We start from the raw sequence: 144,179 nt of genomic DNA on the forward strand, positions 1-144,179 counted from the left end.
GGGGACCAAAGAATTGACCTAAGAATCAAGATGAGTTCAAGAAGATCTATAGTGACAATAAGTGGTGCCAGGTGTACTCATATAGCCTGAGTTTCCTGTTAAACTCTAGAAATATATTCCATACTTTATGTAGTGCCTTTTTAATGAATGAAATTATTTGCTGGTTTTCAATGACATACTCAACAACAGTGTTAGATTGACTCTCAAACTGTTTTGCAAAATCCGTACTATTACATTTTTTTAGGTCTGGGACACATATCACATATCCTAGCAGAGCATACCAGGTTAATATACCAAAGTAACTTATCATTCAAAAAGTATAAATCCACCCTAGTGGATTTATATCCACTGGTGTGGCTCAGTGGATTGAACACCAGCCTATGCACCAAAGAGTCACTGGTTCAATTCCCAGTCAGACACATGCCTGAGCTGTAGGCCAGGTCCCCAGTAGGGGGTTTGTGCAAGGCAACCACACATTGATGCTTCTCTCCCTCTCTTTCTCCCTCCGTTCCCCTGTCTAAAAATAAATAAAATCTTTTAAAAATATGTAAAGCATACATTGAAATTCAGAATATATTAATAAGAATTGTGCTAATAGCAAGCTTTACTAAAACCAATAATTTTCCCAAATACATTTTTGTTTCTTATTTATACATTTTTAATACTCACCTGAGGATATGTTTATTAATTTCAGAGAGAAAGAAAAGGGGGAGAGAGAGAGAGGGAGAGAAACATTGATCCATTGCCTCCCATATGCGTCCCAAACAGGGATGGAACCCACGACCTACGTATGTGCCCTGACCAGGGATAGATCCTGCAACATTTTGGTGTATGGGACAATGCTCCAACCAACTGAGCCACCTATCCAGGGCTGTTTCTTATTTTTATAGCACTACTTAGAATACTTTCTGTGATTATGTTAACATTTTTTGAGTACACACAATGCACTTCTGAGACATTATAAAATTGGGTGTGATGACAAAAATGGAATCCCTTTCAGATGGGTAACAACAATATACATAGTAAAATAAATTTAGAAATACATTTAGAAAACAGTGAACTGGGTGGTTAGAAAGAATAAAATTGGCCAATATGTTAATGGATTTTACAAGTTAACTCTTCTCTTTTATATCCAAGTTACAATAAGACTGAAAATTATGTCATTACCATAAGAGATGGCTACTTCCATCCTTCCATTCCTTTTAGCATCTCCATTTAATTGTATTTAGAAAAAGGATTTAAATTTAACTTGTCACTTATGGCTCTTAGTAATGCTTGGACAGAGTTGCTTTTCAACACTTCCCACTCAACAGTCTCAATGGGCCTGTGAGTAGTATTATGTTCTTCCATCCCTTAGCACTATATTCTAAGATGCCAATGCTTAGCCAAAGCTGTTACATTAGGAAGAGTGAATATTTGGGGGAAGCCAGTGCTGTTCTTCCTGAGGAAGCAGAGCAGATTCAAGAGGGAGTCTGGCTGTGCTGGGTGGGCAGTGATGCACAGGGGAATGAAACTGAGTGAGGAAGCTGGCTCCTCCAATTGGTAGAAAACAAATACAGGGAGCTCACATGTGCAAAAATGATCACATTATTACATCCATAATTATTCCCAAACTAGTAGAGCACAATACTTTAGTGTGTCTATATGTGTGACAGGGACTACAGTTAAAATGCAGATCCCTGAACCCCATTCCACATCTACGAGATTTGCAAACCTTTCTTCAAGCTATTTTTATGCAAATTGGATGCTGGGGACTATGAGTTGCCTTAAACTCTAAAGGTTAAGAGTTTATGGCATCACGACTTATATTTAAGTCTTTTATCCACCTTGAATTTATTTTAGTGTATGGTATAAGTAGGTGATCGAGTTTCTTTTCTTTCTTTCTTTTTTTTTTTTTGCACATAGCTGTCCAACTCTCCCAACACCATTTGTTGAAGATGCTATTTTTATTCCATTTTGTGCTGCTGCCCCCTTTGTCAAATATTAATTGACCATAGAGACTTGGGTTTATTTCTGGGCTCTCTATTCTGTTCCATTGGTCTATGTGTCTGTTTTTATGCCAGTACCAGATTGTTTATAGTGGCCTTGTAGTACAGTTTGGTGTCAGATATTATGATCACTTCTACTTTGTTCTTCTTTCTCAAAATTTATGCAGCTATTTGGGGTCATTTATGGCTCCATATAAATTTTTGAAATATTTGTTTTGTATCTGTGAAATATGTCATTAGTATTTTAATAGGGATTGTGTTGAATCTATAAATTGCTTTGGATAATGTGGACATTTTGATGATGTTAATTCTCCCAATCCATGATCATGATACATGCTTCATTTGTTTGTGTCTTCCCATGCACCCCAATGTTCATAGCAGCACAATTTACAATAGCCAAGAGCTGGAAGCAACCTAAGTGCCCATCAGCAAAGGAGTGGATCAAAAAACTATGATACATTTATATAATGGAATATTACACAGCAGAAAGAAAGAAGGAGCTTCTACCCTTTCATGACATCATGGATGGAACTGGAGAGCATTATGTTAAGTGAAATAATCCAGGCAATGAGGGAAAAATACCATATGATCTCACCTTTAACTGGAAAAAGAAAAAAGCAAGCAAAATATAACCAGAGACATTGAAATTAAGAACAATCTGACAGTAACCAGAGGGGAGGTAGGAGGGGATAATGGGGGGAAGGGAGGAAGGGTTTTCAGGAACTACTATAAAGGACACATGGACAAAAACAAGGGGGGTTGGAAGCAAGGGAGGGAGGAGGGTTTGGCTGGGGTGGGGAGGGAGTAAGCACAGACAACTGTAATTGAACAATAATAAAATAATTTTTTAAAAAAGAGTTTATACAAGGGGTTAAGAACATGGACCCTGAAATAAGTCTACTGGGACTCACTATTTATGCTGGGTTGATAATTTTACTTCTTTTTTGAGCCTTTAGTTTGGCATGTAATGCATGTTCAGTGATGCTGGGTGAAATGCTAATTGTCAAGGCAAAGCTCCATATTTTCAATGCTTTTGCTCCATGCATGTTGCCTTCTAATGAATTCACATCCCCTTTAAGAATTCTCTGAATGACTATTATAACTAGATTTCAAACCTGCATAATTGGAGATGTTTTTTAGTTACAAAATTATATTCTGCTTTTTTCTGGAGTCAGGGATCTGTTTATTATGATCTAGTTACTTGTCTACACATGGGAAAGCTTAGAGTTACTTAAGCAGAAGCATATTGTTCAGCTGTATTAAATGTCAGAGGAGAATAGGCTGAGTTGTTCCCAAATAACTAGGACCCAGGTAAGCAATTCAGGATTATTTGAAGTTTTAAAACCAGTGAAGAATAACTAGATCTTATGGAAAGGGAATAACTAGATCTTATGGAAGGAATGAGTGAGGGGTGAGGAACCCTACTGAAGAAAGGATCTAGGCTATTGTCAGGCAAACAATTATTGAAGATAGAACACAGAGCATTATTCAAATACTCCATGATGCCTCTGACTTCAATAAATAATCCTGTATGAAATACATACCTACCATAAGTTTGAGTTTGAGCTGAAATATGTATTGAATATGATGTTATGAATAACATTTTAGACTATGAACAATATTTTTTAAATGACTAATTTTAAGTAAAGTGAAGCCATCATGTTTCAGATACAATTGTGAATTCTGAGAGAATCACAATCTCCTTAGTCTCAAAGTCCCCAAGACTCAGAGAACTGCCTAGGCAGTAATATATTTTTTTACATTATCTTCACTCTCTAAATGCACTTTCAGTTTTCTTCCCTGCTCTTGGATTATTGAAAATCATTACCATTGCAGCAAGACTAATTTTTGTGCTGTTACAAATACTGACTTTTATTCTTAATGGCTGAAGACAAAAAGCAATTACAATCGATTATATGCAGAAGGTTCTTCTAGTTACAATTACAGCATTTGTGTAAAATTTAAAATCTGCAGTTGTAGTTGTCTAAAAAAACAAATTCTCAGTTGTTATTAAAATATGAAATATAATTTTCTAAAGCAAGTGTTTTTTTAAAACAATATCTGGAACTTGTAACTAATTCTGACCCCCCAAATGCTGTTTTTTTTTCCTGGCTCCCAATAAAATGGTAAGTTTTTTTTACAACTACCCACCCCCAAAATGTAGCAAAAATTTCCTTGCATTCTGAATTCTTGAAACAAATTATCTTATTAAAATAAAGTTTAAGAACCATTTTCATATAAATTATCTGTGGACTATCCAGAATTCCAAATGTGATTCATTCTCTGAAGCATTTTAGTAGTGTTGTTTTTTACTGAAGTAATTTTAAAACCTTCTAATGTCTTTTCTACCTACTTGTTTTTACCTTCTTTCCTTACCTTTTCCTTGCATTGGTTAGGGAGGCTCAAGTATTTAATGTGGAAGAGAATAGGTTCTAAATTTAGAGTTTTTTTCCTTTGTACATTACTCCCTGTGTCTAAACAACTATGGCCTCTAGAAATGCAAGCCCCTTGCTGTTATACTTCATGACCAAATTTCTTGCAGCAACAAACAAACAGACTGTTATAGGGGTGTTGAAATTGTCACTTTGATCAAAGCTTAACCATCACTCCTGATGAGAAGTTTTTGATCTCTGCTATCTAGATCAGAAGGGTTTTTCTGGATCCTCCACAATATCTTGTATTGTTCTTTTAACGCACTTATCACATCATAGTGTAAATCCTATTTGTTTATCTGTAGCTTCTATTAGACTATAATTTTCATGAGGGAAAGGAGAGGTCCACCTTGTACCTAACACAAATCTGGTACAGAGTAGGTATCCCACAAATGTTTTTATGTAAACTGACCAGTAAAAACTCCCTTTCTGCTTGCCTCCAGGGAATTGAGAAACACAAAGTCTGAGTGTTTCTCAATTCCCTGGAGTGGCAGGACATCTGACACTCTATCATTGATTCTCTGTTATCTTAACTGTTGCTTATTAAGGACATCTTATATTCTAAAACGAGAAAATTGAGCTGGATGTTACCTAGACATCGCTACAACTCTAAATGTCTAATAATATCTGATTTTTTATGTTCCTTAGAATTAATTTGAACAGGAGGAGGGAAAAGCAAGTTAAATGACTGCATCTTTGAAAATGTTCATGAATACATACACATGTGTATATGTGTATGAGTACGTGTAATAAATGAGAGGGAGAGAGCAGGAAGTGAGCAGGGAAGGAGAATGAGATAAAGAAGAGCAAACAGTGAAATTTAGATTTTAGACAGGAATTATGTCAGATATACCAACTGAATCAACTAAAAAGTATCAGGTATAACAATCTCACCAAAGCCACAACTAGGATGAAAATAGAGCTACTGGAATCAAAATTTTGAACAATACCTTACCTCCAATGAGAAAAAGCTTACTAAAATGATGAGGATGTGGGGTGGAGGTAGATTATGTAGAACATGACCTAATTTGAACACCAGAGGGCAGTAGGGGATTTTTCTTATTTAAAACATACTGTAACACCATCAAAATACAGCCTGTGAAATAAAAGGTTGTTTATAGCAGTGGTTCCCAACCTCTTTGGAACCAGGGAGTGGTTTTGTGGAAGAGTTTTTCCGCGGACCAGGAATGGGCTAGGGGATGGTTTTGGGATGATTCCAGCGCATTACATTCAAGCTTACCTCCTGCGGTGCAGCCTGATTCCCAAAAGGCCCAAATCTGTCCCGGTCCATGGCCCAGAGGTTAGGGAACCCTTGGTCTGCAGTGCCTAAAAATAAAATAAAATATATCGTATCTAAAGGAAAAACTCAATTTGAAACATTTTTCAATCAGTCACATTTACTCAATGCCCACTGGGTACAGAGTCTTTAAAAATACAGGGTGGGGCAAAAGTAGGTTTACAGTTGGAGTATGCAAAACAGAGTTCATTCTTGTATTAGTGTTTATTAATTATTATATTATTTCCCATAGGAACGACTGTAAACCTACTTTTGCCCCACCATATATGTTGAGGATATTCTTGAATAAATATGCACACAGTTTCTAGGTTTTTAAAATGGAATGATTATTAAATCCATTATCTTTCCAATGTTAGTTACCTCATACAAATCAATGCTTCCTAATTTCATTAAAACCAAAGTAGCTAATGCATATGCCTTTTATAATAGTAAACTATAGTTGCTTCCTTTTTTATTCTTTATTTTTTAACTTAAGTTTTTGTTAAATTATTTATGCTATTACAATTGTCCCAATTTTCCCCCTTTGTCCCCTTTTACCCAGCCACCCCCCACTCTCTCAGGCAATAATCTCCACATGGTTGTCCCCATCCATGGGTCATGCATGTATGTTCTTTGGCTGCTCCATTCACCTTTTTTTATTACTGTTCAATTACAGTTGTCCCAATTTTTCCCATGTTGCTCTCCCCTGCCATGCCAACCCTTAAGTTTTGATACAATTGACATATAATATCATATTAGTTTCAGGTGTACAACATGAAATATATATATATACACATATATATATGAACACCATAATATTAACACCCATCATCACACAGTCACAATTTTCTTCATTATAAGAATTTTTAAGATTTACTCCCTTAACAACTAAACTATAACTTCTTAACTAGCTTTCTTCTTTCTTGTGCAAATATTCACTATATAAATGTCTATAACTGAGTGCTAATTCTCTTCTCCAGTATTCAAACTGCTTGAAATATAAAAAGGAAAATGTTTGTGACTTATGTTTCCAGGAAGTCTTTTTTCATCCATGTGAAGGCAGAGCTGAAAGGTAGAAAGAGTAAATGAAAACAATTGTTCTGACCCCTTTGTGTCTGTAGATGAAGAAATTCTCCAACATCACACTGTTCTCTAGCATTGCACTGTTCAGTATTGTAGCCACTGACCACATGCCACTATTTCAATTTAAATCAATTACAACAAATTAAAACTTTACAATGCTCTTCCTCAATTTCACTAGTTATATTTCAAATGCTCAATAGCTACACATGGCTAATGACTACCATATCAGATAGGCAGAGATGGAACTTTTCCATCACGACAGAAGGTTCTTTTGGATCACACTAGAGAAAGAGCTGGAATGAAACCAGATCTCTTGAGATGTTTTGCCAGAGAAGTTGAATCAGAAATGTGTGGTGTCAGCAAACACAAAAAAGAAGATAGTTTCAAGAAGGAAATAATAATACAACAGAGTTGACAGGCAGATGGAAACCGAGAGGTCCATTGATTCTGGCATTTGGGGAATCTTTCCCGTCATGCTGTACAGTGCCTCCCCACTTCCCAGTGTCCTAACATAACATCACGATCTCCCAAAGAGGGAAAATAACTATAACACATGAAATCACAGAATTATAAAACATATCAATTAATCAGTATCAAAACATATCCAATTTTAACTTTTGCAGTGTAAACTTTGCAAAATTTTTGTGAAAACATAAACTGAAGGAAAGATAAACTAATCTGGCATCCTTTGGAGACATCAACCACTGTCTGTGTGCCCTCTGGAGAGTTATTTATTCATAGAAGACACTCTTATTGGTGACCCTGGCAAGTGCATGTCAGTGACAGAGCAAGAGCCTAAAGCCACATTCCAGAGTAGAATGATAGAACCAATGAGGAGGAAGCAGACATCAGGTATAAGCTGTTCTTCTAAGGAGGTGACAGAAAAGAGAGGGTGGTAGCATGTGGAAGATCAGCTTGTTTCACTTCACTCTGTACCCTAAGATTAATAAATAAGCTTCTGACAAGTTCGCGAACCTTATGAAACTAAGTGCAAAACTTTCTAGGTTTGTGCATTTGTGTCTTTTCTGTAGATAGAGTGGGTAGCATATCTTTCATAGGGGAGTTAGATGGGAGAATTTGAAGATAAAGAAAGCCAACTGAGCAAGGTTCCAGAGGAAGCAGGTAAGAAATAAATCAGATAGAGAGGGGAGAATAAATTTTAGGAAAGCCTCGATTTTGGTCATCGTAGGGAAGCAAGGCTGGATAAGCAGAGAGAAATAGTCTTCAATAATTGAGTTGAGAAGTTCTGCAACACTTTTCACAGAGTTTCATATTTCTTAATGGTTTCACCCTGGCTCTCTCCAAATAGTTTTGCCCAATATGACCTCTATATAGAAAAATGTTTCTGTTGAACAATATATTACCTTTTATGGAAAATACCTAAAAGCACAGATTATAAATGAACTTATTAATACATACTAATTAAGCACTTAATATAAACTGATATGCTCAATATTGTGTTGCGCATGGGTCACCGGCCAGCAGTGACCACGGAACGCTGTGGATGGCTCGACAATAAACACATGCGAGAAAAAACACACATGCACAGACTAGTTTCTGTGGGGAAGTAGGGACGAAATGGCCACCCCCCCTAGTGGGGAGCGCGCTGATTTACCGTCCATGCCTGCTTTTATTGGGCTCATTTTGCATAATAATTCAGGTAAAGTATAGTACTCATTAGGGGGAAGTAAGGAACTATAGAAAACAAAGAACTCTGCCTGTCTATTGAGTTGGGGTCAAAGAGCTGTAAGACTGAGGAACAAAATAACTTCCTCCTAAGACCCTTCTCATTCAACTGAGAGCATTCTAAACAAAGGAGGTTTCACAGTAATTTACATATTCTTTCTTAGGCCTGATCACCCTGGGGAATCCGCACTTCTCAGTACCGAGCTGCACCACCCTGTCATTGTTTCAGGCTTAGGTGGAGCAAGGGAGCTAAGGCAACCAAGAGATAAGGAGATTTTCTTCCAGACGCTGAGAACTCAGGCTATGTCAAATCCGAGGAGCGAGGGTCCATCACCCCCTTTTGCTGCAGCCCCCCAAGTCCTTCTTTTGGGGGGGCCTCCCAAAGTGATCGTGCCTGGCTTAGGTCGTTCCCCCCGTGGGGAATCTTACCCGTCTTTGGCTAACCGACCAAGCTTTTTGGGGTTCAGTCATGAATAAAGCAGCAGAAGCAGCATTCCTGCCAGGAAGATAAGCTTTTGTCTCCTTGCTGGCTTACAGTTCCAATGGCATTCCCTTAGCCTTAGCTAGGCGGGGGTTTCAGCCTCTGATACCAGTCAGGGTGGTTCCCAACAATATTGTGTTTTAATATGCTTGTATATGTTTACTTCTACCAAGACTAGAACTATGCAAAGAGAGACCTAGTGCAATATAACCTTAATATTTTTAATATATTTAGTGCACTTTGGAATCTTACTTTTCTTTCCTATTCATCATACATAATTTACTTTCTGTCTTTCTTTTAGCTTGTCCAAAACCCTCCTCGTACTTTGCATTAAGTAGTCACAATACCTAGGTAGCCTACCTAATTACAATGTGACGTTATTTTTTTTTAACCTGTCTGTATTTTACTCTAGAGTAGATGTTTGGAAATTGTATTATTGTTCTATTATTGTTCTGATTGATCCTTAATAATCTGTAGTTGCAAGTTCAATAACAATATAATATTTATTAAGTAATGACTACATTAAAGAGCCTTAAATTCATTGCATCATTTAATCATCCTGAAGACCGTAGACATAGTTGTGTTATTACCTTGTTTTGCAGGTAATACATGCAATAACTTTTAAATCTCCAGAGCTCATACTGAGAAATAGTGGTAAGAACAATAGGTTCTCTGACTCCTTGGATGTTACATTCTGGGAAGAAAATGTAAATTAAACAAATTAGTGACATAATAACAATTACAATAAGTAATATGAAAGCCCATAGATGAAGTATCTAACTGTCTGATAGAAGGAACAGCAAAAGATCCCCCAAGGATTTGAAAAATAAATGAAAACATTTATTCACGAAGACATACACACCTGTATGTTCAGTGCAGCATTATTCATGGTGGCCAACACTTGAAGACAACTGAACTGTCCTTCAGTAGATGACTGGATAAAGTAAATGTACATATAAGGGGAGACCCACAATAAAACAGAATTACCTTCTAGAGGGTGAACCTCTTGTAGCACAGGTTTCCCCTGCCAGGTGAGTATTCTATGAACCCATCTGTATTGGTGTACCAGCTGGCATTGTTGTGAGAAGCTGTGTTCAGTTTCAGTGAATTTTTTTAAGACTCTTTCAATGCTTTGACCATTCTATGATGGGTGGTTTACAAGTGCACCTGCACCAAGTAGTCAGCAGTTTTTGACTAAAAATGGCATGACCCCTGTGCCCCACCCTCCCTATTCACCCTGAGTGACTTTTTTCTCTGCTGGGTGAAAAAAGTCCTTGAAGAGAAATGTTATGTCAATGCTGCAGAGGTGAAACAAAAAATGGCAAACACTAAAAGGCATCAAAATTGACAAGTTCAAAAACTGTTTTGAACAGTGGAAAAAATTCTTGATAGGTGTATTGCAAATGGAGAGTACTATGAAGGCAACTAAAGTTTAAACATGTAAGAATAAATACATATTTTTTATAAATAAATTCTGTTCTTTGAGGGGTCCCCTCTCATTTTTATAGTGGAATACTACTTGATGATTAAAATGATGAAATACTGTCATTTGCAACAACATGGATGAGGGGGAGGGATAGGACATAGTAAAGGGTAAAGAGAGTCACATATATGGTGATGGAAGATGATCTCACTTTGAGTGGTGGGCACACAGTGCAATATGAATATTCCATGTCATAAAAATGTATACTTGAAACCTACATAATCTTATTAACCAATGTTACCCCACTAAATTTATAAAATGTGGGGGGGAATCTCCCTTAAAAGTAAGATGTTATGTAGAATATATCAGGTACTGCTGACAAGAGTTGGGTATTGGACTTTCTGTTGTCTTGATGGGATAATATTTTATATAAATGTTATATCACTTTAGATGAGGCCATTGTTATTTTCTCTTTTTGTCCTCAGAAACAGACATTTAAAGGTGATTTCATAGGCAAGTAGAGAAATACCTGTACTCATATCTGGATAGTCTTATCTACCAAATAAATACAAATTATTCTTACATTGTCAAGGCAGTGGTGAACCACCCCATATTTTTCTGTGTTGTATGATGGTCTTACTCGCACAATGTACAATTTAAACTGCAATTTTAATTTATAAAAGGATTCCAGTATAATGTTGTTGTTTCAATACTGAGGAGCCTTTTTCATGTCTGTCTTCCTTGCTCTCTCCTCCCAAATTCCTTCTAGACACTCCCCTTTTCCATTGTAAACTGCTCCAAACCTAAGCAGAGTCAGTCTTTGGGAAGTCTTTAGAAAGAGACAACAATTTTGCATCACACAGTCCAGCCATCTCTTTACCAAACCCCTCTCCTCTCCCCTGCCGCTGGATATCTAGTAAAATGGTATATTCTGTTTATAATGCACTCTATGCAATACTGTGCCACTAAGTAGTCCTTATTCACCTATTTCCTGACAGTCAGGCATGGCTAGTGGCCTCTGAGTGGACATGACAGCTGCCATTCCAAGTATTGCCTATTCAAAATTCCCATGTCACTGTATTGTCCTTTTTTTAAGAGTGAAATGATTAACATACAATGTTATATTAGTTGCAGGTGTGCAACATAATAATTCAACACTTGTATACATTGTGAGATGATCCCCACAATAGGTCTAGTTAAAATATGTCACTATACATCTTGACACAAAGCACAGGTCTGCCTGAAGCCAAGAAAGGCAGTCACAAAGAATATCAAATATTGAAGATGACATTATATCAAATTAAATATTGGAGATGAAAGGATGAAAGTATGTCAAACATCTCATTTGGAAAAAGTACACACTGATATTATAAGGTGGACTTTTTTGTGCTTATGTTTATTTCATGGTTTGCTTTAGTCCCAAGAATCAAATTACAAAAATCACATATACAAGGTATGTTTGGAGAAAGTCCAGCCATTATTAATATAAGGAGAAAGTTTTGTGTGACACCAATGTAACCTGACAGTCAAGGAGAGTGTACTGGAATGCACATGCGTGAACAATGACAGCTTCACTGTACTGGCCAGTAGGGGTGGTAGATGCCATTGAATGAGCATGTGTACTATGTGGCCATCACATTCAAAATGACTGAGTGAGGAGAACAACAAATCTGCATCAAATTTTGCATTAAGCTTAAACATTTCTCTATGGAAACTATTTGGATGATTCAGAAGTCTGCAGCTATGGGCAACTGGTGATTGGCAGCTTCATCACAACAACACACCTGCTCATGCATCACATCACCTGCAGAGTTTTTTTGTGAAACATCAAATCACTCGGTGACTCAGCCCCCCTATAGTGCAGACTTGGTACCCTGTGACTTCTGGCTTTTCCCCAAACTAAATCTCTTTTGAAAGGGAAGAGATTTCAAATCACTGATGAGGTTTAGGAAAACATGATGGAGCAGTTGATGGTGATTGGGATAACTGTGTGAGGTCCCAAGGTGCCTACTTTGAAGGGGACTGAGGTGTCATTGTTCAATGTACAATGTTTCTTCTATCGTGTATCTTCTTCAATAAATGTCTCTACTTTTCATTTTACATGGTTGAATGCTTTCTGGACAGACCTTGTACATCCATAGTTTCTGTTCAAAATGTTCTTACACAAATACATTCCACTTTGCAAATTCATACCAACAATCATCTCTGATGTAATTCCTAACCAAGTTTAGCAGAACCCCAAAATATTATCAAGTAAAAAATCAAAACAATGATAATTACAAAATTACAATATGCTGTAATTTATCTGGACATCCTATTATAATCTGTGTACATGTATATGAAATAATGGAATATATGCATACAGTGTGCAAAAGTCAGATTCAGCTGCTATAACAAACACCTAAAATAATTTTAGCTTTAACATGCAGAAATTTATTTCTCTTAAAATCAGTAATCCAAGTGTTAGCAGTCTAGAGCTGCCAAATATCATGGAACCAGGCTTTCAATCTTGTTGATGTTCCATTTCTACTGTACTATACCCTCATTTGCATGATCAAGGATGGCTCATCATCACATTTTGTATTCCAGATAGTGGGAAAGGAAATAGAGGAAATGGAATTCATGTTCATTACAGTAAAGGTTATAATCAAGTTTTATTTTATATATTCTTGAGTTCATATCACATTAGCCAGACTTAACCCCATAGTCACAAATGGTTGCAAGGAAACTGGAGAATGTTATATTTACTCTGGTGCCCATTTACTGAGCCCAAAGTTGACATTTCTACTAATGTAGAAAGTGCTAGAAATAAATATTGGGGGATGTCTAGCAATTTCTGCCAAGTCATATCTAACTGCCTAACCTGCTAACTACTCTCTTCTTCAGTTTATTTTGGAAAGTATGTTCTCTAGGCATTATTCTAAGCACAAAAGAATGAAGAATTGTGCTGGACTGGCAAGAGAAACCTTGTAAGTTTATATTCTAAGTAATGAGACTCTTCTGCATTCTAGGTTCTTTTCCTTAATCAGCACCCAGAATTCCAGTAGTCACATTTTACATTTCAGAAGGAAGATTCTAGTATCTTCCTATTGAAAATCTGACTTATCCCACAGGATTGACCCATTGATACTGAGTTTTTCAATGTCTTCAATAAAAAAATTAACTGATTACTGGATCATCCTAGAATGAAGCCTTCTAGTCCACAAAGCTTACTTCACCGACCATCAAACACATGCACAAATGTATAGAGTATCCAACTGGTTACTCAGTAATCACTAAACAGCTATCACTAGACATTTAAAGAATGCTTTCAGCATGGCAGAGAGGAAGTGAAACAAATTGATTGAAAGATGTAACTCCATGGAGGTAGAGACAGAGCAAAGCACAGAAAAAAAATCAAAGATAACATAATTAATGTTGGAAATGAGTGATAGTCTATGGAACAAGGATCGGATGCTCTATTTTAAAGAAACACTACATGAAATAGTTCTTGGAATCTTATGAAGGAATTACATGGAAGGAGAGGAGGAGGAAGAAGAAAGAAGATGGAAGAGGAGGAGGGAGCAGAAAGAGTAGAAACAAAAGAAGCATGAGTTTGGAGGAAATATTGTGAAAATCACAAAGTATGTACAGAGAGATAAATCACAGGATATTAAAGATAAGAATAGAGAATAAATTCCAAAGGTTTAACCTTCAGTTGACAGGAATTCTAGAAAGCGAGAATGGAGAATAAGGAGATTAAATCTTCAAATAATAATACAAGAAAACTTCTCAGGGTTGAAGGACCCAAGTCTCCCCAGTGAATTAGCCTACAGATGGTCAATAAGTTTAAGTGAAAATAGTGCCTCAACCAAATAGAATCCTCATGAAATAATAGACGTTAAAGTCCCCACACAGAAAAAAAAATTGAGTTAACAAAAGGGATTAGGGAAGATAACTATTTCCCAAATTTTGGGTCTAACATTATTCTCCAGTTAAAATCAACCAAAATCATTTGAGAACTGGGGGTAGGATATTGACAAGGTGAGTCTGGAGGATCTTAGTAGTTCCAGGAAGTAATGTAGTACTCTAAAAATCTTTACATTAATGGAGGTATATTAAAGCAAAGGGACATAGAAGCCAACTGAAAAAGCTACTAATGACCAAAGCTAGAACAATCTGAACTACAAAATAAATAAAGTAGTGTTGGATTATAACACAAAGTATAAAATATCCATGAGTCCCTACTGATATAAATAAATTATTTAATAAATTAATAAATATGGGAGAGGAGACAAATCTTTCATGCAGAAGAATTGTAAATAATTGATGTAGAAACTCCACACTGAAGAAAAGGAATCATAATCCCTCCTTAAGTGTGGGCTGCACATAGAGACTTACTTCCAAAGTGTACAATATGGAAACTGGGAAAAAGAGAAATTGTACTGTGTGGAAATCTGAAAAACATTATTACCTCAGCCTGGTGATCAAGGTCAACATCCACACTTATAAATCCTGTTGATAGATAGTATGCACTCTTGAGGTAACCTGATGAAAATGGTCCTTTACCTCTTTGACCTTCCTCCTAACACCCAAACCCCCAAATATGTGAAAACCATCAGACAAATTCTAATAGAGGAAAAGCCTACAGTATACCTGACCAGTGCTCCTCCAAGCTCTTAAGACCAGGAAAACAAGGAAAAGTCTAAGAAACTTATATCCAGACAGAGCCTAGGGATACCTCAACTGTAAGTAAACATGGTCAGCTGGATGGGATACTAGAACAGAAAAAAAAGTCATTAGATTAAAAATTAAAGGAATCTGAATTAACTCTAGTACTTTATGTACTTTAGTTAATAATTATGTATCAGTATTGGTTCGTGAATTGTAACTATACCGCACTGATAGAAGATGATGTAATAGGGGAAACCATGCGTGTGTGCTGGGGCAGGGAGGGGATGGCCATGTCGAGTATGGGAACTCTCTGTGTTAGCATCTCTCTCTCTCTCTCTCTCTTTTATTTTTGTAAATTTAAAACTGCTCTAAAAATTAAAATCTTTTATTTAGGATAAAAGTAGGGTGAGAAACAGGATATTCTTATAGTCTCAAAGAATTCAGTCACAAAATAATAATTACAAAGGGGAAACTAGCAACTTTACAGTGGAGTATCCTGGTAGAGGCCACTATAATAAAATAATAATAGTTAATATTATCAATAATAAGACATGCAAACCTCATGTTCCTTCTTATATAATTCACTGAAAAGACAACAGTACTTCTGTGGTATTTTGACAACTGTGCATAAACATAATTAGAACAACACATAACACAAACTCAAATTGAGGGCTATTCTACAAGACAACTCATTAATACTCTTCAAAGGTGTCAATCATTAAAGGCAAAGAAAGACCAAGGAACTGTCATAAATTACAGGACACTAAGGAGACATGACAAATAATAAAATGTGGACATTTGTATTAGATCCTGAACCAATGAAATGACATTGGTGGGAAAAGTAGTGAAACTCTAATAAAGTGCGTAAGCTTAAAACTACAACAACAAGGGATTGAGCTATAATGTTATAGGATTTAGCAACAGTGTCTTTGGAATCAAGAAGGCAATGGAGTGGTATATTCAAATTTCTAGAAAAAAATACCTCTAATATAGTATTTTACACATAGCCAAGCCATCTGTCAATATGAGAAACATATAAATAAGTTTTAGATATGGAGACTCTCAAAAAAGTATTTTTCATGATCTTTTTCAACTCCTGTGCATTCTTACTTAAGAATTATTAGGAAACATGATTTATCCAAGAAGAGAGCAATACAAAAATGTTTCTGGCATCTAATTAACAGGATTTCAACACATGAAAAATGCAAACAGGCGTTTCCTAACTCTGAGAATGAAAGCTCCAGGATGAGAGCTGTGCAGCGGGTCCCGAGAGCATCCAGTCCAGACTGGAGGTGGAAGTCCCCGTGGCATTTTACAGAAAAATTTAAAAGTGTGAGAAAAATGTAGCCAATGGATTAAAAAACAATAAATTCAAAAAGCTATTCAAGTATTAACTCTAGTAAAAACAAAAACACATATCCAAGGAAATATACTTGCAGTACTTTTCTTTCTTACCAGGATCATATTATGAAAGCAATCAATGTGGGTGTAATCAGTAACTCTTAAACACATTGGCAGATGCTTATGGAAAGGAGGTGAAAGAAAGGAACCATGCTCATTTTCTATAGCAGGGAGGTAATATATAATATCTAAATTGATGAGTCAAGAGAGAGTAATATCCATATATTGTTTATAAATTTGGTAGATTACGGATGAAACAGCTAAAATGATTTAAACAGTTGCCTATTGAGAGGGAAAGTGAAGAAGCTGGGAGGGTTTTTGATATATGTCTTTCAGGAATATTTATAGTTTTAAACAATGTTCATGTTTAATAGAACATAAAATAAATTGAAACTAAAATTAATAATGTCCCAGGAAGTTATTAAAACCAACATGAAAATTGAAACATTGTCCCACCTTTCTCCTTGATTGCTCTTATATTCCTCCAGAGTTAAAAACAGACTTCGAGTGATAGATTTCACAAAACAACTATTCAAGAGATCACTCTACAAAGAGAGGCCATCTCATCTTTTTCAGCTCACCAGAAATGAGAGGAATCTCCAGAAAAACCACCAAATCTTAAATTGGGTTTGTCTTATTAAGTGAATATTGAGTGTATGACCGTAGCCTGAGAACTTCACTTCTGCATCCTCCCAAACTCCATTCCCACATTCCCTGAAGCCTGTCCACAGACTCCATCTAGTAACCTGCTTTCTACTGGCAACTTCCTCCCAGAAATAACTGCATCACTTGCAGAAACACTGTAATTGTCTTTCAGAACTGCCACCCCTACACTACCCCCAACATTACAGCTGATGAAGGGAACAAATCTTGAGTGAACTTGGGATGGAATGCTGCAGGGTTCATATTCTGTCAACAGTGCCTCGGTTTGCACAACAAACATCAGCTAAGATACATAATTACTCATCTAAATATAACCTTCTGAAATGTTTAGAAATGATGAAATAGATTTTTTTTCTTCATCATGTCATACAAAACAAACAATCAACTATCAGCTCACTGTGAATCAACTTCTTCTTCCACAGTATGGCAAGCCATTTTGCTTCTTGCATTATTTTCCCTTCAATTGTTTATCTCTAATTTTTCATTTTTTAAAGATTTTATTTATTTTTAGAGACGGAAAAGAGGGAGAAAGAGAGAGAGAAACATCAATGTGCAGTTGCTGGGGGTCATGCCTGCAACCCAGGAATGTACCCTGACTGGGAATCGAACCTGCGACACTTAATTTTTCATTTTGTTAAACAAAATTTATTGGGGTAACATTGGTTAATAAGATTATATAAGTTTCAAGTATATACTTCTATGATATATGATGTGTATATTGCTTTGTGTGCCCATGACCCAAAGTCAAATTATCTTTGGTCATATATTTGACCCCCATTACCCTTTGCAACCCCCACCCCCTTCCCTCTGGTAACCATCATACTGTTGTCTGTATCTATGAGTTTTTGTTTGCTTCTTTTCCTTGTTTATTTGTTGCTTTCAGTTTTATATACCACATATGAGTGAAATCATGTGGTTCTTAATTTTTTCTGACTTATTTCACTTAGTATAACATTCTCAAGGTTCATTATGTTGTAATTTTCAACAAAGGAGCCAAAAATATACATCAGAGAAAAGAAAGCCTCTTCAACAAATGGTGTTGGGGACATTGGAAAGCCATCTGTGAAAGGGAGTTTTCTGACCACCTCTGAAGGTCAGCTCTGAAAGCAATTTGATATTTTGGCAGTTGGAGAATATATTAAGTATCCTCACTATTACCTATTCATGTCTAAGTCTAAAAGCATACAAATATGTTGGGAACCGCCCTGACTGGTATCAGAGGCTGAAACCCCCGCCTAGGCTAAGGCTAAGGGAATGCCATTGGACCCGTAAGCCAGCAAGGAGACAAAAGCTTATCTCCCTGGCAGGAATGCTGCTTCTGCTGCTGAACCCCAAAAAGCTTGGTCGGTTAGCCAAAGACGGGTAAGATTCCCCACGGGGGGAACGACCTAAGCCAGGCACGATCACTTTGGGAGGTCCCCCCCAAAAGAAGGACTTGGGGGGCTGCAGCAAAAGGGGGTGATGGACCCTCGCTCCTCGGCTTTGACATAGCCTGAGTTCTCAGCGTCTGGAAGAAAATCTCCTTATCTCTTGGTTGCCTTAGTTCCCTTGCTCCACCTAAGCCTGAAACAATGACAGGGTAGTACAGCTCGGTACTGAGAAGTGCGGGTTCCCCAGGGTGATCAGGCCTAAGAAAGAACATGTAAATTACTGTGAAACCTTCTTTGTTTAGAATGCTCTCAGTTGAATGAGAAGGGTCTTAGGAGGAAGTTAGTTTGTTCCTCAGCCTTACAGCTCTTTGACCCCCAACTCAATAGACAGGCAGAGTTTTTTGTTTTCTATAGTTCCTTACTTCCCCTAATGAGTATTGTACTTTACCTGAGTTATTATGTAGCATGAGCCCAATAAAAGCAGGTATGGACTGTAAATCGGCGCGCTCCCCCACTAGGGGGGTGGCCATTTCGTCCCTACTTCCCCACAGAAACTAGTCTGTCTCTGTGCATGTGTGTTTTTTCTCGCGTGTTTATTGTCGAGCCATCCACAGCGTTCCGTGGTCACTGCTGGCCGGTGACCCACGCGCAACACAAATAATTCAACTTACCCAGATTTAGTAGATTTTGAAAGTGGATTTAGTTGTTTGGGACTATTTTCTGAACATAGCTTAGAAATTAAAGAAGATGAATAATAAACCTAAACTAACAAAAGTATCCCCAAGATTACTTTCCTTCACTCCTGCCCTGCTTACATACTTGTTGGTAAATTAAGGTTTTATTTCCTCATGCCAGGTATCTTGCAGATGTTGAGGAATATAAAGACTCCTCATGTCAAATACAAGAGATTCTTCCCTGTCCAGTGTGGCTCAGTTGGTTGGAGCCATGTCTTGTAAACTGAAAGGTTGCAGGTTTGATCCCCTGACTGAAAGGCAACCAGTGTTTCTCACATCAATGTTTCTCTCTCTCTCTACCTTTCTCTATGTTTAAAAGCAATGAATAAAATGTCCTCAGGTGAGGGTAAAAAAAAAAGAGATTCTGAAAATTAGTACATAAATTCTTACTTATTAAACATAATTTCTTTCATAGCATGAGGTCAATAGACTTAACATAAAATTTTCATGGTTATAAACAATATGAAAATATACTTATTATGACAATTCCAGCAAATCTCAGAGTACCCTGGATTACAGAATAAAAGGCTTGTTTCCAGATGCTGCCACTACAGTTTTATCTTTTCTTACTTAAACAACTCAGACAAAATTAAAATAAAATAAGAAGTTAAGAAAAAGATTCTGGAGCCAGGGGAATTTTCACACCTATACATTACAGAAGCATAAAGTGTTTAAGTATCAGACATTAAGCAGAATGAAAGCAGATCAACAAACAATTCTCAAGTTCTTCATATTACGTGTACTCTATGGTCTATTCCAATAGTGAATCAGCACATTCTTCTGGGAAGCACATAACGGATTGAGAGCACTCTTGGTATTCATTCATTTAGCAAATTTACCGGGTACCCACTATATTATAACCTTTGTTCTAAACACTTCCTTATAACAGGGACAAACAAGTCCCTGTTGTCATGCATAATGTATTCAAGTGGAACAAGGCAGAAAATAAACAAATAAGCTATTGGTATTTAGCATGCTTAAGCACTTACTCTCCAGCCATGAGGAGAATCAAAGTGTGAGTGTAGGAATGAATAGGTGAGGCAAAGTGGAGGAAAAGATCATCTATCAGGGAGGAAATCAGATGCCAGGCTCTGAGATGTTTCATCCAAATGGTTATTTCATCCAAATGGATGAGAAATCTGTTCATGATCCTAGAAAGAGTTCAGATGAAGGGGAAGGTTGTCAACCAGAAAATAAATCCATAATGAGAATGCCCATAAAGTAAGAATGTGTTTGCTATAGTAGAAGAAAGAGAGGATGATACAGCATTTTCAAAGGAAGAGTTTTGATGTTTGTATTTTGGGGGAATTGTTTGTTCATTATTATTTTTTTTAGGATTTTATTTATTCATTTTCATAGAGAGGAGAAGGGAGGGGGAAAGAGAGGAATGAAAACATGAATGTGGAAGAGAAACATTGATTAGCTGACCCCCCACCTACTCACCCCCAACCAGGGACTTGCCTACAACCCAGGCATGAGCTCTGACCAGGAACCAAACCAGTGACCATTCACCTTGCTGGACATGCCCAAAGCAATGAGACTTGCCACTTAGGGCTGTTTGTCATGTTTTTACATAGGAATTTACCAACCTTAGATCTGGTATGGAGTGGGAATGAAAACACCAAGCTCATCTACACTTCAAAGACTGACATCTTTAAGCTTAGTGGAAACAGTTCCCACTTAAGCAGCCTGCAAGGAAAGTAATCCCCCCAGTGGCTTATCTGGTTCAAGTGTAGTGTGATAGAGCATGTTTCTCTTGACAAAGTAGGACACGTGGGTCTAGAGCTTCCACCTTCTGAATATACACTTAGTGAACACAGCATAGAACAAGGGATTATAAGGGTCTTAAGGCAGAAGTGTGGAAAACAAATAGCAACTGACCCCTCCCACCACACACCACATCCTTCTTACGATACTCCTTATTGAGCAAAGCAAATTTCATCAAGTCATTATTATTAGTAGCACAATAATTGCTAAAATCAATCAGATCCAGTCTAGTAACATTATCTAACAGTGCCGGTAAAATAACTTACTCCAGAATAACAACAAAAAAAGGGTATCCAACTCAGAAGGCACATCCAATATCATTGGTTTCCCTTTTACTTGCTTCCTATTTCTATTATCACTATGCAAAACATCTTTAGATTAGTTGCCTGTTCATTACACATTATACAAAGCAGTAAAGTAATCTCCCCTTATGCATTGGCATACATTTCAAGACCCCCAGTGGATACCTGAAACCGCAGGTAGTACAGAACTCTGTATATACTACACTTTTTTCTATATATATATACTCATGATAAACTTTAATTTATAAATTAGGCACATTAGGAGATTAACAAGTAATCTAGTTAATAAAAGTGAGTAGTAATAGAATTGAAAAATTAATTCAAAAACATGAGGAGAGACTTAGGAACTTCTGGGACAATTTTAAATATTCCAATATCCAAATCATAGTGGTGTCAGAAGGAGAAGAGGAAGAGCAAGAAATTGCATTGAAAGCTTAGTTGAACAAATAATGAAGAACTTCTGCAATCCAGCAAAAGAAATAGACGATCAGGAAGTCCAGGAAGCTCATAGAGTCTCAAAGAATTGGATCCAGGGAGAAACACGTGAAGGCACATCATAATTGCATTACCCAAGATTAAAGATAAAAAGAGAATCTTAAAAGCAGCAAAAGAAAAGGAGGCACTTACTTATAAAGGAGTTCCCATAAGACTCTCTCAGCTAATTTCTCAAAAGAAACCTTAGAGGCAAGAAGGGGCTGGAGAGAAGTATTCAAAGTCATGAAAAGCAAGGACCTACATCCAAGATTGCTTTATCCACCAAAGCTATCATTTAGAATGGAAGGGCAGATAAAGTGCTTCCCAGATAAGATCAAGTTAAGAGTTCATCATCACCAAGCCCTTATTATATGAAATATTAAAGGGACTTATCTAAGAAAAATATCAAAACTATGAACAGTAAAATGACAACAAATTTACAACTATCAACAACTGAACCTAAAAATCAAAAACAAAACAAAAAAACAAACTAAGCAAACAACTAGAACAGGAACAGAATCATAGAAACAGAGATCACATGGAGGGTTATCAATGGGGAAGGGGAGGGGGAAGACTGGGAAGAAAAGATACAGGGAGTAAGAAGCATAATTGGTCGGCACAAAATAGACAGGGGGAGGTTAAGAATAGTATAGGAAAAGGAGAAGCCAAAGAACTTATATGTACAACCCATGGACATGAACTAGGGTGGGGGAATGGGGGAAATGTTGAGGGGGTGCAGGGCAGAAGGGGATAAAGGGGAGAAAAAATGAAAAATAGGACAACTATTATAGCATAATCAATAAAATATACTTTTTTAAATTGCCAAAAAAATAGAATTGAACAATTAATATACTGTAACAAAGTTATGTGAATGTGGTCTCCCCCCCCCCACATACACACCCTCAAAATATTTTATTGTAGTGTATTCATCCTCCTTCATGTGATGATGTGAGATGATAAAACACCAACTCTGAGCAACCATCCCTTATTTGCAATAAGTGGTTTGGCGTCACTTGTTTCAGTATATTTGTTGCTGGAGTCTTCGTAGGCTCAGTGTTTTCTGGCATAACAAGTTGCCCTCAATCAGAACAAATTCCTGCTCATGCCCTCCACCCCTGAATTTAATGCTTTTACCATTTTAACTAAGCATTTATCACACACCGTGGCCACAACTTTTGCAGTTTGAGGTGCTGCAGCAAAACTAGCACAAATTTCTTTTCCCTTATTCACAATTTTACAGGTAGAAAATTTGTTCTCACCAGAGATCTTTGCAAACTCAGCACATGATTATTTTCTTTTCTTATTAAGTAGAGAACTTTCATTTTTCTTTGGAGTATCCAAATAGCCAGCATAACTACTCTTGTGCTTTGGGGCCATTATTAAGTAAAACAGTGTTTCTTGAACACAAGCCCTGAGATACCACAACAATCCATCTGAAAAGCAAGATGACTACTAAGTGACCCATGGCCGAGGAGTGTGTACAGTGTGGATACACTGGACAAGGGGAGGATTCATGTTTGGCAGGACAGAGCGGGACTCTTGCAATTTCTTCATGCTACTCAGAATGGCACACAATTTAAAACTTACAAATTGTTCAGAATTTTCCATGTAATATTTTCAGACTGTAGTGGACCTAAGGTAACTAAAACCACAAAAAGAGAAAATGCAGATAAAAGGGATTACTCTACTTCTTTTTATTTGTGTCAGATATCTTATTTAAGCTACCAAATATTTGATATTGTTAAGTTTAAGTTTATATTATGTTTGAATGTGGCAGGGGAACTCAAGAGTTAAAGATTGTAGCTTCTGTCATAGTTGGTAGGCTTAAGTGATTAATGTATACGGAAAGCTGTGATTCTAGGAACTGGAATGCATGGCCACATGACTTCAGAAGTTCAGTAAGCAATTCAACCTTGGGCTCCAGAGGGTCTGCAAGAGATGGAGATGGTATCTGAGCCGTTGTGTTCCAGGGAGGGATGCAGATAGAGACTTGTTGATTGAAGGATAAAGTAGCGAGGGGTGGGTATTAGGGAGTGGAGGGATTGTGCAAAAAGGAAAAAGGACTCAGAAAGAACAACAGTGTGGTGATTTCGAGGAGGGGACAGGATGTAAGGAGACTAAATGGTAATGGAAAAAACATATAATAAAGATTAAATTAAAAACAAACAAACAAACTTTTTGGCCAACCAATTTAAAACAAAAAAGTACTAGTAAAATCTCCATTGGACTGCAACTCTTATCCAATTAACCTTTCTTCCAAATTCCTTACCTACACTTTCTTCTCCTTATAGAAAGGTCGGCTTGAGATGAGGTGTTAAGATGGATTTTAGGGTACATAACCCACCATTTTCTCAGATCACCAGCATCTGAATACGGCACCCATAAAGATCCAATCCTTGTCTCTACATATTTGTTCTCACAGTGGCAGGCAGCACAGATGCTGGCTTTTCTGGCTTGAGTGCACTAAAATAAAAGGTACATAGGATCTGACTGAGTGACAAGGGGTGTGTCAATCAGAATCCCAAGAAGAGTCACTTGTATTGTCACCACAAAGTGTGGGGAAGGGAAGCTGGTCATTCACATATTGTCTACTAAAAAGAAACCAAATGCATGTTTGACACTATGAAATAATCATTGTTAAATTTTCAGTATGATCGTGGTCTTGGATTACGTTTTTTGAAAGTCCTTATAATTCAGAGACATATGCTGATGATGCACGTTTGGATATAATGATGACAGCTGAACTACTTTTAAGTTAATTCAAGGTGGGAAGGAGGGTACAGGGAAAATAAGATTGTCTATGTGTCCACACTAGTTGAGGCCGGGTGCATAAGTGTTTATTATACTTTCTTCATATTTTTGTATATGTTTGAGAATCTTTCTAACAAATTTATAATTTAAATAAACACAGTGCATGCAACAGACCCTCCCTGTGAATCACACAGGAAACCTGCTGTCCCGGAGATGGTGTGCTCAGCACCAGCAACACCTTAGTTCACTTCACTCTTCTGTTCTATGGTTTGCAATATAAAATTTGAACCTCTTGTGTAAATATACATTATTTCTTTTCCCCCTTCCTGATTTTTGTTATCTTTTCTTGGTGTGTTGCAGGAATCTTTTTTAAGGACACTTCACCCTTTTCAAACAAATTGGGACTATAAAATGTATGTTCTATGGTGTGGCAAAATTTTCCAACTCTCTTTGGGAAAGGAGGTTCAACAGCTCTTCCCTTCACCGTCAAATTACTGACTGCCCACCAGTTTTCCCAAAATTTCCCAAACGCTTACTTTTTCCTCTGTCCTTTGTTTCAAATCACCAGAGGTGGAAAGCAATCCAGAGTGAGGAGGTTATTGCTCCAACCCATTCTTTCCTAAACCGCTGCACACCGACGCATACCTACACACACAAACTTACACTCACACCATAGCCATGCCCTGATTTGAACGCTGCAGGCTCTGCTGCGGCAGCCACGAGAAGGGAGAGAGAAAGCAACTGGAGGTGGAGGTGAAGAACCTGTTTGCTGCCTTCCTCTCCTGCTCTCCCCACTCTCCCACCAGTTCACACCTCTCTCCCCTCCTCCGCCCTCCACCTTAACTGCATCCCTGCGCAAATCCGCCTCTCCCTTTCTTCAAGCCCACTTCTTCCCCCTGTTCACCCCTTCGTAGATCCCGCTCCTCTGGCCCGCAAGACACCGCAGCTGCCCCGTCTCTTGCGTCTTCAGATGCTGCCCGGCTTTCTGTCAACACCACCCCGCCCACGCCCCGGTGGAAGGAGTCGGGCACTGGCCTGGAGCTGAGGGCGGGGGGGAGAGGGTGGTGAGGCTGGGAGAGGGGAGGGAGGAGTGGGGAAAGACACAAAAACAGCTTCCTGGCGGAGGGCGCGGCTCCACTGCGCATCTGGCTGAAGGGGGTCTCTGGTCAGTGGCTGGGCAGCCGCCCCAGTGACTCGGTTTCTAGCTGACAATTCAGCGAGCCATCATAGCTTGACTAACAGCTGGTGAGGGCAGATGCCAGCCTAGCAAGCAATACCTCCTAATCAACCAGAGCCCAGGAATCCAGAGATCAGAAAGAGAAGCCCAGGAGGAGAAAAGGGTTCCAAGCAGCCCAGCTCTGAGGGCTCCAAGGAGCCCAGGAGCTGGTGGAGACACGTCACATGGTAGCAAGTAAGTGCCTTTTTCTTGCTGTGTATGCCCAGTCCCAGGATGGTGATAGCTGCCCACCGCTGCCAATCTTTCCCACCCAACCCCCACCTGCCCCACCCTGTACACACCCCTAGGTCCCCAGCTGGAGATGAAGACTCCGGGCAGGAATTAAGAGGGCTACTTTCCAGAGCAGCAGTGGCCTGTGGGTGTTTGCCCTGTATGTGAGGTCAGTTTTCTCATTCCACCAGGTAAGCTTCTGACAACAGGATGCTCTCTGTCAGTGTAAAATTTCTAGAAACCCTTTATGTCAATGGGGTTTAGGTCACATGGCAGGATAATAGAGGAGAAGGAATAAACCTTATGCAAGATAGGGTATATATACTTCTCCTAGGATGTATACTTGTGTCTCGTTTCAAGATTGGTGCTTTACATGTAAGAACTGACAGTATAAAATTAGAGGCATAAATGTGATGGGAAGTGGTGTTGTTTGGATCAACAGGTTTTGAGGTTGTTTTTTGTTTTGTTTTGTTTTTCTCATTGTTTAGCTCTGAAAAAGTCATATGTTCTGGAGGTTTTCTTTCTTTCAGAGGTGATGATTATTTCTTGTGGCTCTGGTTACATGTTGCCTCCAATACTTAGAATATTGGTCAAAGCAGGGCCAGTGATGGGCACAGGTGGGATGGCACAGTGATGGGCTCCCTTTCTTAATGGAAATGATAGAGGCAAGTTTGGATATTAGTCAGAAAAATCTCTTGAAATGGGAAAGTGTTTAGGTGGTGCTTTTTGTGGTTATTTTTTATTTCTGACTATTGTGCAGGAGGGTAGTTTATGATAAAAATAGAAGGAAGCTGGGCCTTGTAATAAAGAGAATCCTGAGTACCATACCTGCTACAATGAGCCCTAATTAAAATTATAAGTCAAGAAGATAAGGTCTATAAGGAGTAATTAGCCAGTAATTACTACTTAGCTAATCAATAATGAGTTGGAAGTCCAATGAAGAAGACTTTGAGATTGAGAATAATAAAACTTGATTTCCATTTTTGTGAAAAAGCAAATTATTTAACTTTTGATTAAGCTTTATTTTTATTATTTGTAAATCACACATCAAAAACTTGCGTGTTCTGGTAAGGACTAAATTACCGAGATTACATGAAGGGTTTTGTGAAGGTAATGTCACATGTAACTGTTGCTTGCATCGAGATTGTTCCATGTTTTTATCCATTCCACTGCTCTAGCTCTTACATATTTAAGTCCAGTTCAGTGACTGAATAAAAGAGGCTATGGCCGGACTCATTGGAATGCACTAGAAGAAGGGAAATCCAAATGCAAGTCATGATCTCTTTTACCATCTGAAATACAATTTCAAGTATATTCTATTGCAACATTGCAGGCTCTAGCTAACATTTCATATTAAACACCTTTGAATTCTCTCAAAATATGCCTTACCCACTTTCTGTTTTTAGTTTTAAATTTTGGTTTAGGTATGTGGTCTTAGATCCTTGGGATGAAACCATCGAGTATATAGGATATAGCTGAATGTATTTTGGTCCATTAATTAATATAGGAAAAATCAAAGTTTAGGCATAAATACCTGACTGTTGATGGCTGGGATTCATTAAAACCCTGCACTCAGGGAAGAGGTGCTCTGAGCCCCTTCTTTCCTGTCAATGTGTTTAAAACAATAGGAGAAAATCTTAAAATTGGATATAAGCTCAGAAAAGGGATCCAACAGATCCCAGGTGATGTGGGCAGGCCCCAGCACCTGCCACATGTACTGGTCTCCACTGGAGAGTGGGCAGTAGAGCCAGAGCACCTAGGAACTGGGCATCTGTCTCATGGCCTCCTGTGGGAGAAGGTCTGGTAGGGTAGCTGGTATATACACTCATGACATTTTATCCAGGAGGACAAATAGAGGTCTAAAGCACACCGGAAATGAAAACAACAGGTTTTGCTCAATTCTTATCTAGGGAGAAGTACCGTACTACATCCCAGCCCTAGATCTCACTATGGCAGAATCTGCACCATAAATGAGGCACTCAAAGTCTGATCCATAATTCTGTCCCTACCAGCATAGACTCTCACTTGAAAGCTTATGGTGGGGACATTAGCATAGAAGGGACATTCTTGATTTCTGGGAGTTTGGTCCCATTATTTTCACTAGCCAATATCAACACTGGTCAGTTGTGGGAGGACATATGTGAACCCTACCCACCCTGAGTAGCCATCAGCAGTGCATAGTCACCCACCATCCCATGACACTAAATTATACAGACATCTCATTTTTCCCTGAGTTTTTCTCCTTCTCTTCTATTAGTGTGGGCTAATCAAGGCCAGGTAAACAAGATCTCATCTCTACAATACTAAAAGAGGGAACCTTTCAGGCTGAAGAGAAAGTTTTCACCTGAGGGCTTCTACAGATGTTTTTCAGCTGGTCCAGATGTTTTTCTTGGCCCAGCTGGCATCATGATTTCCATGTATTTGTTCCAGCATTGTTATTTATACACCAGGTTTATTCTGGTTATACTCCATGCTGATGGGGTGCTCGTTTGTCTGGCTACAGATATCCCTGTTGTATACACAGTATTTCTGACCCAGTTGCCCTGGCCTGTTGCTGGCTGAGGGTAACCAGCTCTGTGGTGGCAGCCAGCTGCCAAACTGACTGTATTAGCATCAAACAAGAGCTTGTTAAAGCTAGGGCCCTCCCTGACCAGGGAAATTCTATTTTTTAAAGTCCAAAAATAGGTCAGGGCATTTGGCTTTAAACTAGAACATAAGAGGATGTTGATTTATGGTGTGGGGGGGTAGTCCCTGGGTGAATATGTGGTGTTGAATGCAATATTCCTTCCTTTCTGCTTTAGATACCAGAGTGAGGCTCCCAGCCCACCAGCCTCTCACTCTCTGAGTTCTTCCAGAAGTGACATGATCTAAGTGCTTAATTATAGGCCATAACTTTGGCTTTGGTCCATATCTAGTTTTTCCCTAATATGTTTCAAGGCTCCTCTCATATTTCTCTGAAATTCCAGAAGTTGATTAGTATCTGTGTTTGGTTCCTCATTTGAAAAGCTAGAGTAGTTTTGGGGAGTGTGAGTAGGTCCCGGAAGAGCAGACAAACTCTTCAGGAGAGATCAGGAGCCCAGGTGAATAGCTAGCTCTGGCCATTAGGGCTCCAGTGAATGTATCTGTTGTGGAATATATATTTTTTAAATCTATATCTGTATTCCACAGATCCAGTGGCACCTATACCCATAGATTAAAAAGCCTCAGGATTGCTGCTTAGTGTAGAAGTGCATGCATGATAGGCTCTCCTTTGTATTACTCTAGCAGGGGCAACAATACATTCTTCCCTCTTGAGCTCTTAAATGGCCTCTAGCCAGATATTTCTTCTCAAGGGCTTGACTGACTAAGGTCACAGAACAGTTAGTTCTGGAGATATTCTGGCCTTTCCCCAATATGCTTGTTTTGGTGGGCTGGACAGGCATAGCTTGGAAATTGTTGTCATATTCATAGAAACAAGGGACCCTGCTAGTGAACCATGAGGTTGCCATAGAGAAGCTTAAGAGGACACGCTGAAAACCAAGGCAGCTTTTCTTCGTGTTCCTGGAACTCTGTCCCTGCTTCCACTGCCTCACCAGTCATAATGGCTTACCCTGGTGAGACTCTGTCTACCATAGAGACTCACTGTCCTGTATCCATCCTCTCAAGGCATTGAAACTCCCACTGAGCTTTCCTTGAGCTCATTCTCATTAGTGAATTTGAGACTGGGTGCTAAGACTGTCATATGACACTTACCCAGGTTTCTTCCCCTTGTATGAGCTGTACCATTTGAATGTGTATGATATGGACTCCTCCCCAGAAAGAAGACATTTGCAAAGACCTCAGCTCATGATTATTGAATGAACCATCCCTGGAATCCAAGTTCACCAGATTTTTAGGGGAGTTCAGTTCTCAAAGGAGATCTTATTTGGGGAGAGATGGGTCGTGTCCCTTTGGACTTTTGCAGGTGCTCATTTATTTACACAGCTGTTTTCCTAGTTTTTGAATCCTAAAGAATAGGTTAAAATTCTTAAGAAATATGAAACAAGACAAAATGGCAGTGCATACTTATGTTTTTGAGAAAGTTATTTGTAATTTTCCTCTTCCAGATGACATGTTCTAGGAATGTGTTAGCTGAAATTGTCAAAGCGAAGGAGTTGAGACCAGAATTAAGTGGATACACTGAAGCCCAAACAGGCTGACCTGGGAGCAGAAACAGCTGCAGTCAGAATTTGGGTCCAGGGACAAAGGGAAAAAAAATGTCAATTAAGGCAGGCAAGATAAAGTGTATGCCAGAAAGGATTAAAGAGTAGGAGTCAAACCATCAAAATTAAACAGGAAGTAAGCAGCTCAAGTGGAAAAAAATAATCCAAAAGCAGAATAATTCTCTAGGCAGGTTGAAGTCAAGGGGAGCACAGGGCTCCAAAATTCCGGGTGGATTGACGCCATTTTGGTCAATCTGCCCATTATTTGCAAGCCTTCAGTGTGTAAGCATTCCATTTCCATATTTTAGTAATACATACATGGTAAATTACATTCAAATAGTAGAGAAATATCAACCAGGGAGCAACAGAATCTCCTGATACCTTTTTAGTTCCTAAACTGCTATAGATATTGCAGGTTAGTTTCTTCCAGAGGGAAACATTACACATGTAGTAGCATATATAATACCATGTGTATAATCCTTGTAAGACATTTCATTCAAAGGTAAACACGGCAAGCCGTTCTCAATGTTACATTTTTCACTAAGTAATTTATTTTGGGAATCTTTCCATATGAGTACAGACATATCTTTTCTTCATGATTACTAAATAATGTCTCATGATAGCAGCCTACTGGAATTTATGAGATTAGCTCCTTAAAGTGGACACTTTGATTGTTGCCAGTCTTTGAAATTAAAAGCCTGTTGTGACTGACATCTTTGCAAACAGGACTTCTTGAACTTCTGCAAGAATATTCAAAGGGCAGTTTAATTTGGGGCCCAAGAGTACATGTAACTATTGACAAAGTCATTCAGATTAAAATGGACTTAATTACACTTTCACCTAAACTGTGGGAAGGTGCCCATTGTCTTCATATCCCAGCCTGCCAATGGTCATATCCACTGAGAAGAATTTCAGTTATCTCTCTAAAGCTTTACTGCTAAAGTTATTATTTTAACCTTATCCATGTCTTTCAGAATCTCATGAGTTTCAGTCACCTCTGCTCATAGTCTTCTGCATCCCAAAAGACAATGATAACATGATCATGTCCTCCATAAGAAAAAAAAGCAGTACATCTAATATCATTTGAGTTCTAAACCCTGGAGAGAGAGAAAAAAAGATAATACAGAGTTCTAAGGGAAAAGACTTTGCATCACAGAATTTAGTTATGAGTCATCATAGAATGTGGGAAAGATGAAACATAAGCCATAAGATATCTACACAGTGTAGTCCAGTAGCCCTAAATGAACAAAAATGTCCATCGAAATTGGTCTCTTCATTAAAGTAGGTGTGATTTCTACATTCTCAACAATACAGATTCCATTTGATGGGCATATTAACTGTCTCCTTCATGTATGCATGCTGTACCTTCTCGTCCCAAGTTAACCATTTTTTTCTTCATTTTTCCTAATTTACATTATCTCACTCTGTGGCCCACACCCTTGTAAGCTACTTTAAATCTTTTAGTAAATAAATTAGGAGAATACATGAATATATACTATCTGGTATGGAGTAGAACATGTCATAATTTCTTTTGGCAAAGCTAATCCAGCATCTGTTTCTCATCCCTAGGGTCAAATCCAGCTTCCCAGAAAATAGGAGAGTTGGATTATTTAGAATAATCAGGGGTGTCCAACCTGTTGTTCATGGGCCACATGCAGCCCAGGATGGTTTTAAATGCAGCCCAACACAAAATCTTAAATTTACTTAAAACATTAGGAGATATTTTTTGTGTGTGATTACATGTCACAATGTATTTAATGTGTGACCCAAGACAATTGTTCTTCTTCCAGTGTGGCCCAGAGATGCCAAAAGTTTGGACACCCCTGATAGATGCTGTAGTTTCATTAACTAAAGGGAGGAAAATGAGAGCGAGGAGGCTATGACTGCCCTAGGTAGTCACTTCCCACATGTGCAGGATCTGTCTTCATAGCCTGACTTCATTACTGGTGCGCTGTTGTCTGGGAATCAAACTGAGAGACAGGAGAAGTAGGGAGTGGGAGGAGACAGGAAAAACATTGACTTCTGACATTACCTTCCTTCAGTGTCCTTCATTATCTCTCAGAAGCTGCAGCTGCAGTTGCTGATAGAAAATGCTATCCACACAGCCTCTTCCCTGAGAACACAGCTGTAGAGAGGCCAGTCATTGGGTGGCCTCGCTTATTGGGTGGCTGTGTCATTCATCTTCCAATGCAGGATGTTTTGAAGAGGAAAGAGAATGCCATTAATAATTAGTCCTCAACAACAAGTATGAACCCAAACTGTCCCCAGAACCCGTGACCTCTAATCACTGTACTTAATATGAAATTGGATGTGTCAGAAATGAGAGAAAAGAGTGGAAGGAAAAGGAGATATATGTTCTCTCTGAAGGAACCAGAGCAGCAGGATAATGTGACTCTCCCAACTGCACTTCTTTGATTTCAAACTTTGAAGCTGCTCTTCAAACAGGATCTGTGTGGCAGACTGCTAGTATTCAGTATGGTCATTGCTAAACAGGCACCCAGAGAATGAAGAAAGTCTAGAAGTAAGGGAGAGAAGGTGAAAAGAATGATCTTCTAGAGAAGTGATGTTCTAAAGCAGGTATTTGCCTCAGCAATTCCAATATGCACTCATACTTTGGACATCAGACAAGAAAAAACAAAAGAAAATGTGACCATGCCTCTGCTTGCTCCATAAAGGTGGTTGGATGATGCCTGGCTATTATACAAAGGAATCTTTGTGTCTGGCAGGTTGCATTAGATTCATCTCAAGGGGCTCAGCCCAACATAATCTGAAATTGCCCATTTGGGTTGCGCTGTTTGCTCCTAGATTTTTTGAAATTATTTTATTGTTCAATTACAGTTGTCTGCATTTTCCCTCCATCACTCCCCTCCAACCCCAGTCAAACTCACCTCCCTCCCTTGCTTCCACCCTCCCCCTTGGTTTTGTCCATGTGTCCTTTATAGTAGTTCCTGAAAACCATTCCCCTCATTATCCCCTCCTGCCTCCCCTCTGGTTTACTGCCAGATTGTTCTTAATTTCAATGTCTCTGGTTATATTTTGCTTGTTTTTTTTCTTTTGTTGATTATGTTCCAGTTAAAGGTGAGATCATATGGTATTTGTCCCTCACCACCTGGCTTATTTCACTTGGCATAATGCTCTCCATTTCCTAGATTTTTAATATTAGCACCAGGAGATTTCTAATATGTAGTCAGGAGCTGATATAATTCAAGCCAGCTGCACTGAATTTCCTTTCCCTACAACTCAATACCAAGGTCTTGACCAAACATCACCATTCTTTTACCTATGTCCTTTGAGAGGCCTCAGGACTCATGAACTGTAGATTGAACACTGTGACATCCTTACAGCCACCCAGAATCTGACACATTGTCGAAGGTCTTGTATATATCTCAAGCTAACCCACAGCCAGACTGGGTGCTAGAGGTTTATGGTTTGCCTTATGTTGCAGCTGGTTCAGACTCTTTCATCTGGTCACAGATTTAGGGCATGGTTTGTTCCACTGCTCAGAACCTGGGCAACAATGAGGGTTCAGGGAAATCCAAGAGTCTCACTGTAGATGAAGAGGATGCTCACAGAGATCAGCTGGTTGTGAATGGTCCCCAGGAGCTCCAGGGAGAGTTTCAGTCATGGATTTTATTAAACAGAAGTTGAGATCAGGTCTTGCACCTCAGGGGAGCCAGTTGCATCATGGACTTCAGGGTTGAAAGCAAGTTTTAGAATCTGGTTGCATGATAAAACCCCCATGCATTCCACTGGGAAGTGACAAATGGTACTTTTCTTTTACTTGTTGATATGACCACTGGCCAAGAATTTTTGGTTAAGGATCTGGCAGACAGGACTCACCAGAAATACAATTCTAGGAAGACCCTGGCTCCTCTACAACTTGCTTATTTTGTTGGAGTAACAAGGGGTAATTCAGAAATCCCAGAGGCCAGTTTTACAAAGGACATCTGTCCGAAGAACATCTGTTCAAAAACATCTGGAGAAATTGGCGTCATTGAACAGTTTAGAATGTTGGTTTGGAACACTTTCCCAGACTCACTGGGAAAAATCACTTCTAAGACTTGTTGTCTTATAAGATTCAAGTAGGAATATTTGAGGCAGAATCAACTTTACTTTTGTGTTCCTAGGAGCCTCACTTTCTATCATCTTTATCACTCACAGTGGCATTTGTGAGTACTTCAGGAGACCCTCACTGGGATCCTATCCCCAGTGATCTTTGCCTGTTCCTGGTGTTTCAGCTGCCACTAAGTTTTCCTTCTCTTCACTGTTCTCAACAAATTTGCGCTCAAATGCAGACAGGGAGTCTTTGTGATCTGACACTGGTTATAGACTTCTAATCCTTTGTGTATATTGACTATGGTATTTTGAAGCATAGTGTCCTAGACTGCTCCCTACTTCAAGACAAGAGATATTGTTATCAGATTATTAGAAAATTTGGCACATGCTATGTAAAAACCAGGTCTACCTGTGTTGAAAATGCTTTTAATTTTGATGCAGACACTGGCCCACAGTGTCTGCGTCATTATGGATGAAAGGAGACATTCACACAGGCTGCCGAGTCCAGTGGAGGAAAAGGGACAGCATGGCTTTTCTTTCAAGGGGAGCAAAAGCCTTGGCCTTTGCTATGACCAGCCTTTATTGAGTTTCTCAGCACTTTACTTGATGGTCCTCATTTACCATGCTCAGGGTCGCTTTAGGTGGTTACCTTTTACAGAAAACAAAGGAGCCAATGCCACTAATCACATTACAGAAGAGGGATATTTGCAAATGAAAAGGCAAAAGTGGTTGAACTGGTTACACTCATCCTTGGAAGGTTTAGCATGGATTTTAGGAAGTTACTTTGCAGTAAATGTCTGCAGTTCAGGGTGAGAGAGGTTTTTGAGTCTAGCAAGAGCAAGACTCAAAGAGGCCTAGGCACATTGCAGGCCTGATACCCCACGGAAGAACTACCTATGGCCATGGGTCCTGTGCTTCTCCCAGTGGGAGCTGGGCCCACACCACGCAGAATGGTCTCCTACAAATTTTAGTCAATGTTGCTTTTAAAACTTAATAACTTTCAAAGATGACCAAGATGACTTGGTTCTTAATTTATTTACAAGTCTGTCTCCCATTTTCCTTAAATTCAGTGATTATATTTTATTAATATTTCTAGCACTGCTGTCTGGTATAGTGCTTGGCAGTTAATAAGACAAATATATTTTCCTCAAATGACTGCCAGATAAATGAATGTCAAAAAAAATACCATGGTTAAACATATTGCCCTACATAGCACATCAAATGGCAAGAACAATCTTTTAAGTAAAATTGGAGCTTACCTTTTAAAATATATCTGATATTAAAATGTTAGAATATATAATTAAATCGAGTACAGATGATCATATATATGTGTATATATATATTTTGAGAGACTCAGTTGTTTACTACTTCTTTCTGTAAGAGAGCATATTCCAGAGCTTCTAAGAGGGGTCAGGACAAGGGAACTAAGGAAGGATAGATTTGAGCAATCAGGAAATTTGAAGCCACCAAAAATTACTGAACATCCATCCAGAATGGGTCAATCCTAGGTCAGGCACACATGTTGAGGAGCTTAGCCAAAACTGACTGAACTCTGGGAAGAAAATAATTGTAGAGAATGTAAAAACAAGAGCTATAAATCAAAAGTCATTTTAAAAAGAGCAAAACAATCTCATGGACAAGAAAAAGTTGAAATTAAAAAAAAACTGCTAACTGTACTAGACTAAAAATATGCAAATCCAAAAAGAATCTAAGCATATAAATTAATTATGTAACAAATAAAATGAAATCCAAGCCAGTTTTGGAGACTAGAGATTGCATATTCACAGCAGTACATGGGTATTTACTAATACCTAGGAGTACATGGCTATTCACAGGGTACATGGCTATTTGCTATTAGATGTTAGGTCTGTCCAATTAGTTGCCTGTCATTAACACCTCCTACTAGAAGAGTTTCTACTTGGGACTTCAAGTCATTGGGTAATAATTGTGATGTGCTGGATTATACTTATAATAAAAAGAAATATCATCAGCTTCTTTTAAACAAGACTGGAATCTTGGGGTCTAAAGTGGCATATGCTCTCCCCTGTGTGTCAATCCTTCAAGCTCTATCTCAGGACAAGAAAGTAATGGGATGTGGGGTTAGGGTGAAGGGAGAAGATTGATGAGGAGTTAAAACTTTCATTGTATGGTTGATTTCTTTTCCACTGGAGACTTTGGGCTCTTACTTATGGGTTATTGCTATGGTGTTTACCCCTAGCAAATTAGAGAAGAATGTTAGAAGAAGCAGCCAACAGAAACAAGCAATTCAAAAGCAGTTAGAAAAAATTTAAAAATCTGGTGCTACAAGAGATACTAATAAAAAAAGGAGAAGAAAACATCAAAAGTAGAATTCCTTTAAAAATTATTTAAATCACAGCATTGCAGTTGCTTGTAATTGAATATTATTATTAGTTTAATTTGTGAGTAAGAAATTAAATCATATTCAGCATATTCTCTTGACAAATTCCAGGAAATATGGCAGTGATTTTAATTTAAAAGATGGTTAAACATTAAAATACAATGCTTTAAAATAGCAACAGCTAGAATTTATTGAGTGTGTATTACCTGGCAGATTCTTCATATTTATTCATTCCATGCTCACGCTACTCTATGAGGTAAGTACTTTTATTGTTCCCATTTTCATAGTTGAGGAAACAGAGCATGGAGCCATTAAGTGCCTTACTCAAAGTCACAGGTAAAAAGCTCTAAAGTCTAGATTCGAATCCATTTAGCTATGAAGCTAATTTTTTCAAATATTTATTATAAAATATTTCAAACATATGGAAAATGCAAACAAAATTGCATAAGAAATACCCATTCAATGCCCAGAATCTTCAATTATCACTTTATAATATTTGCTTTATCACATAAATATGTATGCATTCCTCAAATACTTCATTAATTCTTCTTATTTTTTTTGTCTTTCAAAATAAATTGCAAACACTAGTGGTCCTCACCCATAAACACTTCATAATCCATATAATTTATTGGAATTCAGTATTTGTTTATGGGCTTTTTAAAAGGTGAAAATAAAATGCATAAACTTTAAGGGTATCATTCTATCAGTTTTTACAAACATACACACCTGTGTGCTCCAAACCTCTCCTGGGATGAACATTACCATGACCCCAGGAAACTCCATCATCCGTCCTGGACATTATCTTTGTGTATTCCACCACTACACATAAAGCAGATCATGTGATCCATAATCTTTGGCATAAAGCTTTTTTCACCTAGCATAATGTTTTGAACTCAGTCATTTTATGTGTATCAGTAGTTCATTTATTTTTTATTGCTGAGTTGTGTTCTATTGTCAATATGTCAGTTTTTATTTTTCTATTTTCTTGATGGTTACCTGGGCTGCTTCTACTTTTTGTTAGTTATGATTTATATTTTCCTACTTATTCTTCATTTCTCTTTCACTTTGTTCCTTCTTGAAGATCTAAATTTACATCTGAAACATCTGAGAATATCTTTATTTTGTCTTCATTCTTGAAGTATACTTTTGCTATATATGGAGTGCTAGCTTCATTATTTTTTAAAGATATTGTTACTCCCTCATCTAGTATTTCTTTTATTGTTATGAGAAGCCAGTAATCATTATCATCATTGCTTCTTAATATATAATGCCTTTTTTAAAGTGCTTTCAATATTTTAACTGGTATTTCTTATTAATATTTGACCCATGTGACTTATAGCATTTGTTAGCAGTGATATATAACCACTTGCTTTCTAAACTGCTAAATGACAGGTAGATGCTTTTCAGTAGGCTGTCCTTACAATCACTCTGTAAGGAATTTCACACATTTTGCAAATACACATGATCTTTTGTATTCCATTGGTTTTACCTATTTATACATCCATGTAGTTATACAACCATATACTATGTGACATATACATATACTCATATAAACACATATACTTACATTGGTATGTAAAACCTATGTATATACACATACAGTTTAATTATCTTTATTAAAGTCCAAATCTGTATTTTTAATTAATATCTGAATTTTTACTTTTGCATATTTCAGATGTACACTCAACACCAAAAATATCAAGCATTATTCCTCCCTCCCATAATCTCTAAACTGGCACTTCTCCCATATTCCATATTCTCTATGCGGTGCAACAGTAATACAATCAAGATCTCACAGATGTCACTGTAAAAGCCTGTGACCAATGCACATGGTTAGGAATCAACTATTAGGTTATTTCATTACGGTAAAGATATTAAGAAGAAGTACATCATTTTTAGTTAACGCCTGATTCTATTTTTAAAGTAACTCTATGCACACATGCTTTCAAAAATCCACATGGTTACTGAAGCACACAAATTAATACTATTCCCTTATAAGGGTGTATTCTAGAATAATTTGTTTAGCAGTGGTACCTGAGAAACACGTTGACTTTCCATTTTTAGCTGTTCACATACAAGTCTGGGTGGGAATGGTAGTAAAGAGTAAAGGGGGTCAAATGTATGGTAACAGAAGATTTGACTTTTGGTGGTGAACACACAATGTAATATACAGATGAGGTATGATAGAAACTTATATAATTTTATTAACCAATATCACCTCAGTAACTTTAACAAAAAACACAACTCTGAACATTGTATATATTAATTGGTTTGAGGAGTACCCATTGGGTAAGTTCTTACTGCTCAGATTGCTAGGGTAAGGTGTATATTTTTTAATTTCAAGAACTAGTGCCAGGTTTCCTTCTGGAAAAGATGCACCAGTTTATACTACAAAAAAAAGTTTATGTTAAAGTACTCATTTGCTCACATCCTAGCCATCGCTTTGCTTCGTTAAACTAGGACTTCCATTTAAAAACATTATAAAGTCATTTATTTATGCTTTTTTATGAGTTTTGTGCTTTTAAAATTTAAATTTTGCTCTGCATTTAAATCATTCTCCCATCAAAAATATGTATGGCTGTTAGAAATGTATGGAACCAAGAATAATGGGAATTGCCCAATTCTGACCCTCCCCATATATGCTTCACAAACAATACAGTACAAAAAAAAATTAAAACTACACAAAACCCACACTATCAGCATAACTAGAAGTCAGAGAATGCTCAGACTTCTAAATGTCTACATAGCCATAAAGGAATAGTAAAACCCAATCCATTTGCACTCTTTTCCGTGCTCCAAAGGCTTTATGGAAAATGGGATCTAAATTTAAAGTTAAAATGATGGACAAAAGAGAACACACTAATGGTGAAAATACTGGGGAGTAAAAGCATTTTCCTCTAATTTCTTTATATTAATTACTGAGTCGCCTTTATCACTCTGATTTGAAATAAACTTCTAAGTTTTTATGTAGATTGTATATTTTATCAATGCTTCAAAAATATGCTTAATGACAGTAACAAATCAGCCTGAAAGAAATGAAACCACTGATAAATTTAAATAATCTCAATAATCCTAAATCTGGCCATCTACAGAAGAAAGTATGGGGAGAGGGAGAGAGAGGAAGAACTAAGTCAAAGCCAATATCATAGCTGATATCATATGGCAGAAGCAGTCCAGTGAGCATCAGTAATATTTCAGTTCAAACTACCAAAAATATAGCACTGGGCACTGCTACTGTATTACTAATATGTTCCCCAAATTACAAAAGTTGCTGCTGAAGTTTCTGTCTGTCTTGCAAAAGTGGATTCTCCACTGCCTGTCTTATTTTGTATCATTAAATCCAAACTTGTAACCTAAGCTGATATGTTTGATCCGCTTGCCAAGGTCTTGTGGTCACTTCTTAGATCCCATGAGACTCTGGAAAAGTCATTAAGTACATTATCTGGTCCTTTCCAATTCTGCTGCTGGTGGTCTTCCACCATAATTCACACAATAGCAAATCCTAAATCTATGTAGAGGATTTTCATACTAGGTGGCACCTGTTCTACTCCCAATTAATGCCACTACTCTTGCTCCCTTTTAATTTTACAAAATATTTGACTTTGACAACATTTACATAAATAAGTTTTCTAGACAATCTCACCTGATGAGTTTGTCAGCTACCCAGTGATGCAAATTGGTGTCTAAATTATCCCATTAAATCCATTAGTTTTTGGATATTTCTGGTAGCCCTACTGAGGTATTAGTTGTTTGCATTTGTCTAAAAACATGCAGCTTATAAGTTTTATGGTGTAGTTTAATGGCACCCAGATTTAGATTTAGACACACCTGGGTGAGCATGTATCTTTGCCACTCAACTGGCTACACTATGAGTCATGAAACTCATCAGTCTGCTTCCTCATTTATAAATAATGATCACAAGGATGATGTGTGAGAATATGACATAACAGAAACATCTAGTCCAGTGCTTTGCAAGTGGTAGTCATATAGTGTGACCAAAATTATAATTGCCTTAATTATGATAAATATTGGCTCCTTTTCAAATGCTTGAAAACTGTTTTAAGGAGAATTTTTCTATAATAATGAACCTCTTTCCCCCATACTGATGCTAGTTGTGCTACTTCCAACTAATATCCAAGATACATGGTTTGCACTTTAATCAACAATATAAAATATTAGTGCAACTAGAACTTTAGTTAGAGTCCAGGCCTCAGTTGAATTTGATACAATTCTTGCCAAGAGCTTACTTTAGCTTTCGATTTTTTAGAAAGGAAATCTAATGGACAAATTAACTATTAATCTCAACATATTTTTTCAGGCTTTAGTGCACTGTATTAAGATCACTCACTGGAAAGCATAGTGCCTGGACCATATTTTATAAATTACCCACAGAAATGCTTTTTACCAAATTATGACTTAATGATTAATAATTTACAATCTTTTCTTAGCCACATAGAAGTCAGATGCAAGCCAGTTCCATTTGATAAGGACTCGCTATCAACTCATTTACGTAGTCAACAGCCTGGAGTAGTTTCATTCAACATCAAAATTATCACTAAAGAAATCTTGTGGATCACTGACTGAGTTAGGAGAAAGAATTAGCACTGACCAGCACTGTGGGGTAGGCTTTCCATGTATCGTTTGTTTGACCGTTATGACCTCATGTAACACATGAGAGATTCCAAAGTTTACATGTGAGGAAATATGACTCAATCTATGTTCTGATACTTGGACAAAAATAGTGTTTTACTTGAGTCTTTTCTACTTCAATTAATAGATCTTCCATTCTTTTACATGGTCTATAGATGCTGTGATTTGAGTCTAATCAATATTTGGATTCTATTTGAAGACCCTCCAGTTTACTAACTTACCTTTTGGCTACAGTCTTGGATTACAGCAGAATAGAAAGAGGCTGCCATCTTCCTGCAGTACAGATAGAGGTTACATAGCTTTCTTGGCAGATACAAGTCAGTATTGATTTACATTGCAATTACTCTTAAGTAAACTCCCTTGGCCATTTTCTCTGCTACAAAAATGTAACTTTTCTCTACTATACTTGTGTAGATGGGATGTTTTGGTCTAAATTTCATAACCCTACATATATTTCCATTATATATTATTTCATGAGATTTGGCCCATCATTCTAAGACATACAGATTTTATCACAATTAAAATTTTAAATTTACTTCCCATTTATTAGGTGCCAGTCACTGTAGTAGGCATTTTCACCATATTATTTTATTTTATCCTTATTTAACCCAAAGAGGAATATCAATTTTATGACTGAAGATTCAAGAATATTAAGTGATTTGACTGAGACCTCTTAGAACATTAGTAATAGTATTTAGTTTTTTTTAATTTTTTTTTGTTTTTTTAGGTTTTGAATGTAGGTCTACCTAATTCCAAAGTTCATGATTTTATTTGTTTATACTAGCCTAGAATCATGAATCATTGAGAAAGTATTTAATATATATTCAAGTAACTCCATGTGAGAAGCTCAATTTTGAAAGCATATTTAATATTTTAAAGGCAGAAAATGTTATATATAAGAACAAACCTCAGTGTCTGTAACCTATGTTTATAAGTTGGACTTCTGCAAAGAATTTTATCTCCCCTCAATAAAGTTTAATAAGTGAGGTGTTGTTATAGATGTGTTTGTATTTATACATATGGTATATACATATAAATGATTCTTGACCAATGTTTAATATGTTAGTTTTGTGAATAATATTGAGCAAGGTATTTGAAAAGGGTAAATTTTAAGGTGAACAATTGTTAGGTTTTTTACTACTAATCTGGAAAGATGCCTCCAAGTAGATATATGTCAATATTCCTATCCCATATTCCTCTCTTTAAAATTGCTTCACACCCTGTTCTTGTAACATTCCTTGAGGGAAGTAGGCATAAGAAGCTATTGCTATTATAAAAATATCCCTCTCTCTGGTCATGAGTGACTGAACCAAGGGAAATAAATTGATAGGCTGGGTTAGACCAATTAAGAATATCTTTTTATTTACAGTTTTTGAGAAAGCATGTGGTGGGAATTTAAACTGAAAAATCAAAGTTGAAGCTGGGATGCCATTGTTTAATGTAGAGTCTTAGAAGTAAGCAAAGGAAACCTTTGTTTAGAAAGAGTGAAAAGAAAAGAAAAGAAAAGAAAAGAAAAGAAAAGAAAAGAAAAGAAAAAAGGAAAGAAAAGAAGGAGGAAAAAAAGCCCAGAAAACTGTGATACCATGAAAGGTATAAGGAGTCATCCCAGCACTGGATTTTCATTTTTATTTCCCAGGACACAGAAAAGGGCTATGTGTTCTCTCCTTGGACGTGTGTGAGATTGCCATTTGTATATTTGAAACATCTGACAAACACCATTTATTTAAACTATGAGTAAGAGTCTGAATTTTATAATAACTGGTACTCCATTAAGATTAACTAACATTTTTTCTTACTTTCCATGAATAGATAAGTAATGGACTGAACTCTTAAACAGTTCAGTTTCTACACTGAACAGTGTAGAATTATGGTGCAGAATATATGTGTACATACGTGTGTGATTTCTGTCTTAAGGAAACTGTATAGAAGGAATTCAACCAAGAGCAGCACTATTAGAGACAAAATATACTTATACAAAAGCCACAATATCAAGTACAAAATTCCTTATCTTTAGTTGTGAAAATTAAGTCACAAAGAGGGGTAATTGCGATAATAAAATTACAATGAGGGTTGAGGGAAATATATAAATAATAATCTGTTTTCACTGAATAGGATCATTTGAGTAGGTTTTGGCAAGAATTAGGCTGGAGAAAATCAGCAAAAGAATATATTTTTATGTGAGAGTAAAGAACAAGGTTTATGAGTGGAGAATTGATGCATAAAATTATATTTAATGAACAAAAATTTGAGTGGCCTGTAGGATGGTTTAAAGATAAAGACTAGGATGCTTTAAAATAAAGACTAGAATTGAAGGAAACCAGTGAAAACTACTACAACAACCCAGATGTAGAGTTACAAAGATGACTTGCCTTTATGTCGATATGTAAACATTGGATCATATTTAAATACATAATGAAAATAATTGAAAGAACATTATTTTCTTCAGAGGAATTAATGACAAAACATTTCATGAGTAATTTTCAAGATGATTACCTTGTGTTTGTCCTTTTGTTTTTACAACGGCTAAAAGGTTAAAAATTGATTTTAGTCATGGGGGAAAACAATAAATTTCACTTTTACTTGTTAAACTGTAGTGATTGGTGGGATTGCCACATAAATGATGGAGGAAAAACAGTGTTTTAAGAAATGTACTCAGTAAGTATCCATGTACAGTCATTGAAACCCTGTGTGTCCCTATGCACTCACCAAAAAGAAGGACACTACAGAGGGGAGAGGAACAACTTTATGGGATATTAGAGTTAAAATTTGAAGGAAGAACTGAGTCAAGAGGAGTAAACAGGTTGTACAAAGAGAAGAGTAGATAATGCTGCCAGGAATATAAGGGTGCATATATTTTTGCAAGTAAATATTCTCACATTTTTTGTGTAGATACAACCAAAGCAAATAAACAAAAAAGAAAACCTCATAGACACAGTCAACAGTATGGGGGTTACCAGAGGGAAAGGGGGTGGTGGGGTAGTGAAGAATAGAGGAGGTTGAGTGTATGGTGAGAGAAGGAGATCTGACTTCACACAATACAATATACAGATGATATGTTGAAGAATTATACACTTGAACCCTACATCATTTTATTAATTGATGTCATACCACTAAATTTAATTTAAAAAAAGAAAGAAGAAAGAGGCCTAGAGCCAATAAAGACTGCCTTTGGGGAAGAAAAGTCCAATCAATGGTTAAATGCAGCTACGACTGGATTCTTCCACATGCCAAATCTCTGGTAACTTTAGAATTCTTTTGTTATAAGGAAGAAATGTAAAGGAAGATTTGAGTAAACAGAAAAGGAGTCAATGGATAAGTAAATGAAACAGAATGAGTTACTCATGAAATTACAAATTAAGTAATTGTTAAGTATAAAATTGTCTATTGTTAAGTATAAAAGAACCTAGCTTAACAACTCAGGTTTCTACAAAACTGAAGAACTTTCTTTGAATGCATGTATCTAGTTCACTATTATTTTTTATTTATATTCTAAACTTTTGTAATTTAAATGTTTTCTTTACACAGTATACACAAATTTCATACAGAACTAAAGAAAATACATTTGTTGCAGGTAAAAAATTCAAAATGGCTTCCCCAGAACCAAAGGGCCTTGTGCCCTTCACCAGAGAGTCCCTTGAACTTATGGAACAGCGTATTGCTAAAAAACACAAGGAGGAACATGAAGAGGATTTAAAGCCAAACATTGACTTGGAAGTTGGAAAAGTGCTCCCATTTGTTTATGGAACTCTTCCCCGAGAAATGGTGTCAGAGCCCTTGGAAGATGTGGACCCATACTATCATAATCAAAATGTAAGGTTTAATTTGACATTTGCATTATTTTATTTTGCAGAAATTCCAAAAACAGAATTGAAATAGGATGAGAAAAGAGGATGGGGTGGGGAGAAGCTTAGAGGATTGAGCAAAAAGGAAAATGACTCATGGGCATAGACAACAGTGTGGTGATTCTGGGGTTGTGGGGAGGTGGGCCTAAATGGTAATGGAAAAAAATACAATAAAATTTTTTTAAAAAGGGGGAATGAGGAATACATCAACAACTAATTTTAAGTTATACAGAACTACATAAGAAATCTCATACATATTTGAGATTTTTATCAAAACTCGCTGTTTGCCTGGTTACTTGGTTGGTTTGGGGATACTTTACTTTGTAACAGGTTACACTGTCACGCCTTAATATAATTATTTGTTTTATGGGAGCATGATGATTGGCTACTAAAGTTTATCAATTTTAAAATAACCATAGTATAAAATTTGTGTAATATGTACACAAATTCACACACTCAACTTGATAAGCTCACTCAGTAGTTAGGAAAATAAAGCTGACTTGTATTTTATTTATCATTTTATTCATTCATACATTCACACCCTATTTTATCTCCAGAATAAATTGAGGAATCTATTAAATATTTGAACAATCTAATGACAAGCACAAAATGATAAAAAATAAGAATAATTATGTTTAGAAAATTCAGAGATCTGTGTGGACTGACAGCTGAAGAATCTTCATTAAAGAAATAGAACAAGAATTATAGTTTAGATAACATTTCATATTTTAACAAGGCAAAGGGAAGATCTGTGAACAAGCAACCACAGGGATTAAATCTGGAATACAGAAGGAATGGGGGATGATAAAATGGAACCCTCGCAACTGTGTTGCACGTTGTAGGAAATAGATGAAATAAGGGAGATTTCAGCATGGATTTAATGTGATGGCCAAAAGACTGATATGATAAATACAATGTTTAAATAAGATTAATATGAAGATTTCTAAATGACTATTGCATGGAAGAGAAAGGGTCAGAAAAATGAAATAGGAGACAAAGGGTAATCCAGGCCTGATGGTCAGAGGTCTGGATTATTGGAGTGTCTCAGAGGAGAGAGAAAGTAAAAAATCCCAAGAAGAATCAGCAGGATTTGAAGACTGACTGATAATGCCAAGGTTTTCAGCCTGAAGAAATAGTTTTCCCACTGATAAAAATGAAATAACTTTAGAAAAGATCTAATTTGAGGGAGAGGAGGATTAGCTCCAGTGTAGACAACTATCATTTGATATTCTTGTAAATAGAACATTAACAGATAGTAACAAGTAGGTGAAATGGAATTGAACCAAGACTCTGGATGGAAGGCAAAGTGATCATATTATACAACCATGACTCTTTTGAATCTTTGCCTGGTAGAAGAATATTGGCATTTTACAGTGTAAATGTATTTATAAAAAGGACTCCACTAGCTATGGTTAACTTCCATGGACATTATATAACATTATTAATTAAACACCTGTAAAATCTTGGTAAATCCTCATCTTAATTACTTCTGTTTTCAGTTTTTGCTATGCTTAAATCATAAAAATTAATATAACACAGTAACCTTAGAGGTAACTCTAATATAACAGAGTTCTGAGTGCTGTGTAGTATGTGCAGAAGTGGTAAGCAAATCAGGCTTCCTACTGAAGGAAAATAACAAGGAGTTTGAAGAATAAAACAAGTCAAAACCTGTAGCATAGCTCAGCATAAAAAGTAGTTACTAATGGTGACACAGTTATTAAAATTTTGGATTATATTCAGTTAATTCTGTTTAAGATTACAAAGTTAGTGATTCTAAAATTAAATAAACAATTTAGCACTTCATCTTTAACTGGATAATATCATACCTGGAATTGCTCATTGCTTCACAATGACATATCAGCTGCTTGGTTGCATGTCCATCTTCTGTGAAGTTTGAAATTCTTCTGCAAATTACACAGAAAGCACATTTTAACTAGTCAGATTTATTTGGGGGGTCCTTTTTAATTTTCTTGTTGCATTTAAAATGCAACAAGGAAAACTATCTACAATTCAGACCAAATATCCATGGACTGTTATGTTGGGAAAAGTTTCCATTTAGAACATGTATTCATAAATAATTGACAAATACAAATTTGTATCCACTAATATATTTGCATATATACACAAATATAACTATCAATATATAGTCACCATATACACCTCTGTATGGTTATATATTATATAATATAAAATATAATGCTAAGTATACAGGGGGCAAAGGTAGGTTTACAGTTATGGTCATGTAAAACAGTTTATTTTTGTATTGTTATTTATAATTATTATGTTATTTTCAATATAAAAAACTATAAACCTACTTTTGCCCACCTTTATGTTGTAGATACATATATACATATACTAGAGGGGGGGCCCCAAAACTGAATTTATTTATAAAAATTGTGTATTTATTCCTACATGTTTAACTTCAGTCACCTTCAAAGTACTCTCCATTTGATGCACTACACATATCAAGACATTTCCACCGCTCAAAACAGTTTTTGAACTTGTAAATTTTTATGCTTTTTAGTGCTTCTGCCATTTTTTGTTTTTGTTCTTTTTTTTGTCCCACCTCTTCTGCATTGTCAAAACATTGCCCTTTGAGGAATTCTTTTATCCAAAGAAACAAAAAAACAAGTTGCTTGGGGCAAGATTGGGTGAATAGGGAGGGTGGAGAACAGGGGTCATGCCATCTGTGTTCAAAAACTGCTGAAGAAAGCATGATGTGGGCAGGTGCACTGGTAAATCACCCATTATGAAATGGGCTAATGTGTTGAAAGAGTTTTCAAAAAAAATTTCACTGAAGCCAAACGCAGCTTCTCATAACAACACCAGATGGTACACTGATACAGATGGGTTCCTAGAACTCTTACCTAGTAGGGGAAGCTTGTACTACAAGGGACCTGATCTACAAAAAATAATTTTGTATTTTAGAGTGGCTCCCCTCACATATGACTCATTATTAGGATATTTTTGATCTCTCATTATTTTTGGTTTTAATGCTTTTATATCCCAACATATTATTTTTTTAAGATTTAAGTGTATATTATGATAATGATAACAAACAAATGGGGTTTTATATGAATAACTACTAATGATTAATGTAATATTGCAGTGCATTTGGGTCATTTTTACTATTGTAATCCCATACCTCATTGGCTTTGAAGAAAAATTAACTTTTTTTACATTCATTGAATTCTGGTATGTTTAAATGTATCTCCATAAACTATTAATATATACCTTTCTTCCTATTTATTTTAGTTATACAGGAAAACTTGAGGATTAGTGTGTGGTGATAGCTTTCTCAGGTAGAACACTGGCAGAAAAAATAAATAGTCATAGATAAGCCTAACAATCACTGAAAAGAGTTAAAAGAAACTTTCCATTTATTTTGTCTGTAAAAGAATATCAAAATATAAGCAAAATGTAACTTAGCATTCATGACTGAAGTGACCATTGTCAATATGTTGCATGATTGATTCCATTATAGTTCATAGTTCTAATTTCACTTGATGCTCTTTTTCTCTTTGCAGACTTTTATGGTATTAAATAAAAAGAGAACAATTTTCAGATTTAATGCCACCTGGTGTACATTGTCTCCTTTCAATTCAATTAGAAGAACAACTGTTAAGATTTTGGTACATCCATATCCTTTTCTATTGGCTTTAGAATATGCAAGTATCAAATGCAACTATTCCATTCAAATACCACTGCTGTCTTTCTCTTTTGAATTGTTATCTCATTGTACGTCCTATTGAAGTCTGGAAACTATTGAACTATTTTATCTCATATGTGTATACACATATAAACAGATTTTAGAAACAGGTTTCCAATATTATTTATTATCTTTTATTCCTTGACTATAACCTACCTATTATAACTGTACTAAGTATTCCACATGTGAAAATACCTTTAAATGTGTTCTCTCATACACACAACAGTAGTAAATATTAACAAATATTCATCTTCCTTGTTTTTTAATATGAATAATATATTTTTTGATAATTTAAGAAACTATTTTATCTCATATGTGTATACACATATAAACAAATTTTAGAAACAGGTTTCCAATATTATTTATTATCTTTTATTCCTTGACTATAACCTACCTTTTTTCGACTGTTCATTTTGATTAGCGTCCTGAGTGACTGCATATTTATGACCATGACCATGACTGATTTTCCATACTGGGGGTCAAAATTACAGTAAGTTGTATAATTTTATTATATATACTCTCATATCATTACATTTTATATTTAACATATGGCATTACAGTATATTATATGCTAAATGTTATAATAAAATAAAATTTTTATATCATATAATTATAATATAATATACTAAATATTGTATGGTATATTTAATTCTTTATAATATTATAATATTGTAAATTTAATTCTTATATTTCATATGTAATACATTCATTGTACCTAATGTAATATTTATCCACATATCTATATTAATAAATTTTCCAAATAGAAACAAATTTACATGTATGTCAGTTAATCAATTTTCATGTTTTTCTGCCCTTTAATTATTTCTCAACCTGTTAGGTTATACTATGTGAATGTTTGAGTCTTTAGCTAAGGTTTATGCCTATTGCATCATACAAATGAGGTTTCATTTTAAAATTAATTACTAATGTTTAATATATCGGTGCCTCAGGTTGTCTTTACTATTGCAAACCCACACCTGATTTGCTTCAAATGCAAATAACTTTATTTTCATTCTTTTTTTTTAAGATTTTATTTATTTTTAGAGATGGGAAGGGAGGGAGAAAGAGAGAGAGAGAGAAACATCAATGTGTGGTTGCCTCTCACGTGGCCCCCACTCGGGACCTGGCCCGCAATCCAGGCAAGTGCCCTGACTAGGAATCAAACCTGTGACCCCTTACTTCGCAGCCCATGCTCAATCTACTGAGCTACATCAGCCAGGGCTCTTTTCATTCTTTAAGAAAGTAATTGTCCTTTCTTTCTATATTATGTACTTATTTTCTCTTCCCTGGGGAATGTGAGTAGTTTGACTTACATTAGTCTGCAATGATGGAAAGGCTCATTAAATTTTCCAGGGATGAAAGCTTTATTGAGGCTACCTTTCAAGTTTAATTCTGTTCTTAAAACTAGTTGACTTTGGAAGGTAAATATAATACTGATTTACCATAAAAATCCTTATATATACATAAAGTAAAATTAGTTATTTAAACTCCTTTACAATTCGGTTATTTATTGTATGGCCCCCAGTGTGAAATACATTTGATGTTTGATATTTTCATCACTTACCTAAATATATATGAAGACTGTAATGCTGAGCTAGGAATTGGTGAAAAACTGATAGTCAAATTTTATGGTCAATACCATGAGCCATTGACCACTCTCAAAGACCTGTGTAAAGCCCTATCCTATGGTTCAAAGGCACATGCTTTTTTGATTATTGTCTTGTTGGTTGATTGATTTGTTGGTTGATTGGTTGCCAGATAGCTACCATAGATGTTGTGTTGCGCGTGGGTCACCGGCTAGCAGTGACCACGGTACACTGTGGATGGCTCGACGATAAACACGCGAGAAAAAACATGCACAGAGACAAACTAGTTTCTGTGGAGAAGTAGGGACGAAATGGCCACCGCTTCTAGTGAGGAGCGCGCCAATTTACAGTCCATACCTGCTTTTATTGGGCTCATGCTACATAATAACTCAGGTAACGTACAATACTCATTAGGGGAAGTAAGGAACATATAAAACAAAGAACTCTGCCGGTCTATTGAGTTGGGGGTCAAAGAGCTGTAAGGCTGAGGAACAAACTAGCTTCCTCCTAAGACCCTCCTCATTCAACTGAGAGCATTCTTGAACAAAGAAGGTTTCACAGTAATTTACATGTTCTTTCTTAGGCCTGATCACCCCGGGAAATCCGCACTTCCCAGTACCCGAGCTGCACTTCCCCGTCATTGTTTCAGGCTTAGGTGGAGCGCGGGAACTAAAGCCACCAAGAGATAAGGAGATTTTCTTCCGGACGCTGAGAACTCAGACTTTGTCAGAGCCGAGGAGTGAGGGTCCATCACCCCCTTTTGCTGCAGCCCCCCAAAGTCCTTCTTTTTGGGGGGCCTCCCAAAAGTGATCGTGCCTGGCTTGGGTTGTTCCCCCATGGGGAATCTTACCCGTCTTTGGCTAACCGACCAAGCTTTTTGGGGTTCGGCAGCAGAAACAGCATTACTGCCAGGGAGATAAGCTTTTGTCTCCTTGCCGGCTCACGGTTCCAAGGGCGTTCCCTTAGCCTTAGCCTAGGCGGGGGTCTCCGCTTCTAATACCAGTCAGGGCGGTTCCCAACATGTTGTATTTAAGAACTGACAATGTATTACTTTTAATGTATACATAAAATTGTTTTCTGCAGGATCACTTTGCTTGGAATTTACACGCTCGAAATCCTTGTAAAACTCATTGCCAGAGGCACCTGGACTGGACCATTTTATTTCTTTGGGGATCCGTGGAACTGGCTTGACTTCAGTGTAACTTTATTTGAGTGAGTACTTATTTAAGTTGCAAACATCTTACTACCTTGCTAAGCAAATGCTTTTCACTAAAAAATTGAGGTTGACAAAGTTTTCTGCCTGAAAAAAAGTTGCAAACAAAATATTTTGTAAATTATAGTTATAGTGAGTTCTCCCAGATAGCTCCAACTGAATGAGGCCTCAAAATATGTAATACATATAAAAGGAATAGGATATTATCTACATTTTCTATATGAAGCAAAGATGATAGAGGTTGAAGTTTTGCTTTCTAAGTTATTTTTGGTGAGAAGAAAATTTTCTGGAGATAGGAGAGGATCCTAGCGTATTTGGTTCTATCTCAAATCTATATTTTACTTAGCTGCATTTCTTAAGACCACTAAATATATTAGATATCAGAATAAGATATTTTAAAGACACACACATTTTCTACATTTCCTAAAGTGCTACATTACATCCTAATGATTTTTATATGTATTTATTTTTTTCAATACATCTGTTTAATGTTCTTTGTGGCTGAGTAAATGATCACTGGTGTTAAATCCCTGTTAAAGAAATGTAAATAATATTGTATTTATAGATTTTGGGATCAAAAAAGTTTTAAAATCTTTATAAAAGTGAATAATTAGTATCTGCCATGTTTTATGCATTCAAAAATAGTGGCTAAAGTCATTGCAGTTATCATCACTACTACTTCTATCACTGTCATTATCCCTGCTGTTGCTGTTCACACACATTTAACTAACACAGCTAACACTTAGATCTCCATCCCTTGGCATGTTCTGTTGCTCTTCCATGCACTTTACATATATTACTTACTTAATCTCCACAAAAAAAGCTGCTGATGAAGGAAGAGTTATTATCCCCATTCCGAGGAAACTGAGGCAAGAAAAATTAAATAATTTTTCTGTCACACAGCTAGTAAAGATTGGAGCCTGGATTTCTACACAGGCTGTCTGGCTCTATAGAGCCTGTGTCTTAGCCACTATGTACCTGCCTTCTGCTGTCATCATCAATACCATTGTCATTACCAACATCATCGTCATCATCACCATCATCAAAATCAGCCTAATGGCTTAAATCCTTAAATTGAAACTCATTCTTTTAACAGATTTTGTTTTTTTTGTTTTTAATTATCTTTTTATTAGTCAGATAACAAAATATTTATGAACATGATATAAGTATGGAATTAAGAGTACTCACAGTGTCAGAATTTTGTAAACTCTCATAATATGTTTGTGGTTTAATATTTACCTGGCTACTTTGCACATTGTAGCAATCTTTGTCTTGCAATCAATGATAAAACTATTTGAAAAATGGAATGATGAAAGCAAGGGAAATATTTGGATATATGGCTTTAAACATAAGTTTCAAAGAATATAAAAAGCCAAAGATAAGTAATGTAATTGCAATAGGACCTCTAAAGAATTCTTCATTTAATTCCACAGGCATATAACCATATATTCACCTCTAAACCTCAATCCAATATTTAGGATTGCAAGAAATTTGAGAATTTTGAAAATGATTCCTTTAAACCAAGGTAAGAAATGGCATTGAGTTCCTTTTCTTCATTTTGTTTTCTCTACTCCCGTATATTCATTTGTATTCCTGTTACTGTTTGTGGAAATATTAATTTGAATACTGTTTTAACTTTGAAATCAATGAATTATCTGATCTTAAAATTTATTTCAGTCACTACAGGAAAGGCAAGAAAAAAAGTATCACATTTGACTGTTATTTATTTGAGGTGGGTTCATTACCTATGATAAAATGTAGAGAGCAATAAAAATATTATTATTCTATTTTATTATTTATTCTTACATCTTAAATATGAACTTATAAAATTATCTTTAGACTTTGGAAAGACATAGCAGTCTACACAGATATCTAATCTACCATCTTCTTTTCCTTATTACATGTAAAAACCAGATGAAATGAATAGAGTAATATAAAATAAATCTCCTTTTGTTCTGAGTGCTAGGATAGGGTGCATTCCACATGCCACAAAGTTCGAGGAGGTCCTGCTAAGTAAGGTTATGACCACATCCATGGAGGATGCTCAGGAATAATTTATAGCTCCCATTCCTGAAGAATCTTAAAGAAGCCCACCAACATCTTCCAACTTGTTATTCAGAATGAATAAAAAAGAATCAGATAGAAACAACTCCACTCCAAGTTTTGTCTTTTGGGGTTTGTTTTCTTTTCTTTTACTGCTAAGAGTCAGAGTATTATGGAATATCTGGATCAATAAACTGAGAAGCAGGTGTGATAATACCAAAAGGAAGATCTACAAGCAATTTTTGTCCACTACGACACCATGAAGCAGGCCAAACCTATGCATGCTTTGTGCTTGAAGTCCAATCCAAAGTAAAGCCAATTTATGAAAATAAAAATAATTGGGCTAAATTTTTCTGTCAAGATGTAGAGACTTTAATATTAAATCAGAAATAAATTGAACTCTACCACATATACCTAAACTAAAACAAAAATTTAAAAGTAAAATGAAGGGAAAAATTATACCAGGAAATCAAAATAAAAATGGATTTAGAACTTCGGTAGATAACAATGAATGATAGATAACAATGAAAATTATTAATAAATTTTACTCTGTAAAATTGGATGGTGACTTTTTTACCTTCAAACAAAATGTCACCAATAAATTAAAGCTCACAAAACTCTGGTACATATATTATATATACACATACTTATGTGTATATATATGTGTGTATATGTATGTATATATATACATCATATTTATAATTATATACATACATATATTCTTATTTAAGAGAAATTCTTAAAAATAATTCCAACAAAACAATATGAAAAAAATCAGTAAAATAATGTATAGAGGACTCAGTATGGTTACCAAAAAAATAAGGAATAGTGCAAATACACATGTTTTAAAGTTCATTATGGTAATCACAGAAATTGCATTAAAATGATCCCATTTTTCTTCTAAGAAATTGGAAATCATTTTTAATGCTTTATTTTTAATGATGGCTTGGCTACATACATATATAGTCTTTTGTTTAAACATTGATTTAACATCTCTTAAAAGCAATTTGAACATATGTATCAACACTTAATTGTGGCCATATATATGTTGACACAGAAATTTCATTTCTTATGTAACACTTAAAAAAGACTTGTATATAGCAAAAAACCTAATGCTATAATTTCTAGGCCATAAACATGTATTTTAATATTCTAGCAATTAAAATATTAATATATTTAATCTAGACATCACATTTCTTTAACCATAGGAGTAACTTTATAATATCCAATCATCTGAGGAGGTCATTTAAAAAAATAAATGTTCAATCCTAACAATAGCATATGAAATATGTATTATTATTCCCACTTTAAAACTAATAAACACAGACTTAAAAATGTTGAGTGACTTGCTCAGCATCACAGAGCTACTATATTCTCATTCGTTGTTGAGCTGAGCATTGATTAAGATCCTAAATGCAAACAGACCAACAACTAAGAGACCAGGGAGAAAAGAGAAGAAGGAGGGGAACAAAAGAAGGGAAGAAGAAAGGAAAGAAGGAAGGAAGGAAGGAAGGAAGGAAGGAAGGAAGGAAGGGAGGAAGGGAGGGAGGGAAAATTGTAGTTTCATCTATGAAGTACAATTACGTTCATTTGGTTTTTGTTTCTTCTTGTTTTTTATATTTTCAGAATTAAGCATATATTATTTAAATAGAAAAACAAATGTTCTTAAATAAAGAACCAACCTTAAATTTAAGGGTGAATTTTCCATTAGTAAGTATTCTGATATAAATACAGCCTGCATGTATCACAGTTGTGTTATTCTAATTTATAATCATTAAAAATTGTCATTTTATTTAATCAGCTCCAAAAATTAAATTTCTAAAAATTAGTGAAAGAATACTGCTATTGCAAGCTATTTTTTTTGTTTCAACAACATTTGCAACACATTTTGATTAATAACTCTATACCTTATACTTACAAACAATGGCAACTGGTATGAAAAGCAGTAGCCAAGAGAGCCTGTCCTTTATGTAGTTAAAGAGATTCAATTGAACAACTAATTTTAAAATATATTGTGTCTGAATTACTTCATTAGGTGCAATAAATTAACAATAATACAAACCCTCAAAGTTTGGGTTTTTATTCACCTTATTTATTAGATCTAAATAATGACAAATTAAATTATGAAACACAAAGCTACTGATTTCAATGTAGTATGTATTTACCATGGGAGAACTTTGCTAATGCTGCTTTACTAAAATATTTTATTGAGAACAAACCTGTCTCTTTCTAGGCCTGAAGTCTTATGCAGGGATCCTGCTCCATTGCTTGAAGAAACTTACTGGTGCCATTATCCTTACTCTGTTTTTTCTGAGCATATTTTCTGTGATCGGGATGGGGCTCTTCATGGGCAAGCTGAAGCATAAATGTTTCCGGTGGCCCCACGAAAACGCAACTGAAACCATGCACAACAGAACCAGAAACCCATATTACATTCGAGGTAAGAATCAGTTGCCTCATATGTCAAAAAATTTTATTTGACATTGTAAAAAATATGCTATTTACTTTAAAATAAACAATTTTTGCTATTGCACTAGTTATTGTTAAGAAAACAGTTTTTTTTTTATCTGTGTTCAAGTTTGCTACAAAGAAATCACTTTTTAAAGATTACCATTTTAAAATTTGTCAGTCTACTTCCTGAAATACTTGTTAGGAATTGCTGAAAATATTATATTATTAACCTAATTGTCATGTCATAGTACTTGTACTTAGAAAAGTATCTGGGACTACTCAGTTTTACTAATGTCAAATTTTATTTGTTTTTTAACTGCCATTCAAAGGGCTTCATCAATGGTTTCTAGTTATGTATGATTTTAAATTTTAAAAAATTATTTTAGGCAACAAATTTGACATTATTTGAGATTGGAATAATTCAATTTTGTAATATAGTATACCTACAATTTTGTGTACATATATATGTTTGTATGTATACACACAAACACTCAATCCTGCTTTCATGGGTTTGATCTCTGTGATTTGAATTTAGAACTTAAAAACCAATGTTCCCAAGTATGCATGTTTCTAACCCTGGTAACGATATTTATAAATACACATTTTACATTTTAATTGCCAGGCAGAGATACCTAGATAAATTCTATGCACTATGATTCAGATAAACAAGTTGTAGTCGAAATTAGGTGACACCAAGTATACAATTGGCATTGGATGCTCAATGTAAAGAAACAAACTTCAAAGGGAAGAGAGTGGAAATTAAACATTAAGGCAGAAAAATATGGTCTTTTGATCAGGAAAAGCTTCAGGAATAAATCCTTGAAATAAAGGTCCTTGCTTTCAAACGTATTAGTCCTGGGAATTTTTCCCTCAGGAGTCTGTCATACCTAACAGATTATATTCATTTTCCTGAACTCTAATTTTGAAAGGAATTCTCCTCTACATATTCCAAGTTCTATCACTGTCAGGTCAGTGAGGTAGATGGATTGTCGGAGGTGTTTTGGCCTGTACATGAGATGCTAAGACAGCTTCCTGGATTAAAAAAAAAAGTCAGGCTGTCTGCTCATTTCTTCTCACTGTAGAGATTTAAATAGATTCCAGATCAGCTCTTCATTAAAGATTAAATATAGAATATCAATATCATTTCTTTCCTATTTTCAGAAACAGAAAATTTTTATTATTTGGAAGGAGAAAGAGATGCACTCCTTTGTGGCAACAGAACAGATGCCAGGTGAGTGATATTAATGTCTTCTTCTATCGAATCTGTATCACTAATCAATAGTATTTATTGAATAATCATTTTATTATGGTTCCCATTTGATTAGATTATCAAATTTTAACATCAAAACCATGCTGAAAACTGAATAGTTTAGAATACTATTAAACTAATTTTTTAAAAAAAGCAATAGACAAACCAGTTAAATGACTTATTCAAGGTCAAGAAATTAGTAAACAGCAGAGCTGAGACTTAAACACAACCTTATTTTTTGTTTGTTTGTTTTCAGTGTGCGTCACAGCTAGTAGAAATTACCAAAAAAGACATATAATCTTTTCTTTGGCCAGAAGCCTTTGAAGAAAGAAATATTAAATATATGCTGTTATTTAGCTTATTTTATGCCTTAGTGTCTTTTATGACTAAAATTTACATTAATAAAAAGTTTATTGTTCTTAAAAACAGTATTTATAAGTAATTCTTCAGTGAGAACCTAACTCTCATGGCTTCACATCCTATAATTTCAAGTGAAGAGATAAGGAAGTAGAAGTGAAGTGCTTCCTGGTAGTGGCGAGACTTACATAGTTCCTTATGTTACTTTTCTCAGCTGGGATGACTTGATGCCTTTCTGTAGGCTCAATTCTCTTAGGCTGTAGAGCTCAGTTAGACAAAAAGTACATGATGGGGAGAGGGGTATGAGTTATATAGTTTATTTATTTGTTTTTAAAGATTTCAGTTGTTTTTTAGAAAGGGGAGAAGAGAGGGAGAAAGAGAGGGAGAGACTGATGTGTAAGAGAAACATCAAATGGTTGCCTCTAGCACACCCATAACCGGGAACCTGCCTTCAAGCCACGCACTTACCCTGACCGGGAATTGAACCAGCAACCTTTGCCTGTCAGGGCTCAGTTACATAGTTTACTTATAGATCTGTCCAAAAGGTACCCAGCCATTTATCAAAGATGATATAATATACAAGAAACATTGTACATAGGACAATGACACTTCAGGCCCCTTCAAAGTAGGCACCTTGGGACCTCACACAGTTCTCCCAATCACCACCCGCTACCCTGTCATATTTTCCTGAATTGACGGTCTGAAATTTCTTCCCTTTCAAAGGTGATTTTTGTTTTGGGAAAAGCCAGAAGTCACAAGGAACCAAATCTGGGCTGTAAAGGGACTGAGTCACTGGGTAACTTGGTGTTTTCCCAAAAATCTCTGCACAAGATATGATGTATGAGCAGGCATATTGTGGTGATGAAGCTGCCAATCATGGTTTTTCTATAACGGTGGCCTTCTGAATCATCCAGATAGTTTCTGTGGAAGAATGTTCAAGCTTAATGCAAAATTTGATGCAGATTCGTTGCTCTATTTGCTCAGTCATTTTGAATGTTATGGCCACATGGTACACATGCTCACTCAATGACATCCACTGCCCCCACTAACTAGTACAGTGAAGTTGTACTTGTTCACTCATGTGCATTCTAATCCACTGTCCTTGGCTGCCAGGTTACATCAATGTCAATGTCACATAAACCATTCTCATTATGTTAACAATGGCTGGACTTTTTCCAGACAGGTCTTATATTCAGTTGATTTAGATATTTTATTGCTTGCTCAACTTCCTTTTCCCAGCTACTGATGGACTTATACTCTATTCTCAAACCCAAATCGTGATCTCATCCCATTGTGTTTGTTCTATACAACTCCAGCTAACCCTTTTTGCAGACATTCCAAGCTCATATTGAAGATATCTGGTAATAGATATCAGAACAACAATGATTTATTTCAAGGCCAGAAGAACAAGTCACAGAATATTTTACCTGTAGTCATTATAGTTTGCTGCAGGGTAAATGATCCCAAAAGTCAGTGCCAAAAAAAGAAAAAGTCTGTGCCTTAACACAAGAATGAAAATTCATTTGTTCAGATTATGTGGGTCAAAAATTTCCCAAGCCTCAACTCACAATTACTTTTTAAATTTCCATTTGTATCATGTTTAATAATCATTAACAAATGTCCAAAACATGTTCATGGCCAAAGCCAAAATAATGTGAGAGGGAAGTAGGCAGGTGTGTGGAGAGAGGGAAGCATGATTATTGGGCACTGCTGTAATAATTTCCCATAACATTCAACCTCCCAGTAGATAAAAGTGTGAAGATTCTGTGAAAGGAGCTAAAATAATATTTGATTGTTCCACCATAGTACAGTTTTATTTTTATCAGTGTTATATTTCATCACTTATACTTTCACTTTGATGTTGGGTAATAAAGAAACCTTTAAGAAAGGCTTGACAAAGACCATTTGTTAGCCCTTTTTCCTTTTAGCTTAACGCTTTACTTATATCAACGCAAAATCTAACTCATTTGCAGCTTGCTCCCCACCCTCTTTTTTTAGAGAGAGGGGAAGGGTGGGAGAAAGAGACAGAGAGGAATACTGATGTGAGAGAAAATATTGATCAGTTGACTTTTGTGTGCTGCACTACCTGGACTGAACTGGAAACCTAGGCCTGTGCCTAACCAACTGAGCCACACAGGCCAGGGCTAATTTGCAACTTTTTCACTGGGATATTTGGGAGAAGACTGATCCCTGTGGAAATGGGAGCCTTTTATTATTATTTATGGGAAGGTTTTCTATATTTATGGTTTAGCCATAATCTGAAAGTCACCTAAGAATAAGCATTTTCTTTCCTTTGTCTTTTTTAGTCAGTGTCCTGAAGGATATATGTGTGTAAAAGCTGGCAAAAATCCTGATAATGGCTACACAAATTTTGACAGTTTTGGCTGGGCCTTCTTAGCCCTATTCCGGTTAATGACACAGGACTTTCCAGAAGCACTGTATCACCAGGTAAGAGCAGAGAGAATCTGCTGTGTGCCTAAGAACAGCACCATGCTCCATGCTGCTTCCTTCTAAAATAATGGTCAAATGTAACAAAGCTTATCATATATTTATGAGGAGAAGAATTTGAAGACAGAAGGAATGAGAACCTATATCCTAACACTGTGCTGAAGTCTGTGCTCTTATGTATGATATCTCATTTAATCTTTAAAACAATCCCACAGGTTCAGTATGTGTGTGTGTGTAATGCTTTTTATATGAAGATACTAAAATCAGAGTGGTTGGGCAACCTCCCTAAAGTTACAGCACATGTATGTACCAAGGATCACTGTCCTGTTCTGTGATAGTTAATCAACTAAGTTAAGAACAATTCTAGGTACCACTTCTTTAGTCATATATTTGAACCTATGAGATTACCAAGTATTATACAATTATTTATTGAATACTTAGAATGTGCTATTTCTTCTCAATTCTTCTATTCCCATTTCTAATTAATATTCTCTCATGCTTCACTTATAACAGAAGGCTTATTGTTATAAAACTTTAAATCTAAGTTCTGAAAGTCTGTCTTCATAACTGATTATTTGTGTGCCATAGTTTCTCAGAATCTATTAAAACAAAGATTCAGTTTTTCTTTTAAGAGATGTTTCACCACAGTATGCAATGCTATTTTAGCAGCATAGTTAATATAAAAGGATATTAGATAAAATAATTACTTTAAAGTTCAAAAGTGTTTATAGTTGAGGAACAATCTTTTAAAAAAAAACACCCCCACAGGTTTTATGATTGGATAAATAAATAATGGTGTGTGTGTGTGTGTGTGTGTGTGTGTGTGTGTATAGGCCATTAATAAGGATAGGATAATGCAATGTTTGGGGCACAAAGGTTCATGATATATTATTAAATAAAAATTGAGTAAACAAAACAGAGATGGGGTACATGACAATATTACAAGTGACATTATTTTCCTTATGCAAACTGTATTTTTAATTTAGTAAGATTAGAATATATATTGTTATTTCCCAAATGTTTTGACAAATTTCAATGCCTCCTTCACAACCCTAGGAACTTCTTATTTCTAAAATAATCATTTGTTATCCTCCTGCTAAAAATCCTTTAATAGTTTCCAGATTCCCATAGGGTGAAGTTCAAAGTCTGTATGCATGGTACCTAGCTGCCTTTAAGATCTAGTCTCTTCATACTTCTCCAGATTTATCGCCTAACAATATCTCAATACATACTTCCTACTTTATTTGCATAAAGAAGATTTGCTGTTTCCTACATTAGCTTTCCCCATAATTTCTTTTTAAAAATCTATATTGTACTCTTCCTAAATTCAAGTTTTTATCTGTCTTCAAGTCTCATGCCTCAAATTCATAACACAAAGCCAGATTTCTTCTTTGAGCTTTTTTATAGCTCATATCATATCCTATACCAGAAGTTCACTGGATCTTATAATTGCCTCTGACAGTGGTTATTTTAATTGTTCATTCAGTTCTTTCTTCCACTAGGGATATACTACTTATGAAGAAGTATTTTGTCTTCTTTTAATTTTTGTGTCCTCAACATCCAACATACAGGGATGCTTAATGGAATTTTAACAAACAAAAAACAACATAAATATTTTGGATTAAGTCATTTTATATATTAATAAATGTCTTGCCTTTTTTATAACCCTCAAAATATATTAGCTAATTTCTTGTTAGCAGTGATTTAAAGTAAATTCTTTTCCACTACCATTGAAATGAGAGATCAGTTTGGGAATGCGCTGGTATTGGAGTCTATGCAGTTCCTGCATCATTACTACACTCTGAGTTTTATTGATCAGTATATGTAAGGTTTTCTTTTATTTGGAATGGATTTGTTCTCTGAATATTGACCTAAACTAAGTTAACTATAGCCAGGGAAAATCAGCAATTATTCCCAAAGACAACACAGCTTATGTTTTGGAGACTATTATTCTCCATTCATTCAACAAAACTTTTATTTGATCCATGTACTCTTTGATATATCATGGGTACAGAAATGAACAAAACAAAGTGTCTCCTGGCTCATGGAATAGAGTTATGTTTAACAGTAGTTAATATTACTGCATATTTTCCATGGCCTAAGATCTTTACATTCATGGTTTTACTTGATGTTCATAAGAAAACTATGAGATGGAGCTAAAATTAGCCACAATTTTATGCTAAAATATAATAGAACTAGAACTTGTACATTTTTTTAATCCTAATTAGAGTATATACTTTTATCACTCACCAGCTTCATGTAGTGAAAAGAGCAAAAGTTTTAGACTCAGGCATCTTCCATAGTTGTGAGATCTTTGAAAACTAATTTTGCCTGTCTAATGTTCATCTCTCTACTACACTTTGGAAATAATAGTAAGTACCACAGAAATGTGCTGCACAGAATTAATGAGATAATGAGCACAAAGTATTTATTCTTGTGCATGGCCTGCTATATACTCCACAAAATCTACTACTGACTTCTGAATAGTATAAGGGACAGCTACTTCAGTAGGAAAAATATTTAACCAAATCCTACTGGGATAATAGGGTTTAATAAAAATATTTTTAAAGACAGCATGCTATAGATTAATAAATTATCTCTGATTGAATGTTAAAACTTCCTATTAGTCTGTAAACATTCTTAACTCTTTATAGCAACACAATATTTTCTGTAAATAATTCTTATTTGTTGATACAAATGGGTGCTTAAAAATTAAACTATTCCCTTTTTTCTTGATATAATTAATGAGGAGGATATATCAGTGAACTCTAGTTTTGATTTGTAATATGTCCTTATAATTTTTTAAATTTTGTAAATTTTCTGATCTTAGGTAATTATTATGAAATAAAAGCTAGTAAAAGTCACTTCGGAAATCTAAAATTTTGTATTCTTCTGTCTATAAATCATATGACTTTCCATTGGGGTTCATCTAAAAGTTCTTTACCAAAGCAGGTAGCAGAAATATTTCTGTTCCCCACCATTTTGAATTCCTGGTATTGCATCTTGTTGTGACAGATCCATAAAGTAATTGTTGGAAGACAGTAATCTTTAAACATTAATCCTCTAACTTTATTAAATTTCATATATTTAAAGATTCTACTGCAAAGAAAATAATCTATATATAGATATCCATCCATCTTTACTGAGAAGACAACTTTTTCTTTCACTATGTTTATTAATGAAGACATAAAAGTCAAATGCTCAGCATGTATTAATTAAATTACTTAATTCTTTCTTTGGTTTGTACCATATATTTTATACCATAGATCTGTCTAAAGTTGAAGAGCTATTTGCTTATTTCTCCACATAAAGCCATTAGTTAAGCCTTTTCGTAATTTCATTCCACTTATAACTAAATTATTCTCATAAAAATCTCACTTTTTATTTTAAAACAGGAGATTACAAGAAGACAAATAACATTTTTCTGTCTATTTTCCATTTCTCCTTAGATCCTTTATGCTTCTGGAAAGGTCTACATGGTATTTTTTATTGCAATAAGTTTTTGGTTTGCCTTTTATATGGCAAGCTTGTTCTTTGGCATAGTAGCTATGTTCTATGAAGAAGAAAAGCAGACAAGTGCTGAAAAAGCTAAGAAGACTGATGCAAAATTTCAGCATACTTTAAAAGAACTTCAAGAAGAAGATGAAGCAGCTGAGGTATGATTTTTTAAAATGCTTCTTAAAATCACAGAGTTTGAGTTATCTTCTCAAGGTCTTGGAGTATATTGTTGGATGATTGATATCTGTGTATGGTACATGAGAGAAGTTCAAAATGTTGGTAAGAGCATTTGCTTTTGCTACATAACAATCCTTCCTTAATGCACCATGGTAAGAATAGTCAACATCTTTAAAGATTTCATATATATATATATATATATATATATATATATATATATATGCACACACATATATATATGTGTGTGTGTGTGTGTGTGTGAGAAACATTTCATATATATGTAATATATATACATGTGTATATATACATATATATATATTCCAAAACATGTGTTACTATGTCTGATAAACTATGGATATATTATATTTTTTAACTTGACTTCTCATAATGCAGGTATACTTTATTAATTCAAACTTGCTTCAGACAGAACTTCAGAATTAACTTTGGAAAATTTTGCTGTTCAACTCAAAGTAATAATGCCTTCCATAATTTAGAAATCATGAAGTACTAAAAACATGTTAAGGTACAGTATGAAGTTGTAAAGAGAGAAAAGAAACTGTTTTATTGGCTATCTAGATCTTTCAAGAAGAAGCACACTGTGTGTCAAGATATAGGGGCTTATTTATCCATGGGATCATTAAATCCATGATTAGTAAAACTTAACCAGGGCTTACTCGAATTTTCAATTATTTTAGTGTTGTGTTTGAATGCATTTTCAGATTTTTTGCTCCCTAGCAAAAGATTTTATTTATGAATCTAGAAGAATTGACAGAAGCTGCATTAAAGAAGTTGTAAGAAATTATCTTTTAAAATCTCTATTGTGCTGTCAGGTTTGCTAAAAGGGAGAACAAGAAGCTGAAAAACAATCAGAAGTAGCTTGTTTATATTCCACAGGACCTGCCAGTCTCACACCTCTTCCTTGATTTGGAGAGGGATAGTTTTAGCCCAGTCTACTAACACCCTACCTGGAGTTGTTGAGCTATGCAGTGAGCAGAAGCCAAGCAACCTATGATGGTACATAGCCTATGTACCTGGGGGTGTTGCACCTTTTCCCCTGAGATCTTGTTTAAAGGGTGCTGACTCCAAAGTGCTCATGGTCAAGTGCTCCTTCACTGGTTTGGTCTCAGCCCTCAGTTGGAGGAAGGGAGCTGTGTCCTGCCTTCTTTGGACCCCTCTAGATTTGTTACTACATTGCACTCTTGATACCTGCACTCTTGATACCTGCCTTCTTTGGACCCCTCTAGATTTGTTACTACATTGCACTCTTGATACCTTGATTCCTGACACCGGTGAAAAACCTTCTGAACTGCACTCTCTATTAGATGGAAAAAGGACAGATTGAGGGAGCTGACAAATGATAGAAAGATGCTATAGCAGTGGTCGTCTCATATAGAAGATATGGGGAAAAGTAAAGGCTTTTTGAGTAAAGGCTTTTTGAGTAAACCCCATATTGAGTGTTTCCTCAATAAACACTCTGGCACTAATTGGAATGGGTAGTAAAGCTGGCTAAGAGGTTCATGGGTACCACAGTTTCCTTCTGAATCAAAAGGCAGAAAATATTAACTGGCCTACATATGTAAACCTTTTTATTAAGTTCATTATCAATAAAGAAGCTCTAAGAAAGTCATTCTTCCAAAATGTGGGGCCTGAACAATGTGAGGTTCAATCATTCCAAATGACAACTTATTGATAAATACTTGTGACTCTGTGGTTGATAGCACTCATACCATTGAGACAAGAAGCAGTTATAGACCATATGAGGAAAACACGTATAAAAAGAGGCTATTGAGTATAGCCATTATATCACCCATGAGAAAGTCTCAGAAAAACAAATTACAAAAGCTTTCTGTTTGTAGGAATGAGTTTGGGGTCCTTGAGATTGAATGATTATGGCCTGAATGATATGTTGACTGTATAATTTGTTTTGAAGTGACATTTCAAATGTCAAGGGCTACCCACAAATGTATCCAAGAGCACAATGCTTCTCTTATCCCAGGGTATGTGCCCTGTTAACTCTGCTTAAGAACTTGGATTATTTCCTAATTTCTTAATATCTGCATTCATTTGGCTGCTCTGGATCACACAAAGTCATTCTGATTTTAATTAGAATGTATCAATTGTTAAGGATTTCTAGTACTCTTGGAAGAGTACTAGAACATTTTGCCATGCAAAGGTTTTCCAGGAAGTAAAAGGGAGAAGCATTTTTATAAGATTTCTTGTATTTTCCTTTTTAAAATGTATTAACAAGAAAACACTGGAGAGAGAAAAACTTAAAATGGAACACACTGAAGACACTTCGGGTGATCCATGTGAATGGAGGCCAGTCAGATTCTAATTGCAATGTTGACGTCATGGGGAGAGTATTTAGGTGTTTCATATTCTTGCATTGTAGGAAAGCAATAGATTATTTTGGCTTTTAAAAGCACAGTTTTGCAGTCAGGTAAATACAGATATCAGCCCATTATAGTCACTTAATAAATGTATGATATTTGCCAAGTCTTTTAATTTTTCTAAACTTCAGCTTCTCCATCTGCGATATGTAATAGTATCTGTCTCATAGGTTCTTGTTGGATTCAGATGAAATAATTCATGTTAAGCACTTGGTACTTCTTAGAATGTGCAAAGCAACTAAACAATGTCAATGGCTAATTATAGGGAACACAAGAAACCAAACACAAAAAGGCCCAGCAGTCCATATGGAGAACACTTCATCGATATAAAATTTTAAGTCTTTGACTATATTCCTTTTTAAGTAAAGTTAAAATAATAATAATGATGATGATAATAACATAATGTTTATTGAGCATCAGCTCTATACTAGACACAAGTGCCTTCATGAATTCTCAAATGCAATCCTCACTGAGTTCTAGTTGCAAAGTTTGATCTATATTTATTGGTATTTCATTTCCCAACACAGAGAAAGAAAACCCAGTGTTCACCACTTTGCTTCATTGTTCCAATGCTGAAACAATATTATACCATTAATTACACAATTCACAAGTGAAACTTTTCTAAAAATTGTTAGTTACTGGAAAAACCTCAGGAAGAGAATCAGATACATACAACTGTATGATTATAAGTATTTTCAAATTATTTGCCCACCAAACTGATATTCCTATAACTCATCTGTCCAACTTAAATAAAACATTATTGTCAGTCTTCAAGCATTTTACTGAGCACTGAAGATTTAAAAGACTTTAATAAATACAAATATAGTATCTATTTTCATGAAGCTAATGATCTGGTAAGGAAATAGACTCTAAAATTATCATATGCACAAAATTATAACTCTAGGACCACCAGAGATGTGTTTCCCAGTGTTATGAAATAGGAAACATAGAATGCTACATACAATATATTCTTTTGCAAAACCTGACCTAAGTCTAAGAAGCCTCCAGATTTGCCTTTTTCCAGAGACCACAGTAGAGAGAAGAACACATTAAATTACTGCTAAATGGACATGATCTAGTAAATAAAAAATGTAAAAATTCTACAGTATAAGAGACCCAGATCTTCAACAAGTAAGTCACATAGGAAAAAATAAATTAAAACCACAAGATAATCAGTAGACCTGCCAACTAAATACAATATGCAGATCTTATTTGTATTTTTACTGGAAAAAGTCAAATACTATAGAATGTTTCTGAGCAATAAAAGAAAACTGAGCAAGGTCTGAATCTCAGATAATATTAAGTAATTACTCATTTTGCTGATTGTGATAATGGTGTTGGGATTATGTTTTCTTAAAAAGCTTATTCTGCCAGACACAGAAAACAAATACTACTAATACTACAAATACTACTAATACTAAAACAAATACTATTTTACTTATATGTGAAATCTAAAGAACAAAACAAATGAACAAACAAAACAAAAACAGATTCAGACACAGCGAGCAAACTGATGGTTCCAGATGGAAGGGGGTCTAGGGGACTGGTAGAAAAAGGTGAAAGGATTAAGAAATAAAAACCAGTAGTTAAAAAAATAATCACAGGATATAAAGAACAGCATGGGGAATGTAGTCAAAAGTGCTGTAATAACAATGTAAGTTACCAGATGGGTACTAGATTTACCAGGAGGATCACTTTGTAAATTATATAAATGTCTAACCACTAGGCTGCACACCTGAAACTAATATAAAATAATATTGATTGTCACCATAATTGAAAAATCAGAAAAAACATTTGTTCTGACAAATTTTTCACTTAATCTTTATTGTATGTTTTCCATTACCATTTAGTCCCCTTATATCCCCCTCCATCCAGCAATTACCACACTGTTGTCCATGTCCATGAATCCTTTTCCTTTTTGCTCAATTCCTCTACCCTCTCATTTCCACCCTCCACTAGCTGTCATCTGTTTTCCATCTACAAGTGTGTCCCCATTTTCCTTGTTAGTTTACTTTGTTCATTAGATTCCACATATGAGTGAAATCATTTGGTATTTGTTTTTCTCTGATTGGATTATTTCACTCAGCATATTGTTACCTAGATATATCTATACTGTCGAAAAGCAGTAAAGCTTTTTTCTTTTTTATGGCGAAGTAGTATTCTGCTGAGTAAATGTCCCATAGTTGTTTTATCCACTCATCTACTGATGGACACTTGGGCTGCTTCCATATCTTAGTGATTGTAAATAACATTGCAGTGACCTTAGGGGTGCTTATGTTCTTTTGAATTAATGTTTTGTGTTCCTTCAGATACAATCCCTGAAGTGAGATGCTAGGTCAAAGAGCAGATCCATTTTTAATTTTTCAAGGTATTTCCGTACTGCTTTCCACAGTGGCTGCACCAGTCTGCATTCCCACCAACAGTGTAGAAGGGTTCCCCTTCCTCCACATTCTCGCCACACTTGTCGTTTGTTGATTTATTGATGATAGCCATTCTGACAGGTGTGAGATAGTATCTTATTGTGGCTTAAATTTGCATTTCTCTGACAATTCATGATATTGAGTGTCTTTTCACATGCATACTGGTCATCTGTATGTCCTCTTTGGATAAATGTCTATTCAAGACCCTTGCCCTTTTTAAAAATTGTTTTTTCGCTGTAGACTTTTGTAAGTACTTTATAAATTTTGGGTATTAACTCCTTATCAGATATATCAGTGAATATGTTCTCCCATTCTTTGTTGTCTTTTTATTTTGTTTATGATTTCTTTTGTTGTGCAAAAACTTGTTAGTTTGAGGTAGTCCCATTTGTTTATTATTACTTTTGTTTCCCTTGCTTGGGGAGATATATTCAATAAAATATTGCTATGAGCAATGTCTGAGATTTTGCTGCCTATGTTTTCTTCTAGGATTTTTATGGTTTCAAGTCTAACATCTAGGTCTTTGATCCATTTTGATTTATTCTTGTGTGTGACAAAGTGGTCTAGTTTCATTTTTCCGTGCATATCTGTCCAATTTTCCTAACACTAATTACTGCATAAACTTTCTTTAGCCCATTGTACCTGCTTGCTTCCTCTATTGAATGTTAATTGACTATAAAGGTGTTGGTTTAATTCTGGGCTCTCTATTCTATTCCATCAATCTATGTGCCTGTTTTTATGCCAGTACCATGCTGTTTTGATTACTATCACCTTTTAGTATAATTTGATATTAGGTAGTGTGATTTCTCCAATTTTGTTCTTCTTCTTTCTTAGGATCACTGTTGCTATGTGGGGCCTTTTGTGGTTCCAGATAAATTTTTGAAACATTTGTTCTAGTTCTGTGAAATACATCATTGAAATCTTGATAGGAGTTGCATTGAATCTATAGATTGCTTTGGGTAATGTGGACATTTTAATGATGTTAACTCTTCCTATCCATGAATATGGTATTTGTTTCCGCTTATTTGTATCTTCTTGTATATCTTTCTTCAGTGTCTTAAAATTGGCCAAGTATAAGTCTTTTACCTCCTTGGTTAGGTTTATTTCTAGGTATTTTTAACTTTTTGAAGCAATTGGCGCATGGGATTGTTTTCTTACCTTCCCTTTCTGTTAGTCTGTTATTGGTATATAAAAATGCAACTGATTTCTGGATACTGATTTTATATCCTGCTACTTTGCTGAATTCTTTGATCAGGTCTAGTAGTTTCTTGGTAGAATCTCTGGGGTCTTCTATGTATTGTATCACATTATCTGGGAATAAAGACAATTTTACTACTTCCTTTCCAATTTGGAGGCCTTTTCTTTCTTCTTCTTGTCTGATTGCTATGGCTAAGACTTTGAGTACTCTATTGAATAAGAGAGGCAAAAGTGGACATTGTCTTGTTCCCAATCTTAAGGGGAACAGTTGTGGGTTTTGCCCATTGAGTATGATGCTGGCACTGAGTTTATCCTATGTAGCCTTTTATTATATTTAGGTATGTTCCATTTATTCCCACTTTGCTGAGAGTTTTGATCATAAATGGGTTCTGGATTTTATCAAAAGCTTTTTCTGCATCTATTGACATGATCGTATGGTTTTTATCCTTCATTTTGTTTATATGGCCAATCACATTAGTTGATTTGTGAATGTTGTACCAACCTTGCATTGTTGGAATAAATCCCCCTTGATCATGGTGTATGATATTTTTGATGCATTGCTTTATTCAGTTTGTGAATATTTTGTTGAGGATTTTAGCATCTATGTTCACCAGGGATATTGGCCTATAATTTTCTTTCTTTGTACTGTCTTTATCTGGTTTTAGAATTAGGATAATCCTGGCCTTGTAAAATATGCTTAGGAGCCTTCCCTCCTCTTGAATTTTATGAAATAGTTTGACAAGGAGAGGTGTTAGTTCTTAGAATGTTTGGTAAAATTCACCTGTGAAGCCATCTGGTCCAGGACTTTTGTTTGTTGGGAGTTTTTGATGACTGCTTCCATTTCACTAGGTGTAATCTGTCTATTCAGAGTCTCTGATTCTTCCTAATTTAGTTTAGGAAGATTGTAGGTGTCTACAAATTTATCCATTACATCCAGGTTGTCCAGTTTGTTGGCATATTGTTGTTCATAATATTTTCTTACAATCCTTTGTTTTTCTTTGGTGTCAATTGTTATTTCTCCTCTTTCATTTCTGATTATATTTATTTAGGTGCTTTCCCTTTTTATCTCAAAGAGTCTGGTTAAAGGCTTGTCACTCTTGTTTATCTTTCAAAGAATCAACTCTTGGATTCATTGATCATTTGTATCAGGTTTTTTTTTAGACTCTATTTCACTTGTTTCTGCTATGACCTTTATTTATTTATTTCCTTTCTTCTACTCACTTTGGGCTTTGTTTGTTGTTCTTTTTCCCATTCCTTTAAGTGTGAACTTAAATAGTTTATTTGAGCTTTTTCTTGTTTTTTTTCTGAGATAGGCCTGTAATGCTATGAATTTCCCTCTTAGGATTGTTTTCCCAGTATCTCACAGGATTTGGGAATGTTGTGCCCTCATTTTCATTCATTTCAAGGTATCTTTGGATTTCTTCCTTGATCTCATTGTTAACCCATTGTTTAATAACATGCTATTTGGCTTCCATGTCTTTCAGTGTTTTTCAGTTTTCTTTTTCTGTCTGATTTCTAGTTTCATAGCATTGCAGTCAGATAAGATAGTTGATATGATTTCAATCTTCTTAAATTTACTGACTGTTTTATATCCTAACATATGCATGGTCTATCTTAGAAAATGTTCCAAGTGTCCTTGAAAAGTATGTATATTCTGCTGCTTTGGGGTAAAATGTTCTGAAGATATCAATTAAATTCATTTAATCTAGTGTTTTGTTTAAGGCTGCTGTCTCCTTGTTGATTTTCTCTCTGGAATGTCTATCCATTGAAGTCAATGGGGTGTTAAAATCCCCAACTATAACTGCATTTCCATTAGTCTCTCCCTTTATGTCCTTCAAGGTTTGCTTTACATATTTAGGTGCTCCTGTGTTGGTTGTGTAAATATAACTAGAGTTATATCTTCTTGTTGGATTGTTCCCTTTATCACTATGTAGTGTCCTTCTTTATCCCTTTAGCCTTCATTTTAAAGTCTTTTTTGTCAGATATAAAGGCTACTACTCCACCTTTTTTCTTTTTCATTTTCCTGAAAAACTTTTTCCAACCCTTTACTTTTAATCTGAGTGTATCTCTCAGGCTGAGATGGGTCTCTTGGAGACAGTATATTTCTTCTCCTCCTCCTCCACCACCACCTTCCTCCTCCTCCTCCTCTCCTCCTCCTCTCCTCCTCCTCCTTTCTTCCCCTTCTCCTCCTTCCCCTTCTCCTCCTCCTTCTCCTCCTCCTCCTTCTTCTCCTCCTTCTCCTCCTTCTCTTTCTCCTTCTAGCAAGCCCTCTAACATACTGTTTTGGTGTTAACAAACTCCTTTAGTTTTTTTCTTTTCTAGGGAGCACCTTATATCTCCTTCAATTTTAAATGATAGCCTTGCTGTGTAGTATAACCTTGGTTGTAGGCCATTGCTTTTCATCATCTTGACTATTTCATTCCATTCCCTTCTGGCCTTAAGTGTTTCTGTTGAGAATGCAGATGACAGTCTAGTTGGTGCTCCCTTGTATGTAACTACCTGCTTTTCCTGTTGTTTTCAGGATTCTCTCATTGTCTTTAAGGCTTGTCATTTTAATTTTGATGTGTCTCAGTGTAGGCCTCTTTGGGTCCAACTTTTTTGGAACTCTCTGAGCTTCCTAGATTCATGTGTCTTTTTCCTTCACTGGATTAGGGAAGTTTGGGGCCATTATTTCTTCAAATAGGTTCTTGATCGCTTGCTCTCTATCTGTTCCTTCTAGTATTCCCATCATGTGAATGTTGTTATGCTTTGTTTTGTCCAAAATATTTCTTAAGCTCTCTTCATTTAAAATTTTTTTTTTCCTTTTGTTTCTCTGCTTGGGTGTTTTTCTCTACTTTGTGTTCTAGATCATTGATTTGAACCTCTGCTTCATCTACTACTGTTTAAACCTACTGTTTATTCTTTCCAATGTATTATTTAATTCAGATACTTTATTCTTTATTTCTGACTGTTCCTTTATTATGGTTTCTATGTCTTTTTTCATGCTGTAGAGTATCTTTATAGTCTTTACTCTAAAGTCTCTATCTGATAAATTGCTTCCCTCTGATTCATCTAGTTATTCTAAAGAATTCTCTTATTGTTTCATTTGGGGTCTGTTTCTTTGTCTTCCCATTTTGGCTGCTTCTTTTTATTTCTTGTCTTAACTGATTTTGGGTTTGGGGGGCATTATTTGTTTGTTTTTTAAGAGAAGAGAGGGTGGCAAAATGGAAGGGAGGGAAACAGAGAGAGAACATCAGTTGTTCTACTTATTCATGCATTCCTTGGTTGCCCTTTATGCCTTAGGTGTTAAACGAATCAATGGCGTAGTCTAGAGCCATAATCAGCAGCTCAGCTTAAGCACCAAAGGTTGGGTCAGATCAATTCCTGTGGGCAGGGCTATTGCTTCCCCTCCAGGCTGATGCTACTTTGATAGTAGTGCTCTGCCTAAGAAAAGTGGTTTCTGCAGTATGTGGAATGACTTAACACAAGGATACTGGAAGCCGTTCTTTCAGTTCTCTCTCCAGAGCCACCAGCCCCAAACTACCTCAATCATCTCTACTTCACTCTGTTCTCCTTCTGCCCATTAGAGCCGAGTGGGTAAGGGGCTGCAAATTTTGTGCACTGGCCCTTTAAGAGGCTCTCTACCTCTCCAGCTGTCTCTCCCTGGCAGATAGAAACCCTGCTGCTTTTCAGAGCTGGATGTTATCTGGGTTCCTTTCTGGGTCCTTTGCTGTAGGCTGGAGGGCCCAGCTTTGGTGTTTAAATACCACACATCTCAGAGGGAACACCTGACCACTGAAATATCCCTCAGAAACTTTGGCTACCACCTGTGAGAGCTCAGCCAGCCCTCTTGTGCCTCTACATTTCCTACCAATCTTGATGTGGTGATATGATTGCTTACGTTAGTCCTTTGTTATAAGACTTATCTCCAGCTGGCCTTCAGTTGGTTATTCAGGATGATTTCTGTACAATTTAGTTGTAATTCCATATTGATTCTAGGAGGAGGTTCGATGTATTTTCAAGGAAACAAAATTTAGGTGTTAGAATATTACTGTTATTCAACAGCATGTTAGCCAATTTGATATTTTACAATAACCCTAAATTATACGTCAAATTGTATGTCAAATATGGGTAATGCCACTATCATTCTCTTATTTACTCTTTTTATAATTGACCTCATATTATAAAATTATGTTGTTGAGTTGCAAGTTTTACACATTTTCCAGAAGTTAAACAAAAGCTTCTGAGGTAAAAAATCAGCATTTTCGAGAAGGTTATAAAACTTATTGTAATTATAGTCTTGGATCTATAGAGAGAAACAGCCAGTATTAGACTCATCAATTTTTTTTCAGACCAAGACCACAGAAATAGAACTGAAGAAAAAATCACCAACTTCTATGATCACTTCTTTGGATATGTTGGATGATGCTACTGTCACTCATAAAGAAGGTAAAATAAAAAATATTTAAACACTATGAAAGGTGCTGTTCATAAGATTGACTTTTAAAGAAATTGTATAATTGCTTCAGAATTTTATTGCATGCTAAAATTTAAGGAACAACATGAGAATATTAGGATGAATAATTTATAAAAATTCCATAAACATAGTGTTTTAAAGTGTTGGAAAGGGTTACCAAATAGTGCCAAGAATAGTACCCAAATTTTTTAACATTGAAAATGACATAGAAGTGGCAATTTGTAACTAAAAATAAAGCTTGGAATATGAATCTATATAAAACAATATGCTAAGGTCCTTTTATATTGACTCCACTTTTGTAACATTTACCAACAAACTTATTATCATGGCCAATGTTGAAAGACATTATTTTGTAAAACAAATAAATCTAGAAATCATAAATTGTGATACTCTCAACTATATTCCTATTTGGGTGCTTTTTCGGCAGATGCTCCTATGTTTTGCGTCTAGTATACAGTTTGTTTCATTTTTATTTGTCCAATTCAGCAAGCATAAACAAAATAGAGGGAATTTGCTTTACTCTGATTTTTATTAGTGTAAAATATTTCTTTGCTAATTCCATATCAGAAGTTTACTTTCAAATCTCTTTTTGCATGCAAAGTGAAAATTTTCTGTCAGTTAAACTTAAATAAACAACTTGCTTAGGCTTGACTTTTCTTTCATTTCAGAATGTAAAAAATCTCGGAAGAGATGTCCCTTGTGTTGGTATAAATTTGCTAAAATGATTCTGATCTGGAATTGTTCTCCCTGCTGGTTAAAATTGAAAGAGTTTGTCCATGTGATTGTAACACACCCATTTACTGATCTTTTTCTAACTATATGCATAATTCTAAACATATTTTTTTTGGCCTTGGAATGTTACCCAATGAATGAAGAAACCATCAATGTACTCCGCATTGGAAACCAGGTAAGGCTCTTACTCTACATTATTTTCACTTGCAATTTCAATTTTTTAAGTCATCATCATCCCATTATTTTATAATTCTAATATATTACAAATGTATTACATAATCACTAGATAGAGTATTGTGTTATGCTTTCCCACTTCACCACCCCAAGCCTTGATTTATAAATGTTTTTATCACTGAATAGGTTTATATTTAGAGTTTAAAATTCTGTCATTTAAATTTAGGATTTCTCTCCAGCTGCTTGGTAGTCTGGTTAAGTGGAAATTATTTCTTTCCTCTCTCTTCCCACATATACCCTCTCTGGGTAACATAGCCCAATAGATCAGAGTAGGGCAGGAGTCAAACAACAGATACAAGTTCTTCACTGACACCTGATTCTGAATCCCGACTGCAACTGCACCTGACCCTGTCTACTTTCACCACCTGTCTTTGCCTTAGAGTGGAGCTTATTTGTAGCAAGGTATTATTGGGATTCACCTATCCTTTTCATCCCATACAATGCAAGAGGCAAAACATTTCTATGAATTTAAAAACAAGTCACATTTAAACAAATATATAGTGCTTGATGTTTTTTCCTTTTATTAGTGTTCTTATTGTTTAGTTGCTTGGTATTCATACAAATAGCCAAACTGCTACCATTTTTGAATTATACATTTACTTGATACCAAAACCATAGTTTAGTTATTATTGCCAATATAGTTTTCAAAAGACAGTTTTTATAGGCTTATTCTGTTGTTGTTGTTGTTGTTTTGCAGGGGTCATATATGTACTTCTTTCATTCTTTTACAAGTTGAAAAATTAAATATCTTAAATATTCCATAAACCAAAAGGAACTATAAAAAATGAAAAGATTTTTACCCTCAAATTTTCTTTTATTTTCTTACAGGCTAGCTTTTAAAAATAATTGAAGATTTTGTATACAATGTTTGATATTAGATTCTTAAATAAAATGTATGAGTCTATTGTAATACAGAATCCAAAACTAATCAGATATTAACAGAGGAACTATGAGCAACATAGTAACATTGAAAAGTTACAGTTTTCATGCAGGAGGGTTCTGATTGAGCTATTGAAATCACATTCTCATCCATGTGTTTTGTTTTCATTTAGGTTTTTATTGGAATTTTCACAACAGAAATGATTTTAAAAATAATTGCTATGCATCCGTATAGGTATTTCCAAGTAGGTTGGAACATTTATGACAGCCTAATTGTGTTCCATGGTTTAGCAGAGATTATTGTAACAAGTGTTTATGGATTGTCTTTCTTTCATTCATTCCAAGTGGTAAGTAGAATCCAAGACCTAAATTTTATTTTATGAAAATTTATCTCAATTTCTTCAGATGTGAAATGGGAAGAATAGTAATAATGCCATTGGGACATGAGTTAATACTGCCCCAGGAAAGAGTCTCCAATGCTATTGTTTAGGTGAAACATTAAAGGAAATAAGCCATATATGTAGCATTTGAGATGTGAGTTCTAGGGATCGGGGCCAGCAGTATTGGGCCAGTTTTGAGGAGCATGGTAATGAATAGCCCCAGAAGCTGAATGTTAATGTGTAACTAAGAAACTGGAATCAGGTATTTCTAAATGTAGGATGGAAAACTTTATAACATCAATGAGACCAGCAGAATGTTATTATAAAAATTATTAAGTCAGAATCAGTGTATATCTGCAGTGAAGGGTAGTTGTTAAGAATCAGAAAACTAGGCAATGAAATATTGTTGTTAGAATGATTATAATGAAAATCTTAGGCTTTTGACAAGTAATATATTGTCAGATTTTGATAACAAGTTGACAGAATGAAGCAGGAATCAAGAACAACCTGTCTAAAATCCTCATACACAAACTTTTCTAATGAGTGAGATAAGAGAAATATATACAAGATGCAGTTACCACCATATATGGATGCTACAAGACTGAGAAATACAGAAAATGCAATCAAAGATAGGATCAAAATATCTGAAAGGCTACTAATGGACTGAATATAAGATAATTAAGTTTTATGTGGATAAATATAAAGTCCTATTCTTTAGTCCAGAAAGTTAGAGAAGGTATAGCACATATAAAAATGATGTATGGATTTCAGATGACTAAGTTCATTTTATATCATGGCTAAAATATTAAGGTAATCTGTGCTATATCCATAGAAATAAAAATAAATTAGTGAATAGGAGGGAAATATTCAGACTAAAACTAGAATGTTGTGTTTGGACTTTAATGTGTTACTTTCAAAGGGAAATGCACAGTAGAACCTTCAGTGGAATTCAGTGAAAAGTGACAAGTTCTTATTCAATATTATCTATATGTTGGAATGTGGAAAAATATCTGATATATTGTAAAAAAAAAAAAAACAGAGAATGGATAGTTGCCCTACCAGGTATTGAAACATATAGCTAGAGAAATTTTAATAGTATATTATTGAATGGGCATTGACAGGTCAATAGAAGAGGATCTATTTCATATATGGATTTCATGTAAAACATTATAGAATATATGTGATGTACTAAGAATTGTACATAAAATGAATTTTCAGTACTTTTAACAATGCTCAAAACTGAATATTACATTAAAGACTATATATGTGAATGTATACAATGTTGATAAAAATATTAAATGTGTATCACAATAAATAGTAACCAAGTTTTTTAAAATTTTGTTTCTTATTCTTATTTTTTACATTGATCTACAAGTTGCGAATTTTTAAGTTGGGGAAATACTGGCTGACATTTAAGATTCTGATGCTGACTCTTAATAACTCATTGGTGGCCTTGAAAGACTTGATCCTGCTGCTGTTCACATTCGTGTTCTTTTCAGCCGTGGTCGGCACGAAGCTGTTTGGTTTCAGTTATCAGAAATGTGTGTGCAACTTAGACGAAGACTGTCAGCTCCCACGCTGGCACATGATTGATTTCTTCCACTCCTTCCTGAATGTGTTCCGGATTCTCTGTGGAGAGTGGATAGAGACTTTGTGGGACTGCTTTAACGTAGCAGGCCAATTCAGTTGTATTCCTTTTTACATGATGGTCATTTTAATTGGAAACTTACTGGTAAGTAATCCATGTTTTTAAGTTTTCCTTGGCAAACTGATGTAGTATACTCTAGTGTTTTCATGATGTCTATTTGTGGGATCCAGTGGTCTGTAACTGCGCTGTTCAGTATGGTAGCACCTAGCCACACATGGCCGTTGATCAGTTGGAATGTGAGTGGTCTAATTTCACATGTGCCCTAAGTGAAAAAACCATCTGCTGAATTTGAAGTCTCACCCCCCACAAAGGTAAATTAGTTCATTAATAATTTTATATTGAATTACAGTTAAAAGGATAATATTTTTATAAATTTAGTGAAATAAAATGTTAGCAGAATAATTTCACCCCTTTTTTGTTTATGCCTTGAATGTGGCTACTGAAAATTTGTGTATCTGATGTGCATTGTTCGTGCTTCTGTTGGATGGCACTGGTTTCCAACCTCACTACTCAAAGTAGCCTTGGCATGATGTGGGAGATAGTTGTCAGTGCAGGCCTCAGACCCTATCCCAGAGCTATAGGGGCAGAATCTACAGTTTAAAAATATCACCAGGTGATTGGTATGCACTTTAAATGTTAAGAAGCACTTAAATATAACACTGATTATGAAACTTGGATACATATTAGGGTATTAATAAAAATATACTAATTTTGGGGACCCATTCCCAAATATTCTAATTTTATTGGTACATGGACATAGCCTGGTCATCAGGATTTTTTGAGAATCCTTGTTTAATTAAATTGTGCAGCAAAGTTTGAGATACACTGGTCTGTAAAACTGTTATGCATTAACTAAAAGAGAAAGCTTTCACTTTTAAATTTTCCATAATTGAAGTGGTGCTATATGAATTGAGTAAGTAGCTATTACTTCTCCTAAGAAAAGGAATGGCTTATAAAAGAAAATTGTTCTTACAGGGAAAGAAAACAGGACTCAATATTTGCTTTTTACATAAGTGATAGATTAAGTGCATTTCCCAAAAGTCTGAAAAAAAAATCATCCGTTAGACTCCATTGTACTGGTAGCCTTCCTTGCTGCTTGTGTTCACCCTGGTCATAGCTCCTGGCATACACTTATCACATTACTGCTGTGCTTCATTGTTGACATACTTGTCTATCTTTCTTTTTAAACTGCTCCTTGAAAGGTGGGATCAAGACAGTTGTCTATATCAGCAAAGTCCAGAATAGTGCCCAATAAGTAAACATACTTCAATATCCTCTGTCTTTGTAGCTGTTAGTACATTTTCAACTCTACACAACATAAACAGCATTCTGACTAAAACAAAAATGAGCATATACATCAGCACATGTAATGCAGAACATCAGAGATTTCACTTCAGTTGACCCATATGTGCAAACAAGATCTTTAGAAACAGGTTTTTGTATAACATCTCACATCTTCCTTCTTCTATGCCTCTTACTGACTGGTATCCTCTGTTTTGGCAAGATGGCTGCTTCTCTAAAGCTTCATGTCTTTCTATCATGTCAAGTCTAATAGAAGACAAAATTCCTATTTCTTTCCTAGAAGCCCCAGCAAGTTTTTCTTATTATCTCATTAGCTCTGAGTTACTCCTTTCTGAACCAATCTCTATTGCCCAGGGTGTGGAATATATTAACATATATTACTGTTATTCCACTTAGAGTTCTCTCAAAGGTAGAGATGGTGTCAATACAAACCCAAATAAGGGGGTACAGGTGGTTTTCCAAATGAAATGTGTGTTTCCATTCCCAAAGAAAGGTCTATGACTGATGGATGTCGAGGTGAACAACCCACCTGCACACACACAATCAAAACCAAAGAAACAGAAATGCTGAGGTAATTATGTAATTTCATTTCTTTTCTTTGGTTTTGGATTCCACCCTGGTTCTCATTTTTCTTATTCCTACTGATCAGAAACTTTAAGTCTATGGGCAGAGGCATTTCAGGATAAAGAGTTGCATCAACTTCTTCCACAGCTAATTGATTGGCCATCATATTGCTGGGCTTCCTAAATCTTTTAAGCCTTATGGCCCTCAGTAGTCATCCAGCTATGGGGCATTATGATGACAGTCGAGTAAATACAAGGTAAAAATGCAAGGAGAGAATTTTTGAAGTTGTAGGTTTTTCCCACATAGTTCAAACTCATTGCAGTAGAGCATTGTAATTCCACACCAAAACTACAGATTTAGTATAAAAAGAAGGTATTCAGAATTTTTAAATTTAATTTTATCTTATTTACTCAGCAAAATTCCAATAGTGATTCAGAGGCATAAGTGGAAGCCTTTAGAACCTCTTCATATACAAAAGCAAGTATCTGAAGTGCCTTTTCAACAGTGTTGAGTTATAAAAAAAAATACAGAGTTCAGATCTAGGCAAACATAGGTTCAAATTTCAGTTCTATTAGTTACCAGTTAAACAACTTTGTCCATATTATACAACCGCTTAAACCCTGACAACATCTAATAGGAGCATCAACAAAACAATAATACATGCCATAAGGATATTGCAATTTAAATAAAATCAGCTAGCACATTATAGATATTCATAAATGTCTTTTACTTTCGTTAGCCTTTAGAAAATTACATCTCCCACATCTATAGAATTTTAGAAGGTACCTTCCAGATGTTTTGCCTGCAATTTAAGTAGTTGTCACCAAGTAAATTGTGGTATCTGGTTAAGGTCACAAAAACCAAAGAGGGATAGAAGCATGAAAAGAGATAGAAAACAATGTAAAATCCAGTCGCTCTTTATTTATTTTTTGTTAAATTTATCAGGGTGACATCAGTTAATAAAATTATATAAATTTCAAATGTATTATTTTATAATATATTATCTGTATATTATATTGTGTGTTTACCACCTGAAGTCAAATTCAGTTGTTTTTAAAAATAAAAATTTTATCATAAAATGTATGTTATTCCATTTGTATTTATATATTTCCAAATTAAATATGTTAAGATATAATCAAAACAATATTGAAATAAAAGAGCCTTGATACATTTAAATTTTTTGAACACTAATCAGAAAAATACTTAAGTAAACCTTGATTTTCTTCTTCTTCCATACTAATAATATAGTGTGGAATAACTGAGAGTTACTCAATGCTCACACAATAGGTAGATATCTTTGAAGTAAAAGGAGAGGAAAGCAAATTTGAGGGGAGACTTGAATGTTTTGTTTTATATACATCATTTCACCTTTTACCTGCAAACACAAAAGCAATAAAAAAGTATTTTGAATCTCATTATAGGACTATGACTGAAAGAAAGTAACCCTGTATACAATATAATTTATGTGTTTCCCACTTCTTTATTAATCCTCAAATTAAAGGTAGTCAAATCTCCAGCTTTAATCATTTAAAAGAAAACATCTTTCTTTTCCTTTTTAATCCTTTAAGATACTAGGCTACTTTTAATTCAGAGCACATCAAACAGAGCAGAAGCATTTTACATTGTTTAAAAATTCATTTGTACCACAGTTCCAGAGTACTTTGAACTTTATATTCAGCCTTTTAACATTGCTATTATATAGGTATTTATGCATGTATGTATGTGGGGGTCATATACATTTGGAGGTGTGTATGTATGCCTACAATATAAGAAAGCTTAAATTGCAAACTCTCAAAAATATAATTGTTGTGGCATAATTTTTACTTGTCCAAATTCTGGCACAGAATCTATTCTTTTATTTATTCTAATTAATTAATTAATTTTCCAACAAATATTTATTTGTCACTCACATTGTGCCTAACACTGCCCTAGTCCAGTCTACTTAAGAGAAAATGTGGTTCCTGGTCAAATGAGGATTATAGTCCTGACATTTTTACTGAAACACCCTTGCCTTACTTGTCATCATGCCTAATACTTAACTAAACAAAGGAGGGAAAAGAAACAACCAACTACTTTAAATTGTATTTGGCCTTTCTCTTTTATATCCAGAACTTACTGTCCTTTGAAAATGATAGAGGTATTAATAGTGTAGTTTCTATAAGGGTCATAGAGCCCCTGCTCACATAATCTGTAAGTAAGCCTTGTTGTCAAACAAAATCTAGAATGAGAACAATTGTACAAATCTCTGGGGTATTAGCATTTGATCATTGTATTTCCAGTTCTGCTTTTGTTTCCTTTTTTTTTTCCATTTGCCTTCTGAAACTCTGTCATTGTAGGGTATAGAAAATATGTGATTGTTCAGATAATTTCACCTGTAAGAAATTTTCGATTTTGAGCCATTTTATACTCTACATTCTATATACGCTACACCAAAATATGGTTGAGATTAAGGTTATGTATTTGATGACATTAGTATGTGCAATAATACTTTGATTTTCCCATATAAGTCTTATTTGAAATTTATCTATTCTCATGTGTATGAAAATACAGTTATAGAGAAGTAAAAGTGGTCCATTAGGATTGAACACTACGTGGTGGGCAGTTCATATTTTCTCAGGTGTGTGCATGAGAAAGTAATTATCAGAGTATCTAAGAACTTCATCTCTTCACATAGACCCAGTATTCTGAAAGAAGTTTTAACAAATGAGTGTTTGGAGATTTTTATATACTTATTTTACCTTATATACACATAGATTGTCAGTATAATTATTTTAATAGTAGATCCTAATGTGTGAAGAAATCAGAAACATAGGCAGGAACGACTTCTATGAGTTACATATACAGCAGTGCCTCCAATAATGTCATTTCACTCCATGTCATTTCAGCCACCCACCTATGACCCTGAAGTGGAATAAGCAAGTTGGAAAATAATTGTCTTATTTGTATTAATGTTTCTTAAATGTATGTGTAGCTCACATTTATTTCATTGTTTAATATTAGAAATGTTTTAGGCCTTTATTTAGAAGTTTGGTGATGTTTTGTGACCAGAAATATGCTGTAGGAACTTAGCTCTTATTATACCAATTAGCCTGCAGTGAAATTGGATTTGTTTCATGTTGTTTCCCTTAAAGTTGCAGTTTCCAAGGATCTGTGGACGATGTTAAATAAGGACTTGTGTGTGTGTGTGTGTGTGTGTGTGTCATTTGAACATATATGCATGTCATTAGAACATTGCCCTCTAAAAGTAATATGTAAAGCATAAAATTAACAATCTTAAACTCAAATATCTGAGGAGAGGAGAGGAAACTTCCATAATAGGCAAAATGCTCAAATTATCACTTTAAGCCTAAGAGAATAATCAATATGAATCTTCAACACTAGAATCTAAAAATATCATCTATACCCTACAATTATAAAGAGGATAAAAATCTGATTCTCTGGAAACTGAACATGCTTTGATCATATTTCTCAGTGAAAATAAAGATCAAAATATATACTCTCCCTGAGTTTGAATAACTTGCAGGTGTTAGTAATACTTCTTTCACTCATCTCTTTCTTATTTGACCAAACGTATTACCACAAATAATCGATTAACCTGTCCAATCCTGTGCTCATATCACTCAGTACAAATTAGATATGGGCCCCAGAACCAGGAATAGCTCTCTCCGTGAGATTCCTTATGGGTTTGCAGAACCCACGAGGATGTCATTAGCCCTCTTCCTGGGATGGGGCTGAAGTGAAGTCAGCCCCCTGGAGCAGCAATTCATTTTCTCACCTGGGGAGAGGCCTCTTGGCTCTGTGAAAGAAAACGAGCTTTGGAATAATATGAGAGACTTGAGTTCCATGTGCATGATCTTTGATATTTGCCATCTGTAAACATTGCCTTTTTCCTCTATAAAATAGAAACAAATATTTCATACATATTTTATGTAAATGAGTAAGAACCGAATAGTATGGTAGTTCATATGATTTTCAAATCTCAGTTCAGCCTTTTTAAAGGACTTTTTATTATTTAAAAGGAAACAAAAATGAGATGCGTTTCACCTCATTCACCTCATTTACTTCTTCATTTAGATACTTTACCTGTTTCTGGCATTGGTGACCTCCTTTAGTTCATACAGTGCTACAACAATTGAAGAGAATGATGAAGCAAAAAATCTCCAGCGTGCAATGGCAAGGATTAAGAAAGGAATACATTATGTGCTTTCTAAAATATTATGTAAAAGACAAAATGTTCCCAAGGACACAGTGGACAGTGCAAATGATATATATGTTAAAGAGAATATTTCTGACCACACCCTTTCTGACTTGAGCACCACCCAAGATTTCCTCAAGGACAAGGAAAGAAGCAGTGGCGCAGAGAAAAACACGATGACTGAAAATGCAAATCAGTCACTTATCTCCAGCCCTACTGTTTCTGAAACTGTACCAATTGCTTCAGGAGAATCTGATGTAGAAAATCTGGATAATAAGGAGATTCAGAACAAGTCTGGTTATGGCAGCAGCAAAGAGGTAAGATATTCAATATTCTAATTGCTTATTATTGATTTATGGTATTGTTGATAAGAAAGTGTATCAACACTGAAGTTCCAGAGTTAGATTACTTACTCAATCTTAGCAATAGCACTCTTTGCTTCTGATTTTATGCTCCTGATTAAGTTTCTCAAACTTCTCTGAACTTCAGCTTACAGATGAGGATAAAATTGTATCTATTTCTAAGGGAAAGTAGAAAAATTAGGAACAATAGTTAAGTAGTGCATACAATGCCCTATATAATAAGCACTTTGTAAACATTAGATAATATAAATATAGAATCTTATAAATTAATAAGCAGACAATGTGGGGTGATGAAAGGCATACTAACAAAAACTGTTTTCAAAATCAATATGTATTACTGGAGATATATTAAACTCTCAGGCATCCTTAAAAGATGAGATAGGACTATAATAGTAGTCCAGTACCTTAGTCCAGCTAAGATACTTTCTTGCTTGCTAAAATTTTAAGATTCTTGTCAGTTTATTTCAGCAACATGTAACTTATGTATTAATGATTGAATTGGACTAAAAGAATAGAGAGAAATCAACAGTTTCATCTGCTTTATAAACTTCTGAACAAAAAAAGAAGACATTCAAAGAAGGGTAGATATTGCTGTTCACATGTATACATATACTCCACTGTATACAGTTTTAGTGTCTTCATTTGCAAGCAGTTTACCATCTTATTAGGAGATGTAGTTTAACAGAAAACTACATCTGCATAGATCACAACACACTGTAGGCTTCTTCCATTGGGCCTCACTAGGGACTCATCTCAGATCACTCATAGACACTGGGGAGGGAAGATCAAAGAATGTCTCTTTCTAGGTTCCAAAATTCTCTGGCACCATCTTGTTTTCCAAACCTTTTCTGGCTTGACAGCTGCTCTGGGCAATAATTGTGAAACTGGCATTATAGTAGAAGTCAAGTTTCAGTTTTTCAAAGTCTTTCCAGCTCTTAGTGAAGTTATATTTGTTTTGGAGAAACTTTCACTCTGTAGCATACCCATTCTTGGTTTCATTTCCTTTAGTTGAGATCATTATGAGACAATAGGGAAAATTCCTCTCCAGCACAATTCTGTATCTTCATTTAAGACTTTGATGACCATCCATCTTTAGGTAAAATTTCTGTTTGTCACAGCATATCATGTCAAGATGTTCTGGGAAACCCCTTTCCAAATCTCATTAGAAAGTCTGGGATATAGAAATGTAAAGGAAAGAAGGAATTAAATATGATTGTAAATATTGTTAAATACATATTGTTAGTATGTAAATATTGTTACAGAAGTTGTAATTTATTTCTGCATAATTGTTTAGTCCTGTTGATTGCTTAACTACTCATAGATTTGTTCACTTATTTGTATGTTTAGTTATATACTTAATTTGATTAGATACTTTCCAAATTACATAGGCCATGAATATTTAGGATCTTAATTTACCAAAAGCCAAAGAATAAACTATAAATATCACATGTGATTTGATAATTTAGAGATATACACTATTTTTTAAAGATTTTATTTATCCATTTCTAGAGAGAGACAAAGGAAAGGAGACAGAGTGGGAGAGAAACATCAATTGGTTGCCTCTTACCCACCTCCAACTGGGGACCTGGCCCACAACCCAGGCATGTGCCCTGACTGGGAATCAAACCAGCGACCTTTTGGTTTGTAGGCCATTGCTCAATCTACTGAGCCACACCAGCCAGGGCCAGAGTTATATACTCTTAAATTTTTGCTATTTAAACTTTCAGCCTTGTTGATTATAAGTATTTAACTATATAAATTTTATAAAAATAACATCAAACTTTACATTGGGTTTTATAACTTTCACAAGGTCACAACTGATCATAGTCATATTCTCATGCCATTAATCAACTACTACAATAAATTATTTATAACTTTGAATCTTAATTGATTTATTTATAAATTTAAAATAATGTATAATAGAGATTGAGGAAAAATTACACCAAGAATTTTATATGCAATTAGCTTGAGACCTCTAAAAACATATAAATATAAGGTATAAAATTTTCAATTATCAAATGCCCAAATATTATATATTTATTTATTTATTTTCTACTTTGAAAATTGCATTGCTGTAGCCTTTAGTTCATCAGAAATAAAGATTTAAGATAAATGAAGTAATAAAATAATTTATTTACTTAATAGTAATATTCTGCTTTTATATTTTAATTTAATTATTTATTTTTTATTGTTTATGCTATTACAGTTGGTCTGGCTTCTTTTCTCTTTTTCCACTTCCACCTAGCTCCACCCTTTCCCCTCCCTCCATCAATCTCCATATCATTGTCTGTGTCCAGGGGTCATGCATAAATGTTCTTTGACTCATCCCTTCACCATCTTTCATCCAGTCCACCTCCTCCCCTCTGGCAGCTGTCAGTCTGTTACATGTGCTTATGTTTGTATTTCTATTTTATTCATTAGCTTATTGTGTTCACTAGATTACACATATAAGTAAGATTATGTGGTATTTGTCAATATGTAGCAGTAAAAAAGAAGAAACTTTTACCCATTGCAACAACATGGATGGGCCTGAAGAATATTATGCTAAGTGAAATAAGCCAGTCAATGAAAGAAAAATACCACATGGACATATTTTTTTTTAAATTGAGCACTATAATATATTACTGACAATTATCATTAAGGTTTAAGCAAACAAAATTCCTAATTATATTTCATTGACACTTCTTGTGCACAAGACAAAGAATTAGGACAAAATATTTATAATTTCTTTTTTACATAATCTACCTAAAGCTTTCCTTAATTTTTAAGAAATAATTGTGTTGCTTCCAAATGTTTTAAATACTTAATTTTTAAAATTAGAAAATAATTTTTAAGCTATTAACTTTAGGATTTCAGTAATTTTAAAGGATGGTATGCTCTATATTCACTTTAAGTAAAGCAAAATAAAGCATTTTAAGAAAATCATTTCAAGTCATTTCAAGAAAATCATTCCAAGCATATCACTTGCATTGTTAGCACATGTACAAAGTCCTGAGTACCTTACCATTGCCAGGCTTGAACTTCAGTCAAGAACAGAACCAATGTTTGCAACTAACTTCTTTCCATTGGGCTGGTACCACTTTCTCATGTCTATTCTTGACCATATTCCTTGTACCATTTCTTCATTTCACTTCAAGATAACATCACATCAATCTTGTCCTATGATGACATATATATGTACATGTTTAGAATGGAATTTATAATAAATACTAAGTATACTTGTCTACCCATCTTTAACATAAAGGGGTAATTTATTCTGATGTTACTCATTACTTGAAATAGCATACTAAGACCTTATGAATAACTTCAGGAAAGTTTAGGAACTCAAAACACTTTTGAAAACGAGATAGCCTATACATTATCTGGGACAACAGTGTTAACTAAATGTTACATTTGATATGAAATTATTTTATCTTAAATTAATTTTAAAAAATAATTTTTAAAACCATCAGCTCATTAAGATATATACGCACTTTAACATCAATCATGAACTTGGCCCAATAATGGTCTTTGTGTGCATAATTTTTCTTATTTCTAAAAGTGAAGTCAACTTTAACTACAATGAGTAAATGGAACTTTATTCACATTTTTGGTGGGACTTTACTTTTCAGAAAGTAAAGCCATCTAGCTCATCTGAATGCAGTACAGTCGATATCGCTGTCTCTGAAGAAGAAATGATCTATGAACATGAAAAGCCAAAGCATCGTAAAAACAGTAAGAGAAAAGTTCCCTGGATTATTATATTGAAATTAGACTAAATTTCATTTAAACTAAATAATACTATTAGATATATTTTTTAATTTTGGAGAACTTATTAATTTGCTTGAGGAATACACACTGTGTGTGCACACATATGGGCAACTGCCCACATGAATCCTGATAGAAAGTTAAAATAAATGTCAAGAAAAAGTCAACATTTGGAAAAAAGGAAAAGAACCTATTTCTGAGGGTGTCTAATATAGTAGTATGGGCTCTGGAATCAGGCAGCTTGGGTTCAAATCCCAGTCTTTTACTTTTATTTTCCTCTCTCTGACTCACTTCCTCATGTGTACACTGAAGATAATGATAAAACTTACCTTATTGTTTAAAAAGGTTATGTGTGTATGTAGTTTTTTGCCTCTTGGAATGGAGTAAACATTTAAATACTCATATGAAAACATCTTACAATTTTCATAGAAAAAATCTTGTAATTGTGACATATTTTTGCATACCACATGAATATTAACAAATATATAAGGCTTCAGTTGGTTGACTCACTAGATATGTAAGATATATCTCTTGATAACTTATAATTAAAGTTAATTTCCTAGAAAGATGAACAAATGACTACAAGGTCTAGACATTTGAAATCACTGGAGATCTTCAAAATGGAAACTGTTAAATGCTCAAATTCTTATAGTCAAAGTAAGAATCTGCTCTCAGTAGCTTGAGTTGTAGACCTTGTATCATCCAAAACAAAGAAAGAAGTATTTCCTATTTTTTTAACCAAAGACATATAAATTGACATTAAATAAAATTCTAAAATAACTAAACCCACCTTCATTTCCTCATTTTCTTACAGGCTAATCATTCCATTATCCTTAGGTTTCCTTATGCTAACTCTCTTGACCAAAAGCTAGAGTCCAAATCCCATGCGCATATACCCTATGCACAAAGTATTCCATAACCCAGGGCTGCTCCTTAAAGAATCTCAAACAAGATTCCTATTTCCAATACCATCTAATAACTGAAATTAATTTAACTGACTTAACTGATATTATACCTTTTAATATTTCATACATGTCTGTGAATCTAAATGGGAATGTTTGTTTTGCCATGTGAATCTTTAGAGAATAAAAGTTCCAGGCATTATACCAAAATGTGATATTCAGAAGATGTTGTATGTGTGTATTTTTATGTGTGTTCAGTACAGCAAGGGTAAAAATCAAATATTTTTAAGTCAGAGACTACCTATGTTACATTCTGTAAATAAATAATTGAGACGGATACCGGCCAGCAGTGTGCATCACTGCAGATGCTTGTCAAAATACGAGAAAAACATACACTTGGACAGCCGAGTCCTGGGGAGAAATAAGTACAAAATGGCCACTCTCTCTCTAGTGGAGAGCACCCCATTTTCCTGTCCAGTTATTAAGAATACAGATACAGTTTGTGAATTATAGTTTGACATGGAAGATAAAACAAGTATTAGCTTTCAAAGGGGCTGGCAGATTTCCTGCTGGGATTCTGGGCTGAGATTTTGGGGTTTTATCATTTAAAAAGACTACAGGACCTAAAAAGCTAGTTTTGGTTTCCTGTCTGTGCCTTCATATTCTAATTAAAGAGCATCCTCCAGCAAGCAGATCTCACAGGATCTTTCATATTCTATGTCCCAGGCCTAATTACCCCGGGGATCCACCAACTCTGGTCTGGACTGCACTGCCCCTGTTATTTCTGCAGGCCTGAGTTGGGCAGAGGAAACAAAGGCAGCCAGGAGACTTGGATTTTTCACAACTAAGAACAAGGACTCAGGCTTTGACAAAGCCAAGGGGGCAGGGATTGATGTCGATTATCCCTTCATTTCCACAGCCCCCCAAGTCCTTCCCTAAGGCCTCCACATGATCATGCCTGTCTTAGGCAATTCCCCCCACCATGAGAAATCTTACCCGTCATTGGCTAACTAATCAAGCATTGGGGACCAACACACAACAGGCAGCATTCATGCCAGAGAAATAAGTTTTGTCTCCTTGGTGTCTCTTGGTCCAGACGTCTCTCACTCAGCCTAAGTCACAGGGAGTTACAGCTTCCTGAGACCAGGCAGGGCAGACTCCAACAAATAATTGAGAGTGTATGGTAGAAATTTGGGGATTTTTTTTCATGAATTCCAAGATTTTTTCTCAACAGTTTTATTCTTGACAGGTTATGAACAAAGATCTTCACCAGGTCAAATCAGTAGAGAATCCAAGAGAGGAAAAGTTTGGCCAAACATAAGGAAAACATGCTGCAAGATAGTAGAAAACAGTTTTTTTAAGTGTTTCATTGGCCTTGTCACTTTGCTCAGCACAGCTGCTCTGGTAAGTGAGAGTAGGTAAGATTTTTATGGTAAAAGTATGTTACAAGTCTGTTAATTTATAAAGTCACCATACCAAATTAGATTCCCCCAGGATACTTATTATAGCACCAGAATTCATAGTCTGTGATTTTAGTTTTGAAAGACATGCATTATTAAAAGAATATGAATGACAGTAGAAAAAAAGGAATGTTAACTAGATATTTCATTCTCCTTATTTTAATCAAGGTTTATATAAAAGGCAAAGTTTAGGCTTCTAGTCAAGAAGAGACAGCATAGGTAAATGCGGTACATCCTTCTACAACCACATCAAAATTACAAGTAAACTAAAGAAAAACCATTGTTCAGCTGACCAAGAAGCCCTGCCACTAAGGATATAAAGAAGAAGCCATACCGAGACTGGTAGGAGGAGACATGGAACAGGCTGATCCCACATCCACATGTGGCAAATAAAAATCAGGAGGGATATCTTAGCGACAGAGGTCATGTTTGAGGAGCCAGGAGTACCAGCCCCATACCAAGTCCCCCAGCCCAGGGTTCCAGTGTTAACAAGAGAAGTCCTTGTAACTTCTGGCTGTAAAACAGCAGCCACTGTGGCTGAGTGGAACAGAAGCTCTTAGAGTCCAAGGTGTTCCTCTTAAAGGACCCATCCTCTTCAAGGTTCCATGCACAGATTTTTCACTCACTTGCTCTGAGCTCCAGCACTGAGGCAGCAACTCAAAAGGTGCCAGGGACATATGAAGAGGAACTGAATTCCTATGCATCATGACATGAGTTGGAGGAGCAACTTTCTCCCAGATAGAAGTGCTGGCATTGGCCATTGTTCCTTTTCAGAGCACTCTCCACATAGAGTCTCCATCAACCTGGCTATCACTGTTTACCCTGCCCTGGTGATTCCCTGAGACTCCACACCGCCCAACCTTTGGGTGCATCCAAGCTGTTTCTAGTGGCTTTTTCATATGAAAGGCCTGTCTTGGTTCATGCTTCAGACTTGCCTAAAATCTCTCAAACAAGCAACATCTGGCCTCCATGAACCCTGTGCCTCTCACTAACTGGCCCCCAGGACCAGAACTAGCAACAGCTGACCTCAGTTCACAGTTGACCTCTTTGGGCACCTTCAAGCCCAGCACAAGTAGCAGCCACCTGCAGATTGCTTTGTAGCTCATTCCAGATGGTCCCAGGCAGAACACAGGCAGTACTGACCTTGGTCTGCACCTCCCTGGAGGATCCAGAGCCAGTGCACCTGTAGACAACTTCAGACCACATCAAAGCACCACCCAACCACTTCCACAAACAACACACACAAAGGGTGGACTCACCAGGTACAAAAGCCTCAATGAAATAAATCCTGCTCTGTGGAGTCAGCTGCTATGCTATTGATCCTGCATACTGGTTGAAGGTAATTCTTCCAGCTGATCAGCCTGGGAATAAATCCTTTGCATTGATATACCAACAACAATCAAGGCCCAACTACAATAGGAGGGTGCATTCAGCCTCATGAGGGGTGCAGCTGGAGTGCCCAGATCAGGTAAATGGCAAGCTTGTTCCACTGCAACCTTCAGGATACCTACTACACACAGCCACTCTACCAAGCCTGGGCACATAGCAGCTCTATCTAATACATAGAAACAAACACAGGGAGGCTGCCAAAATGAGGAGACAAAGAAACATGTCCCAAATGAAAGAATAAAGCAAAAATTATGGAAAAGAACTGAACAGAATGGAGAGCAGAAATTTACTGGATATAGAGTTCAAAGCACTGCTGAAAAAGTATACTCAGTGAACTTAGAAGAGTAGATGAATTTAGTGAGAACTTCAACAAAAAGATAGAAAACAAAAACAACTAGAAAACATAAAAAAGAATCAGAAACAAAGACTACTTTAACTGAAATGAAGAATATATTGCAATGAATTGAGAATGGAGTAGATGAAGCAGGGGATCAAATCAGAGATATGGAAGATAAAAAAGTAGAAAACACCTAATCAAAACAGCAAAAAGGGAAAAAAAATAAGAAAATGAGGATAGTATAAGAAACCTCTGGGATAGCTTAAAGTGTACTAACATTTGCATCTTGGGAGTACGTGAAGGAGAAGAGAGAGAGAAACAAATTGAAAACCTATCTGAAAAAATAATGACAGAAAACATCCTTAACCTCATGAAAGAAGTAAACATACAAGTCCAGGAAGCACAGAGAGTCCCAAACAAGATGAATCCAAAGAGGCTCACACCAAGACACATAATTAAAATGCCAAAGGTTAAAGATAAAGAAAGAATGTTAAAAGCAAGAAGGAAAAAAGTAGTTACCTATAAGTGAGCTGCCACAAGACTGTCAGTTTTTTCTCAACAGAGGCTTTGCAGGCTGGAAGGGACTGGCAAGAAATATTCAGAGTGATGAAAAGCAAGGACCCCACAAACAAGATTACTCTACTCAGCACAGCTATCATTTAGAATCAAAGAACATATAAAGGGCTTCCCAGGAAAGAAAAAAAAAACTGAAGGAGTTTATCACCACACCAAACTAGTATTACATGAAATGTTAAAGAATCTTCTTTAAGAAAAAGAAGATCAAAAATGTGCATAATAAAATGATAATAAGTACATATAAACAAATGAATCTAAAAAAAAACACAAAAGAAACAGAAACAGAAAAGAAAACATGCAGAACAGAAACAGACTCATTGGTACAGAGAGCATTTTAATGGTTGCCAGATGAGAATCTTTGGATAAATTATTATAGTTTTATTTCATATTTATATGTTTCCACTGGTGTACTTTGATTATTTCTGTAGTGAAACAAGGTTTGTGACACTTTCTTATGTAACTGTGTGGATATCTGAAAACATTAAAAAAATATCTAGTCTGTTATTAGCAAGTGCTGTATATCTGTGAGTTGGCTACATGGAATTAGAGATAAGAGCCACATCAGATGTGACTGAAGTTTCTGCCTCTTACATTAAGTTTAACTGGATTGGATCACTATTTACAACCATTATGAGATTAAATTCAATCTCTATAAGAAGTGGTTGTAGGGTCAAATAATGTCTGTTACAGGCATAGAATCAGAAAATGATACTTAGGGACTATATGAATAAATCCAAGCAAAATTAACCAGCCCTTGAGACTATAACCTATGACTTTGCTCACCATCTGCTTACTAGAGATGGTATTCTACTCCCTGCCATGCCAAAAGGCATTTTAGAAATTATATGTACACTAATCCTTAATTTTTTCCCATAGGCTTTTGAAGATATATATATCGATCAAAGAAAGACTATTAAAATCTTATTAGAATATGCTGACATGATCTTCACTTATATCTTCATTCTGGAAATGCTTCTAAAGTGGATGGCGTATGGTTTTAAAGCCTATTTCACTAATGGCTGGTACAGGCTAGACTTCATGGTTGTTATTGTACGTATTTAAAAAATAATTTAAGCTATTTGATTTGCTGATTCTTTTTTGCTCTTACTTTTTTATGATTCCATTTGCTTGTATCTTCCTTTTGTTCTCTCTTTGTACACTTCTAATCACCAACATTCCATGTTTTTTCATTTGTAATGTTTAATATTTATCCTTGTCTTTTCATTCTAAAATTGACAATTCTGCACTTATTTCTTTCCTGGATTATTCTAACAGTCAAGTGTGGGAGGGCTCCACCCACAGGGCTCTCCAGACCACCACAGATGAGAATAAGTCTACTAAGGCATGATGTGCTTGGGGAGAAAATGTGGCCAGTCCCTCAAAGGAGAAGGGCCAGGAGCCAGTTCCTCAATGGGCTTTTACTAGGTTTAATTTGCATAGGAATACAGGGTGTATACGTAAAGCTCATCAATCATTGTCAGGAAGTAATGATCAAACAATAGATAACATTCAAAGAACTCTGATGGCTTATTTTGAGTCAGGGTCAGATAGTTAAAGGGCCATAAAACTTTGGGGAAACAAACTCATTTCAAGCTTGGTCCTTTATCATTTAAATTGAGGGTTTTAGCGGAATAGGTTTCATAGGATTTTATGCATTCTTTCTCAGGCCTCATCACCCCAGGAAACCCACCCATACCAGCACAGGGGAACACCCACCTCCAGCATTGTTTCAGGCTTAAGTTAGTCAGGGTAAGTAAGGCAGCCAAGATATTAGGAGACTTCTTGCAGACAGAATGTGGACTGAAGCTATGTCAAAGCCAAGGGGAGAGGGTCCATTACCCCCTTATCCTGTAGCCCCCAAAGTTCTTCCCTGAGGGCTCCTTCATGACCATGGATGTCTTAGGTCATCCCTCCTTTGAGGAATCTTACCTGTCATTAGCTAACCAGTCATGCACTGGAGGCCAAGCAAGGTGAAGTAAAAGGACAGAGACAGGACCCCTACAAAGAAGATAAGCTTTGTCTCCTTAATGGCTTATGGTCCCAAGGTCTTTTTACTCCCTTTTAGCCATGAGGGTTTCCCAACAATCAAATATGTACTCACTGCTAACAAGACAGACTTATTATGCAATATCTTGAAAATATCAGCATCCTGAAACATTTAAAAATTTGACATTATATATTCAAAATGAGACTAGTCATCATTACCTGCACCAGTATCACACTGATCTAAGCAACCAAAAATGCTCATTTGGATCACTGCAATATATTCCAAAGTGCTATTCTTGCTTCCACCTCTGCACATTTTCATTCTGTTTTCCACATAGCAATCATGTATATTTTACTGTTGTAAAATGGAAGTCAGCTCAAATCACTTCTCTTCTTGAAACCCTCCAGTAAATACTATGTCTCACTCAGAATAAAAGTTCTACAAGTCTCTACATAATCCAATCTTCTCTCCCACCACTCTCCCTTTCCCCATCTTGGTCTATGTGCCACCAGCTGACCTTCTTGAAGCACCTCATATATGCCAAGGTTGTATTCATTTAGTGCCTCTGCACTTACTCTTCCATCCACCTGGAAGTTTTGCTGGCTCACCTCTTTTATGTCTGCTTAAATGAAACTTTGAAGTTAGGCCTTTCCACATTACCTGATTTAAAAATACAACCACTCCAATACTTCCTTTTCCTCTCTCTGCTTTCTTCATTTCCAAAGCACCTACTAACAGTACATAATTTATTGATTGATTTTGCTTATTGCTTTGTTGCCCCAGTGAAAGATAAGCCCCATCAAGGCAGATTTTTCCCCTCAAATTGGTTCTGTCCTTATCCCCTATTTTTAGAATAATTTAAGTCACATGATAGGTATTCAGTACTTTTGCTGAATAAACAAATGGCTCCCAATTCTATAAGCAATGATTGAAGCATCTCAGTCTATAAATAATAACTTAAAATATCTGACCTCTGTCTTCTAAATTAACTCTTTCAAATTAACCTTCTACTACACCCAAACCAAACTGCAACTCACCTTCCTTGTTCTTGTGCCCATAGTTCACCATGCTTAGGTAAATGATACCCATATTCAAAGGCTACTTCAAGACCTTCTCTTTAATATAGGATAAAAAAATTTTTTTCATCATGTTGCCTTATAAATACAGAAAATATGAAGGCACAATAAAAGTTAGTCTTAATTCCACCACCTTGCTCAATTTCCATTAACATTTATTAACTTCAAATCATTTTTATGCAAATACTTACTTTAAAAAATTACCTTACTATCTTTCTGTACTTTGTATTTGGACATAACAATATTCACATCCTTCTTGATGACTCTCCTGTAAAATCTAATTCTCTATATTGTCTTAACTATTTATATATAGATTCATATGTGAGTATATTCCAAATTTTGTTTTAATAAATATGTTGTATACTATTACTGTATTAAAAATAATCATGAAGCTGATTTTATTTAATTTCAAACTAAAAATAGATATAATTATTAATCATCAACTATAGACAGTATCAAATATATAAATTTTGTTTATTTCAATAACATGTATTCTCATAACCAGAAAATTTTTTAATCTTTTTTTAAGTGATCTTAACACAAAATGATTTTCTTATGCTTTTCTATATAAGTCATTGTTAAGATATACTGAAATACATATTAAAGCATATTTTGCATATTTCTTGGTAGGCTTGGACTATGTATCTCTATGTAATAAAAGAAAAGTTCCTTTTATAGATTGTTTTGGTTAAAGTTAAAATTAAATCCTATTAATTTTTTTTATTTTCCTTTATCTAGGTGTTTTGTCTTAGCTTAATAGGCAAATCTCGGGAAGAACTAAAACCGCTTACTTCCATTAAATTCCTTCGGGCGCTTAGAGTTCTATCTCAGTTTGAAAGAATGAAGGTAAGAGGAAAGTTTGTAAACTAATTTATAATTTTAATGTAGGATTACCAAATTTTTCAGATGTAAACTTTTGCAATTTTCTCATTTATATCTTTGACAATACTAATACAAAAACCTTATATTCTGCTAAAGATAAAAAAGGAATATTAGCTATGCTTATGCTTATTAGGATTTTAGGTCTTCATTGTTAATAAGATATGAAAAGTAATAAAAATAAGCAAAAAAAAACAATAGTTGAGAGAAAATATTCCTTTTTTTAATCTTTATTATATTTTTCCACTACCATTTAGTTCCCTTATACCCCCTCCTCCCAGCAATCACCACACTCTTGTCCATGTCCATAAGAGAGAGAAAATATTTTCAAAAGTAAAACCATTCTAATCCACATGGATATGTATGAGTATTAATAAAATGATCTGAAATTAAAAATTTAACTGTCAGCAGTTGAAACTTTAATCAGTTGGCTAAGTTTTAAAATTACAAGAACATTGTATACACTAAATAGTTATTTACTAAGTAAAATTAAAAATATATTTGCTTTTTAAAAGTCACACATCATGAACTGTGAATTCTTACCAGTTGTATCTCCATCGCTCTCATGCCAAAACCCCTTCTGAGCAATGTGAGAGAAACTAATAAGATGAACCACATAAAATGGCTAATGTTCAATCTTTTGAGCCTAGAAAGGAAATATACTGTGGCTCAACCTAATAGAAAAAACAGTCTTTGGCCACCACAATTAGTACAATTATATAGATATACCAAGATCAATTGCACACAGAAATGGCAGGAAAAGTATAATTTGACCTTTTATTTCATAATTATACTTTTGGGTTTTTGCATTTTTATTTACATATATTATTTAGCATTATCCTTTCAATTTATTATTACAGAAAACCACATTCAATGTAGGTAGGATCCAGTAAGAAAATTATTTGTTTTAGCTGTATTATTTTATAGTACATACACTATACATTACATTTAAACTGTCATTCATTAAGAAACCATAACACTTGAATTTTTCCACTTGTTTTTATATAAAAGTTTGTGTGATTATTAAAAATTCAACACAGAAATATAAAAAAACTTAAAATGTGAATTTTATAAAAAACATATTGCAGACATTTTAATCCTATCACCTCTATATCATATATGTGTATTCATATATGTGTATTCATATATGTATATATACACATATATAACTGGGTTTATTACGTATATTAATTACATTTAATATATATGCGAGAACATGATTGATAATAATATTTTTGTAATTTATATGAATCTGGTTGACTCATTATAATAGGATTTAATCCTGATTAGCTTATAATTGTAATTTACATTATAACTTAGGAAATATTTTATTAAGAATGTTATGGAGGTCCATAAAGTAGCATTACCCCCATGGGTTTGCTTTTAAACCAAAATAAGGAAAAAAATAAGCTGAAAAGTAAAATGTGGTTGGAGAGGTCTGTAAGAGTAAGATTAAAATGACAAGACAACCAAATTTCCAGCATAAATACTGTTTAGTAATAGAAAAATTTCAAAGAATATCCTAGGGCTATAAACTACACATGACCTATTAAGTAAAAATGTGGTGGGTGGGGGTTACAGATGGGGAGGTGTTGGTCAAAGGCACAAACTTTCATCTATACGAGGAATAAGCTCTGGAATGTCATGTGTAGCATGGTGACTATGTACTGTTGATAATATCGTACTGTGTACTTGACATTTTCCAAGAGAGGAGATCTTAAGTTTTTTCACAATCACCAAAAAAAAACAAGAAGAACAACTATGTGAGGTGATGGATGTGTTAATTAGCTTGAGTGTGGTAATCATTTCATAATGTATACATATATCAAATCATGATTTTGTATACCTTAAATATATGCAAATTTTATTTCTTTATTATACTCCCATGAAGCTGAGAAGCACACACACAGAGAAATAATAAACTAAAATAAATTACTTATCATTGTAAAAAATGTTATAGAATAATACCAGGGTTTTTTTTCCCCTAATAAATAGATTTAGATACATGGGGGGAGGGGGGCAGGGGGAAAAATGCCCCTATCAGTAAATTGTCTGAACGTAATTTAGTTTTAGAAATAAAAAAGTCTTATTAAAAACACAATTAAAAGTCAAAATATTAATTCAAGGCCAGAAAATTAAGGAGCATACAAACAAGTAAGTATAGGCAAAAATATATGTATCCAGTAATGGCTGAGGGTAGGAAAGGTTAGGCTCATATAAGAGAAAATCAATGGTGCCTCAGAAAAAAAAGAGAAAATGAAGTGATTGAGGGGAAGAGATTCAAAAGTGTGAATGCTGAGTGGAAGATAAAGAAATGGCAAAGACTGAAAATATTCTGTTGGCTATAACTACTGGTTTATATTTGCATAGCTGCATTAGTGGAGTGATGAGAATAAAGTTTTGATTGCAATATTAAAGAGTAAAGGGACTTAAGGAAATGGAGATGGTGATACACTATTGCTGTCATTCAAGTTTAAGTGGTGAATTCACATCCCAACTTTCCACTGTGGAGTGTCTCACCAGCGACAGAGTGGTTCATGAGGGGTTTTGTGATGTTGTGAGGTCTAGCTCTCTATTCTGTGTTTCTTGAAACAGTCTCTTGACTTCATTGATCTATAATTTCTTGGTCTTCTCTTATTTCCCCTGCCACTGCTTTCCTCTCTCCTTTATAGGATGTTCCTCCTGAAGGGTAGAATGCTCCCAAATTAAGTCTGTTTTGCTCTCATTTTACAGCCTGTCTAGATAATCTTATACATACACACAGGTTCACTTGTCTTGCCCATTTCACGCATAATGGTTGATAAACTTGTTCAATCAGTGAAATACTTCATTATGCTAGTATTTATACTAATCAGCTCTGCTGTTCTTTTAATGATTTTTTACTAAAACACTTTGAGAATGTCTAGATTTTTAAATGTGTATTTTTAATTGAAATTTGTTACTTAGGTTATTTAAATACCAGCATGTGGCCTATTAAATCTTTAGAGATGGCCTTTTTTTGTTATTTCAATATGAGATCACATTAATTAGTATTTCCAATTTAATAAAAATACTTTCACATTTCTTACCTAAAGTTTACATGTTTGCTTTTTATATGCCAGGTGGTTGTGAGAGCTTTGATCAAAACAACTTTACCCGCTTGGAATGCGGTCCTGGTCTGCCTTATGGTCTGGCTGGCCTTTAGCATCATGGGAGTCCACTTATTTGCTGGCAAGTTCTATGAATGCATTGACCCAACAACAGGAGAAAGGTTTCCTATACATGAAGTCAGTAATAAGAGTCAATGTGAAAGTCTTTTATTTAATGAATCCATGCCATGGGAGAATGCAAAACTGAACTTTGATAATGTTGGAAATGGTTTCCTTTCATTACTTCAAGTAGTAAGTATGTTTTTGATTTTATTATCTACTATATGTTCATCCATATTGCAGGTAAACATGAGGAAAAAAGTGGAAGATTAATAGAACTGGTTATTAATTATTTCAGCTATTACTTATTAGAAGATACATATTATGAATAAATAAGTTCATTTAGAGAAACGAAAGTGAAAGTTTCTGTTCTTTTTGGAGAAGGAAGTGGAGGTGAAGGCAGCACTGACTGAGAAAACAGCAGCTACTAGCCAAACCTGTTTCTGTCACTGATCGTGTAATAGGGTCACAATTTTTGGTCCAGCTGTTTTATTTCTGCTTAGTGCTCTGAGGAATAGCTACTCAGTTACCCAACATCTGGTAGGCATGAGGAGGTGAACCATTCCTGTCTCAGTTTCTCCATAGAAAAGCACATAGAGAGAAGTTACAAGTAACTATGATACTCAGGCAGCATGTATTTATTTACTATTTCTCTATCTCTCTACCTATATTTCTTTTTATACTATTTTAAAAGAAATTTCTTATTAACTACATTTACACTAAGTAGTTTTAAATAGTTGTTAACAAACAACATAAATATAATGATGAAAATGGTAAAGATCTTAGTTATACAATATATTGAAGTGTGGTGAGCCTTACTAATCAAATGTTTTATTACTGTATTAATAACAGACTGAGTTTTACTTTTATTTTCTATGAAACATAAGATTTCCGTAAACATTAAATACATGCCATTTTTATAGGCAACATTTAATGGGTGGATCGATATTATGAATTCAGCTGTTGATTCTACTCAAGTAAGTATAATATAATTTAAAGCCATTGTTAATGTATAAGCAAACTCATTTTTGTAATTCAAGAACAGAGCACTAGCAATAACAATAATTAACAGTGTAAAAGTAAATGTTTATGCTAGGCAAAAATTAAATACAGTTTATATTGAGTATTTCATGGGCAATGAAATTGTTTCAGGATTATATAAAATGGGGTGAGCCCCAATAGGACCATTTCAAGGATTATCAGACTTCTTAACAATCATTAAAGAAATATAATAAACTTTGAAATCCAATGAGTAAAGAGAAAACATTGTCTCAAGTAGCATTGTTGGATTTTCTTTTTTTTTTTTTTAAGATTTTTATTTATTTATTTTTAGAGAGGGAAGGGAGGGAGAGAGAGAGAGAGAGAGAGAGAAACATCAATGTGCGGTTGCTGGGGGTTATGGCCTGCAACCCAGGCATCTACCCTGGCTGGGAATCGAACCTGGGACACTTTGGATCCCAGCCCGCGCTCCATCCACTGAGCTACGCCAGCCAGGGCTTGCATTTGTTGGATTTTCTTGTCAGAAATTGTTTTATAAATCATTTGTTTAAAAAGATCAGTATCAATATTTCCTTGTTTTTCACTTTTTATTTATTTTTATTTTTAAAGAATTTATTTTTAGCCCTGGCTGGCTTAGTTCAGTGGATTGAGTGTGGGCTGCGAACCAAAGTGTCGCAGGTTCGATTCCCAGCCAGGGCACATGCCTGGGTTGCAAGCCACGGCCCCCAGCAACCGCACATTGATGTTTCTCTCTCTCTCTCTCTCTTTCTCCCTCCCTTCTCTCTCTAAAAATAAATAAATAAAATATTTTTTAAAAAGAATTTATTTTTTAGTGCAGTTTTAGGTTTACAACATAATTAAGAGAGAGGTACAGGTATTTCTCATATATCCCCTTCCTCCACTCATGCATACCCTCCCCATTATTAATATCACTCATTAGAATGGTGTATTTTTTACCAAGGGTAAATCTACATTGCTACATAATAATTACCCAAAGTTCATAGTTTACCTTGGGTTCACTCAGTGTGGTGCAGTCTGTGGGTTTAGAAATATGTGTGATAACATGGACCCATCATTACAATGTCATATAGAGTATTTTCACTGCCTTGTAAGTCCTCTACGTTATGCCTGATTTTGCTTATTTTTTAACTTAATTTTTAGGTAGATATGCAGCCTAATTTTGAAGACAACCTCTACATGTATATTTATTTTATTAACTTTGTTATCATTGGATTATTTCTTCCTCTGACTATGCTGGTTGGTGTTATTATTGCTAATTTCAACAAGCATAAAGTAAAGATAAGTATAAATGGTTTTTGTTTCATTCAATGCCTGAGAAAATCAAACACGTTTACAAAAATGTCCTGGTTCAAATAATTGGTTTTGGGTTCAGCTTAATGTCATTTTTTATTTGGTACTTAGCAAAAAACAAGTGATGTTCCTGTATATTGATAAATATTACTAAAATATTCATTCTGTACATTGTTTTCTATATTCAAATATACACAGGCAAGTTTAAAAGGTAAAAATTTTATATTTCTGTGTGTATGTTCATAAATAATAACATGCTAAAAAATCATTGTGCATTTGCACAAATATGTGAAGTTCGAGAAAAACAAATCACAGTTTTTTCTTCTCTGAAATTTTCAAAGCCTTCAGAATCATAACCAGCATAGATATTTTTTCAGTTAGAGTAGCTTTTTATGCTAAAAGTAGAGAGAGTCATAAATTCTGATTGGGTCACCTAAATAAGAGTGTTTGACATGAATAAGAGAGAATGCAGAGGCAGAATCGGACAGCCCATTGGTGCCATCTACACACAAATATTCCCTTCAAGGCTTCTACAAATTGCAAAGGCCTCAAAACTCATCAAAGTCTGCTTATTCTAACCACAGGGACCTAATTAGCACAGGCAAGCCTCCTAACAAATCAAAGAATAGTTTTATTTTGAAGTTACAACTTTAGCTGTATCATCAAGTTAGGCATGTGGAAAATCTTGTAAACAAACCACTCCAAGTTCCCACTAATCAGATGGGGTTAAAGAGGTCGGTGGTCAAATAGGTAAACTTTTCTAGATATTCCATTTCTCCTTTGTCTCAGTCTGCAAGAGGTAGGCCTCAGCAGACTGAAAAGTTTAAATAGGGTTGACTACCCACAGGAAAGTGCACCAAAAGATAATCGCATATCAATCGCCCCCAGTGTATGTTCTACGTATGTTTTATATGGATTTCTCTGCAGAAAGTCAGATGTGTTTATGATTTAGTTCATTGCAGTTAAGACTTTTTAAGAAGATTAAATCAATCATTGCCAAGCTTTCCAAAATGCATTTTAATATAAAGTGAAATTTGGATTAAATGTGATTAATATGTATTTTCTTTCATTTCTTTACCAAGGAGGTTCAAATATCTTTATAACAGGAAAGCAGAAAAAACAATACCATGCACTGAAGAAGCTGATGTATGAGGATTCTCTAAAATCAACACCTCGCCCAGGAGTAAGAAAACATGTCAATTTCTTTTGAAGCTTTTAAAAAAGTTCTCTTTATGTATTCATCTTTTAAATAAACATGTGTTTTAAATTTGTCAACAACAAACACTTTTGACAAAAATTTTAAAAATATGTTTTTTGACAAAACTTTTGATGTCTTTTTGCTTGTTTTGACTGTATGCTGTAATTCTAGTTTGGTAAAAACTTAGGCCTTGATTCATTCTCCTATTCATGCTGGGAGTAAAGTTGTAAATCTAAAGCCTATGTATGTGTTTAGGTATCCTATTAATAAGACTACTACACCTTTTTCTTTACCCACAGAACAAGTTCCGAAGATTCATCTTTGACTTGGTAACAAGTCGAGTTTTTAATATCATCATTATGGTTCTTATCTGCTTCCAAGCAATAACGATTATGATACAAAGTGATGAACAGAGTGAACAAATGGACACTGCCCTCTACTGGATCAACTTCACTTTTGTTGTGTTGTACGCTGCAGAATGTGTGCTGAAGCTAATCTCTTTCCATTGTAACTATTTCACTATTGGATGGAACATTTTTGATTTTATGGTGGTTGTGTTCTCCATTACAGGTAAGATTTTGTGTAGTCAGATTTTCATTTGTAGAAATGTTAATTCAGGCAAGTTCTTATAGTAAATGTCTCCTGAGACCTAGCCTCTTAATCAGCAAAAGAGGTAGGGACCCTTGTTATTTCCAACAGAAATGCTTTAAATTTTTGCATTCATGCATGTACACATGCCTGACAGTTATGAGGCACTAAAAAATCCTGTCTGAATTAATACATAGGCTTTACTTCACAGACCACCAAGTAAATAATTACCCTTTCAGTATATTAACCTACATTAGTTTCCTAGGATGACACTAAGTATCTCTTTATCTTAACATGATAAGACCTTTCAAGCTCACACAATTTTCTCTTTCCTCTAATCTCTAACTGTTTACAACTTTCACAACAGTAGAGTGTAAGGCTTTAAAAAATGGGTCACTAGTTTTACTCTGGAGATCTCAGTCTTTTATTTAACCAATGTATTTGATTACCCTATTTGTGCATAGATATTATACTATATGCAAAGAATTCATTGATCAACATGTTAGGCATAATTCCTTTATGGCCATATTTTTATAATTTATTAAGAGATACAGAAAACTAACAGTTCATTTTACTGTGCTATCAAGGATCAGATAAGATTATGGAAGGGCTGTTACAGCAGCACATTAGTGAGGACACCTAATCAGTAACTAGAAGGCAGAGAAAACTTCACAGATGAAGCAAAAAATCTAAACAGTTACTTATTAGATTGGAGGTAGCAAAGAAATAATCTAGGAGAAGTGTTTTAGCAGAGAAAAATTTCTTTGTTGTCTGCGTCCTACAAGACACATAATGGAATTTGAGCTCCATGAAAATAGGAACGACATTTAATGTTTATTGTCAAATACTATTTGGTGTAATCAGCAGTAAAAAATGTGGATAAACTGTCAGCCCAGGTGTGCTTCTGGAAAATTCACTCATTCACCTAGTAGTCAAAGTAGATGAACTATTAACAGGCACGTATAAGAAGCTTGACTGAAAGTACATAAAGGGAGCAACAGGAAGGTACCAGAGGAATGTAGAATTGAAGAGCCCTATGAGACTGAGGTGGGGGACTGAAACAGAGGCCTGGAGAGAGGAAACCACAGTCAGAGAGAAAGCTGTTTGAATCTCAGAGCTCGGAAGGCAGGTCTCCCGCCTGGGTTCAGAAGGTGGCCATCACTGTATAAGATTGAAGTAATAAATGATGGAGGTTATTACAATTAAGAAAGCCAAAGATTGAAAGACTAGCCTTGAATGGGCTGTTGATGCTGGTAGGTGCTGGGAGGGAAAGGGCAACAGGAGCCAAGTACTAAAGACTCAAGTTGCATATAAATGAGGAGGAATGACTAGATCATGGAGCCAGGGAGTGGTAAGAGAAGGAAGGTATTGTTAAATGACATGACCCACAAAGTGTCCATCTCTTTTCTTTATGAAAATGATGGGAAGGAAAGGTGTCTGGAAATCACATTGGAAAGAAAAAAAGATGCCTGCTTATTCCATCTTTCTATCTTGAGAAATATGGGGTGGGGCAGAATAAGCTGTCTGTACTCTGGAAGATGTAGACAAATATGCTTTTAATTAAAGGGGGTTACCTCCTGCAAAATGGAAGAGTTTAGAAGATTGAGGAGAAATGGAAATTTGAGTCAGAGTAGAAAGTCATTAAAGCACTTTGGAGATGAGGATATATGCTGGCACGTCAGAGGATATATGCTCAGAACGTCAGAGAGAGTGCCAGCATTAACAGTAACAAAGTTCAACAGAAATGTGAGACATAATCCTTCCAGATTCAGCAAACATACCATCTCATTTAGAAGCTTCATATGATTCTCCCCTCCCCCACCTCCTGAACTCAAAAGGCACCACATCCTCTCCAGGACTTCCAGCAACATCCCTTTTCATAGTAGTTATAATTTCACCTTGTCTTATAGTTCTCTCTCTCACTTTCATATAGTTCCCTCATTCACCCACTGCTGTCAGGAAAAAGGTCTAGGCAAAGACTCACTTATTCAGTTCGCATTGAAAGTTCTTAAGGGCCCAAATATTATTTATGAAATAAGTAAATTAAATTAAAATCTGTGAGTCATTAAAGTACAAATGATATATTGTAGAATTGTGCACCTGAAACCTGTATAATTTTGTTAGCCAGTGTCACCCCAATAAATTCAATTTAGCAAAAACTTTTTGTAATTATATTCATCAACCATGTTTTTCTGCCTTGTATTATAATTAGTTTAAATGTCTACCTCTGTAGATTAGAAAGGCTTTGAGGACAGAATTCACATTATTCATCTTTGCATATTTGCACAACACCTTTATTAGGTGTGGAATAAAAGTTGCATCAAACTAAATTTCTTGATCTAATTACAATTAGAAAAAAATGACTATGGTCATATGACAGATGCATACCATCTGTGATTCCAGAGGTACTTGACACATAATACTCACAGGATGATGGTACAAAGAATTCTCTTCCAAATTTTGCCAGATACTCTGGACATTGCTACATAGTATTTGACCAACCCAAACTTAAAATATGTGCTAAATGCTCTATGAGAAGGATGAGTAAAATGATCTTAACATATAGAATGAAATAAAATGTAAAATAATTTACATTCCTCTAAATACCACCGAATCTGACTAATTTTACTGCCTGCTTTATCTTTCCTACACCAGAACTATTTCTGCCTCTGGCAGGATACTACCTTGTACCTCCTCCCTTTGTGCAACTCATACTTCTCTCTCGGATCATCCACATCCTGCATCCTGGGAAAGGACCAAAGGTGTTCCGTGATCTGCTGCTTCCTTTGATCCTCTCCCTCCCAGCATTGTTGAACATCAGTCTTCTCATCTTCTTGGTCATGTTCATGTATGCCATCTTTGGAATGTACAACTTTGCCTATGTTAAAAAGGAAGCTGGAATTAATGATGTGTCCAACTTTGAAACCTTTGGCAGCAGTATGCTCTGTGTTTTCCAAGTCACAATATTTGCTGGTTGGGACGGGATGCTTAATGCCATTTTCAACAGTAAATGGTCTGACTGTGATCCTGAAAAAATTAACCCTGGGACTCAGGTTAGAGGAGACTGTGGTAATCCCTCTGTTGGAATTATTTATTTTGTCAGTTATATCATCATATCATGGCTGATCATTGTAAACATGTACATTGTTTTTGTTATGGAGTTTTTAAATATTGCTTCTAAAAAAAAAGCCAGGACACTGAGTGAAGATGATTTTAGGAAATTCTTTCAGGTGTGGACAAGGTTTGATCCTGACAGGACCCAGTACATAGATTCTAGCAAGCTTTCAGACTTTGCAGCTGCTCTGGATCCTCCTCTTTTCATGGCAAAGCCAAACAGGGGCCAGCTTGTCGCCATGGATCTTCCGATGGCCGTTGGGGACAGAATTCATTGCCTTGATATCTTACTTGCTTTTACAAAGAGAGTTATGGGTAGAGATGTGAGCATGGAGAAAATGCTTTCAGAGATAGAGTCCGGGTTTATGTTAGCCAGCCCTTTTAAGATCACATATGAGCCAATTACAACTACTCTGAAACGAAAGCAAGAGGCAGTCTCGGCAACCATCATTCAGCGTGCTTATAAAAGTTACCGTTTGAGGCAAAATGACAAAAATACATCAGATATTCATATGATAGATGATGATGGGGAAGATAAAGCTACCAAAGAAGATGCCTGTTCTGATAAAGCTTAGCAAAAGTCCACTATTCAAAGCCATATCTAATTCCACTAACCACTTTTTCACTTTCTTTACATCTCTCAAAAATGTTAAAGGTTGAAGTCAGAAATAAAAGCAAAGATTAGAGAAAGTAAAGACTTCAGTTAATAATCAGTTGTTTACAACTCATGGAAGTTAAGCTTTCACAAGACTCCATGTTAAATTCAGTTTTACCCCTCTGCATTCAGTGTAATCAGACATCCCTTTAAATCACTGCAGTGAGTGAAAGTGGGTTATAATGCCACTTGATAATCCAATGCTTGTTTTCTCTATAGGATTTTCTCTATGTGTGATTCTTCTGGAGGATGGGGAAGTGGGGGTAGAGATTAGTAGCAAAGGGGTCTTCCCAGTATATTTTTATGTCTACTTCAACTTGATGGGATCCAAGTCTCCTCTTTCTTAATGTTGAATAGTGTTTTAAAAGCAGTATAGTGCTATAGGCCATTAAATCATGAACTTTCCTACACAGATGCCAATTGGGGGAAGAGGAAGGGCTATTTTTAGAAAGTGCCTTTGAGATCAGCCACAGAGACCTTGGGCTGAATCAAACCACATCTGAAAAAGATTGATCGGAGCCCTGTTTCTGTTTTATTTCTTCTGTTTTTGGTATGGGGAATTAGTGTTGTTTCATGGTTCTTGGATTCCTGGCTTCCCATCTCTGGTTAGTTTCAGCTATGTCAGCTCTTCAGTTGCACGTGTTTGTAGAACAAGAAGAAAAAAGGAAAATCGGTTATGACCTATACTTTCTTTATTCACATTTTAAAAAGTGTATTTAATAAAATGATATAATAGAAAATATGTTAGTAGTCTTAAGTCTTACCTTATCATAAAACTGATGTATTTTTACCATTTACCCATAAAGTAACATTGAGTATATAAGATCTGACAAACATATATCATAATATGAATTAGAAGAATCAAGGGCTGCCATCGTGTCTAAGGATTTTCAGTGTCTTGATCATTAGTTGGGAAACTGTGGCCAATTTGAACTACTTTGTGCTGTACTTTATGGTTCTTTATAAATAGAGAAAGAAAATGATCACTGAAGCTGTGAGAACTCTGAATTAGGAGATCAAAGTGTAAGTATGTTGGTGGGGTTATATAACATTAATATGTACAAGTTAGTTTCCGGTTACTCGTTGGTCTTTCTGAGTTCTTGTTTTTATCTCATTACACACATAATTACTCTCCAAAATGTTTTATATCTGAAAAACTTTAAAATCCTAAACATTATTTTTCACCATTGAAATTATTTATAAAAGATTGGCACAAAGTTGTTTTTAGACATGTTCATAAAAATGCAGCCACATCTACAAGGTCTGTCCAGAAAAGGTCCAACCATTGTTAATTTAATGGGAACAGTTTGTGTACCATTGATACAATCTGGCATCCAAGGAGAGTGGACTGGAATGTGCATGCGAGAACAATGACAACTTCACTGTACTGGTCAGTGGGGGTGGTAGACCCCATTGAGTGAGCATGTGTCCTGTGTGGCCACTGTAGTCAAAATGACTCAGTGAGTAGAGCAATGAATCTGCATCAAATTTTGCATTAAGCTTGAACATTCCTCTGGAAACTATTTGGATGATTCAGAAGGCTGCAGCTATGGGCATCCGTGACTGGCAGCTTCATCACAACAATGTGTCTACTTATCATCACATCTCATGCAGTTTTTTGGCAAAACATCAAATCACCCAGGTTACTCAGATCCCCTACAGCCCAGATTTGGTGCCCTGTGTTTTCTGGCTTTTCTCAAAATTAAAATCACCTTTGAAAGGGAAGAGCTTTCAGACTGTCAATGAGATTCAGGAAAATATGGCCAAGCAGCTGATGGCAATTGGGAGAATTGTGTGAGGTCCCAAGGTGCCTACATTGAAGGGGACTGAGGTGTCATTGTCCTATGTACAATGTTTCTTGTATCTTTCATTTTCTTCAATAAATTTGTCTATTTTTTAATATTTATGTGGCTGGATACTTTCTGGACAGACCTTGTAGATAGTTTGAGATTCTGAAATTTATTCCTTTTGTATGAAGATTGTTTTAAATGTGCCTACAAAGTCTTAGAAGGTTCAATGAGAAACTATGTATATTGTTGACTTAAATGACAAGCTTTGAATATGTTGTATGACATTCAATGCCATTTAAATATTAGCAATTGTGTTTTATTATGAACGCATGATCTTGAGCCTTAACTATCATAATCTAACTATTTTTGCTCTTCAGAAATGTATTAATCTTACCAAGATGCCTTTGGGGGATGCTCTAAGCAACTGTAACTTCAGGGTTTTGTTTCTTTCTCCCCCCATGCTTCATCATGTATGTGATGGAGACCAGAAGGAGTCAGCGTTAGCCTGGTGACATGGTGACAGCTGGTGCTTTATTTAAGCTTATCAGTTTTCTATCCCCTGGAAATGCTTTCATGTGGAAACTGCTTTGGATATGTAGACTGAATCTTAACTTGCTTCTGTAAATTCTATTAAGACCACAAACTGATTTTAGTTTGAAGCCTATATCTTTTATTTGTAAACTGTGTTTGTCACTAACCTACCAAAATTGTGTGAAGAATTATTTTTAACAAAGTGGTACAATATATTCTAATTTTTAAATACTGTAGAGAATAATAAATACAACCTATTAACCACATTAAGCTTTGTTTATTTTTTTTAGTAAGTCAGATTGGCAACTTTCTATAATAAAAACTTTTTTCTGTCTGGCGTAGCTCAGTGGATTGAGCGCGGGCTGTGAACCAAAGTGTCGCAGGTTCGATTCCCAGCCAGGGCACATCCCTGGGTTGCAGGCCACGGCCCCCAGCAACCGCACATTCATGTTTCTCTCTCTCTCTCTCTCTCTTTCTCCCTCCCTTCCCTCTCTAGAGATAAATGAATAAAATCTTTAAAAAAATAAATAAAAACTTTTTTAAATGACCCTTATATTAATGCTTATTCATTCAGGCTTAAAATTCAAAACTGGAAAAATGTGTGCTTCCTTTGAATTCACTTAATTTTGTAAAATTAATGTTAGTGAACCTACCAGAGACCCCTTACACATTGACAAAATGTAAAAACTATTCTTTTTATTGAAATCATAATAATGTTTACTAGATATACTTCAGTATTAATAATGTTTACTAGATATGTTTACTGCTAATGAAGATAATGCTGAAAAACTTATTAGTAGGCTACTATTTCTCAATATCTGGTACTTTTAAAATTGTGTCTGGTCTTCTAATAAATATAATGTACTTCAAATGGTTTTAAAGATATTGAAAATAGCTACTACTTATTGAGCAGACCGTTATGCCTTGCCTTGTGCTAAGTATTCATTGGGCATGGGCTCTCCATCACAACACTCATGAAGCAATGATAAGTCTCATTTTAGAGATGAAAATGTATTAGGCTTAGAAGGGCTATAAGAGCTTTTAGTTGGCAGAGAACTTGTAAATGACAGGCCACTGCTCTAAACTAGGTCTCCTTTCAGAGCCTTAATATTTAACCACTCTGTACAATAGCTATCTAGTAATAAATGATCTGGATAGAAAGACAGAGGAAGCTTAAGATTAATTAAATTGTTGTACAGAGATAAGGGGTATTTATTTCTATATATCTCTAAATCTCTATCTCTATCTCTGTATCCCCTTTGTGGGAGAAATTTTAAAAATAGATATAACCCCTGGGAAAAGGAAAGGCACACAGGATATAACTATACAGGTTTTATTCAACATTTATTTAATGCTATTAATAGATACTACAGGTAAACTCAGAGTCTGGCTAGACATACATACATGCATACATACATGTATGCATAGACAAATCTGACAAAAGAACTTACTACTGGGGGGCGGGGGGATATAACTATACAGCTGATTATAATGGATGGTAATTTTATTCCACTGGTGCAAATTGCAGTATGTATACAGGTAAGAATGATGGGTTCTGATCGGAAATTACAGGTGAAGTTACTAATGCAGGCCTCTGATAAACAAAAAAAAAATCTTATCAATTAGAAAAGAAGGTAACTGTGTTCAAAACAGACATGTTTAAGAAGAGTACATCACAGGGAGGAGACCTAAGGTCCCAGTTTGTTACTCAGGCTCAACAATAAGAGAGAGGAAACAAAGATGGGATAAATGTTCCACTGAAGAGGCTGAGTAGGAAATTGGAGCAGACTTACTCTGGGCACCATGAATCCTCTCTCAGACATGCTTCATTTTGCCATTTGGTTGTTGAACCCATCCTCCCCTAATCGTTTCTTTCTATAAATCCCAGGTCCGCATTTACAACTCTAGAGTCAATAAAGAGCTCCACAGTTGGAGATTTTTAGCTTTTTGTTAGGTAACCTAAAACTGTCAGAGTCATACACCAACTCATCTCCTCCTCTGCAAGTGAAACTTTTATCTTCATTGACTTCAAAGCAACACATTAGCTCAAAGGATGTTCTCTTGATTCCAGCTAAATTGTTGATCTATTTAACTATCCAGGTGGCACATCACCCCTATTCCTGGATTCTAGTCTAGATCACATGAAAGTAACATCTTGAAATGGTCCATAAGTTCAGAGTCCCCAATAATGCACAATTTCATCACCATTCTTCCTTTCTTTTCTCCCTCCTGTATTTTCTTTCATAAAAATCTATTGAGCAGCTCCTAGATACTAGTCAAAGTACTTTACAGATAAATAATATTTTCCTTTATTTTATGTGTAATATATATATATATTACACATATATATGATAAACTAATAGGAGATTATATATATTATCATTATGGAAATTGGCTTGCATAATTAGAGAAGCTGAGATGTGTCACAATATGCCATGGGCAAGCTAGAGAATAAGAAAAGCCAGTGGTGTAATTCAGTCCAAATCCGAAACCCTGAGAACCAGGGAAATCAATGGTATAGCTCCCAGTCCAAGGCCAAAGGCTTATAAAGGGGGAAGGGTATTGGCATAAATCCAGAATCTGAAAGCCCAAGAACCAAGAGTTCCAATGTCCAAGAACAAGAGAAGATGAATGTCGCAGCTGAAGGACATAGAGATAATTCACCCTTCCTCCACATTTTGGTTCTATTTAGGCCAGGTCCTCAATGAATTGAACGATGCTGTCATGAAGTGTAGGAGGGTTTTTTTTTTTTCCTGCTGCATAGCATTCCATTGTGTAAATGCACCACAGTTTTTTGATCCATTCATTTACTGATGGGCACTTAGGCTGTTTCCAGCACTTGCCTATTGTAAATAACACTGCTATGAACATTTGGGTGCATAGGTTCTTTTGAATTGGTATTTCAGGATTCTCTGGGCATAATTCTAGCTGTGGAATAACTGGAATCACTAGATCAACAGGCAGTGACTTCACATTTCTTAATCAACATTTTATTGGTGTACCTAGACCATTTACATTTGAGGTAATTATTTATATGTTAGCACTTAAGCTTGCCATTTATTATTTGTTTTCTATGCTTCCTCTGGTCTCATTTTTCTGCTTCTGTTCTCTTGCCTCTCTACACAATATCTGAACATGATTTATTTATGTATTTTTAAGTGTATCTCTGTGTATTTTTGGTAGTGATTGTTCTTAGTACTACTACAAACCTAACAATGTATGTGCCTCTCTATATGAATTATGCAGCCTACTCATTTCAACATTTTACTACCTTCAGTGAAGTGTGGAAGCCCCATTTTGATCCCATTTTCTTCTCCATTTTTAAATAGCATTATCATGGGAATCAGATTGTCCTATAATTTTTGTTCCAATTATCAAATATCGCTTTAAAACTCATAAGGAAAAGAAAGTTTTTATATGTACCCATCTTTGTGTTCTTTCCATTATTTCTTCTTCCTTCCCAATCCTCCAATATTCTTTCTTTTATCAGTTTCTTTCTGTTGGGAAAATGTTTAGCCAATTTTTAAGAGATTTTATTTCTTTGTAATATTTTTATATTTATTACATGTTAAAATAATAACATTTTTTATATATTGGGTTAATTTTTAAAAACTATGTTTGCCAGTAACATATTCTTTTCATTCTTCCTCTGAGAATATTTTCTATTTCTCTTTCACTACTGTAGGAAAAATTTATAGGATATAGAATTCGTGCTTGACAGTTCTTTTCTTTTAGCACTTGAAAAATACTTGAAAAGTATGGTGCCCCTTCTTTCTGGTTTTCATGACTTCAGATAAGAAATCCATTGACATTTGCATTTGGTGTTCCATGGAAGTAACACATTATCTCCCTCTAGCTGCTTTCAAGACTTTTCTTTGGCTTTAGTTTTCTCAGTGTTTAATTGTCCTGTGTCTTTGGCTGAATTTCTTTGTATTTATTCTATTTAGCTTCACTCAACTTCTTAGAATTGTAGGTGGGTGTCTTTTACCAAATTTAGGACATTTTCAGCCAGTACTTTTTCAAACAACTTTCAACCCACTCTTGTTCTTTCCTTCTGGGAGTGTAATGACTGAAATGATGACTCTTCTGTTGTTGTCTCACAGGTCCCTGAGGCTATGTTCATTTTTTTCCAATCTATTTTTTTTCTCCCTATTGTTCAATTTGGGTGAATTTTATTGTTCTATAGTCAAGTTTACTGATATTTCTGTCATCTCCACTTTACTACTGAGCGCACCTACAGAGATTCACTTCCATTATTGTATGTTTTTGCATATTATGACATGCTTTCATGTATTTTTAAAATTATTTTACTGTTGTTCAAGTACATTGTTGTCTGCATTTAACCCCCACCACTCCCCCTCCACCTCAGCCATCCCCACTCCCCCCCCATTCCCGCCCTTGGTTTTGTCCCTGTGTTCTTTGTAGTTGTTCCTGAAAACCTTCCCCCACTTTCCCCTCCCACCTCCCATCTGGCTACTTTTAGATTGTTCTTAATTTCAATGTCTCTGGTTATATTTTGCTTGCTTGTTTGTTTTGTTGATTAGGTTCCACTTATAGGTGAGATCATATGGTATTTGTCTTTCACTGCCTGGCTTATTTCACTTAGCATAATGCTCTCACTTCATAATTCTATGCTTTCTTATAAAATCCATTTGTTTAAACTTTTTAAAATTTGTTTCAAGAGAATTTGTAACTGATTATAGAAGCCATGTTATAATGGTTGCCTTAAAATACTTCTCAGATAATTCCAACACCTGTTTTGCCTTAGTATTAGTGTCAACAAATTGTCTCTTCCCCTTCAAGGTGTGATTTTCTTGTTCTCGCTATGCTGGGTGGTTTTTTTTCCTCTGGAATTTTGTCTATTAATGGTAGGAGATACTGGATCCTATTTAAATCTTTCATTTTAGCAAGTAGTCCCACTGTTTAGGTTTAGCACACAGGTCTTGGTCAATTTTTATGGTCTGTGGTCCCCTTGGTAGGTTAATTTTCAGAGGCTTTGCGGTGTTATATTGGTTTATCTTGTGTGGTGTGACTTCCCACTGGTCCCTTTGGTGTTGCTTGAGGAACTGGAAGAGATTCCACAGGCCTGGAAACAGGGTTTCTCTAGGTGTGGGGGAAATCCCTCAATCCCTCTCCTAATAGCTCATGAAGACAAACAGGTTCTCTGGACTGGTCTACTTGTGGCTGCATCCTCCTTTCTGGCTCCGCCCAGCCATTCTTGAATCTCTGGGCAGGGAAAGAGAGTCTCAGGAAAGTTTCTGGATCAAAGAGGGTATCTGGACCAGCCTACCTGCAGTGGGGTCTCTCTTGCCAGTTCTACCCATCTGCTTCACCAGAAAAGGGTCTTCTCAAACTGAGAAGATAAGGAGAATTCTTCCCCAGGCACCTTATTTTTGGGAGGGCTCTCAACACTTGCTCCTTCTTAGTAGTGCAGGCTTATGTAATGTTCCCCAGGCACTTCATTTAAATTCAGAGGAAGAATGAGCCTACCCGGGCTGACTTCTGTTTTTAGATCAAATGTACCAGCCTTCTGCTGTTGGGTGTTGGGATGCAAGGTGTCCTTCAGTATTGTATGTCTGCAGTCGTGGGGTCTCAAACAAGCTTATCTTCTCAAGGTCCTTTTTTGGTTGTCTTTTGTGCCATTTCCAGTTCTATTAAGCAGAAAAGAGCAAGGAAAATATATTTTATGATACCTTGTCTGGACCAAAAGTCTCATGATATATTTTTTAAATGACTATTAAAATTGTTAAAGAAAAAGTTTAACCAGACAATTATATAAGTATAGTAGTATTAGTACAAATACTAAAATTTACTTAACATGCTAAAAAGTTAGCGCTAAATATTAAAAGTAGCATAAAATTATGATGTCACTAAGCGGGATGCTTAAAATCATTCTAATTAATAAAGCATCGCTATTTAACACAATAAAAATAGTCATAAAAACTGCATTAGAGCATCAAAGATTATAATCAATTTTTGTATAGATAAATGCTGATCTAGAGCACTGATTCTCAAGACATGTTCCTCAGACCAGCAGTAAAGGTGGCCTGAGAACTTCTCAGAAATGCGAATTCAGTGACCCAACCCCAGAATCAGAAACTGTGGGGTGGGGCCCAGGCACTTGTGTTTTAAAAAGCCCTCCAGGACACTAAAGTTTAAGAAACAATTATCTACATCTGCACTGCCAATGTGTTTGCAACTAGCTACATGTACCTATTTAAATTTAATTAGCAAATAAAACTAAACATTCATTTTCTAAATCCCACTACCACATTCCAAGAACTCAGTTAATGTATGTCTAGAGACAAACATATCAGCGCAAACTTATTACATTTCATCATCTAAGAAAGTTCTGTTAGATAGCACTGATGTAGGAATAAGTGAAATTTGTCCAAAGTTAATGTATTTATAACCATGCATTGTCAGCAGTACTGGATAGCTGCCCTTTGCCCTGCCCAAACCACTCTCCATTCTTCTCCTCGCTCTGTGGTCCTAGAGGCTCTCTCACAAAGTTGCTTCAATACATTCTCTCATCCTCTGACTTCTGGCTGGGTTTGGCCATGAGAAGCACCAGAGTAAGTGCTTTTTCCCTCCCAGGTTAAGTTCCCACTCCTTACCTATGGGCTTAGTTTCTACTTCTTACCTATGTCTACACCTTGTGTAAAGGACCCTTTCTTATAGCTATAACTAGTCTCTAGAAAACTGTGCTGATCACACACACATTCCCCCCACTTTTCTGGCCTAGAAACAGAATTTCTTGATTTCCTTAAACCTTGCCCATATCTTTTTACAAGCATGTACTAAATTCTCCCCTTGTAATGTAACTTAGTTTTTCTACAGTAAGACCTTGTCTGTGATCCATATACCAACTAAACTTTCAGCCTTCTATAGTTTTTGAAAATGGAAAAAACTCAAAATCACCTCCTGTAATAATTTTCCCTGGAGTGAGCTTAAATGCCATTTTTCTTTGTTGAAATCAAGAGGGAAAATGAGAAGGGGGAAGGAGGGAAGAAGGAAGGGGAGAGGGAGAGGGAGAGGGAGAGAGACGGGAAGAGATAAGCTGCTCTGTACTGAGAGCACGCTGGGATGCTGGGACATTTGTATTTTGCTGACTGGGTTACACAGCTGGAACCACAGCTGAACTGACTGCTGGGAGAGAGAGAATATATGTCTCTGAGGACACAGGAATTAAAAGAAAAAACTTGAAGGGCCAAGATAGAAAAGTTTGGGGAGAAGTGACATATCAAGCGGGGTTTTATTAACTGAATTTTTCAGGTTGTTCTCATCTCCCACGCACGGCACTGGCATGAAATACTCTCTCCTCTTTGTACCTAAAAAGAAGGGGGATTTTTTCAGAAGAAGAGAAAATCATCTACCCCTTTGCTTTTTCAAGAAATTGTGTTAATATCTTGAAATTGATTTAAAACCTGTTAAGTTTTCAGAAGAATCTAGGATTTCAAAAACAAAATCCTTAGGCACTTGGAGGCTACTTCTCTTCTCTTATTGGCACATAATATGCTTAAGTTTTGAAAAATGAAATCAATTCTCTACCTGATGTTTGGAAAGTAGGGAAGGTAGAGAGAAAAGATAAAATACATAAAATAAAATACAGGATGCAAAAATCTGAACTGATATCAAAATACTTAAAATATGTAAATTAGAATCTCTTTTTGTCTTAAAATTCTTATAGCATAAACTGTCCCATATATGCCAATAAGCCAGTCAATTCTGTTACCAAGTTACACATTAGGTACAAAAACAGTAAAATACAGACTCCCTTAACTCAAGCAATTATCGTTTAGGTGGGGCAACAAATTATAAACAAAATGACATAAAAATAATTAAAGATAGTGTATGCTACAACTCAAATTATTGGTGGAAGTGAATGTATTTTCACTTCTTACTCAGTACAGATCTCTCCAAGACCCCTAGACAGCTGAATTGGAAGGAGACTACCGTTGCGTCCACAACACAGTGCAACGTGAAGCAGGAGCGCCTTTTTATCGATCGGGTCCGTCACAAGTGGTTCAGTCTGTGAAAGAGCTATCCTTGCTGCATAAGCATTCCTTTTTAATTGTTCTATCAATCATGTTTCATAGTCTAGTGAGGAAATGTATTTGTTCTTTCAAATGAATTAAACTTCTTTAGACCAAGGCAAAGCCCTGACATATTTAGAACAAGCAGGTCTTTGTAACATAAGCTCTAGTTTGATTAAAGGAGATGTGTTGATTGATTTACATTTTTAACATCACAAAAGTGACTAAGAATCATCTCTAGAATGTCTGCTTTTCTCCTAAACCTTAAATGAAATAATGGTTTTGTTCTCACAGTTCTTTCTGCAGAAGAAAACACTGCATCCTCCCAATGCATGCACAGAGTCTCCTGCAGAGCAACCCACGCAAAACCACCCCAGGTCTGCCAGGGATCTCTGCTGCCACAGCATTTGATGCATGCGGCAAAGGTCTCATGAATAATGCAGTTATAAACAGGTGGCCATATGAAGATCTCTTCACTTAAATGCTATTTCCAAACACACTCGGAGGAAAGTTAATTGGATACCTTCATTACCAATTGATCTGTACAGGAAGAAAATGTGATTAAAAGCTTTGCAAGGCATCGATTGCATGTGCATTAGCTTGCATTGACCTGCATTATTTTCTACTGAAAACCCACACACAGTGCTGCAATAACCAGAATTGTGAGGCTTAACAGAAATATGAACTATTTTGAAGCCACAAGTTTGAGAATCCAGAGCAATCCTTCCACTGCAGAGTGTGTAAAAACCAAAAGTAGCTTATTATGAGGCCACCTTATAACTGGGTAAGTGCTTGTAAGGCAGTGTTGACTTCTGATGCACTACCAATGGCTCAGCTTGTTAGATATGAATCCACTCTAGTCCATTTTCTTAACACCAATGACAAGACCTGGCAGGAGGCTTCAAGAAACTTCCTGGAACAGCCCTCATTAATCTCCAATGTGATCACATTACCTTTCTATTATTTTACAAAAAAAAATAGTAGGCATTTCCTCCATTCCCTAATCACATACTATTTGGTAAACCTACAATGTAACAACAGCCTTTGTTCATTCACCTCAACTAGCAAGAACTATCAACACAATTGGCTAAAGTGAATGGCATTTTTAGGGAGATGCCCCCCATGGCTGAGTCACATACTACCGATTTGAGCTTCTTGCCTTTTTTACACAAATCTTGTTTAACAAGAAGATTGAAATGTGGTATACAATCTCAAATATACCACAAATTGTTATTATTATAGTAAGCATTTATAGGCATTGGAAAGGCAGCGTTACAATGATTTCTGCATGTTTAGTTTTGGGTTATATTGTTTCACCTCAGTGGCTATTAGGTTATCAATAAATTCTACATAATATTAACTGAATTTGATTAACTTTTCTCTCTCAGATTATAGAGTTATTTATCTAGGTGATCTGGAGAGTCTATGTTGCTGATTGTCTGTAGAAAGTTTTATGTATATTACTATTCTATTTGGTTATGTTCTCCACATCTTAGTTATTTCTGCTTATCTTTGTTGGTTTAATGCATAAAATTAAATATACTAATGTGGAAGAAAAATAGCATAAACTGTCATTAGTGTGAGGTTCAATAATTGGGGAAGAGGAATTAATTTGAAGTTATTTAAAATTAAATTCAAGATCTTCTGCTTTCTTTTATGAAAGATTAACTGCAATGGAAATTGCCTTCTCACTGCAAAATGACTAGAAAAGTTGACAAAAATGTACAATACAAAACACTTATTTTTAGACATTGGACAACAGACAACACACAATTGTGATATCTGTCAGAAGCGGTTCTGAGACAACTGAGTTTCAAAACCCCTGCCTTAATATTAAATGGATGCTCCAGACCCAACTTAAATACACTTTAATGCAAACCTCAAAAAGATTAAGCTAATCTAAAAGTCCCTTAAGAACTACAGTACAATGCATCACTCAGTAATGTAAAATTCACAATGTCCAGGATCCAATCAAAACTGTCAGACACAGTAAGAAGCAGAAAATATGGCTCCTAAGTAGAAGTAAAAAGAAACAGATTCAGTTATGATATTAATTATGAAATAAGCAGACTACAATATTAAAATGGCTATTCTAAGCAGTATAACTATGAGAAGGATATAAAAGAACACATGAGTTAATAAGAAGATTAAAAATATTTTAAAAATTGAAATGGAAATCCCAATGATTAAAATAATATCATCTGAAATGAAAAACTACATGGGTTTAATTGCAGTTTAGAAACTGGAGAAGAAGAGAGCTATGAACTTGAAGGTATAGGAATAAAAATTATCTAAATTTAACAAAGAGAAATAAAACTGGGGAAAAAAAGCAAACAGAACCTTAGTGGCCTATGGGCAAATATCTAGCAATATGTATATGTATATGTATATGTATATATATATGTATATACGTATATATGTATATACATATCTTTCCAAACTGAAAATAAAGAAATACTTTTTGAGGCAGACCAAAATGTAACAAATTTGTCACTAGCTGTCAGCACTACACAAAAGGTAAAAAAAACCTCTTCAGATGGAAAGGAAATGATATCAGATTGAAATATGGGTTTAAACAATGGAATTAAGAGCACTAGAAATTGTAAATGTGTGAGGAAATATAAAAAAGACATTTTATCATTTTAATATCTTTTAAATTGACTGTGTAGAGCAAAAATAATAATAATGTATGTTGTTTATAATGTGTTTGTCATACATATATAAGAAAAACTCATAACAACATAGAACAAAGAACAAGATTGAGAAATTAAAAGTATGTTGAAATAAGTTTTATACAGTATATGTGAAGTGGTATAGTATTATTTGGAGCCAGACTGGGATTAAGTAAAGAAGCACATTCTAAATTATAGAATAACCATTAAAAATATAAAACAAAGAGAAGGCAAATAAGTCAATAAAGGGGATATAACAGAATCTAAAAAAGTACTAAAATAATTTTTAAAAAGGAGAAAAACTCAAAAAAACAACAACATAAAAACCCAGGACAAATAGAAAACAAAAAGTAACATAGCAAGATTTGAATTAAACTATATAAATAATTGGGGAAATTTTAAATGATCTAAATACTCCAAAGACAAAAGTGTCAAATAGGATTAAGAAATATCAAACTCACTTTAAATATGAGGTACAAATACATTAAAGTACAAAGGTGGGATAAAATATACCACATGAACACAAATGCAATAAAAGCTGGATTGGCTGTAATAAAATAAAAAATAAGTATATTTTTAAAAAATGTTACTAGATATAAATTTGTATGTTTTCTAACAGTACCTGAATCAAGTTATCAAAACGAAATAGCAACCCTAAATATATATGAATATAGTAGCAGAGATTTAAAGCACATAAGGAAAATTAATGAAAAAAAAAGGAAGAATAGGCAAACACAAGTACAATCTGAGATTCCAACACTCTTCTTTCAGTATTGACAGAGCAAGTAGAGAGGTAATCAGAAATAATGTAAGAAATGTGAACAACCAACTTGAATTTGTTGACATTTTAGAACACTCTGCCAACAACAATGAAATACAAATTCTTTGCAATCACAAATAACTTATCCACTGAGGCACAATAAGCTGAGATATAAAACACATCTCAACAAATTTTAAAGAATTGAAATTAGGCAAATATGTTCTCTGACCCCATCAAAATTTTTAACAATATTTTCTATCTGTGTTGGGATTTCAAGGTTGGGAAACTGTGGATGGGAATGTGAAAATATTGTTTTCAGTCTGAAGTTGGTTGAGTCCACTGGTGCAAAACCCATAGATACAATAGGTCAAATGTTGTTGGTTTTTTTTTTTAAATATCCAAGTATAAGTGGACCTGGGCAGTTAAACCTGTGTTGTTCAAGGGTTAAATGGAATCTGTTATGTATTTAGCTTAAAACATAAAAGTTAAAAAAAAACAACAGTAAAAACAAGCTTTAAAAAAGTAAAAAAATAAAAATCACAAAAATACACATAAGAAAAAAGTAACTTCATAAAATTTGTTTTTAAAAATACAGTTTTAAGCCTGTATAAATAAAAAATAAACTAAATATGTGTTCCTTAAAGTATAAGCATATAAGAGGAAATTAAGCAATATTAACGTTAGACAATATTAAATGTATATTGGGTTGGCCAAAAAGTCCATTTAGATGTTTCCATAAAATAAAGACACATTTTTCAGTTTCACCAATAACTTTATTGATTTGGATATTTTGAGTATGTTGGCTATGTCCCTCTATTGGCTTCTAGTGGGCAGAGGCCAGAGTTGCTGCTAAATATCTTCCAGTGACTAAGACAGCTCCACAGCAAAGAATTATTTGTCCAAAATATCAATAGTACCAAGAAACTTCGCAAACCATCATTGACACATTCAATCAGTCAGAGCACCTTCTCCATACACTGCACAAATCTTTATTTTTGTATGTTAGTTGTGTTTTTGCCTTTCTTGAAATAATAAAGCATGAAATGTTGCATATCATTTTCCATCTTCAATATTAAAATGGCTGCACAAAAATTCACCAAGTTTGATAAGCCTTTTAAAATGCATGCTGATATGACAGCCGCCATACTACAATCTAACAAAATTGTTTCAAATAACATTAAAGGCAAGTAAGCACTGCTAGAGCCATTGTATGGAAAAAACTAAATGAATTTTTTGGTCAACTCGGTAATAAAATGCATTGATATGGAAAAAGAGGGACATCAATTGATCAAAGAAAAAAACGCAAACCTAATAAGGTGGCATTAAAATAGATGGTGCAAAAAGCAACAGAATTATAATGCAAAAGTTATATGTTCATATAAAGAAATATTTCAACTAGAAATATTAATACTTCTAATAAAAACTTAGTAAGGATTTAGAAGACTTGAAGAACACTCTTAATGAGCTTCATCTAACCTGCACACAAATAAATACTATACAATTTTAAGAGAATTTGAACATTTACAAAATTAAAATTTCTAATTTTAAAGATGAGGAAGAAGATTATGGAGAAATTTTCAAGAAATATTGAGTTGTTTTTTTAAAAAAAGTTGTAAATAGATAAGTGTGAAGATAGAAAGAAAGCTTCAATATCAGAAGAATGTAAAATTAATTCCAATTAATGTTTTTAATATTGTCGGAACTAAGCAAGCTAATCCTAAAATTCACATGGAACAGAAATTGTGAAAGCATAGCAAAGACAATTATAAACAAACAAATAAAGAATAAGACAATCACATTTCCAAACATAAAAGACCACAACAATTTTTTTCCTCTCTTCCTCCCTCCTTCTTCTTCTACTTTCTTCCTTCAGGATTTTCTTCTTTCCTTTCCAGCTTCCCTCAAGTCCCCCAGCTCTCTCTGTTCCTTCCCCCTCCCTCCTTTCTTTCCTTTTTACTTATTTATGTAACCTAATCTCATAATGGAAAAGAGTAACTTCAGCCAAGGTATTGGAAAACAATGTTCTGACTAGTGACTTCTTACACACTCCCACTACCTTACGTTATAATTTGAGGAATACTTTTTCTTCAGAAATAGTCAATACTTTTTGGCTGAGCCACCAAATATATCCAAATGAAGGAGTAACTTTGATGTAGGGTTTTCAGAGAGGAAGATGTGTCCTAAGTTGGACTCCAGTAGAATTAATGATTGAATAAAATAGTACCAATCAGGAGATTACCATAGATTAGTAATTTATATATTTTAATAAATTACAGTATAGCACACTTTATTGCAGCAAATACTAGTCTTATTCTTAATTCTGATCATGGTTTTCCTTTATTCAGTCTACAGTATAAATAATACATACTAGGGGCAGCTGATCCTTGGGGGTATCTTTTATCAACCAAATTACCCACATGCAATTTAAGAAAAATGTTTTAAATAAATCTACATCAAACACTTTAGTGGTTAAAGTAATGAAGCATTTGTAAAAGTCATTTTATGCACAATGCTATCAAGTCCACTCCTGCCCTAAGTGATAATGAATGCCAATAGCTAATAATAGTGGCTATCATTTAGTAAATGTTTAACATAAGCCAAGTACTATACTAAGCATTTTATTTGTATTATCCCCTTATAAATAAATCCAAAGGATGGGTATTATTATTATCACCACTTTACAAATGATTCTTAGAATAGCACATGATAGAAGACTTAAGCCTACATGGTCACACTCTTATTTATTACACTTTAGTACTTTTAAGTTAAAAGATGTGAAGTGCCTCTTTATTTGGTTTTCATAAATTAAGACAAACTTATATTTGCATATACTCATATTTATTAGTACCCCATCTTGTTCTACAATGGCATTAAGGTAACATTAAAAAAATACATATGTGGTAGATTGTATTTATGGGATAGATTCTTCACTCTTTCCTGTTTCTATGCCCTTTGCTATGTGGTGTTACAGTTTACCTCTTTAAAGAGTAAGATAAATTCCCTTCTTCACCCTCAAATCTGAGTTTGGCCATGTGACTTGCGTTGGCCATTAGAATGTGACAAAAGGCTCTGCACACCAGTGCTGAGCCGAGGCTGAAAGAGATCGTGCATGTCTCCACTTCCTGTCCTGTGCCTGTAAACATGAAAACATGGCTAGTCTAGCCTGCTGAGCGATGTGCCATCTGTCCATTAGAACTAAGCTGTCCTAACTGCCCCAGGAGAGGCCAGCCTAAATGAGCCTAGGTTAGGCACATCCAGCCAATAACCTGCAGGTATGTGAGTAAGCCCAGTCCAGACTAGTGGAGCCACCTATTCAACACTCAGTAAACTCCTGACTGTGGCAATAAATACTGAATGTTGGATGTCAGTGATATTTTTTACTATGTGTTATGCATTATTATTATGACCATAAATAACTGACAGGATATATAGACCAAGTTTCATTGAGCAAGACTTTGCATGCTCACTCCACTTCAGACATGATTCTAGATGTAGCCCTAGATGCTAGGACTACAGTGGTGGTAATTGAAAGAGATAAGGTTCCTGCTCTTTACAGAGATCATATTCTACAGGGGGACCCAGACCAAAAAAATGAAAATGTGTACAAGATACTTTCTGTTAGTGAAAACTGCATGAAGAAAGTCAAACTATAGAGTATAACAGAGACTGACTGGAAACACATGTGGCACACGAAGTTGGGGGTCATTTTGATGTGGTGTCACTTCTGATTTGCGAAGGTGATTTTTGGGCTGGGACTTAACGAACAATGAGTTAGCCATGCTAAGATGTGAAGGGAAATCATTCCAAGTAGAGGAAACAGCAGTTTTAAGACTCTAGGCTGCTGTTGTGGGTTGCATTGTGTCATGCAAAAAGAAATGTTGAAATCCTAACCCCTACTACCTGGGCATGTGAGCTTATTGAGAAATAGGGCCTTTGCAGATGCAATCAATTGGAGATGAGGACATAATGGATTAGGCTGAGCTAATCAGATGAATTGCTCTTATAAGAAGAGGGAAATTTGGACACCACGCAGACACCTGACATGAGAGAGAACCCAATGCGAAAACAGAGACAAAGTGATGCATTTACAGGCCAAGGAATGCCAAGAAATTTCGGCAACCCACCAGAAGCCAAGAGGAAGGTCATGGAGCAAGTCGATTCTCCCTCAAGAGCCTCTAGAAAGAATCAATCCTATCCAGCACTGTGATTTCAGACTGCTGGCCTCCAGAACTGTGAGAGCGTACATTTCCGTTGTTTTAAGGCAGCCCGTTTGTGGTATGCAGTCACAGCAGCCCTAGGGAAAGAATACAGCTCGAAACAATTTCAGTGGATTCTAAACCCTAAAAGAAAACCCAGGAGCTTGAATGTGGCGAGTCAGGAGAAGAGTGTAGGTAATGAATTAAAAGAGACAAGGGGCCCCATAATTGGCATTTACAGGTTGTAAGTGTTTACTACGCTGTTTTATTTTTTGTTTCCATATTGGTACATGTTGCTTGATGGAATATCTCACCAACACCAGACCAATATTCACTTGTTTACTTCTGCTTATCCTTTATGATTTCATTCATTTCATAAATGAGTTTTTTTCCATCAGGCATCCTTTAGCATTAAGGTGTAATAATAAATGAAATATTATAGATCTATTCCTCTTTTCACAGAGCTTTGGTTTAGCAGGCAAGGATAAAAAAAATTAGCCAATTAATTACTATTGTGCCAAGGGTGATGAAAGTTCAAACCATAAGGCAGGGAAAACCTGAACCCCCCCCCAACAGGAGTCAAGAAATGGCTTCAAACTGAGAAATAATGGGAGAATAGAGTTAGCTAAACAAAGAATGGGGATGTACTTCCAATCAGAGAGAGATGTACGGTCAAACACTCTTGAAATGAAGGAGTAGTTCATGTTCCAACCACCTAAAAAAACACTGTTTCTCTTTTTCTTTCCAGCACTCCCTCCCTTCCTCTTTCCCTTCCTCCTTTTCTTTTCCCTCCTTCAGTTGTAGATTTTTCCCCACTCAGAAAAGATAGCATGGCATCATTTATTATTTGTGTTAGAAGTTATGCATTTACGATAGGCCCCAGTGTCCTTATTAGTTTAAAAGGAGTGATAAAAATGCTTACCTCATGGACTGAAATAAGGATTTAATGTGACCGTGTGCCAATGGCTGGCATGTCATGAACACACAAAAACCATAGCTATCTAGTACTCTGTTTATTTATGGATTTGTCATTGAGCATTAACTATGTGTTTTATGTACCAAGCCCTGTGTTTAGAATTTCACATGCATATATGCTCTTATGCAATCCTCAACAGACTCAGAAGGGCAGGTATTATTCCCAGATGAGAGAACTAGCTCCTAGAGTGCTTAAATAACTTTCTCATAATAACACAAATAATGAGATTCACCTGCCTTGGAAGCCTAGTTTTAAATATTACAGTCTGCTTCCCCCTTTGATAGATTTACTTCATCTTTTTTTTTTTAATGGAAAGATGTTCTTTAATATTGACCCTAAGCATAGTTGTTTAGCTTTGTTTAAACATAGGGATTGAACTTAAATGTAGAAAAGAAACAAGATAAGATTGCATTATTTTACAGCTCATTACTAGTGATACTACAAAGTTAAAACACTGGAAAAGTGATAGAAAGCAAAATGATTGATAAAAAGAATGTTAAAAGAAATAGTCACATAAATCTATCAAAATAGAGTCATCTCATTCTCAATTCCTGAGAAATACAAAGCTCCTGCCAATCCAGCTTGATGATACAGATCAGTTTTCAAGTACGAATAATATGGGAGACTTCCAAAACCTGTAGGATAGATCATTAAAAGCTGCAATTAGCCAGGAGCCATCATTTCAGCCTTCTGTCGCCATCCTCTTCCTTCTCCAATTCCCATAAGGCTGATGTTTATAACATCCCTTAATGTGAGTTGATGGCCTAAGAGAACAGGAAAAGCAATTGTACCAATTGGACTTCAGTTTATACTTCACTGATGGTCTAGTTCAGATATATATTTTGGGGGGAGTGCCCATAAATCAGAAGCACATATGGATGGCTGAATATTCAGATAATATCCTCTTTTTTACCACAGAGCTACTAAAGCACAGTATGTAATAAATTCTCTGATCAATATAATGGAGCAAAGATGGTATTTTCTATAAATGGTGCTGGAAAAATACCACTTGCAAAATAATATCCACATGCAAAATATAAATAAATAAATGAGTCTAGATACAGACCTTACTCTCTTCACAAAAATTGACACAAAATGGATCACAGTCCTAAATATAAAATGCGAAACAATAAGACTCCTAGAAGGTAACATAGAAGGAAACTTAGATGACCTTGGATATGGTGATGATGTTTTAGATATAATACCAAAGACACAATACATGAAAGAAAGAATTTATAAGTGGACTTCATTAAAATGAAAAATTCTTCTCTGTGAAAGGCAATATCAAGAGAATTAGAAGAAGAGCCACACATGGGGAGGAAATATTTGCAAAAGATATTTCTGATAAAGGGCTGCTATGCAAAATATACAAAGAACTCTTAAAACTCAACAATAAGAAAACAAAAATCCTATTAAAAATGAGCCCAAAACCTTAATAGGCATGTTATATACAGAGAAGAAGGTATACAGACAGCAAATAAATACATGAAAAGATGCTCCACATCATATGTCATTAGGAAAATGCAAATTGAAACAATACAATACCTCTACATACCTATTACAATTGCCAAGGTCTGGAACACTAACAACACCGAATGCTGGTGAGGATGTAGAACAACAGAAACTCTCATACATTGCTGGTGGGAATGCAACCTGGTACAGCACTTACGAAGACAGTTTTGCAACCTCTTACAAAACTAAACATACTCTTAGCACATGATCCAGCAATTGTACACTTTGATGTTTACCCAAAGAAGTTGAAAATTTATGTCCGTGTAAAAACCTGAGCATAGATATTTATAGAAGCTTTATTCATACTTGCCAAAACATGGAAGCAACTGAGATGTCCTTCAGTGAATGGATAAGTGAATAGATAAATAAAATGTCATATACCCAGACAATGGAATATTTTTCAGTGCTAAACAAAATGAGCTATCAAGCCATTAAAAAATATGAAGGAAATTTAAAGGCATGTCACTAAGTGAAAGAAGCCAATCTGAAAAGGCTACATACTTTCTGCTTCGGACAATATGACATCTGGAAAAGGCAAACCTGTGGAGACAATAAGATTAATGGCTGCCAGGGGTGCAGAGGGAGAAGGAAGACATGAATAAGCAAAGCACAGAAAATGTTTAGGGTGGTGAAAAGTATTCTATATGATATTATAATGATAGATATGTGTCATTATACATATGTGCAAACCCATAGAATGTACAACACCAAGAGATAATTCTAAGGTAAACTATGGATTTTGGATGATTATGACCTGTCAATGTAGCTTCATCCTCAAGGAAAAAAAAAAAAAAAGTGCCATTCTGGTGAGTGATGTATATAATGGGAGAGGCTGTGCATGTGTGGGGATAAGTGGAATATGAGAAATCTCTGTACCTCCCACTCAATTTTGTTGTGGACTTAAAACCACCCTAAATTTTTTTTTTTTAATGTGAAAGGTTTTTACATGACTTTCTAAGACTTTTGACTTATTTTAACACCAGGTGGCAGTAGAGGTAGAATTTATCAAAATTGAATGAGGGAGGAGGAAACTGATTTTGAACTACATGTACACAAATTAATAGTATGTACAGAGTGTCCACCATCTGCACGGTGCTAGCATTTGCAGTGGGGTACCTCTGAAGGAAACAATCATAAACCAGTGAAGTAAAGAAAGCTTCATACAAGACAATAGCTTCTACCTAATTGTTGCATTTGATTTTTTCTCTTCCAAAAGTGGCCTTTGTAGAGAAAATATAAATGCATGGTGCTTAAAACAATTTCCTGGTAGAAAATGTGTTTCAATGAAAGAACATTCAATTTAGATTTTACTTAGAAAACTGCACATGTTCATATAAAAGAAATCTAAAAGAAGGGACCTTAAAATTAATTTCCACATGCCTTCCAATTTACAGAGGAGGGAACTGAATGCACAGGGATTAGGATATATGCCCACAGAAAGACCTAGTATGAACTGGAAGATCAGCAAACAGCTTCTGTACTCTTTCCTCAGTACTCTGATGAGATTTAACTTATCTGACAAGCTTGATTTCAGTCGATAGGCTTATTTAGGAAAAATACATTACTGAGAGTTTTGCTTACTTTATGTTTATTATTTTCTTCTACATTTACCAAATTTTATTTTTGATTCATAATTATAATGTAGCCTGGCTAACATTTTCTAAATACATATTTTGTCTTTATTGGACATGGAATAACCACTTCCCTTTAAAGGTACTTAATTAAGCACACAGGCTCCAGACCCTGACTACTTAAAATATAGTGAGCTTATAGGCTTTTTCGTATATTAGCTGTGTGGCCTTGGGAAGATTGTTGAATCCTTCATATTTTAGGTTTTTTTACCTGTGAAAATGGGATGATAATATTACCTATTTGTAAGAGCTGTACAGATTAAATAAGTTAAAAAGTGTAAAGTTTTAAAATAATACTTAATATATATTAAAACTCTGACCAGTGTTATCACCCAGCCCAATATTCTATCACTATCCCAAGGGATGTTTTCTGGGTACTGCTATATGACGTTAACCATCAAAGGTGATTAACTTTGAATATTTTGGAATTTGCTAATCAAATCTGTATTAATCATATTAATAAATTTTATAACTTTAGAGCCGTGTTTTAGTTGTTTTAATCAGGTAGAGTCTTTACATTCTAATTTATCCTCTCAAGGAAAAATATAACGTAGTTTTGAAATGCTGTGGGTTCTAATTATTATGTCATGAATTTTTCCCTGATAGAAGGGAGATCAGATGGCAGAGACCTGTAAGAGAAAGGGTTGTTTGAACTCATTTTATTTCTCAGTAACAATTTAGTTGAAGGCGAACTTGAAGGTGCCAAGAAAAGAAAGTGGTATTGATTGCATCTAATCAAAAAGGCTGTCACCTAGTGCAGTTGAACTCTTCTTATGTTGGCTACCAATCAAGGAAGAGAAGGTGACTTGACATTGCGAATTATCCCCAAACTGGCCAAGTTCAACCTTCAGTGGAAATCTGCAGAAACTGAGTTTCCTTTCTTCAGTAGCACATCTTACAAGTCAAGAATGTAAAGACCAAAAGCTCAAGGCAAACCTCAGAAGCTCAGTAAGCAGCAAGGAAGGATAAATCCTGGTGTATTTACCACTAATTATCATGTCCACAATAGAAGGTGTGGAAGCAAACAACACTAGTGCTGCAAATGCCCATCATTCAGATTTATACTGCAAAGGGATCTGCCCCTTTTAAAGGCCTGGACCCAGAAACCCATGTGGCCCCAAAATAATCCTTTGACTTTTTTTCTTGGTGGAAATTTAATGTTTCTCTTTGAGAAAGATAATTCAGTGCTGGTTTCATTAATCGTCCTTATAACAGACTGCTGTAGAAAACGCACATACACAAGGATTTTAAAAGATTTCTTTTCACAGTCGACCCTACCTAGTTCAAACGGAATCTTTGTGACCGATGGGGGATTCCTACGAGTGGATCCCTAGTCTAAGAAAACAACTTCTCTCCCACGCCTCCCTCTCCGCCCACACCAACTTCTGACTCCTCACTCCACTTTATAGAAAGAAAATGTGTTTTTTCGCTGCCTGGAAGACTCGATAACCCAATCGATCGATTAAAAAAAATAAAAAGAAGAAAAGAAAAATCGTAGCCTAGACATAAGTTGCGCGCCAACGCCCGTTCTCCGTGGGCAAAGCCCCAGGAGAAGGAACTGAATCCCATTCTCCAATCCTCAGAGCCCAGTGGCCAGAAGGCATTGGCTGGGCCTTTGCCATTGGTCCCCACCTCCTCTGCCGGGAGTTCTCTTTCGGCTCCACCCCCCAAGCTACACTAAGTGACTTCTCGGAAATGCTAGCAGATTCTGCTGAACAGGAAGGGAGGAAGGGGTAATGGGGTGGGGTGAGGTAAGGGAAGGTGAGGCTGCTCTTATGGATGGATGCTAGGCACACATTCGCAGGAGCGTGTGCTCGCGTGCACATACACATACACTCATACACACACCCCACCCCGTAGGGTCTCTGTAAATGGGAGGTTGCGACCCCTCTGTCTCCTGCTTGTCACACAGTGGAGATGCCGCAGCATCTCCACCACCACGCCCCAAGCTGGGTCCCACCCCTGTGTGGCCAGCACCAGTGGAGGGGAGGAGGGACGGTGGGTGGGGAGGGAGCGGGTTGTGAGGAGTGGATGGAGGAGCCCTGCCTGGCCCGCGGTGGGGCGGGGCTGCAGCCTGCCTGGGCGCGCCGGGGAAGGAGGGGCGCAGTCTGCTTGCCAGCCCTCACCAGCGCTCCGGCGCGGGTGTCCAGTGTCCAATTCCTCGGTGTGGCTGGCTGGGGCTGGGCTAGCTTGGGTGCCAGAAGCTGGCGGTGGCAGGAGTCTGCTGAGCAACAGGAGCCCAAACAAAGAGGGAGAAGCAGCAGCAGAGAGGACGCGGGGGTAAAAGACCAGGAGTAAGGAAGGGTCCCGAAGCCTGCGCCCTTCTACGGGTGCACTGGGTGGGCATGACCTGCGGGCAAGGTTTCAAGTAAGTGCCTTTTCTCTTGCTCCTCTGGTGTTGCGGGCAGGGAAGCAACCAGCTTCACTAGTCCTCTCTTCAACTGCCACACCCACCTGTGTCCTTATTCGCATCTCTTGTCTTTGACTTCCCGGTGTTAGGAGACCCTAACTGTTGAAAGGGGGAAGCTGGGCGGGGTGGGGGCCAGAGGAGCTGGAGTGGCAACTGTTTTCTTTAGCAGGGCCGGAGCAACTCACCTTGTGAGTTTGCTGCCAGGTTCTGAAAATGTAGAAAGAGAAAGGCAGATGTACCTGATGGTTTACTGTCTGTTATCTGTCAATGCTAGCGGAGTTGTTGGGTTTTTTGTTTTTGTTTTTGTTTTTTTTCAGTACCAGGGACAGATCTTATTCTTTAGGACCAAAAACATGTGTTTCCCATGGCAAATATGGGCGTGCAGAACCAGCAGCTGATTGTTACTACCTGTGGGGACAGCGAAGAAACGCAGCACCACTTCGGAGCACACAACCATAAGTAGTTGACAAGACAGCTTCGCCCAATTTCTCCACGCAGTTTGTTTTTTGGATTTAAGACTTTTATAGTGAAATTCAGATAAGATTCAAATCATTTTAACTTTTGATTGACTTCAACTGAAACTGTCATTTACTTTCAGGGAAAAAAAAAACTTCTGTTATTTGTATTAAAGACAGTTAAAAGATCAAAGCAAAGTTACTAAACCAGAAAATTTAATGCCAACTTCTAGATTATAGCAAAAACTTAATTCATTATTTTAGTGTTTTTATTACCACTGAATCATTCCCAGTAATATATATATCTCCTTTGAAGGTAAGAACAATTTTTATGTGAAAGAAGCATAGGGGAGTTTCTAAAAAGCTCTCTTCAATAAGATAAAGACCAAATCAACATGAAATTTTACAAGATGGATTTTCAGTTGCAGAATGTCAGTGTTGGGAGATTAAGTTCTTTTCAGAAACATAATATTCTTTTTTATTTATCCTCCTTCCCTGTGGGCAGAAGGGAGATATTTTTCTTTCTTTCTTTTGATATTTTAAAATATACTTTCACATTTTTTGCATTAACAAAAATTTGGATGGATATAAATTTGGATATAAATTTGCAAACCAAATTCAAGTATTAAGTAGTCCATTTTATTGAGGAGTCTTCTAATTCTTTCTCCATTAGTTTTAAAATTTTAAAGTAGAATTTACTTTGTTGGGATTTTTAAAAAAATATTGATTATTTAAAAAGATCCCTATATGTGGAATTATCATGAATGTTAGAATGGTGAGTGTTTATTCATGACAAAATGCTAGATAAAATGTGGCACTTGATATAATGGAGAATGTGCCCTCTATATGGGCAACTGATAATAGCTTTGCTTAAGGTCATTTTTGTATTTTGTGGGTGTTCAAAATACCTGTCTACTAGAAGTTCCCTTTTGAGAGCAAACCACTGTGCAGTCATGAGGCTCAGTACACAGTCACCATGATTTTTATGGTGCAGGGCAGGGCTCACTGGGTACCTGATGCTTCTACAGAAGAAAGATGAGTAAGGTCTGGCTCTCTGCCAAGAGCATTTTGGTGCCTCCTTGTGTCTCCTAGGACCCAGAGAGAATCATGGGAACCCTCCTGTGGTAGTGCTTGTGTTTTCGCTACCTGTGGATGAGATGAGTTTTGGCAGCAAAGAAAAGTGAAAAATTCATAGATGGAATAAGAGGAGTCCTATTCACCTTTTTAATATGGTCAACTCACTTTCTCTGTGGCAAGGACAAAAAAATACAATCTTACAATACAATACAATTTTGCATGAATAATGAAAAGTAATATTTATCTATTATCTATTCCTATTAGGAGTACATAAAATGTGTGAAGTGCTAGGATATATATAGTATTTTTCTAACCTCATAAAGGAGCTTAATGTTCATTAATGTGAGTGGGTCATTCTGAATGTCATAATTGTCATAACTTCCTAAAGCTCTGTTCTCAGATTCATTCCCGCCTCCTCCTCTATCATTTGAATAAATGCCTCAAGTATCCACCAAGTGTCGATTGCTCTCCCTTCCTCATAATGGCATTTCATCCTTAACCAGTCCACATTTAGCTCTATCAGTCTTATTGTTCAGATGCACTTATCTTCAATCATACTACTCAGACATATCTCTTACACCCTGTTATGTAGATCTGTAGTGCCACCAAATTAGTTTAGGCCATCATCAGAATTTACCTGGGTTCCAGCTACAGCCTTCATAGTTTGCTCTAATTCCATAGTTTGTTCTGCTGCAGGTCACTCTTCATAATAAGCAGTGATGCTTCTTAAAAACATTCATTGGCTCATGACTGCATAGAAAAATGTGAATAAATGCAGGAAAACAGAAACTGGTCAACAGCAAATTCTTCCTGTTAACATACTCCCCACTCTCTGATCTGGCCCTTCTCTACGACCTCATTTCCCCTCATCTATATGCTCCAGCCACGTTAGCCTTTTAGTACCTGGAACATGCAGAGAAATTTCACTTCCTAAGGTGTTTTCAGATGCTGTTCCCAGTGCCTGGACTATTTCTTCCCCTCTGAATTACTAGCTCCTTTGTAAACTTTAAACCTCAGCTCAAAGGCCTCCAATCATTCTTGATCACCTTGTCACAAGTAGGTTGTCATCTCTTAGTCTCTATTTTGGTACCTTATGTGTTTCTATCATTTTGCTCATTAGATAACATACAGGTATTTTGTGGGTTTGTATATTACATGCTCCATAGAGCACATCTTTATTGTTGATTCAGTTTCCAGTACAGCGCCTGGCATGAAGTAGTATGTGTGAGCAGGTGTTTCTAGATATTTATGTGAATTATAAACTACAAAGATATGACTTATCTCATCATAGAGCACATCAGTCTGTTAAACATATGCGTTTTATGATTTAGTTTATATTAAAAAAAATTTTTTAGAGATATGGGAAGGAAAGGAGAGAGGGAATGAAACATCAATGTGTGGTTGCCTCTTGTGCACCCCCTACTGGAGACCTGGCAAGCAACCCAGGCATGTACCGTGACTAGGAACCAAACCAGTGACCCTTTCGTTCACAGGCTGTCACTCAATCTACTGAGTCACACCAGCCAGGGCTGATTTCTTTTTTGGTTGAGCATCTGGTATACTTACAACCCATGTATGCTGGTCTTTAAGCAGTTGTTTAGTAATAACATGTTCAAAGGTAAGTAGATTATAATGTATCTTTAGGAAAGTGGTGACCACAACTGGATTAAAATATATTTCATAGAAAAATTGGAATACATAAGCCAATGTGACTTGAGTATGAGTAACTCCTAACATACAATGGTGACTGTATTACACTTAAATCTGTATCTTTTACCAAGAATTTAGAGTCACTCAGTAATCAGTAAATTTCAAATATTGTTTTATAATAAATATGAGTACTTGAGCAGGCTCAGCTGATATAAATATGGTCAAGTCAGATGAGGCCTCAGATCTGGTGTTCACATGATCTAAGTTGATGTTCAGTCCAGGCTCAAAGGGCAAACTATCTCACAAACCCAAAATGTCCATTGAGAAAGGCTCAGAGACACACTGTGGGCTAATCCATGGAGATCCATCACTGTTATTGGATGCCTGAGCACGGGCTTCAGAATACATGCTGGTTAATGATAGCATCATACGCACACACACACACACACACACTGAATGTGGCAATAAGTACCCCCATTATTTTTTTGAGATTATACTTAAAGATAAACCAAACAAGTAGTTTTGCTATTGACATTTGGTTGAAGATTTAGCTTGCCAATAAGCAACCAGCACTGATTCAAGATATCATTTTTATTTTGGGGTTTCTTTTTATATGCATAAAGAACTTGCTAGTCATGTCTCTTTTGAAGGACTAAACTATTTTATGAATTGTCACCAGGGATTTTGTTACATTTGATATTAAGTTGGCAATTGTGGCTCTTATAATGCCTTGGAGTCCATCTGGGTACTAACTGAAGGTACTAACTGGGTACTCTCTTTGTATGTGTCACAGATTAGCTAATTTATTCTTGTAGACAGGTAATGCAGCTTTCTTTTTGAGATCTATATAAAGTCAGATTACCACTTAAGATGGCAAGGTCATAATAAAGGATGCTATAACATTGTATAAAAATAATTCTCATTTGAGGATTTAGGGGAGAGCATTCACAGAATGTGCATAGGCCTCTTTTGTGGAATATGAGGGAATTGTTTTGGTGTCTTGCTATCCTATGAAATGAAATTTCTTCATTGAAGATTTACCTTACACCTTCTTCCCTGTACACCTGGAAGGAAATGGCCTTGGGCAACAGGGAAAGACTTGGCTCTTGGCAGCTAAAGGTAGAACAAAGTCTGGAGGAATGAAACTTGGGTGGTAAGGAAAAATGGCAGACTATGATAAAGAAAAAAGGAGATGAGAAGGCCTTGCATAGTGTCTGTGAACAATCTGCCACAGACAAATTTGTGATGACATTACATATAGAACTGAATTTGATACCTTTTTACTTCACTGAGGAAAGAGCTCTCTCTTTAAAATAACTATTGCATTTTAAGTAAAAACATGCTGTTATTGCTCCTTTTATGTGGGAAATGGAATACTTTTGGATTTTTAAAGTGATATAACAGGGAGCCAAATATGCCATATATTATTACTAAACTATACCATTACTTTAATTGTCATCTCAATGCTATTCATTTTATTACTCCCTTTTGTTGTGTCAAGTACTTGAGAGACTGCTATTATGGATCATAAATTTCTTTCAAATGTCTTCTTGGATTTTTTACCAAACTTTCTGAATCACTTCTCAAAATAAGATGAAACTCCAATTTCACCTATGATAGTTCACTTGGAAATTTAGAGGGAGTAAGTACATTTACGATGTCATTAACCTACCATCTCTGCCCTGAAATGAATGCTTTTTTTCTTTCCCTTTCTCCTTCCCTTCTACATTTCATCTTCTGAGCATTTGATGGATTTGCCAATAACACAAATTTTGTCAAGTATTAGGTCAAACTATTCATACAAAAAAATGGAAAGTTGAGCCTCTATGGAAGATTAATAAGATTAGACAGCTGAATTAACACAAAATTTGCCAATAACACAAATTTTGTCAAGTATTAGGTCAAACTATTCATACAAAAAAATGGAAAGTTGAGCCTCTATGGAAGATTAATAAGATTAGACAGCTGAATTAAAATATAAGCACAAAGACATTTCCCTAGAGATTTTTAGTGAAATTTTCTATGTGCTATATGCCAAAGTTGACTTCCTATGCATGATTGTTTTTAAAAAATAGGAGTGATTTCACTAGATGTAGTGTCTTTCAACTATACTAGTTGCTCATAAACTGTGTACCTTAGAATATAATGTAATTATGATTATAAATAATGCTACAATTAACATAGGGGTGCTTATGTTCTTTTCAATTAGTGTTTTGGAGTTCCTTTGGATATATTCCCAAACATGGGATCACTGGGTCAAAAGGTAGATCCACTTTTATTTTTTTGAGGTGCTCCCATACAGCTTTCCACTGTGGCTGCACCAGTCTGCATTCCCACAAACTGTGCAAAATAGTCCTTGTTTCTGCACATTATCGCCAGCACTTGTTTGTTGATTTGATGACAGCCATTCTGTCAAGTGTGAGATGATATCTTATTGTGGTTTTAATTTGCATCTCTTTGATGATTAGCAACATCTGTATGTCCTCTTTGGAGAAGTGTCTATCCAGGTCTTTTGCCCATTTTAAAATTGGGTTATTTGTTGTTATTGGTTTTTTTTTTTGGTATTGAGTTTTATAAGTTCTGTATAAATTTTGGATATTAACCCCTTATCAGATGTTTTGATGAATATGTTTTCCTATTCTGTGGGTTTTTTTTATTTTGTTGATGTTTCCCTTTGCTGTGTAAAAACTTTTTAGTTTGATGTACTCCCATTTATTTATTTTTTCTTTTGTTTCCCTTGCCCAGGGAGATATATCTGATAAAATATTGCTATGAGCTGTGTCTGAGATTTTGCTACATATGTTTTCTTCTAGGATTTTCATGGTTTCAGGTCTAATATTTAAGTCTTTAGTCCATTTTATAGTTTATTATTGTGTGTAGTGTAAGAAGGTGGTCTAGTTTCACTTTTCTGCACCTCTGTCCAATTTTCCCAACACCATTCATTAAATAAACTATCTTTAGCCCATCGTATGTGTTTGTTCCTCTGTCAGCTATTAACTGACCATAAAGGTGTGGGTTTATTTCTGGGCTCTCTGTTCTGTTCCATTGATATTTGTGTGTCTGTTTTTATGCCAGTACCATGCTGTTCTGATTACTATAGCTTTGTTTACAATCACCAAGATATGGAGGCAGCACAAGTGTCCATCTGTAGATGAGTAGATAAAGCAACTATGGGACATTTACACAATGGAATACTACTCAGATGTAAAAAAGAAGAAAATTTTACATTTTGCAACATTCTGGATGGACTTGGAGATCATATAAGTGAAATAAGTGAAATAAGCCAGTCAGAGAAAGACAAATACCATATGATTTCACTCATAAGTGGAATCTAGTGAACAAACTGAACTAACAAGCAAAATAGAGATAGATTCATAAATAGAGAGCAGTATGACAACTAATGGGGGGTAGGACGTGGAGGGATTGAGCAAAAAGGAAAAAAGGACTCACGGACAACAGTGCGGTGATTGCGGAGTTGGGGATGTAAAGGGGGACTAAATGGTAATAGACGACGCAGACACTGGCCCACAGTGTCCACAGCGTTATGGATGAGATAAGATACATTCACATGGACTACCGAGTCCTATGGCAGAAAAGGGATGGCATGGCTACTCTCTCAAGGGGAGAGTGCCTTGGAGTGGCCTGGCCAGTCTCTCAAGAGGAGAGGGTGCCAACCCTTGCCTTGATAAGCTTTTATTAGGTTCATTTTGCACAAGAATACAGTTCATCAATCATTGTCAGGCAGTAAGGATCAAACAATAGATAGCAAAGAAAGAACTAATAAGGCTTATTCTGAGTCAGGGTCTGTTAGCTACAGGGCTACAAAACTTTGGGAAACAAACTCATTTCCTGCTTAGACCCTTATAATTTTATTGAGAGCATTCTTAGCAAAGCAGGTTTCACAGGATTTTATGTATTCTTTCCTAGGCCTGATCACCCAGGGAACCTGCCTTTTCCAGCACAGGGCTGCACTGCCCTCTGTCATTATTTCAGGCTTAAATCAGGCAGGGGAAGTAAGGGAGCCAAGAGATTAGGAGACTCCTCAAAGACAGAATGAGGACTCAGGCTATGTCAAAGCTGAGGGGTGAGGGTCCATCACCCCCTTTTGCTATAGCCCCCCCCCCCAAGTCCTTCTCTGAGGGCCCCCCATGATCGTGCCTGTCTTAGATCATTGCTCCCTTGAGGAATCTTATCCATCATTGGCTAACTGATCAAGCATTGGGAGCCAGGCAGGGTGAAGTAAAAGGAGCAGAGGTGGTGCCCCTGCCGAGGAGATAAGCTTTGTCTCCTTAGTGGCTTATGATCCAAAGGTTGCTCAGCCTTAGCAATGAGGGGGTTACAGCTTCTGAAACCAGGCAGGGCAGTTCCCAACAAATGGACAAAATACAATAAAAAGTAAAACAAAAACATATCATGTAATTGTTTAAAAATACATCATCTTAAAGACCTATAATTTACAAATTTAAAAAAGAAGTATATGTAGATACTTAAATCCACACGGAAAAGTTAAACAGAGGGAAGTGAAATAAATGTTACTTGATGAGATACCCCTTTATGTATTAATTTAAACTCAACAATGATTATTTTTTTAAGTTCAGTGGCATAAAGATAATTTATTAACTGATCTACATTTTGAATAGGATAAATAGATTATTTTATTGGTAAATTATGCCTTCACTTTCTCTGGGTGATAATATGAAGTTAACATTCCACTTCAGTAAATATTGCATGACAATCTTTATAGATGATCTTTTCATGGAATAAAATAACAAAGTTTAAGTGATAATTTTCTCCCCTTAACATATATGTTCCTTGTACCCTGGATAAACCTGGCTCATGGTAGTTTAGGTAGCGTGAAAGGACATGGGACCCTCAGGGGTCAGCTGGTAGCGAGGTTCTTACCATCCCATGAGATCATCCAACAGACTTTCCCAGATGAATGGTTATGCAGAGAAGCTCTTTTAAAATTCATATTCTGTCCATACTGTACTTCAGAATGTTTGTAAATATTTTATAAAGTGTTAAAGCACTGAGAAATAAAATTATATTCTTATTGTATAGTGGTCTTAGTCAAGTACTTTAACCTCTCAAGTGTAACTTCATTGTGAAATACATGGTGTCTATTTCTAAGGGTATCTGTACAAATTAAATTAAATATACACATACACACTAAAAAAGCCATTTTAATGTCTCATGATAAATAAGTTTTCAGTAATTGCAGGTAACAATTGGTAACTCAGGTAAATACAAATGGTACAGCATTTCGACTTTATTGTTGTTACTTTTACTTTTCAACCTATTTCAATGAATACTAATAAAGCAGTTTCCCTATTTTTAAAGACAGTTATACATGTTGATATGGCACCATTCCATTTCGAACTTTTTATAACACTTTCTTACTAAAGTTGTCAGTTATAAGCTATTACAAATAGTTTATATGAAGTATCTAAAAATTTATCCATAGGAAAATATGGGAGAGGTGTTTAAAAATCAAGAATTTTTTATCTATACAAATATATTATTCTTACATTTGGAACCTAATCCAACAGAATTTTTATCAATGGAGAACAGTAGAGTGGAGATGATGTCCCAGTTGTTCTACTAGTATGTCTTACAACTAATATTTACTTTTATAGGAAATTTTTAAAAATAACATATCATACAATTTTCCAGTTATGTATGAAATCCAGCTTACTGTAGTTATTCAGTCATTGAGAATATAACTCTGAATTTTTAAGTCAGCAAATAGGATGGCTGAGCCTGAGGGAAATATTTGCCAATATGTCCATTCATTTGCTGTATTTCATTGGTAACACATTTACAAAAATCAGAATCTTATAAAGCAATAATCGAATTAAGGGTAATAATTAAATCACTTTTATTTGTTTTCTTTATCAATCCACAATTCTTCTTTAGTTACAAAGACTAAACAGCTATGTATTGCAAGAGGTGGGCCAAGGAAATATCAGGAAGACAAAAAATGAATATGTAACAGGTGTGCTGCCATGAAAGAAAATACAGACAACACAGTTAATATTATGGACAATAACATCTTGTTAATATTACTGATAAGATCATTAATTTAACAGCTTCAAATATGGTGGTATTATTTTCACCAAGCAATACATTCAGGGATTTGCAAATGCTTCTCTCTTTTTTTGGCAGTCTTAGTCTATTTATTTATTTGTTTTTTATTGTTGCTCAGTCACAGTTGTCCTGCCCTTTTCCCCACTACTCTACCCTGCCCCATCCCCCCTCACTCCCATGGTCAGTCCCCTACCATTGTCCTCAATTGTTTCTTTTAAAGCCCACAACCACCCTTTGAAGTGAGAATGCTAATGCTCAGAAGTTACATCCCCAAAGACTCACAGTGATTACTAGACCTGAGGAACATATACATTCTTTTTAAAGGAAAGAAAATCTTATTCCAACAACATATCAATACTTGTACATAACCCACACAGGTATACCCAGTGATTATTTTTCCAAGGATTCCACAAAAGCCTTCTGCCCATAATGGAGCTGAAGTAGTCTACATTTGTAATTAAATACAGCAAACTATGTAGTTAAAATACAAGAACAAGAAAGACAAAGATGAAATGTCATTTAAATATTCACCTTGAATATGTTCATGTCCTAGAAATTAAGAGTATAGAAAGTCTTAATTAGAAGAGTACAAATATTCTTGGTACCACAAATTGATACACTTAAATATAACCTAAATCATAGTCACAAAAAGTCAACTATTTATGTCATTAAAGTATTTCTTTAATATCAATGATTCAAGGAATTTACTCAAGGGTTCTAAAACAATTTTGAAAGCTAATTTACATTACACTTATAATAATTTTCTAATACAAGTGACTTTTTTAATATCTATTATATAAAATATATATTAAAAGAACATAGGAAATTGGAGCCCTGAGTTCTATGATATATCTCAAAATGTTCTAATGTTTGTGGATTGACAGCTTGTCTACTAGACCTGTGATTTGCAGTCAGTGTGCTGCATGTGGCACACTGGTGCACCACCAGAATTTTTAAAACGTGTGATACCTGACTATTTAGTCAGGGGACACTGACCTCTTTCCCTTTGATTGTCAAATAAAAAAATAACAACAGCCAGCACAACAATAGCTGTCCTGTGGGAATGAATCAAAATTATATCTTTTTTGTCAGTTTGGCAAAACATATATTTTCTGGTGTGCCGCAAAATTTTAGTAATTGGTTTATATGTCCATGACACAAAAAAAGGTTGAAAAATTGCTGTACTAGACTGTTAAGGTTTTAAGGGAAGAGACCATAGCTCATTCACGTTGACATCCCTTCATGGTATCTTGCATGCAGTCATTCTTACTCCATAGCTGCTGAATAAATGAATCAATCATTGCACAACTATATATGCCCAGCCTATTAAAAATGGTTCCTTTGCACTGAAACTTACCTTCTAAGAATGTAGGGGGAATAACTCAACAAAAAGTTAATAATTTATGCTTCTCAAGCCTAGCTTTCTTTCATTACTAGGTCCGGATGAAACAGTCATATATCTTAATTCTCACTCAGGAATGAACAGCACTCCTGCTTATTTTCTGACACAGCTTGGGTTCATTAATTCTAGATGACATTTAGTCTTCTTTGTATAAAAAAGCCAAAATATTTTAGCATTTACTTGATTTGAGCATTGCAAAGGCTGAAGCCCAAGCCCTTCCCTGGGAGTTATCTGTCAGAGTATTTGGTTAAGAGGTGGATTGCAGTCAGATAGTTTTTAAAAAAGTGAGAATTGAAAATTCCCAACTGATTTGTCTTGACCTGGTCATCAGTCATTAAGCCCTAACTGGTTGGCTTCCAAAATGTGTAGGTCAGATATTGGAATCCAAGTGCTATCAATGCCATTGAGGTTTGTGGGAAGGAAGAACCTGGCAGAGATCCCAAGAGTAGTGGTAAAGCAATGCTGAGTTGCTCCAGATCAGCTTCCAGAACTTTTAGCATTACTATTCTCAGCATTCATGTTTTATGAAATTTAACAGTGATTCCTTCTTTCCTTCCCTCCTCCTTTATTCACTCCCTTCCTTCAGCAAATATTTATTGAGAAGCTACTCAGGCACTATTGTAGACACTGTAGGTACAGCAGGGAACAAAACGTGGAACTTCATGCAAGTTTGGGAAAAGATAATGAGTAAATAAATAAATACTTACCATCATCTGTCCTTGTATTATAATGTATGTTGTCCAGAAACATAGAACAGGACAGGGAGAGTTGAGGGAAAAAAGCATTATTTAATAAGGGTGGTTAAAAAACTTTTTTATTTTTTACCTTCTTAAAATTTATTTTTATTAAATTTATTGGTGTGACATTGCTTAATAAAATTATGCAGGTTTTGCATGTACAATTCTACAATACATCATCTGTATTTTGCATTGTGCGCTCATCACCCAAAGTTAACAGTCTTTTTGTCACCACACACAAAACCCCTTCTATCCTTCACTACCCTCCACCCCCTTCCTTCTGATGATCAGCATACTGTTGTCTCTGTATTTTTGTTTGTTTGTTTGTCTTTTTTGTTCATGTAC

General features: G+C 35.5%; 1 protein-coding gene and 1 long non-coding RNA gene across 5 annotated transcripts; one reads left to right on the forward strand and one right to left on the reverse strand.

The window, feature by feature from the left end:
* The first annotated feature begins 25,585 nt into the window (after positions 1 to 25,585).
* SCN7A (sodium voltage-gated channel alpha subunit 7) lies at positions 25,586 to 109,360 on the forward strand. Of its 4 annotated transcripts, none has more exons than XM_045858705.1 (25): positions 25,586 to 25,895; positions 44,749 to 44,987; positions 48,547 to 48,659; positions 49,123 to 49,218; positions 51,398 to 51,526; positions 52,961 to 53,052; positions 55,804 to 56,010; positions 57,183 to 57,252; positions 59,934 to 60,075; positions 63,525 to 63,731; positions 74,086 to 74,182; positions 74,879 to 75,117; positions 76,229 to 76,402; positions 77,811 to 78,167; positions 84,024 to 84,461; positions 88,118 to 88,220; positions 90,405 to 90,559; positions 93,794 to 93,967; positions 96,719 to 96,826; positions 99,961 to 100,239; positions 100,971 to 101,024; positions 102,208 to 102,345; positions 103,436 to 103,540; positions 103,855 to 104,125; positions 106,799 to 109,360. In XM_045858705.1, exons 1-25 carry the CDS (start codon positions 25,886 to 25,888, stop codon positions 107,830 to 107,832), a joined length of 5,031 nt encoding a protein of 1,676 aa, XP_045714661.1. In that variant the 5' UTR covers positions 25,586 to 25,885; the 3' UTR covers positions 107,833 to 109,360. The 4 variants fall into 4 exon arrangements, with proteins under 4 accessions (XP_045714661.1, XP_045714738.1, XP_045714817.1 ...); XM_045858782.1 differs by having other exon boundaries at positions 103,439 to 103,540; XM_045858861.1 differs by lacking the exon at positions 25,586 to 25,895 and adding an exon at positions 26,009 to 26,122.
* Positions 109,361 to 141,353: 31,993 nt separating this feature from the next.
* On the reverse strand, positions 141,354 to 143,910 carry LOC123822767. The gene is made up of 3 exons (XR_006786417.1): positions 143,805 to 143,910; positions 142,227 to 142,244; positions 141,354 to 141,608 (listed from the first exon to the last, which is right to left on the reverse strand). It is a non-coding gene; the product is annotated as an uncharacterized LOC123822767 (long non-coding RNA).
* Positions 143,911 to 144,179: the final 269 nt, after the last annotated feature.

Source organism: Phyllostomus hastatus, unplaced genomic scaffold (assembly GCF_019186645.2).
Source record: "Phyllostomus hastatus isolate PE091 unplaced genomic scaffold, TTU_PhHast_1.1 phas_contig_1, whole genome shotgun sequence".
NCBI lineage: Eukaryota > Metazoa > Chordata > Mammalia > Chiroptera > Phyllostomidae > Phyllostomus > Phyllostomus hastatus.

Excerpts from the sequence above, each read along its gene's own strand:
- SCN7A (XM_045858705.1), top strand. Across the intron at positions 57,253-59,933 it reads GGCAACAGAACAGATGCCAG|TCAGTGTCCTGAAGGATATA; the intron begins GTGAGTGATATT and ends TGTCTTTTTTAG. Across the intron at positions 96,827-99,960 it reads CTCAGTTTGAAAGAATGAAG|GTGGTTGTGAGAGCTTTGAT; the intron begins GTAAGAGGAAAG and ends TTTATATGCCAG.